At 45.3% G+C, this 144,179-nt stretch overlaps 2 protein-coding genes across 8 annotated transcripts; one reads left to right on the top strand and one right to left on the bottom strand.

Moving 5' to 3' along the window:
- Positions 1 to 34,074: 34,074 nt before the first annotated feature.
- On the top strand, positions 34,075 to 136,184 carry MARCO (macrophage receptor with collagenous structure). 7 transcript variants are annotated; one of them, XM_075933238.1, is made up of 23 exons: positions 34,075 to 34,151; positions 35,623 to 35,736; positions 36,302 to 36,489; positions 64,925 to 65,080; positions 115,210 to 115,311; positions 116,656 to 116,886; positions 117,787 to 117,822; positions 119,321 to 119,365; positions 119,924 to 119,995; positions 120,090 to 120,122; positions 120,578 to 120,667; positions 120,752 to 120,805; positions 122,419 to 122,463; positions 122,817 to 122,915; positions 124,081 to 124,179; positions 124,297 to 124,341; positions 127,669 to 127,740; positions 127,834 to 127,887; positions 128,490 to 128,525; positions 128,690 to 128,797; positions 130,758 to 130,793; positions 132,174 to 132,356; positions 135,066 to 136,184. In XM_075933238.1, exons 5-23 carry the CDS (start codon positions 115,272 to 115,274, stop codon positions 135,194 to 135,196), a joined length of 1,509 nt encoding a protein of 502 aa, XP_075789353.1. In that variant the 5' UTR covers positions 34,075 to 34,151; positions 35,623 to 35,736; positions 36,302 to 36,489; positions 64,925 to 65,080; positions 115,210 to 115,271; the 3' UTR covers positions 135,197 to 136,184. The 7 variants fall into 7 exon arrangements, with proteins under 7 accessions (XP_075789353.1, XP_075789350.1, XP_075789354.1 ...); XM_075933235.1 differs by having other exon boundaries at positions 64,925 to 65,084; XM_075933239.1 differs by lacking the exons at positions 34,075 to 34,151; positions 35,623 to 35,736; positions 36,302 to 36,489 and adding an exon at positions 54,302 to 54,451 and having other exon boundaries at positions 64,925 to 65,084.
- Positions 36,793 to 42,955, bottom strand: EN1 (engrailed homeobox 1). Its single transcript, XM_006137625.4, has 2 exons — positions 41,782 to 42,955; positions 36,793 to 37,670 (listed from the first exon to the last, which is right to left on the bottom strand). The coding sequence occupies exons 1-2, from the start codon at positions 42,452 to 42,454 to the stop codon at positions 37,354 to 37,356; spliced, it is 990 nt and encodes a 329-aa protein (XP_006137687.1). The 5' UTR covers positions 42,455 to 42,955; the 3' UTR covers positions 36,793 to 37,353.
- Positions 136,185 to 144,179: the final 7,995 nt, after the last annotated feature.

The following is a 144,179-nucleotide window of genomic DNA, read 5'->3' as shown; positions in this document are numbered from 1 at the left end:
GCAAGAGAGAGCCCCAAGTAACTTCACCGATATCACACAAGATATTTGTGGCAGGCTGACACCTAACTTTCTTGACTCCCTATTTGGCATATCCATCACAAGGCTGGCTGACACTTCCTAAGTAATAAAAATGTGTGCTAACACTCTGGCACTACTACTAGTTATGTCCGCCTGCAGGGCCGGCTCTAGGCACCAGCAAATCAAGTATGTGCTTGGGATGGCACATTTCCAGGGTTGGAATTTTCCGCCCCTGGCAATGCCTGGCCCCACCCCACCCCGCCGATTTTAAAGGGCCGCAGGAGACACCACTACCTACTGCACAGCGCTGGCACCATGCATGCCCGGAGCCTGCTAGCCACCCTCTGCCTCCTGCTGAAGCCCAGCTCTGCTGCCTACTTCGGGTCAGCCCTGCCCGCGGGGGGCTGGGGTAGATTCGCGGGGGGATGGCCCCAGTGCAGGAAGCTCAGTCTCCCCTCCACCCAGGGCCATGGCGGCTGCAAGAGAGCCGGGCACCCTGGGCATAGCCACACGGACCACGCTGGACAAGGCCCTGCAAGCACTGGAGAAGCTGCAGGTACTGGTGGAGCAGCCGGGCCTCGGGCTGAGGAACAGCCCCCCCCTTCCACCTCCCCCCCCCCCCCCACCGCTGCCTGCCCCAGCTCCTGCCCCAGACACTCCAGCACCTGCTGCTGATCCGGGGCCAGCCTGGGCCCAGCCAGAGCCGCCTCTGGAAGGCCGGCTACTTCCCCGTCTTCATCAGCAACCTCCAGCGCAAGGCCAAGCAGGCCACCAAGCTCTTCAAGGGAGACCCCGAGGGAATTTGTCAGGAGGGGTCGGCCTCCAGGTATTGGCCTCAGGGCAGCGAGGGTGGGGCGAGGCAGGAACACCCAGGGCTCTGGGTCGGGAGTGAGGGACACTGGCAGGGCTGGGCTGGGCTGGGCTGGCTGTGGGCGCTGTGGGGTCAGGAGCGAGGGGCACCAGCAGGTGGGGGGGGGCGGCCAGGGCTGGGCTGGCTGCACCTCAACAATTCATTTGTCCTCAAAAAAAACAAGACAGTTGTGTTATGAGGTTCATGATGATCCTATTCTCAATCCAAAAGAAAGGTTTAAAGTTGAATGTTTCTATTGTGTTTTGGATGTAGCTATAACTTCCATTGAAGAAAGATTTTATCAGTTCCAAGATCTTTGTGAAACTTTTGAAATTTTATACGATATTGGAAATATTAAAAATCAGTTTTCTAAAGATGACCTCATGAAGCACTGCCAGGACCTACATTTAGCGCTCAGTACTGATAACGCTGCTGACATTGATGGAGTAGAATTGTATGATGAATTAGTAGCTTTATCTGAGCTAATAAGTCGTAAAACTTCTCCTCTAAAAGTATAAGAATTTATATCAAGAAATGATTTTTTCACTCCAAACGCTGCTATAGCATTATGCATTCTTTTAACATTACCAGTATCCGTGGCTTCTGGTGAGCACAGTTTCTCAAAACTGAAATTACTAAAAAATTATTTGAGGTCCACCATGTCTTAAAATTGTTTGTCAGGACTTGCATTCATTTCAATTGAAAGTACCATTGCAAAAAATTTAGATTTTACTGAATTATGAAAAGGCTACACAAGTATAAAAACCAGAAAAACTCAGTTCATATAACTTCTTTTAATTTATGAGAAACTGGGTACACCGGAAGACACTAACGTTTTTCATTAGAGTGTATAGTTCAACCCAAATTGTTTGTAATTATGATTTTGTTAAAATTAAATGAGTACACTAGTAGAAAATAATTTTATTTCACTAACTACACATTTTCTGTTTTCATTTTTTTAAATTTTAAACAGTAAAAAAAAAAAACCAAAAAAAATTGCAAAGTGCAAACATGTGTAAAAGCCAACAAAAAAGGGGTCGGGCAACCAAAAATGTTTTTGCTTGGCGCTGCAAAAAACTTATAACCAGCCCTGTCTACTTGTCCCAAGCTGTTTCGATTCGCAATTAGCCATAGCCTTTGACAACCAAGCCTGTTTATTGTATGATTAAATACCTCCCCTGCCCTACCAGGTTAACCAGTATTGTAGTATAATACCGCCCTTTCAGTGCAGTGCTGCCAAACAATGTCCATGGTATAGAATTGTAACTTAAACCATAGTTAGCTACTTGTTCATAATTTTCCACTTTTAGGCCTGATCCAACGCCAGTCTAAGTCAATGGAAAACTGCCCAATGACTTCAATGAACTTTGCTCAACTCCTTTATTAAATAACGTAGTTTTAATGGCATAATTGTAAGATATTCTGCTACTCTGCCTCTCCCTAATGTTTCCAAAAGGGACGGTGAACCAATTTGGAAAGCATTGGAACACACCGGAAACAGGAATCCAGTAAGAAAGTCTGTTCTCATGAAATTTTCTACCTGATTCTATGGGCCCTAGATGTATAAACAGCTCAGGCAGTCATCCATAGCTGGGGGGGGCGGAGCTACACTGAATTGAACCCAAATGCCACAGTATTTTGTGGCTTCTTAGTATCTTCCCCAATATTAAATTCAGACTTAACATTAAACTGAAACCCGAATCTACCATGTGAACCTTTCGTCTAGTGTTATACTAAATTCTGTCCAGTTTTAGCTTCAAAGTAGATTGTAATTATCCCTCTTACTGCGTGAAAAGATGTTTGACCATATTGAACAGCTTTTCTCTTCTTGACCCTTCAGAGATTTTACACTGAGAATAAATTTCTCCACTGGGTGCACTGTTCTTAGGGCAAGCCCCAGATAAGCATCTGCATCGTCAGTTTTGATTTTTTTACAGACACATAAGAGGACTTCTCTCTTTCCCCTTGTTTTAGTCATGATGGTAGAAATCTTGGCTCAGCTGAGTTCTCCACACATACAAGGTCTGGTTGTTAGAAAAGATGTCATATCGCTTTTGGCAGACAACTTTCAAATCATCTGGATGGACCTAGATTGATGCACCCTGCCCTACTCCAGATGCTGGGAAATAATAGCTCAGTATCTGATGATAATGCTGTTAGATACAGCAGAGTTCTTTCTCCCCATCTCTTAGCCATCAGAATCTTTTGGTATCTCTACCTTGGGTTTTAGCTATTGAAATCCCCAGTGTATGCCTGTAACAAAAGCTGCTCCTTGTGGTGAATTCCATCTGAATAACAGTCTGCTCTCTCACAAGAAGACGGAGGGCTTGTTAAAGTAAATATGATTTGTCTTTACCAAGCTTTGGTTGACAACCCCTCTCCCACCCTGACAATTCTCTAAATTCCCTAGATCCTGGATCACATTTAAAGCTCTCTGACTTTCATTTGAGGAACATGACCTAATGGGTCCCAGTTTGTTCACTGCTTTGCTTTGGTGGTTCCCATCGTCTCGTGAATAGTGAAATATGATGAGCCCTCAGGGGCAAAACTTCCATTTACAAGTATACTCCCAGTGGTCTTTTAAAATTTGAACTGCACACACCATAGCCTTGGTCACACTCTACACGTGGAACAAAATCCAATATACTAGAGATCTCTTGAGAAAGATCCAGTCCCTTCACATCTGTAGCCTGCAACCTTGATTTTCTCTTTTCCTTGATGAATATGTTTCAAGTCCTGGGAGAACGCTGGTAAGTTTCCTTCATCATGTTCCTGCTTCATATATTGTGAGGAGGCTGTGATTTTTTTTCATCCATTGGTTTCTTTTTGTTGTGTCTAGTTCCCAGTATTTTCAGCTGCATCATGATATTGCGCACTTACATTTACGGGTGACTGAATCATTTAAAAACCCTGTTCACAAACTTTTCACCAAAGCAAAAAGAAGGCTTTTATTTATCTTAGTAGTAGTCCTTTAATATTTCTTGTTTATCCAAACAGAAAAGATGGTTAAATTTGTTTTCTTTTTTTAAGAGTAAATAGTTCAACCTACTCCAGCTGTTATAAAGAGATCCCAGGTTTATGAAACCAAAGAAAGTCAAGTCACTACTTTTAACACATACAAGGGGAATTTTTCTCCTCGTTCATATGATCCCTTTTTAATGATAAATTTCATGCTGACCTGGACTGATCTTTCATTGGGGGAGAACAGGAGAAATATATGGGAATCTGTCAAAAAAAGCTACCCGTCAAAGGTTAAAAGCAAGGTCTTCTCCCATGTTTACATCTTGCATGTACCAGCAGGGCCACCGCTGAGTTTTCTTCTGTATCCATACCACGTGCCCTTTGCTGTTCATGATTCATCATGGTATGTAGGGTAGAGTGGCAGGGCAGATATAGGGAGACAGGTACTTATACTCGTATATGGTTCTGATCCCAGACAATAGTTCTGATCCCCAGGTTTTTATGACCTGCTCTAGATTAGGAATTATGTTGTTAATATTTGGAGCAGAAGCTATTGTTTGACATGAAGTTTTGCTCTTTGTCAGGTAGATTCTACAAGCCGAAAGGAACACTCTAGTTTTCTTCTGAAAAAGCATTCCATAGGTGGGTTTCTCTCTGGCTTCTAGCCATCTGACTGCTCTCCAGTGTCTCTCCATCCTGTGTTTGTTCACTGATCACTGACGCTGGTTGGGAAATGGTCAAAAATGAAAGGGGGATTTTTTCCATGAAAAATTGTAAACATGATAAAATTTTGAAAAATGTTGGTCAGTTCTAGTTGTCACCTTTGTAGCCTGAAATCTTCATGGGCACGTAGTATCACATCACTGTTATACATACTCCTCAGCATCTCTTAAATGTAAGGCAAAGAGGCCTTTTCTAAAGCTGCTGTTGAGTATTCTTCAGTTTATCCTGGTTAATATTGCAATTGGAGATATGAAGGGTGAACTTAAAATACCCATAAAATATTAGAGTTGTAGGCACCAAAATTTTCAGATGTATTAGAACCCACAGATTTGAAGAGAGTTGTAGGTGTGCAGCACCTCAAAAAAACAGTCCATTTTAATTTTAGTGCTTACCTATAGATTTAGGTGTGTATCTTTAGGCACCTAAGCTTGAAATTTGGGGCTGAAGTTCTTATTGGCAAATTACAAATGGCAAGGCAAAAATAATAAAATAAATAAAAGGTCACTCGGATGAGTATTATGAGAGAGGTTGTTTGGAAGGCCCTGGACTTAAGTTACAGAACCTTGTTTAAGATATCTGGTAATCTCACATGGCAGAACAAATTTTCTTTCCCTATACTAGTCTCTCACTTTCTGTCTGTCAGCTCCAAGTTCAATCATGGAGTTGCAATAAAGTACAGGTCAAGTTCTAGAATATCTGGTTGTGTCTTACTCTTGGCTGGCAAGTGCAGTATCTGACTCAACATACAGAATTAAGTTGTGTCCTTCAAAGCAGACCAGAGAGGTAATTGCAGTTCAGACAACATATGCTTCTTATTCCCTCATACATGCATCCAACCTGTCTTGGGCCATTGTTTCTTTAAGTCACAGCTTTCAGAATCACATGTATAATTGTAAGTCTGCATAGTGAACAAATCTCAATAAACATATCTAAGACAGATTTGGGCAAATTCCTGGTTGCTCTGGGCCAAAGCTCACACACCAGTAATAAGATTTATTCAGATCATATATATGATAAAAATGTATTGCTTTACATAATCAAAACTCATGCATCCAGCTACCACTTTCTGTCTCAAATACATTATACTAGCTGTCTTTCGGGATATTTATGGAAAGGAATAAAGAAATACTCATGACTGTTCTCCGTGTAAGTTATAAGTTGTCCAGAGCTAACATAAGGGGCTGTCCAAATTCTACAGAGAGGATAAAGGCTCACATAGGCATGGAGAGTGATATGTTTTTCTGGGAAGTGATCCGTCCAGACCTGGTTGACAATAAATTGGTGGGGCAATGTGAAGACGCCTCCACTCCAGTGCTAACAATCAGATTTTTTTTGCAAATTTTAAATTAATTTTCAGTAAATAATGAACCTGAATGTGGGCCTTGAAAAGCTAAAGAGGACAATCAAATCTGGATTTTAAATATCTAGAACATTAGTTTGGTGTGGCTTGGGGGGGTTCTTTCTGAAAGGCTATGTCTGGATCTTATATCTTTGTCCACATTTGTCCAAGAGAAGTAGTTAAAATAATCACTTGTACAGACGGGCAGAAATAATATTAGGCAACATTGCTGATTAAATAATACCCCATCAATTAAAAAAGTGTTTAAGATTCAGTACAGTACAAATGTAGTTTTAGAGTATTTCCTAGGCTGTCAATATGCAAATGCTGGCATAAATGCAAAGTAAACAAATGAAATAGTTCTGAGCCAGGTTTTTGAAGCTTAGCTGTAGGCACCCACTCTTGAACATGGGGAGTTAAATACAATAATTATATAATAGGCCACCTAAACAGATGTACTCATTTACCTTCCTGAGTGCTCCATCCCCCTCTCCCACTCTTCTCCCCCCCCAAAAAAATCTATGAAGACAAACTTGGGAAGGAGGACAATTCTGAGCCACTCTATCAGTGACTGGTAACAACAGATGTTCATAGAGATTCGTCAGAACATAAACAGAGCAGTCTGCCAGCAAGGAGCTTCCACTAGCCTGCCAGGGCTTACTTCACTACATGTTTGTAATGTCCTTTGAGATCCTGGGATAGCAGGTGCCACAGAACTGAGAATGCTACAACCGTTAGCACTCATTCCTGAGGCCATGTGTTTGGTCTGGGTCGTAACTTCTAGGATTTGATGCCTGGGTCATCAAAATGCATTTTTAAATTATTTGATCATGAATCACACACTTCCTTGCCTTGGATTATTTTACATCATGCGTAAAATTATACAGGCTTTCACCACAATTAAACCAACGGAATTTCATCAGATAAAAACACCTATCAAAATGCTATTAGAACTATACCACCTTTCATATTACTACTGTCTCAGTCCTCTGGGGTAAAATATGTAGGTATTAAAATATTTAAAAGATTATGAATTAATAAAGACTCACAATGTGGGGGTAGCGCAGATTAGGCATCCAATCTCTGGAAATGTTTTTGACTGTGAGGGGAGTTTTGTGCCCCATCCATGGACACTACATCTCAGGAAAGATATGGAAAAATTGGAAAGTGTCCAGAAAAGAGCAACAAAATGATTAAAAGTCTAGAAAACATGACCTAGGAGGGAAGACTGAAAGAACTGGGTTTGTTTAGTTTGGAAAAGAGAAGACTGAGCAGGGACATGATAGCAGCAAGTATCTAAGAGAGTGCTACAAGGAGCAGGGGAAAAATTATTCTCCTTAACGTCTGAAGATAGGACAAGAAGCAACGGGCTAAAATTGCAGCAATGGGGGGTTAGGTTGAACATTAGGAAAAACTTCCTGTCTGGGTGGTTAAGCACTGGAACAAATTACCTTGGGGTTATGGAATTTCCATCACTGGAGATATTTCAAAGTAGGTTAGATAAACATCAGGGATGATCTAGAAGGTGCTTAACCCTGCCACGAGTGCAGGGGAGAGGACTTGATGACTTCTCGAGGGCCCTTTCAGTTTAGTGTTCTATGAGTCTATGATTCTATGATCATATTAGATAACAAGCCTTCTTCACTGGAGGCCACAAGGAAATACCCACTGGGTAGAAAAAGGCAGCTCTGTAGTCTATTGAAATACTGTTGCCCCAAAATAGAGCACTATGTGAGCAGGAAGTTGGAAAGCACCCAACCCAGCAACCAACATCAGTAACCCCCTTCCAGTGCACTCTCGCATTCTTTCTACCAACTACACACTCAACGCCCATATTCAGTGTCCTTAGAACAATCTACTATAGCTATCCCCCCCAGCACTGTACATAATACTCCCAAGCAGCCACCATATCCCACTCCTCTGATTAGCCCCCCATCAACAGTACCATCAGAAACTTGGAAGCATTAGCTCCTAGAAAGCATTCCTGGTGTCTTGTTCTAGCAACAAAGAATTGTTGAAATGCAAACAGGTCACAGCATGAAACCAGGGATTTTAAAAAGAAGACACTGATTTTGGCACAGTTGTTGTGAGAGAGATCCTTTGGCAGCTATAAATAATCACTTAGTTCTGGTGAGTGCTAAATGAGGTGTATAGCCATGTATTTTGATCCATTTTAATATGCTGGAGTTGCACTGGGAGTTAATTTGACTCATTGTTTTTAATATGCCACCTCTCATTGTAGCTGGAGATTCATTGGGCCCATCATTGAAGGGCATCTGGGCCCATAAGGCCTTGTGCAGCCTCACTCTTCTCTCCACTGATACTTTGTACAGCAAGACAAGACCTTTTGTGTCTTTTACTGGTTAAACAACCATGTCCATTTTGGAGGGGAAAATGAAGAAGGGGAAGGGGCTACCAGATTTCCATGGTTGGATGAATTGCCCTCCCCCTGGAACATTGCTGGAGGAGGACCTAACCATTCTTGTCCCAAAGCAGGATATGGAGATGGTTCTACATGAGTTAATGCTTAACAGATGTGAATGAGCCATATTGGGCTCTGGTTTTTTACTTCAAATGGAAAAGGTAATGCTAACAAGAGTAGCAAACTTGGCTTCTACAAGGCCATTCTATTTCTATTTTCATTTTAGCAAAAATGAAAAGAGATGTTTTGGAGGTACGAAGAACAGTTCCTATTGGTATCTTGCTTAAAGAATTTGTGCTCAGTGCTTTTCTCAGGCAGTGAGAGAACTGAAGGCTTTGTGGTTCCAAAACAGAAGTACAGGATTGGGACTAAAGGCAGGCAAATAATTGATCATGAAACATTTGTGATAAATTTTGTCACAATATTTTTTGAGGACATTCTGTGTCTTGATTTTTCTTTTTCATTAATCAGCTTTCTTCTGTGGATAATTCTTGTTCCCTCGCTGATTCTGGATGAGGTCACTGTAAGTAGTTAATATTGGAACGTTGACATTTTAGCTGTTTTCACTGGACCAGAACAGGTGCAAGGCATGACCCTCGTTAATGCCTGCCCTGATTCTCCAAAGAGAATGAGGAGACAACTAAGGGTGCATAGCTTCTGATTTTTAGTTTAGAGGCATTTCCTAGTGCCTCTGGCCTTGATGGCCTGCTGCTGGAAGTAGTGGCATGTGCCTTTTACATTGAGTTTCATGTTTAATAAAGTTGTGGCCTGTTGGCTTTTACCACAACACAGTTTCCAGTTTTATTTCCCATGGGTTCCTGGCAAGAGCAATACACAGTAGTTATAATGTGTCATAAAATAAATATTAGCAAAAGCAGATGAGACTCTCAGCTAAGTCTTAGTTTCTGTGAGAACACAGATCCTGTAACATACATCTCTGAAAGCAAAAGATATCATCTGCTTCAGAGGTTTTTTTAATTCGTTCTCAATCCAGTATGATTATGGAACCTGCTGGTTTAAATACCACAGCTAATAAAGGCAAGTAGTAATGCAGCATTTTCCTTTCACATGGCTTTAACCAGATTGCTCTTTAAATTAACAGGCTGATAGTGCTTCTACTGTAAACCCATGTTGTGAGTGCTTAATGACTCCACTGATCAAAATTACTTCTAGGCTTAAACTTGGCAAACAAGGCTTCTATGTTTAGCATCAACTTCTATCTAATGCAAGCATAATAAAGCATCCTGCCTAAAGGGGGTATATATGTAACTATAGATGCACACACACAGCACAAATCCATATACATGCGTATGCGTAAAAATACATGCACATAGTATGTGCATCTGTGGGGAGGTGGTCTCCAGTTAAAATATGCAGTCCCGGAATAATCTGTGGAACTACGTAATAGATAAATTTATTGTGCGCCATTGACTATCTTATCTGCACTCTGCTCCATAATCCATCTCTGCAGGCTTTATGCTAACATATCAAACCCCTGAGCAACTTCAAATAGCTGCCACATTTTTAATCAATCAGCCAGAGAAAGATTTCCTCCATTTCTCACAAAGATAGATTTCAAGCCCAGGACAGAGTAAACTTCAGTCTTGGGACAGAAACAATTTTTCTGTGTATGAAAATGCCACACATTTGAAGTGTGGCACTGGTGATGTTTTGCAATGCTAGGAAACGGAAGCTTTGTACTTGCAATTAGACATGCAATAGACTTGTTTCTAGCCATAACACATCTCAGGATCATGGATTTTTAGGATCGTAGCATTTTTCAGTATAGAAATACTATCTTAAGTCATTGTTGAGGTTCATAGAACTCCATCTGCACCTTGCACAATTGGACGCATGGAGTATGTCTACAGTGCAATTAAAAACCTGTGGCTGGCAGGCCAGGGAGGCAGGAGGGACTCAGAGGTAAAGACTGCAGTCTGATCCTGCCATGTACACCACAGTTAAACAGCCCCTTAGCCTGAGTCCCTTCACCCCCTGCCTGAGTATCTAATTGCAGTGTAGATAAAACCCATAATAACCTGCCTTTAAAGTCAGAGGATACTTAGAAATAGTCACAGTCAAATATTTTCAAAGCTCTCAAATTCATTGCTAAAATATGTTCTTCCATAAGTATGTGGCATGGAGAGAACATGTAGCTGAGTGGCATGAAATAACGGTTCTTAGCACTTGTTTGGGGTGACCAGGTCAGTAATCCAGGGATTAAGAAGGGTTTGCATGATGGCTCTTAATAGCTCCTGTGGGGCTGTTTTGCTAAACCAGGTCAAAATTACCCTTCCATAAAAACTTCCATCCTTACTCACCAGAGCGGTCCCACTAAAGCTGTCAGCCACTCACAGGGAAGTCAGAAACAGAGCCCAGCAGCGACTGGAGCAGGAGCAAGGAGCTAGGGTGGACTTCATTCTGGACTCTACCCTAGTGAACCACCCCTCTCTTCCCCCTGCCCCCCCCCCCCCCCAAGGCAATTACATTGGCCCTGGTTCCTTGTGCTCAATGTGGCTGAATCCTTACAGCCCTAACAGTCCCCTCCTCGAGTGCCTTGCTCATTTCTACAGGGGGAACTGACTGCTTGAAGTAAGGCTTATGGAGGATTCTGTAGGAGGGGGTAGAGCCCTTAGGGTATGTCTACATAATAGCGTTATTTTGAAATATCTTATTTTGAAATAGTTAATTCGAAATAAGTTATTTTGAATTAACGCATCTACACACAAAATGCATCTCGAAATAGTGTTTTGCTATTTTGAAATAGCGCGTCCACACTGAGTGGATGCTGAATCGCATTTAAAGCTGGCTGGAACCAGGGCTGGCAGGGCATCAGGTCAGGAGTTACTTTGTGTGGCTGCTGCCTGAGGCTATCTGAGGCCTGTGCTGAAAGGCACCCCCCTGGACAGCCAGTTCTCAGATTCCCCTGCTTACTTGCCTTCCTGATGAGGGACAGCAAATCATTTTGTCTCTGCATGCTCTGGTTGCCCTCACTTGGGACACTACAGCATTCTGCAACATTGAGCTAGAGCTTCGTCTACATGCGGCAGTGAAACAGGAGTCCGATTTAAAGCCCCTAATTCAAATTAGCTGGTAAACCTCATTGCAGGAGGAATACCAGCTAATTCGAGTTGGGCTTTAAATCGGACTCCTGTTTCACTGCCGCGTGTAGATGCAGGCAGTTACTCCAAGTTAGTGAATTTCAAAAATGGCGACCGGCTGGGAACATGCAAATCAAGCGCGGGATATTTAAAACCCGGGCTTGATTTGCAACTTCGGTATGCTTCATTTGCTTCCCTACTTCGAAGTAAGAGGCTACTGTAGACATACCCGAAAAGAATTACTTCTCATATCTTGCCTACAACACTTCTGCTAACGCATCCCAGAATGGTGTTTGCTTTCTGTTACACTCTTGATTCATATTTAGCTTGTGGTCCATTATAACCCTTAGATCTCTTTTTGTAGTACTCCTTCCTATGCAGTCATTTCCCATTTTGTATGAGTGAAACTGATTGTTCCTTGTTAAGTGGAGTACTTTTCATTTGTTGAATATCATTCTATTTACTTCTGTCGTGTGGTTCAATTTATTTTAGATCCGAGGGAAACCAGGACACTCCAGAGAGACTTAACCACTTCCTTATTTATTGCAAGCCTTCAAGCAGTTAATATAGTCCTTTAAATTTTACAAGCCTTAAAAACAATTACTGTCTAATTTAAACCTTAAATACTATAAATTTTGAAAGCAATTTATACAATACAAACCAATGCAAAAGTAATTAATACGAGATTTATTATAATACAATATTGAAGCCTAGTTCACTTACAGTACAAGGCAGGTGGCTTGTTGTCCCTTTGACTCCCACTTGTCACAGCCATTATGAAGGGTCTTTTACTTCTAGTTACAACAAGCAATCCTGCTCACTACCTCCCAGTGATTGCCTTGCTTAAACCTATATTTATAGCACAGTGAGACTTGGTTGTTTGGGGACACATAGGGACACAATGGGGTTTGGTATGGGGGGCCACTGTTCAGTACTACCTGTCTATGGAGTCTACCAGGCAGGCAGATGTACCTACTCTTTTGGGCCATGCTATGCCTGAGAATTTCATGGTCCTCTCACCCAGATTCACTGAGTATTTGGTCACTCTTAAATGGAGTATCAATATTTCCCATATACATCCCAAATGTAGTAATTGGGCTAATCCCAAGCTCAACACCTTGATGCTGGATAAGGAAGGTACTCAAAGGGCTAAGAGGACCTATAAGAGGTCCTGGAAGGTGCTGGACTGGATACTGAAATAGTAAATTTAGTAGCCCTGAAAACAGTGCAAAACAAATTGGCTAAATTGGGGAAGCTAAATCATCAAGTTATGAAATAGGACAGTGCTGGATTTCATTCCACCCATATTAACATCCTACACGTCACCCTCCAACCTCTGTGTATAAGGTAGTAGGAGTATTTCAAATGCTCCTGCAAACCTTGAAAGGTATGATTACCGAGCCGGGAATGGCCATCACTTGCAATTTACAATACCAATATGAAAAACAGGACTGATGGGTGTGAAGTGGACATAATGTAATAATATCACAGTCATTTTTCACTTGGTGTATGCAATGTAAACCTTTGTTTGTCAATATTATCTCCTCAGGTGCTTGTGGGTTATCAGGCTACATTCATGCCCAAACAGTGCCTCTAAGTACCAAAATACTCCCTGTTTATCGGTATGTCCCTGTCCCCATTATTGTAATGGGTCATATTTGGGCCCCCAGGGTAACAGCCAAGTGGCTCTTATCATTGGGTGAATTAAACAACCACCAAGGCTGCCAGCAGACACGAATGGTATTGTACAACCAAATATATGGTTTTGGATCCATGTTGCCTGGCCAACACTGAGATTAGTGCCTGTGTGTTAGATTTGTCATATCAAGAAACAACCACAGGCATCCTTGGGAATTATACATTATTATGTGTAGTTTTCACCATATGGATGATCTGGAATGATGGAAGCAACTTTTCCTCCCCAGTGTGTGAATGCTGCTGTTATGCTACAGCAGTTACTGCCTAAGATGTAGTATATGCTAAACCAGAGGTGGGCAGTAAGTTTTGCCTGGTGGCCACATCAAAAAATTTTGAAGTAGCCCTGGTCCACCCTGGAAGGGGCGTGGCCTAAACAGGAAGGGGCAGGGCTACCATGATTGGTCTGGGGTTGGAGGATCCCCTTTTCCACCCTTCCCATTAGGCACCCTTGCCCTGGAAGAGGCTTGGCATGTTCCCCCACCCCCAGGCCACTCAGGGCTGGGGGCAGGGAGTGCAGAAAGCCTCCTCCTGCCCTGTGAGGAGCATGTGTCACTTTGAAGTGCTGCGGGCTCTGTGCAGGGCCAGGGCAGGGCAAAGGAAGCTTCACACAGCTCCTCCGCCCCCAGACGCTGATTGGCCTGGGGGCGGGGGAGTGCGTGAAGCCTTCTCCATTCTCCCTCCCTCCCGCCCTATGAGCAGCGCGTGGCACTTCAAAGCACCATGTGGAAAGAGGCACTGCTGCCTGAAGCCTTCTTCACTCTGCTCCCGCCCTGCGACGGCAGGGTAGCAGCGGGTCCTCCGCCGGCCAGATCCACCCGCTTGGAGGGCCAGATCCAGCCCTTGGAGGCCCTTTTGCCCACCCCTGTGCTAAACCATAGGTCCAAGCCATATCATAAGAACATATCCAAGACCATTAGTGTTTTCCCTGTTAACTGGACATCCGCCATGGGCCCTAAATGGGATACGATTTACACAGAGCTCAGCCAACTCCAGCAGGCCATTAATATCTATGGTTCAGCCCTTCTTAAGGAAAAACAGGCCTCTCGCTATTGTGCATCATAACAAGCCGCTGCTCAAGTTAGCAACTGATATGGAATAGGTGGCAGGATAACATTGGTATGACATATTTGCAGGATAGTCACCTTTAGCTAGCACCCTGTTAAGTGTTTTAAGCCATCCTATCATACTATTAGGTGTCTTAATAGTATTATTGGTTATCTTGAGGCTGGCCTTGTGTCTGTATGCAAAACAAATGGTGTCACGCAGTGCACACATACAAATGCAGCTAAGCCACTATATTGCAGCTCAGTTCTTTTCTCCACAAAGGCTCGACTTGTTTGAGGAGGGGAGTGTGGGGAAGCCTGCACAGTCCTGTCTTGACTGAAGTACAGTCATGTGATTAGGTAAGCATAGGCCCGGATAAAGTCTGGTGCAATGTGTGCATGCAGGCAAGGCCTGAAGCAAGTGTAACCCACACACCTAGTGTGGTTACTGTCCCATGCAGTGGCACCTAGACCACAGCAACAGCTAAAACCAAGAGACCTCTACAGCATGGGTTGGGAGTCAGTTGGCTTTTAGAGGCTCCTATACTCCGCTTCAGAGGTCCCAGGCGGTTACAAGTGGGGGCTTATCTGGGATCTCAACTGGGTCTTGGAAACGCGGGACATGCTTCCTCACCTAGGGGAGTATGTAACCCACACACTTAGGCTGTGTCTACACTGCACCCCTTTTCCGGAAAAGGGATGCAGATGAGACAAGTCGGAATTGCAAATGAAGCGGGGATTTACATCTCCCCCGCTCCATTTGCATGAACATGGCTGCCGCTTTTTTCCGGCTCGGGGCTTTGCCAGAAAAAAGCGCCAGTCTAGACGGGGATCTTTCAGAAAATAAAGCCTTTTCCGAAAGGTCCCTTATTCCTCTTAAAATCAGGAATAAGGGACCTTTCGGAAAAGACTTTATTTTCCGAAAGATCCCCGTCTAGACTGGCGCTTTTTTCCGGCAAAGCCCTGAGCCGGAAAAAAGCGGCAGCCATGTTCATGCAAATTGAGCGGGGGAGATGTAAATCTCCTCTGCATTTGCAATTCCGACTTGTCTCATCTGCATCCCTTTTCTGGAAAAGGGGTGCAGTGTAGACACAGCCCTAGTGTGGTCACGGTCCCATGCAGTGGCATCTAGACCACAGTAACAGCTAAGTCTAAGAGACCCCCTATAGCAGGGGCTAGGAGCCCGCTGTCTTTTAGCTCCGAGGGTAGAGGCTCTTATACTAAGCTTCAGAGGTCCCAGGTTCAAATCTGCCCAGGGCAGTTACACAAGCATGTGAGAATATATGGCTTCCTGTGCTTAAGGGAGTTGAGCCTAGTGTGACCACAGCTAGTAAATACAATGAACTAGATCAGAACATTCCAAAAGATACACAGAAGTACAAGATGCAACCTCGCAGTCCTAACCCTATTAGCCACAAAGAAGTAAACAATTTACAAAAATTAGCATATCATAAGTAAAAATAGTGATGGATAAGTTGATCAATAGTGTAGTTTATGTTAAAGAATAAATAAACAACATAGTTCTAAACAATGAGTGGTTGATCCTAGTCATTGGCAACCAAGTCAAGCCTAGTATAAATATAAGTGTAGAAAAGATCATCGGTTAGAGGGACTGGGCAAGGAATCCCCATGAACTTTGTCTGCTTCAATTAAAAGTTGGACCTGTTCATACCGGCAACCAAATTGTAGATGCCTCTGTGCCTGGGAAAAGACACAGGCAGCAACCTCCCTTCCGACAATCGTAGGTTTGCTAAGGTTGGACTTCACATGATTTACAGAAATAATTACATGCATATGCATATCCTTAAAGTTGAATATATTGTGTAGTGTCCTAGGTGCAGGTGTTGTTATATTGTTTGTGCTAACTATCCCATTTATTGGAATAGAGCTATGGAACTTTGCATTGCTTTTCTTTACTATTTCGTGTATAATAAAGTGAGCTGCAGAGTTTTCCTTGGTGGCTACAGGCTCCTTTCGTATATAAGGTTTTGAACACACAACAGCCTCAAACTGTTTCTCCGGTTTATCCAGATCATTTGCATTTTAATACTATCCTTCAAAGCACTTGCAACCCCTCCCAGCTTAGTATTGTCCACAAACTTTACAAATGTGCTCTCTGTGCCATTAGCTAAATTGGTAATGGTTATATTAAACAGAACCAGATCCAGAACTGATCCCTCTAGAAATCCCTCCCCCTCACTTTCAATGGTAGCCTCTCTTGTGTCAATTGGGATAGTGTGCCTATCAAGAATGGAGATTTAAGGTGCATATGGAATATGGGATTATATTGGCCTAGATCATAAAAGACATCAAGAAGCCAAATTCACATCCATTTCTAGTACCTTTGAGGATCTGGGGCTTTGTCTCTCATAATTGCCTTAATATACCCACAAATATTTGCACATGATGGTACAGTGATTACATCTTTTACATTAAGTTTATCTGGTAAAATATACATACATTTAAATCTCAGTATTATAGGTACTTTATTTAATAGGTGGAGATAATATTATATTGCTTATAAAGTCCAAAGTATATGCTTATATAAAATTCACTTTGCACAATAGATAGCAGCGAAACAAGGCAAATACCATATGCTTAGTGTGCTTATCTGAAAAGGTTTGAGAATAAAATATATTTATGAACTAGATTAAATGTAAAGAACATGCAATCTGGCAAAATCAAGAAAATCCAGGAAAGCCTAATTGAAGACTAATACACTGTATTTAAGTTAAATTTAAAAAACAACAAATAGTCTGGTAGCACTTTAAAGACTAACAAAACATGTAGATGGTATCTTGAGCTTTTGTGGGTACAGCCCACTTCTTTGGTCAGCTGAAGAAATGGGCTGTGCCCACGGAAGCTCATGATACCATCTACATGTTTTGTTAGTCTTTAAAGTGCTACCAGACTATCTGTTGTTTTTTAAGTTTATCCTATACAGACTAACTCAGCTATCGCCTGAAGCTTTTGTATTTGTTTGCTTTATTTACAGGTTTCTACATACTTTATTCAAAGGGCAGGAGCATTTAGTGTTGTTTCCTGCACCAATGGTATTTGTTTACAGTGCAAGAACATTTATTTTTGTCTATGGAATATCTGACTCCAAATACCTCACAGTAAAGTCATATGTTAGTAATGTACTTTTTTGTTTTGAGAGGCTTCCGTTTCAATTATGCCTGAGCAAGAAGGATAGGTTCAGATGCCAGGAAAATGCCTCTTGTGCTGGCCACTATGTCTACACAGCAAAGCTATTTCGCAGTAACGGCTGTTATTCAGATAACTATGAGAGCGTCTACACAGCCAATCCGTTATTTCAAAATAATTTTGAAATAACTTGTGGCTTATTCCGAAATCTATAAACTTCATTCTATGGAGAATAACACCTATTCCGAAATAGCTATTTCAAAATATGGCGTGTGTAGACACTCCACTGCTGCTACTTCGAAATATTCCTCCCCACTGCCTCCTGGGGCTCTAAATCAAGATAGCACGTCTACATTAGGGAAGCCTGCCTCAGGCTAATTTTGAGGCTTCCCTGCAGCGTAGACATGCTATTTCGAAATAACTATTCCGGAATAGTTTATTCCAAAATAAATGTGCAGTGTAGACATTGCCTAGGAATGCAGAGTCGGTGGAGCATCTCTGTTGCTAGGATTGCAGTATTCCCTTACTTTTCCTAGAACCTTGCTCTACGGAGATCAGGGACCAGCAGTTTGTCATAGCAGCAGTCCAGGGCTCCCATCTGTCTCTCCTCCATGCAACTGTCTCATGTGAACATGTATCCAACAAGAAGCTGAGTTCCATACAAGGGGCAAGCACTGCCTGCGTAGAGTCCCCCAAACCTCTACTCCACCACCAACCACACACACACACATTGTTATGCACTCGCTGACTACAGATTGTATGGGGGGAGTCTTAATAAGCCTTTTCCTATTTACAAGGTACATGAGATTTCTCTCTGTTCTCCTGCAAAGATTTCTAACTCAAGGTGTCATATATCATAAGTGCACTGAAAATAATCACACAATATTGTCTCACTAAGATTGCTGGGTACAACTGATGGTATGGAAATGTGGCACAAACACATTTAGATTCCTACATGTCACAAAGCTAGCGTACAAGGCTTAGCCCTATCCTAACTTCTTGTTCCTTTATCTTGTTTAATTCTCAGCACTCTGAGATACGGCTGTATCTCTGTGAACTTAAGTGGATTTGCTCCACAATACATGTATGTATGTAAGATGAATATATTATGCATACATAGTGTTACTGTGTATATCCAGGAATATAGAGTGGAGTAGATAATACTATACAAAGATGAGGCTCTATGATATGCGTCCTTTCAATATTAAGACTTCTCCTGTTTTTGTATATCTGTTAACATTTCTCTAGTTCTGAATTCTCCTAGCATTAGTTGTAACAGAAAAATCTTTGTGACAGCTGCTGCTGATTTAAAACTAATGTTTAGCCACTAATAGATAATTGTATTAAACTAAACAAAAAACTGCTGTAAAGTTGACCCCAATCTGATTTTTAATTTACTGCATCATCAGCTACTTTTCTGATAATATTTAATCTGCTGAAACAAAAAGTGCTGAAATATGAATGTCTATAACATTGATGACAGATTGTTTCTAACAGTTCTGCTTTTGGGGTTAGGTGTTATTAATTATTATATGAGGAATCCGTGTGGGTAAATGTATTTATATTTGTTTTCAATGCTGTAATGCTCAAGTAAGCAATGCAGTGTGTTTCACAGTAAACTTTAAGTGTGGAAAGTGGATATCATAAAAGAAAAAATGGGCTCCAGTATTTTGTAATAACATTGATGTAAATTCTTAAAAGCTGTCCCACAATTCTAATAAATGAAATGGTGTTTACCCAATAAAGACTTTTCCATATTTTTTTCATATAATACATACTCTTTGACCATCTGGGATGGCCTTTTTCATTACCATATTTAGCATAGTAGCCACCTAAATATAAGAAACTTAGAGTGATCTCTTACGGATGCATCTGTTTTGAATTTACAGGCCCATTTCCGATTGTACTAGCGTGTGGGCCTGATCCGGCAGTCCTTACTGAAGTTAAATTCATATTGAATGCATGCTGAGTTCAACGAGAGGTTTATCTACTTGAGTATTGCAGAAATAGATTCTTAGAGCCTGATCCAAAGCTAACCAAGTCAAAGGAAGACTCTCACGGATTGCAGTGATCTTTGAATCAGACCCCAATAGTTTGCAAGTGTTTGTATTCTTCTGCACACTAGTATTTAGATAGCCACTTTCCACTAACCCACAAAAAAAATAGTTTAGGAGGGATTATTTTTATGGCAAGTATTAATTATTTACTTATTTATTTAGAAGTAATGCGGACCAATGTTACATGAAAATCTCTTTCTATCTATGCCTATATTGACCTAACGGTACCTATTAAAGGAAAAGACTTATTTAAAGCAATACGCTATCTGGGAACCAAACTAAAAGCAACAGAAATACAGTGATGTCCATTACAGGGGAGAAAGAATAAGAATATTATAAAAATGTAAGTCTCTCCACACGAGAAGGTAAACTGCAAAATATATTGGACCTAATACAAGAATGGAACTGTTAAATGAATTTTCAGTGTTCCAGCCTTTTTAATAAAATAGCAGAGCTCTCTTAAATGATTACCTGTGGAAAGAATAGATCTGTTTAAAGAACAGAAAAATATTGATGTGACTAGGAGTGTATATTGTATCATATGAATTGCTGATCTGTAACAGTCCTGAAATGTTTGTATTATATATCTCTTTACAGAATATAGCTTTCTTTTAATTACACTAACATATAATTGATTACCTACATAATTTGCATGAAAGGTCTGTTGTGGAGCTTATTATAATATCAGTGAGTAAGGATAACAAGATAAATTAAGGTAAAACAAATCATTCTTAATGCTATGCAACTACCTATTATTTTATCCAAACAACTTCTGTTTTTGCTATCTCCTTATGGTTCGATGCTTATTCCCTAGGAACAGAGTGGAAGTCTCTTTTTACTTCTGTAATTAGCTTGTTTGAAAGCTTCCACAAATTCTTCCTATCATAAATTTTGCATTGCTCTATGCACAATAATGCACATAAAATTAAATAAACAATTTAATTAATTTAATTAAAATTAAATATTAAACATATTGTGTATAAGAAGCCCGTGTCTTTGATTTAATTGGGCAGGAGTACCCAAAGCAGTTTGGGTAACAGTGAAACATAATTAAAAACAACAAGTACGGTAGCCTCTGGGTATGAAGAATAGTTGGGAGCTTTCTCCTGAGAAAGGTTTATTTAATTAAAACTAAACTAATCTTTGCAAAACACTTGATAAGCATTTCATAATACAAATCATAATCCAAAAATGAAGCTTATACTGCATCTACATGATACAGGAAAATAACCTTAAATAATTTAATTCTGCCACAAGCTACTTCCTTAGTGTGCACAAAATAATTCAATAAACAGCATGTTTACCAGCTTTAAATTCTCTTTATCATTTAGTTCATCTAGCTAAATGTTAGTAAGTTGTATAAAGCCATAATGGATCTGTAAATTATAAATCTAAGAATTAATGATTTATTTAGATTGCTTATTGTTTCTTACAGTTTTAGATACAATTCCAGATGAAGAAAGCACCATGAATTAATGTAAATGGCAAGCAGTGAATGTGGCTGTGCAGGTAGGTGAGCCCTTTGGCTGCTTTCCTGTTTCAGTATAAAAATTGTGCTGAGTTTCAAACCCAGCCTTCGACACCTTTCACTCATGAGTCACTATATTATTGCAGCATCTCAAGCCGGTGGAGGAAGAAGTAGATTATTTATAGGGCAATATCCCTATCAATATTTCATTGTTGCCAAATGTTAGCATTTATATACTATACAGTGATAATCTGAACTCCCTGGAAAACTTGGATCCCTCCCAAGGTGACAGACTATCTGCCTGGACATCAAACAGTCTGCTTTGCACAACTGTTCTCAAGCTGGATTGCAAATGCAGACAGGCTTTATAGGTCATTTCTAAAACAAATGCCTTGTTTTAACACCTCAACTGTAGCAACTACTACAACAAGCTACTGGTGTCAGTTGGCTATTTTAAAAGGGAATATACTTAAGTAGATTCTAACTGACATTCTTAGGTCAATACCACACATAACTGACTATTACTTTGGTTCCTTTAGAACAGTTTTTAAGTGAGTGTATCATTTAACTGATCTTTGATACATGTAAATACAATTGAAAAATGCTAGTTTGGGTCCAGTTGTGCTCCCTTTGAATTCAGTAGCAAATCTCCCACTGCCATGAATGAAAGCAGGATTAAATTCTTCTGCTATTCCATTCTGTTAGGGTATCCAAGTTGATTTGGAGAGTTGTGTCTAGCACTCAGTGATACAATGTGCTTTGTGATATGGGGTGTGAATTTCATTCATGCTGGTAAAGGTGCCTTGGCCAAATCATTCTGCCACTGCTCAGGTAGATGCCCGCTGACCCACTGGAGTCCCACTGCAAACTCTCATGAAAGTCAATGGCATTTTGCCTTGGTGAAGGACTGTGGGATTTGGCTCTGTGGATATCTTTTCAGCTGGGCAGCTCAGAGAACTTTGCATGTAACCCCTATTAACTGATGTCAGGTTTTTCTTCATATTGGCATACAGTACATAGTCAGAGTACATACACATACTGTACCTACCCTCATTGCATTCAGCACCTTGCCTGACTGGGACCATATTGTAATAGACAGAAATATACCCGGGGGTGGGGCCAGATTCTTTGCACTGCACCACCAACAGAATCTGGACAGAAAGCTGAGTTACCTGGCCCCACAGCATTGCACCGGTGTAATGACGTTTCCTGTAGTAATAGAATCTGCTTAGCAGCTCGTACACCCTTCCCATCTCCCTGCTGCCAGCACAGAAGGGAAAAGGGGTCATGGGTAGAGCTATTTTAAATTAGAATAGCCTTCAGTCTGCATTAATTTATGCCAGAAAACTTGCTCTACACACGTTTTAAACCTTTACGCCTCCAGATTTGCATTTCCCATCCTCTGGATCTATCCTGTGCTACATACACAGTGAAGCTAGACAGAACATTATCTGTGAGCATTCAATGTTTCTAACATATATGCCATGGATGTTATCAAAAGTGAACAGAACAACATCCATCATGGTACTATATCACCAGTCATTTAGAACCAAGTTGGAAAATATCTATGTCTAGTAGATAATATAAATATAACAGAATGGGGGTTTTCCCGAGTGCATACATACTTTCCCATTGTGGTTCAATAATTACTGATCAAAAATATAGACTCACTTTTGGAGTCATGGAATTTCCTAAAAAGAGAGATTATCATCAGAAAGAAATGTGTGCATTGAAGGAATGGCTCTTCCATTTCCGGCATATAAAACAGACATTCAAAAGAAGAAACGGAGCAGAGAAGAAATGATGGTCATTTGAAAGTAAAATATTCCAACACAATGTAACATTGGATTAACTGTTTCATGTATGTATTGTGAAGGAATATATCAAACTTCACATGAGACACTATCATTACAAGTGAAAAACAATAGAGAGCTGCTCAACTCACACTAGCCTACTTTAAGTGTAATGTTTCTATAGAGTACAAGACTTTGTTTCTGTTTCTCCTGAAGCTAAAGGCCAAATTCCTATTATTTGAGTGGGAGCAGGACTGAGCCCCAAAGCTTTAAACTTTCACCCTACAATATTTTTCAATAATACTTTCAATTTTCTCACCTTAATATTTAACTCTGATTAATATGTATTTATTGCTGAGGACGCCATTGCAAAATATGGCAAAGAAAGATAACAATGTAATTAGGGACCTGATCCCGCAGTGTGTCAAGTGCCCTTTATTTCTATATGTAAAAAATGAATTGAACAAAAAAATGACACATTGAATACAAGCCTGCACTCATGTGAATCAGACCATTGATGGCAAAAAGAGCTGACTGGGCCAGACAAGCTTTCTATGATCTTCATTCAAAGTGTTCACATAATTTCAGTGGATCTGTTGTTAGTAGTAAATCATGTGAATTCATGATTAATTCACTATGTTTTAAATTTTCTTATACTGGAGTAAATCCATATTGCCCCAAACCCAAAATATAGCTCTAAAGAGCTACAGTAAAATATTTGCATTGGTTTCCACAAGATGCATTCTAAAAGCTACTTGTCATTCATCACATGTATAGTACTAACATAAATTAATGCACAGATAATTCTATTATTTAACCACTGATGATTTTCTGGTTCAGATGGTCATGGTCATTCAAGAACAGCCACTTTGGGGTGTTTTGTGTGTTTCATTTTGTTTGTCTTTACTGATCAGTAAATTCCTTTAGCAGATGAGCATTTATTTGGGTCTTAGCCTAAATCAGAGAGATTTCCTAGGGAAAAAAATGAAAATGTGGCAGCAACAATGATCAGACAATTGAATAGACTGCCGAGTGAGATAATTATGGCACCAGCATTAGAGATATTTAAGATAAAGTTAGACAAATTTATGGCAGGATTAGTGTAACTTTTTATCCTGCTTGATGCAAAGGGTTGGACTGGATGATTTAAGAAGCCTTTTCCAAACCTATCTTCTTTGATTCTGTACATGAGACGAGTGTTATAAACCCACCCTCAGAACATTTTACGTTTATTCTGAAATATCTAAATAAAATAGCTAACATTTTGGATATTGTTTAGGGCCAAATTCTGAAGTCCTGACAGGATGTTGTTTTGTCCTTGTTCATGCAAAATTCCAATTGATTTCAATGACAGCTTTATGAGAGTAATAAAATCAAAGGGACAAATTCTGATCCGAGTTACATGGATGTAAATCTGCATTCACTGAGTAAAAATATCAGGATTTGATCTTTAATATGCAAAGAAGCATGTTATGTCATGTTCAGTCATATGCTTCTTGTAACTAATTTTTCAAAATTTATTAGAAACTGTCTGGAATTGCTTGGAAGTTTTGTAATTATAAATAACTCTCCCAATTAACTCTGATAAGGTTATGGTAGTGGAGCCTACAATTAAGTAATGCATACCTAAGCACAAAAACCCACTACAAGGACATAAGGATTGGTAAAATAATGTGGTAGGTCCAATATTTTTTTTTCTTTCATATTCAGAACTCCCGCTAAAAGTACTTGGCTAGAGTTTCCGCTAGTAAGTATACATCCTCATAGCTCCATGGAAGTCAAAAGGGAATTTTGTTGTCAGTCTTTACCCTCTTTCATGTCAGTGAAATCAATGGAGTTGCATCAGTTTATTACCAGTTGAGGATCTGGGCCACTGACTCACTTCACTGACTTGATTGGGATTTTGGAATGTGCAAGTAAGGCAAGATCAGTAATTTTCACTTGGGATTGATGCTATAATATGTCAGTGTGCTAGAAGGCCCTGTAGGTTTGTGGAAATCAGTACAGCTCCAATCATTTGGGTTGTATCTGTTTTATTACTTACAGGGACATATTCAGCTCACTTTATTCATTAAATTTGAGTCTTTGGAATTTTAGAATTTGTAGTTATTAACGTAAGGATCCAAATACTGAACTCTTGTAAAGCAGCATAATTCTACTGACGTCTCTTTTGAGCTATGATGATTTATACTAGTTCAGGGATTGGACAAATGTTCAGAAAAAAATCATAGGTGAAATACATAAAAACCAAATTATAGGCATTAGCCACTTAAAATGCACTGTCGTATGTGCAATCAAATCAGTGCAGTGTAAAAGTTTTTGATTCAGTTGGGATTTGTGACTCCCTGTTGTTTTCTTTTTTCATTCCTACAGCATTGTGTAGACCATTAATCTATTATTCTGGACTAAGAAATTCTGATACAGTATATGTTTTAGATAAAACTTCATATGGAAGCTGGCAAATCTGGATGCATCGTGCCTTTTGGGCCCAATTCTGATCTCATGGACTCATGCTTTACAACAGTGTCATTCCACTGACTTCAGTAGAGCCTGTCATGCCTGTGTCAATGAAATCAGAATGAAATCATTCTTGTCTGTGAGCCCTATCCGACTACTACTGAACTCAGGGGCAGTCTCTAATCATACCAGATTAGCTTCATTCCAGGGACTGAAACAACACAGTAGATGTCAGTGTCTTTGATAAAGCTTGTGTAGTCTATCAAGTAAATGTTTCATATTTTTTAAAAGTGAAATATAAAAGATCTACATCACAGATGTTCAAATAACTCTGAAAGAGCTAATATTGTCAATGGGGAACATGTCAGTACCTAATGTGTTTGCCTGATACATTATATAACAGATACCTCTGAAGTAAATTTACCTGTACATTTGACCCTATATAAATGAACCTGTATTTGTGCCCATTCCCATATACTTTGAACAGAAATATGATCTATCTATCTATCTATCTATCTATCTATCTATCTATCATATTATGACTAAAGAAAAATAACAAATTAAATGAAATCAGAAAACCTCTTGAAAGATATGCCTACCAATCTACCTAAATCAAGAGATATATTAGCTCTCTGGGCTGTTAAGCTGCCTGTAATTCAATGCTTGTGCCTAGGGTTTCCTTTTGCACTAGGAAACTTCTCAGTTTTTTCAGCACTGATGCAACTGCCACCAGTCAAGCACTTGGTAGGCTGGACATAGATGATACAGTGGTAAAAATGCCTTCATCTGATCTTCACAGGACATTGGTAGCACCGATGCAGCTGAAAACTCCACAAGGGATTTCTTGATGTAGAAAGGTCCTAGTTCTGACTGTCCCTACTTGGCCCAGAACTGACACCCTTGTTCAGGAAATAAATTTCAGGGCCGTATTCTGAGCTGGCATATATTGGCAGTGCTCCATTGACTTCGATAGAGCTGTGTCAGATAATAGCAGCAGTGGATCTGGCCTTTGTTTTAGCTAGTGTGAGTTTTGCCTAAGTTCTGTAGGATTTGACCCATGATACACAATATCCGTGGATTTGCTTGGGTCAATAACAGTGTTAACCCTAAATTTCTCTTAACTCTGATACTTTATTGTCAGAAAGGACCATCATGATCATCTAGTCAGACCTCCTGCATGTGTGTGTTGAAGTCAGACAGTCAGTGAGTGTTAAAGTCAGCCATTGGTAGTCTGAGTAAGAGGCTGTACTGGAAGTCAGGAGTCAGCCAATCTATTTCTAGCCCTTCAGCTGACCACTTGTTGGCTGATCTCCTATGTAACCTTAAGTAAGCCACTTTGGCCCAGATTTAACTCCATTGGGAGTTAAATACCTTTAAAAATCTGGGCCTTTGCCTCTTTGCGACTCTGTTTCCCCTCCAAACATTTGCCTATTATCTACTTAGGTGTACGCTCTTTGAGCAGGAATTGCCCAATGTGTCTGTACAGCTCCTGGTACAATGAGAACTTTGATCTCAATTAGGGCCTCTGAGGCTACGTCTATACTACAAGGTTTTTGCGCAAAAACCAGTGGAGCGTCCGCACCTCAAGCGCCTTTTTGCACAAGTAAATTGACAGGACAGAGGGCTTTTGCTGGTAGAGTTATTCCTCTCTCCACGAGGCATAACTCCTTTTTGTGCCATAGCTCTTGTGCAAAAAAGCAGATGTGGATGCTCCACAGGGGTTTCTTGTGCAAGAAACCCCTATGGGAAAAAGCACAGGTGCTCTGATGGCCATTCTGCGAATGGCCATCAGAGCTTTCTTGTGCAAGAGCATCCATGCTCTCTTGTGCAGAAGCACATCACTTTTGCAATGTGCTTTGAGGTCTGGACGTGCTTTTGTGCAAGAAGTTTTTGCACAAGAACGCTTCCACAAAAGGCTTCTTGGGCAAAAACCCTGCAGTGTACACTAAGCTTGAGTGTTACTGAAAAGCTACTAAGAAGCCGAAAGTTAATTTGGGGTACTTCTTTGTGGTACAATCCACATAAACAACATGTCATGTTTCCACTGAAGCATTTTTAAGCATTTAAGTCATGTATTTAAGACCTTACTCAGGCAAAAGATACAATGTAGTCAGAGTGAGTAAATGTTGGGGAAAAGTTGCACCTGTAAGAAAATATCCCATCCCACTAAACAAACCTGATTCAATTTTTTAAATAATGCAGAAACCTCATGTCACGTTTGTCCCTGCTCGGAACCTTTCTAGATTGTGCATTTTTCTCCTTCCAAGCTTCAGTGCTTCTAAGTTTCCAGAGCTTGCAAATACAGTTTGGGTGAATGTTACCAGCATGTAACAACGGCTTTTACCAGAGCAAAGAGAGGGCATAACTTATTGTTGGAAGATTTTGTCAACTTCATAGTAATGAGCAACTGCCAAGCAATTATGATATATTGATTCAAGGGAGGTTAAAGGATGTTTTGTTCTTTCCAAAAGAGATTGGTGATCATACCTGACCTTAACATCCCCTTTTACCCACATCCTATCCACTCTTTCCATTTCAGAGTTTACCCATTTGAAATAAAGCAGCCATGATAGGCTTTATTATTGGTGTTTATGATTTAAATACTGTTTTTTAAGTTTAACCTTTTGGCGGAACCTGGCACATGGATGTGAAGAAACAGTGAAGAGATGCAACTTTCTTGGCATTTTCTTTTTTTAAAGAGGAGACATTGTCACAGACATGCTCATTCTGCCTGAAAAGGTCCCTCTAGTGAAAAGATGACACCTTGATGTGTGGTGTATTTACATCCACTAGGATTTCCGAGTCATGTTCCTAGTCAATACAAGGGAATCCCCCCATGTTTATCTCTGCTCAGTGACATTTTATTGAGGACAATCTTTTGGATGCATAATTTGATATCCACAGCGCTAATACGGCCAGAAAGTTCTTCCCTACCCTTATTGGCCATGATGACTGCACGAGCTGTGATTTTAGAATAACAGCTTCGATATTTAGGGTTTTAAACTAAGTTCATTACTTAGTAATCTGGAAGCAAATATCGCATATAAATCAACGGCGAAAAATACCTCTGCCTGTGCCTGGTGTTTGTGAACACAGGCAACGTTAAAGTGCGCTTTGCAGAGTTTGAAAGGTGCAACGCACATGATTATGAAACACTAATGTAAGAACCAAAGCAAAGTCTCCAGCTGTTACATACGCCAGACACTCCGGATCTGTCAGTCTGGAACGGGATTGTTTATGAATCCACGAGACCAGGGGAAACAACGAAGCCATTCAAGTTTAGGACACTCCTGAGCATGGATGCGACAGGTTCTGGGGTCAGAATCTATTCCTGACGCTCGATTTGTCTGTCTGTCTGAAAATAACCTGACGCAAATTTACTAGTGAGACAAAAACTACCTAGGCTGACAAAGAAAACTTACCCCACTCTCTGAAGTTCCTTTTTAATTGCTGTCAAACCAGCAGCTACTTATTTATGTGTTTATCTTGTACGGAATCTTAACCAGATGACATCTGAGTGAAACAGATGTGGGGCAGCAGACCATGCAATTTGAGGAACAGGCAAATATTCTGTGCCTCCCCTCCCCAAAGTTTCTTCAAAAGGATCAGTCCCTGTTTACCTGAGTATGTGAAACGGGTGGGCCTAAGGTCTGAGGGACAGAGCTATGTAGCGCTTAAAGGTTTCTGCTTTGCTCTCTACCTTGAGATGATCAATCTTTCCTCCCGGCGCATGGCAGAAGGTCAGGCTGGTAGCCTCGTGGTAGTTCGCCCCGTGTTATCTCTCTGCGAGACTCTTAAATACAGATTCCAGCGCTTGGAAAGTTTGCTCGCATTTTGAAATCTGCTGGCGTTGTCTTTCTCTCCGTTCCCTAGTTGTATGAAAGGCGCTGGGGGCTCGGTTTGCTTTTTCCTCAGTCGGCGATAGGTACCTTGCGCCAATCTCCTAAAGTGATTTTTCAGAGGTCTGTGGTTATATGATTTACAAGTGCAGCGGAAGTCATTCAAAGTAGTTATACAGACATAAAACACAGCATATCAGATGCATGTCTGTCTTTGTGACGCCGTTTTTTCCCCCATATGTATCCCAAAATCATTCAAATCATCATAATGGCTTAAGGGAGGAAAAATAACATTTAAACCGTGAGATTTTTTTTTCCTGACTGGCCTCATTTTTAAGTGCATATCTTGGTTTTTGCTATCTTGATTTCACTGTAGAAGGTTCTGATACTTGGTTGTACTTAGGAAGGAGCACTTTAAGCCAGACTCTTTAAAAGTTTACTCCATAATGAAACTAGTTCATGTGTTCAGTACTTGAAATTCTGTTTCCACGTGCAGCAGTTGCCAGGTAGGGTTTAAATACTTTTATGCAGACTGGAGCGGAATAGCCCCTATGAATCTAGGCTATAAAATCAAGATCATGTATTACTTGGCATAAAATGCTTGTGTTTCCAAAAACATCGAAGGTTGGTCGTCTTAATGTGCTCGATTCTTCTACTCATGCATTCTGATTTTACAATGATTACACATCTCCCATGAATTACTCTGCTCTGTCTTGCAGTATAACTGTATTCCTTCTAAAAGGTAACCATAAACTAAGTAGATCAAAGCAATTAGCTCCTATATAAAGATAAAGGCGTGTTTAAGAAGTATAGATAATGTCGCAATTTGACATCCAACTAAGCAAAGACTGGAAGAAAATAGAATAAATTATAGTTGTCTGTTCTTTATATAGGAGAATAAATATATATGGAATATAATGAGATAGTCACACGTATATTCCCATCTATATTCTCGGATCTAAAATGTAATATAGCAGTTCAATAATTTAAACATTTCAAAAAACTTTTTTAATTCATTAAACGTCATCGTTCAAAGAAATTATGAAAAGTGAAATTAGTTTCAACAACTCAGGTTCTCTGTCAAATCTACCCACGCAAGCAATGCAGAAAATGCCATTTAAAGAGAAAATTCTCTCTTTAGCAATGTTGCCAATTTGTTGTTGGCTATTTTCACTTTTTTGTGTTTTTATTTTTCCCTTTGGCTTTAGGAGAATCGTGCCAGAGATTTTTCCGAACAGATCTGAGTTCCAAAGACACTTTAAATATAATAATTGGCAGAGTCACAAAGCCATTTTAATTTTAGCTCCGTTCATCTACAATTAAAAAAGTTTTTAAGCAAATAAAGTGACAAAGAATCAAAAACCTCTGTCTTTTTTTCAATGAACGGATAGCTCTCACCTGGTCCAGCAAAGATCAGATCTCAGAGAAAATGACTCCTACTTCTACCAAAGTCTGGTTCACCGATTTACTCAACCGGAAGAAAGAGCTTCATTAGTTAGTTTACATATACCCTTTTAAACCTGTTCAAAACGAGCTTGAGAATACAAAAATATACCACTTGCTTTTCTGCCAAAAGTCATATAAAGAAGAGTGTTGTTTATGTTGTATATAGAACTCTCTTCCTATCAAAGAGGAAGTTGAAGATTTATTTAACCTGGTATTCAGAGTCCTTTCCCCTGGATTTCAGACCTTTAATCTTTTGCCACATGTTTCACTATGCTTCCAGTTTTAAATGGAAATTTTCGTTGTACTTTGTATCAGCCTGAATATTATTTCGTAGCTAGTTTTGAACTGCGCACACTGTTGCTTTTTTATTTGTTGGTTTGGTTTGATTTACAGCCATGTTGTTAAAAACAAAAGCATTCCCAAACGTACTGATTTTCGAGGAAATATTAGACAAAGAAGGATTTACAATATAATCCATCCTATTGTTTTAGTGCAGCAAGTTGGTCATAATAATAATACATTCTCTTTTTGCACAAAAATTATTGTGCAGCTAATATCAGCTTTATAAAATATTTGGACAGTAACAGACATATTCGCTCATAATAACACCAGGATTAAATATCGTAATAAAAATCACATATGCTCATTACTGAAAAAACAGCTATATTATGCAATATTTCGTGGTTAGGTGTGTTACAAAACAAATAAAAGCACCTGTTTAAAAGCAAATTCCAGATGCGCGCGCACACCCCTCGGAAGAGAGCTATATGAATATAAATATTTAGTAGTTTTTGTGATAACACATGTTTTCTCTATATCTGAACTATTACTTACTGGGAAAAGAAAAATGTATGGTCTGCTAATATTCTCGATTGAAAAAGAAACCAGTCTTTGCTTTAGCCTGGCATAGCTGACAAAGATTTTAACTTCCCAGGAATTCTTGCTGCACATTTCTTCTCCTAAGGACATTTCTAAAGCACCCTAGATATTCAGAGCCATCTGACAGCTAAAGGGCGTAAAAGAATGGGTCACCTTCAATACACATTTGTTGTTCTTGAGAATTCTGTACAAAATATGTGTCACCCTTGTAGTGCCTTGTAACCCTTCGGAGGTTTCTGCAGACGTGTCATGTTTTACAGCACTTGAAAAACTAAACTAAAGGCTTTTGAAACAAATTTGAAGCAAATATTCCTTGTACACATTGTTTATCCAAAATCGAGCCACCTATACGTTTTGATTTTTAACTCGTCTTCCTCCCACCCCACCCCTATAAGTAAGAGACCTGATTGTTTGGGAATCAAAACAAGATAAACATCATTAGAAATCATTGTAATTGGGATTGTGAAATCTGACCTTTGACCTGGAAAGATAGGTTTCACAATAATGTCTGCTTTGATTCCTGGAAGCAGGCACAAAGGAACAAGCTCCCTGACAGAAGTCATCGGTATAGGCACCTCCAAATGAAGCTGGCTTTAAAAAAAAATGAGCGCGTGTCGTTCGCCAAGACCAAGGGGCCATCCCAGGCTTTTCAGCGGCCATTTGAATATGTAAAACACCAGGTTATTGATCATCGCCCCTATTGTACGCTTCCTTCCATGTGTTAACCCCTAGCACCAAGGCGGGAGTTGGAATCAAACTTTCAGCGTTTGGATGACACCGGCACCAGTAACGCTTGGGGGAGGGGAGGGCTCCTAAGAGAGGAAAATGGGACGAAGAGTTTTCAAAGGGAATTTGGCGCTCTGGTTCTCCATGCCAAGGGGCCAGTGATGCCCCCGAAAGCCCCTGGCAATCAGCTGGTTTCCCCTGGTGGGCTTTGCAAGAATCAACAAATCTCATTTCTTTAATCAGCCAAAGGGGGTGTGAGGTTTATCTGCTGGATATTACAAAAAATACCCCTGGGAGATAAAGGGGTGCAGGGAGAAGATGCTCCCCGGGGAGGTGGGAGGCAAGACGCCAGGTTTCGGAAATGAAGTAGATTTTCGAGCAAGCTTGAGCGACTGGCCTTCCACTTTTATTACCCGAGCAAGAGTACTGCCAAGTGCAGCATTGGGAGGAAAGCGTTGTGCCCAATTCTGCTTCCCTGTGGGCAGTGGCTGCATATTACACCCAAGCAAGGAATGGATCGAAATGCCCTCGAGCAGACACCTCATGTGAGGACACTTGGGGGCAGTGGAGGGGAGAGGAGGCTACCTCGCTGTTCGGACTCTGTGGTTGGGTTCTAAACTTTTTCCTGCTAAGGTGAGCAAGTTATTTAATGCAGCCCATCCAATCACACCTGCTTCGTGACAGCTTATCAAGTCAGAGCTCTCCTGCTATGAGCGCGATTGGCTTGGAGACCTCTTAACCTCTCAGCCTGGGGGTACCCTATTTCCACCAGATCTCGAAAAGCGTGTGCCGGAGAGACACATAAGTAGTCAAACACATGTGTGTTGTGATTGTGTGTGGCCGAGGCCGGTGGTATTAGATAGGCATAGCTACACACCTTCGCCCCCAACACATGGAATGGATAGGAAGTGAATTCTTTGACCAGGTGGCTCCAATTGGCGGATATCGAATGCTGGGTCGATAGAGCATTGTATGTGTTTAATCGCCCTGCCAACTAAAGGAGGCTCCTTGATTTTAAAAATAGAGTTGATGTCCTATATAACTTAAATGTGTTTCGGATGGAATACATCCCCTTGGAATGAATGGCAAGGCTCTACATCAGCCGGGGCAGAATTGTGTAGAAGGCCTCGCATGTGCGAGAGGGCCCTGAGGCGCTGGTGTATTTGTTGTACTGTGCGTGGAAGAAATCATAAAAAGTATCATTGCACTAAAAAAAGCCTGACTTGTCTAAATAATCCTCTTTCTTCTTCCTTTTAATCTGGTCTGCGTTTCCCTGCCTGCCTTGTTCGCCATTTGTCCAGCTGTGCTGAGCTTGGATGGACACTGAGTGGTTAAGAAATTCTTTATTCCTTTTGTGACTTCCAAAGTACATACGATTTTTGACTCCTTGTGTCTTCGCGGAGACACATCCCACCTTTAAATTTTCAAATGTAAATGTGATGTGGTCCTTTGCCGTATGGAAGAAGATTAGAGGCGGTTCAAACGTAGTATAACTAGGTTTTCTTTGTGTGCAGAAGTCTCTGCCTTGGAACAAACACAAAGTTGTGGGCATGAAAATACTCCTTGTCTTTAATGCTACGAAGGAAATTCATAATACTCTGTTCTTCTAGGGCCTGTTAAGTATAGAAAACTATACAATGTGATAAAAATCTCTGAAATAAAATGTTAATATCATAAATTTCCCTCGGGCAACTAAGCCTCACAGTAGATTTACTGTTTAATAAATGTGCTTTGCTAAGATTCAGGGTAAGGGAATAAAACTGTGTCTATTATGTAGCCTTATTTTTTAAGGCTGCATTGAAATCGAAATGGCTGGGGCAGTGTTCGATGGGAGAGAAAAAAAGCAGGAATCGCTGTGTCTAAGGAGGAATAACAGCCTCCGTAGTAAGTAAGTAAATAAATAACCAGCCGGCCTTATTGGAGAGTGGCTGCTAGAATTGCTGGCTGAACTCTGCGTTCCAGCTCTTTAGGGAAAGCAATTATACGATTTTAAAAAGAAATTACATTTTCTCATATACAGCTCCAGGGAAAGTGCGTGCGAGAGGACAAGAGAACTGAATTTAGATTGGAGACTTTTTTTTTTTTTTGCCCTTTCCAATATCTGCAGGGCGGCATGCTGCTAAAGAGCCTTCCTCCCAGCCCAGCCAGTGGAACAGCAAATACACGGAGGGGTGTGGTGCAGAGGTGGGGTTTACCTTTTCGGTAAATAATCCTGGGGCAAGGATAGACGCGATTAAACAGCTGTAATGGCGGGGGGAGGGGGAAGTAGTGAGTAACATGCGGTCCTGGCTCGCATTTGCAGATGTGGGTGACTGTTCTTGCAAAGTCAGCTGCTTGCTGGGGGGGGGGGAAGCAGCTTAGGGGAGGAGCGGGTGCGTTTCAAAATGCCACAGACTCAATGGGGTGCGCTCCTTGCAGCCTGCTCTTGGCCTGGAGTCCATATTGTTTGCTTTAGACTGCAGATTCTTTCTTGCCGTGCAGAAGAGGGGTTTAAGTTTACGATCCGGCCCTGTACCAGTGTCTCGCTTACAGCCCTTCGGGGGGCGCTGTGCAGGAGCCGGTTAGGACTTTTCAAGTCTGGCTCGGCCTGCCTAGCGGTCCAAGACTGGCAAGAGGGATGAGACCAAGCCCTGGCCCAGCCAGGCTCATGCCCAAGCCAGAAGTGATGGTTGGGTGAGGAGGGAAAGAGGGCCACGGATCCCCGCCCGGGAAGCTCCTGGGATCCATGGATGCGCCTAATTCTTTGTCCAGCCCATTGTCCAACTGACAGCTCAACACCTGATCACTTCCAGACCCGGCCATGGGGAGCAGAGACAGCTACCAAGCGCGAAAGGTTCGTTCGCCCTGCCCTGCTCTCTAACGCCTACAGCTGCAGGCAGGAGGGGAAGGGGCGGATTGGCCGTGGCAGTGCAAGGCGTGTCTGTCCATTGCAATACGCACCACCCAGACCTTCACGCTGGCCCTTATTGTCAGGGATGCCAGGCCTTAAATCCGCCTCACGATATCACCGCAGCTGAGTCCCTCCCCGCTCCGGATCCTAACAGCCCAGAAGAGACCCTGCTCCCATTGCAAAGTTGCCCTTCTTCCTAGCTCTTTGTACGCGCCCCTGGCCTGGTTGTGATTTAAAGCGCCTTGCGGGGAGGTTACATCAATTCGGCTAACGCAGGCGGGACAAGTTCATCTGGCCCCTGGAACCGGGGCGCTTGTGTCCCAAAAGTCAGTGGAGAAGGTTGAAAAATGCCAGCCGGCGTGTGGTGTGCAAAAGCCACAGCCGTTTACACGGCCGTCTTCGGATTGTCCGCCCCCCCCCCTTCGGTCTTTTACTCTAAACCCACTGAACTGCCGCCCCCTTAAGACTGGCTGCAGGATTTGACCGAAATAAACAGGCCTGGTAAGGAGTATGGAGTTTCCAGGCAGAAGTTGGACCCAGCTTACTGCGGCTTCACCAAAGTTTCGCGGTGGGTTTTTATAAAATCCGATCACACACCTTGAGCATTTGTGTTAACCTGTGGTGCCAGACCTTGTGTGGTAAACGCCAGTTCACTCGGAGAAGCAAGTAATTATTATAGTTATATATTGGAACAACGCTTAAAATATGAACGCTATACTTATCGTCAGGAGCCTATGATTACATTTAGTTTCTATCATTTCCTAGCCTTCCTGTGTACTCGTGCCTGCCCCAGAATGGTGTCACATTCAAACCATTGCGTTGTGAAGACAAGACAAAAGGGTCCGGGGGAGGGGGAGAATAACCCAAGGAACCAGAAAGGTGAGGCATTTAATCCAACTAAGAGGAATGGCTAGGTCATTGTTGAATACACACGCGTACACACACATCAGTACAGGAAAGGGGGAAGCCCGTGGAAGTCTTTTTCAAAACTCACAGTGAAGAAACCAAATAAAACGTGAACTGGGAATGTGCGATCCCAGTCCAAAAAGGCAATAGTGCCTGGTTCCCTCTCTGTCACCGCCCAAAAGCTTGTCATGTGCTTGGCCTTTTCATGGCACAGTCACCGGGACACAACTTTACACACTGAAAAGTGGCTACAACGCAACCAAACTGACATTTACTGCGATAGTCTGTTGTGAGCAGAATTTACACATCGGATCATTCTGTTAGTTTAATGGCCATCTTGTCACACACACACAGACACGAAATAATTTCCCTGGTTTTTTTCTTTAAAAAAAGTCCCTTAAGTGACTGAATTTACTTTAAAACTGCAATGGCTGAGATAAAGGCTAAGAACAGAGTGAAAGTACCATTCATTAGAAGATGCTGCTAAGCAACCGAGTGCAAAGTAATGATCGGTTTCACTCTAGTTCTCTTCTTCTAGCCTCTGTATTCTGCCCTGGAAAGAAGAAAAAAAACCTCCCCTGTGGAAATTCAATATGGGCCGGAGCTGATCTCGAAATCAGACAAGAAGCTGTCAAACAAATTCCTTTTCAACACGTCTTGGAGCCCTAAACATCCAGAAGATTTCGTGACATTTTCCTGAAGGTGTTGCTGAGGTATTATTATTTGGTGAGTTTTATTTCCTGGGAAAAAAAGGAAAAGAAAAGGGGGGGGGGGAGCAGAAGACGACGGCGACTAAGGAATGATTTAAATATCCAAAGGGGAGATTTAAAAAAAATACGGTAGCTCCGATTTTTAAAGGTTGGAATTTGGAACTAAAAATTAATTAGCACTTTCTTGAAGGGGGTATGCGACTTGTTTAGCCCCTCACTATCCTAGTCAATGTAAAAACACCACAAAGAATCAAGCTGTGACTCTATATATGTATATGCACAGATGCACAAAAAAGTAAATAAGAACAACCAGCGCGTATCCTGAACACAGTCTACACTTTATTTCAGACTACAGATTTCTGAACATAATAAAATCTTTGGCTTGTAGCGGCGGGTTCAGGCTCGCAGTCAGTGGATCAAATTTTTTCCCCGGGAAACAAAATAAGACAGAAATTCACACGGAAAATAAAATAAAAATTCGAGAGTCAAACATTTACTTAAAAACAAGAGGCAACGACATCAGAAAAAGAAAACAAACCAACCAACAAACAAAAAACAAATAAAAGATAGAAAGAGAAACTGTCCAGCAAAGAGAGATCGCTACACATATTTCTTACCTGAAATTAAATATATACACGGTCATATGATGTTTGGCTATATAGAGATAATTTTTGTAAGTGTTCATTTGTTTTTTTTTATTGGAGTCCTTATACTATGGATAGACAATAGATTTGATTTTAAATAGCACCTGTCCAAAGTCCCCCTCAGTGTGGCACCTTCCACTGTTAAGTCCTTTTTTAGTTTCTTTTCCTTCCCTGGCAATAATAATAATAATTAATAATAATAAAGGCGGTCGGGCGGGGGGAGGGGAGGATGCTGACTACTCGCTCTCCTCTTTGTCCTGCACCGTGGTCGTGGAATGGTTGTACAGTCCCTGGGCCATGAGGTGAAGAGCCAAGCCGTTCTTGATGCCGGTGGCTTTCTTGATTTTGGCTCGCTTGTTCTGGAACCAGATCTTGATCTGGGATTCGTTCAGGCTGAGTTCTTGGGCCAGGGTCTGCCGCCGCTGCTCCGTGATGTAGCGGTTGGCCTGGAACTCCGCCTTGAGTCTCTGCAGCTGCTCCGCCGTGAAGGCTGTTCTAGGCCGCTTGTCCTCCTTCTCGTTCTTCTTCTTCTTCAGTTTCCGGGTCCGCGGACCTGGGGGCAGAGGCGGACAGACACAAAAAAGGGGGGGCGAGGGGGAGGAGAGGAGAGAAAGGGGGCAGCTGTTTGAAAGGCATCCTCGGTTGGAAAATGTCCTCACCCCTCTGCCAAGCTTCCTTCTCGCCCTCCTCCCGCCGCATCCCAGTATTTGCTTTCCTTCCAGACCCCGCTGCCCTGTCCGCAAGGCAGAGCTCTCTGATGGGGATCAAATAGTTTGGAATAAAAATGGCCGACTTATTCAGTTTACCTCCCCCCCCCTCTCCCCCCAAAAAGGCAGGCGTCAAAGTGCTTTCTATAGAGGGTGCTGAGGGGGTTGTTTGGGGGGAGTTCTCCCCCATCCATCCAGAGTGTAATTCAGTTTATAAGAAAAGGGGGAAGTTGGCAAACACCTGGCCAGTTACACACAACAGTAGCACTCGGGCGTTAGCAGTTCATTCTCAATATTGGACCCTACACGGGAATGTCGCTGCGCTGCGGCCCTAGGTAAATACATTACGGACATGATGACTTTCCGCGCGGATGTGAAAGTACCAAATGGTCTACCAAAGCAATAACTAACAGGAGGCGATCTAATGCCGTCTATTTGGGATCCACGTTGTGCTACGCTCAATCTAGTCCCTGCGGTGCTCAGGGGAAAGGCTGTTTTATTTGGGCAAACGTGGGTAAACGAGACCGTGTATCGGCGTAGATCGTGACCTTACACATTTTTGTAATTGTTCCCCACTGAAGGAGCTCGTGGATTACACTATAAAACGCCAGGGATGAGCCCCACTCGGAGAATTTTTGAAAGCAAAAGTACCGCAGGCCCTACAGCGAAGAAACATGCAGATTGTCTATTTTAATTCGCGATTCCGGAATCCGAGACTTTAAATAAATCACTGCTCATAGGTAGCCCACACACGTAACGTGATGGGAAACTCTTCGCCCTGGACGCGTGGCTCGCGGATCTCTGCCGCCGATCTGCAAACCCGCCGGGCAGGCACAGCAAACAGCATCGCTTTTCCTCTCTCGGGGAAGTCTGAAAGCCCGGTCCGGCTACAATTCCCCCTTGGCCCAACGTCCTTCCATAATCAAGTACAGAACGCAACCAAGGTGGCTTGTGTCACTTCTTTGCGGGGTAGCGCTTGAGGAGAGTGGCAGGAGAACGCGCCCCGCGACTAGAGTGTACAGCGAAGAAGCACAGGCGCCGCTGCACAAAAGAGTGACACAAACACACAGCCTCACACACACGCACCACTCTCTCTCTCTCACTCTCTGAGCATGCCGCTAAGGGGGCCCCGGTTAACCCAAGGAGTTGGAACAGCAAACTCTATAGTTCCTTCGCGGGGAACACACCTCTCCAAACTCTGAAACTAGGAACTGAAGCCGGAGGGCAAACGCGACAGCCCCAGGAAGCCTTCTTGCTCTGGAGGAGAAATGCCCCAAGTATCTAAACCGTCCCAGTGCCTAGCAAATCCACACTCATTTCAACACTCATTTCAGAAAAGCCCTGGAGAGAGATGCCAACACTTGACCTGCCTGCCCACTGTGTGAATATCAGCTACTTCTTACTAGAAACCAGCTCAATAAAGACTCGCCACCGTTAAGTAACCAACTCATTCGGGGTCGCTACTATTTCCAGGAGAGTGTGTCTGTTGCTACAGAGTAAAGGGTATTCAGTCTATCGCTTTTCAAACCCACTGGCTTAGCAGATGTTAACCGAAACTCCCCCGTCTCCCTCTGTTCCTACGGAGGCAAAGTGAGGGTATTATAATGAATACGGGGCAAGTCACATTTGTATCCGTGTGGAATGCGTTTTAAATGGATTGCAGACTGGGTGCGTTTCAGTTCTGCCGCTCTCGGCGTGAGACTCGGCTCATCCGAAGGAGTGACTACTCCTGTTTATAGCCTCGTTGGAAACCCTCCTGTTAGGAACGGTCAGATCAGGCCTTTCAGGCCTCGCATTAAACGTATTCAGGGAAATGATCCCTGAACTTTAAACCCCGATAGTATGCGTGGGCGTAGAAATCAAAAGTATCCCCGAGGGCAAGGTAAAGGCTCAGAGCTGATATCGCCTCTCCAAACGGCAAGAGGACCGACAACGTAAGGCTGGGGGTGCAGGCTGTGGCCTTCTGGCTTCCAAAGAAACCCCGCCAAAAGCCTTTTTCTCCCTTTTTGGACGGGATTAAAAAAATTCTAAAGACCTCCAAGTTTGGATGCAAAGGCAGGTCAGCAGCTGGGGAGCCCAGATTTTAAGGAGGCAGCCTGCCCCCCTATCTATGGGAGGAAGGCTTCCTAGCTGAGTAGGCCTAAAGATCCTCTCTCGGGGCTGTTTGTCTCGGAGGTCTCAGGGCACGTTTAGGGCACATGCGGGGGACAGATATTATTAAAAATGAATCCCCCTTTAGCCGGTTTACTTGAAGGGGGGTCAATAAAGCGCCTCACATTATCTCCCTATTGTGCCAGGCCCTGGGGAGGAGGCTGCTTTGCAAACACGGCACCGATCTGATCCCAGCGCCTTTCTCCTTAGCCAGCCGAATAAAACCGCAATTCCGAACCGGGAAGGAGTGCGGGGGAGGGGGGGGCACAATACAGACACATCTACAGAGATACACACAGCCCTGCGCCCGAGCTACCCAGAGCCGCCGCACGCCGGCAGGAGAAAGCAGGGCCGGATCCAAGCACAACAAAGAGAACCGGGGACATTCCCAGCGGAGGTCTCTGGCGTTGGGTGCCAGCGAGGAGCTTTGGTAAAAGGAAAGTGTAAAATGCTTCGCATGTGGCGGCTCTGGGAAATGGTAATAAAATCATTGCTCTGCCCGGGGCCCAGCGCCTGACAGCTCAATCACTCAATCAATCCCGTTAGTCAATCAAACCGGCTTTTCTGAGTTTCAAGGAGCTGGACGTGTCAATAACAGGGGGATCTAGATGGCTCGGGCTGATAGCAGCACATTGATCACTTGCCGTGGAAGGAGCGGCGCAAGGGCAGGAGCTCTAGAGAGCGCGAGCCACAGCTAGACACTAGCTGGGCATTTTGGCTGGCTGGCCCCTTCCTCAGCCTCCCACAGCCCTGGCCCTGGATTGATTCTGATTCAATTGTAGTGTGAAGCTAAACCCAGCCCCGCTCCTGCAGGGTTTGGCCAGGGTTTGCGGGCAGAAACGCGATCTCGCTGGGGAATTTCATTCCTTGGGACTTTCCCGGAGCCGCCTGATTTACACTCCTCGGGCTCCGCTAGCCCCAAGCTGGCCTGGGAGGTTCATTCTGAGTGACCCCTCCTCGCCTGGTTTCTTCCGTATCCACAGAATGAAAATAAGGCGAATTGGAAGCCGAAGGCACAGGAATGGAAATAACAGTGAGACGCAGAAATATCACAGGAGTAGCCGTTCCCGGAGAATCTGATTTTTTTTAAGGAGGGGGAAATAGCTTCCTCAAACAATAGCAGATAGTCTCCTTAAAGAGAGAGGGGGGAAAAGCTCTTCTGCAGCTAAAAGCCAGGAGGAACACAACTACTCTTGTCTATATGCGACCTAGAGGCCTGGTTTATTTTTGCTCTCAAAGGGGCCCGTTTTGCTTTCGCATAAAAGAAACATTTTTTCCTGAAAGCATCCCCCCCCCTTTCTGCCTTTCAGAACTGTACCCCACCCCCTTTCAAATGTCTAATAAGTTCAACATGTGTCTCTGATCTTCCTCCTCTATCCTCCCCACACACACTCATCAGCACACAATAAAAATAAAAAATCTACTGCCTCTCTTCGGAGCTACTGTATCTGTAACCCCAACCCCCATAGAATCCGAATAAAAAAGCTCCCTGTGAAATATTCCAGATCTGCCCTGGTGCGCCAAAATTCGGGGTTTTTTTTTAGGAGGGGGAGGGGGAAGCTGGGGCGAGAGGAAAATATTTTCCCCGCGCTCCCCCCAATAATTTAATCACTAGCGCGAAAGACTTGGCCGTGGGACCCACACTAGGAACAGGCTCTGGAAGCAAGGCTGAGCCATAGCGTTTATATTTCAAAGCAAATAATCTATAAAGCCTAAAGAAGGGAGGGAAGGGGAAAAAAGAGGGGGGGGGGAGCTACTGCCTCTTATTTCCTAGCTAAGAGATGTGATCCGCGAAGTGGTTCTTACCCGAAGACGGTCTGTCTGAATACCTAGTGCAGTAAACCCAGGCAGGCCATACTAGAGGCTGTTGAGAATCGCTCTTTACAACAGGTCCTCCATTATTAGAGCCCATGAGCAGGATGGCGGGGTTGGCGTGCTCCCCATACTTCGCCGGGTTAGTTCCACTCCCTTCGGAGGGTGGCTTTGCTGCCGCTACTGCTGCTGCTACCGCGGCTGCCGCGGCGGGGCTGGCTTTGGAGGCAGCAGCTGCACCGGGAGGCGCCGAGGAGGAGCTGTCGGGGTTACAGTTTGAATCCGGGCAAAGGAGAGAGGACGGGTTGGATGGCCTCGTGAGCAGTGGGTTGACGTTTTCTCTACCTGAGGTCTGACCGCGATCTCGCTCTCTGTCCCGGCCGCCGCCTCCTCCTCCTCCTCCGCCACCGACGAGCAGGAGCGGCTCTTTCTTGCAGCCAAAGTCCGGCCTCAGGATGTTGTCAATGAAAAAGTTGGTGGTGCGGTGCTGCGGCGGCGGCGGCGGCTGCTGGTGGTGGTGGTGGTGGGGCATGGGCAGGAGGCAGGGCGCTGCAGGAGAGGAGGGCGCGTGGCTGGGGGAGACCGGGACGCTTTCTCCATCGCTGCTGCTGCTGGCGGTGGTGGTAGCAGAGTCTCGGTGACTTTTACTGTCCGGCTGCTCTTCCATACTCAGCCCCCGCCACGGAGATCGCTGCCTTTCCCCCCCACACTTTTTTATTCCCACCCCACTTTGGCAGTGGGTGGTGGGGCGAAGAAAAAAAATAGACAAATAAAATCCACTTGTTGGCTTGACTCGGATCTAGAGAGATTGGTTTTTGCTTTTTTTTTTTTAAGGAAGCTATATCCAAAAATATTGAGACACTTGAGAGAATTGGGTTTTGGATTTTGTTTTGCAATTACTTTATATTACCACCACCACCCAATCCAAGAAAACAACAAAGCAGCCCCCCCGACCCTCCCCCCCAAATCGCCTTCAAAATCCACCCATCTTCCTACAAATACTGTAGGTTTTGATTTCCCCCAAGTGTCATACTCTGCTTTGCCCACAGATCAGGCTTGGCAGAGCCTTTAAACGCCAGCTTGCAAAGCGCTTGGGTATTTTTTTAAAAAATTTTTAAGCAAATCTCTGACAGCTCCGATCTTTGCAACAAACTCTCCCTAAAAAATCGCTCAGCCACACTTTTTTCATTCGAACCGGAAGCACGTGAGGCTGGCCCGCACGTGGAGCGAGCCAATAGGAAGCCGGAGATCGCCCTGACACCCCTGACGTCCGCCAATAGTATGCCATGGAACTTTGCGGATAAATAATCCATGGGGTTGGATAAATCAGAGGGAGTTGAGCGCTCTTCTCTGCGCATTCATTCCAGACTCTGCTCCCACCCACCCCTGCGTGGGGCTGTTTATTTATTTATATTTGCTGTAAGCAAATATAAAATCAACTCCATAAACAACTTATTCAAGTAACGTAGGATTATATACGTATTTAACCCGTGCTACAGGCAGGCATGGGAAGGGTTGATGGCAAATATTTTGTAGCAGCGATTTCCTTTTTCTTTCTTTCTTTTCCTAGTTACTTTTCATGTTATTCTTCTCGGAGCAATAGATGTGTGTGTTTATAATTTCTTAAGTTGAAATTTTTAAAAAAGAAAAATATGTAATTGCAGAAGTGACGTGTGGGTGTGGATTTGGTTTTGTTGTTGTTGTCCTCTCCCCTCCCCCCCGAATGTTAGCAGGCAGGGCAGAGATGAATTTGTGACAACTTTTTTTTTCAATAGTCAAAGAGGTTGTCACGGATTCTTCTGCACTAGACATGCAGGTTAAATGTATTAACCAAAAACAATGGCTCTATACAGTTTTCCAGACCTACTTATTTCTAAAAAATGAATTCAAAAGTAGTTTACTCTCAGTGTTAGCGTTTGAGGTACAGTAATACTTAAGGAACACAAACTTGTGATTCGAAATGCTCGTGTAAGATTTTTGCTAATGTTTGTTTATTTACCCTCTGTGGTAGACACGTTTGTAAACATTTAGACGCATAACCCTTTACCCATTTTGTGCCATACCCCATAGAATTAAAATATGACTAGTATGGTGTGAATTCGGTGTTGTTTTAGAGTTGGGCTCATATAGAAGATATGTGAATGAATGCAAAATTACAAAATTACTACTCTGCCAGTTCCCATATTACCTTCGTTAATCTAGCTACTTTTTGTCTTTTTTCCAAGTTACTTTCCAGATTGTTGTTATACGAAACAATCTGAGTAGGGTTCATCAAAACAAACTGCAAATGGTGACGGCTTCTGATTGTATTTGCAGGCATTGTGCATACATGTACTTTATCATATTGTTTTTCACACGGTGGTTTAAAATAGTATTTTCCAGGTTTGCTCCTTTCTGTCGCCGTCCAAAAGTTTGATGAAAGTTGTTGTCTTAATGTTCGGGAGGAATTCTAAAAACAACTGGCAGCTAGAATGGGTGATGGGCATGAGGTTAGAGTCTTGTAAAATCGGTGCCTACATTTGTTTTCGCATCTCGCAAACATCACACACCTTCAGGTCTGCACGGATAACTAACTGAGACCATATTTACAGAGGTGTGCGTCATGTGACGTGTTTTTTTTATTAAATAGTTCCCTGAGAAATCAACTTTGATCTGTTCAGTCTCGCTTTGCTTTTTTTTGAGTAAACCTGTCGGTCAAAAAAAGGGGGGGGGGGGTCCGTGTGTTCTAACCAAGTGCTGACAAATAACCGAAGTTGCTGTGGACAGGGTTGCAAGGACAATGCACACAACCACACAACCACACGGTTTTTGCATGGGACTACATAAACCAGAAGGGCATCATAAACCAGAAGAGGTCATTGTTACCCTAAATTTGAGCGCGACGCCTCCCGGTGTCCTAAAAAGGATCCGACGCTTTTCGGGGCGCTGTTTGGTGTGTGTGTGTGTGTGTGTGTGTGTGTGTGTGTGTGTGTGTGTGTGTGTGTGTGGGTAGATACAGGCAAAGCACAGTTGGTTTTCCATCTAGGGGACACATTGCAAAATTGTTACCTCCAGCCACACAATCCCTTGGAAAATAATAGCTGGCATAACACAATCAGAGCTGGAATCAATACCCTGATCCCCAATTAAATGAATGTTAAACCCCCATGCATTCACAATCTCATATCATTTCCTCGCACCAAAATTGGGTTTATTTATATTTAAGTTAGCAAAATTGAAATCTTTATCCCAAAAGCGAGCGTGGGTACTTAATTAAATTCTAATTAGGACACTATCAATATCCCATTTAGCCACGTAGCCTTTGTGAGCTTCAGTCCCTTTCAGAGCGGTAAATGGGTGCTGGCTGCCTTATCTCGCCTGCAAGAGACGCCTTGAGAAGGGCTGCAAAAGATAATTTATAGGTTTTAATTACTCTTCATTCCGCCTGATCAGCTTGGCGTTCATCACAGGACGGCGAATAAAACCTGGTCAAAAGCACTGTCACTATTCCCTGGCAAGACGCTTAATCAAAGTAAGCAGGGCCATATTACACGCTGCGAGCTCCTCCACGTAATTTCTCAGCTGCTGATAAAGCTAGTTGAATAATGCTGCAGTCCTTTGGAGACACCATTTACAGAAATGACTTTATTGACGGCTTAACGTCGGTAATTCATTTTACCTTTCATGTATTGGGAGCCCGGATTTGTTACAGTAATGGGATGATAAATGCGCTGGCGGCCTATAGCTTTTATTATTGAATACAATACACACACCCCTCTTTAAATGTCCCAAAATTGGGTTAAAAAGAGAGAGAGAGATCGAAGGCTTTAACTATTTAATTTTCCTTTTTGTGGGGAGATGGGGGGAGGGGAAGGAAGGCTGGCTAATCGCGAAGGATTCCCCCTCTTCCTCCAGAAAAGAATGTATTCGGGATTTAGGGGACTGTATATAAATCGAGTAGGTTTGTGTGTGGATAAGTGTGGGTGTGTGACAGAGTGGATGAGTGAGGAGGGGGCTGGAGCTAAAGAGAGAGACTCAGTATATCTCCAAGCTTGGTATTTTTCTACCACTATCAAATAGAGATAGATAGATGTTACACGCTGGCTAGCAGACAGTTACAGCAACGGAAGCACTATGCCTACATGCTATCTTAAAGCAGGAACTAAAAACCCCTTGTTATACAAGTACAGATGGAAAGTTCTCTCCCTAAACTTACCTGGATCATTTTAGTCCAGGCTGGTTTTGTACCATCATATTCTTCATGGTGTGTTTTCTAAACACACATACTACATGAGATTTTTTAAGGCACTCCAATAGCACAACAGCTTCCCTTTCAAATCACTTGGAGGATGGGTTGTTCCTATCTAATAATTTGGTAAGATTCTAACTGTGATTTCTATCAAACGAACGAAGTACCGAAGGCGTTTCTTTTAAAACAGAGCTCCGTTTGGGAAAATAGATTTCAGTGCTTTGAAAGAACGGTGCTCTGGAAACTACCAGTATTTTCTTTTCTTTTTTTTTCCTCCTGTGTTATCTCCCCTATGAGCCCTTAAAGGAAAAGGGGATAAATTGTAGCGCAAACCCTAGGATGGAGAGATTGATGAAAATGCGAGGAGGGGGATGGTTTGACTTTTAAAAGAAGGACCGTGTGTGACCAGATATCACAATCAAAATATTTGGGTAATGGGTGCTGATAGAAATATCCCTTCTCCTTTCTAAGACAGTAGTTCGGAATTAAATTGAGATATAAAAGTAAATGCCATTTCTCTTTTTCGATACATAATTAGCGCATTCCCGTGTGTGTGTGCGTGCGTGTGTGTGTTGTCACTGCAACACAATGGAAGCCGTCATGATTTGCAGCGGTTTTTTAAAAAATTTCTGCTTCTGATCATTATAATTTTTATTATTACACAAGTGGAAAATTGCATTTCTCTCGGGGTCCTGCAGGAAGGGAGAAAGTATATAAACGCGTTTAATATACACGGTGATAATCCTATTTATAGGTCTAGATCAGATCTCGTTGGGGCCTTTGCTGAAGGACATAAATGAGTTGTTCTAATACAATAGATTTCATCCTTCCTACAGGGACTGGCTGACCAGAGGTTTTGTTAAAAGTGAATGCGAATAGATTTCTGCTACAAGTGCAGCATTATTATTATGAGCTGTAAGGTCAGACTATACATTCTGGGTCCCCAAAGCCTATAGACCCTGGGAAATGTGCGGGGGGGATACCACGTCATTGTACCTGACAGTCTTTTCAATAGACTAATTCAATTATCGCTTGGGGATTCAGTCTTCATTTGAAAGCAATAATAGGAGTGTAATTCGTTTGTAAATAGATATCTGGAGCAGTCTTGCTATAAGCTTTTGGGGGACTGGCTAATACCTATGGAATAAATGCATTGTTAGCGGTCTGGTGGTTAGTTTTATTACAGATCTGCCTGAGATCTCTCTAGTGATGCCTGCGTCTCTAGAACTTCTCAGCTAGGGTGTAGTTAGGCAGCCAGACAGGAAGGGTCTAGACTAACTCTATGTTCGGAGAGTGTTTGTGCGCAATCCAGTTATGAATCAATTATCCGGCACGGCCACCTCCACGCGCTGTGGACAGCCTGGAAATTGCCCCCTTCGATGCAGTTTGGAATAGCCTGCAGGAAAAGGAACCGATTTGCTTTTATTTATTTATTTTTCCGCCCACGGGGACGGAGAAGAAAATGCCTCTTGTGAAAAGTGGCTTTTTTTCCCCCGGCTGTGTTTGTTTTCCAACTCGATCGGTTATTAGGTTGGGTTTTTTTTAAAAAATTAATCCCTTTCTTGTTGGTTTCCAACGGGCGGACTGGAGCCAGCCTTCCCATCTGTTCCTGAACCCCCCCCCCCACACACACACACACACAACAACACACACTCCTTCCCCTACTTTACTGAGAACAACACGAGACACCTGGATCAGCTGCTTTAGAACGTAACACTCCCCACCCCGCGCGCTGGAAATGCTTTCCCAGCGGTTGCGCAAGAAGGAATCTATCCACCGGAGCAACCAGATCCCGAAAGGTGACCAGTCAACAGGACGATCTCCAGCCCAATCTGCCTCCCTGCCGTCTGCTTTCCTGTACAGTGGCTCTGCCTTTCTCCAGATTGTGTCAGAGACTTTGGTCCCGTCCCAGCGCTAAAGACAGGATAAAGAGGGGCTTAAAGTTTTAGCTTGATTTCAAATCTGCATTAATCCCCCACCCATCTTTGCTTCATTAAGTTGATCCCTATGTGCCCCTCATTATGCCCTTTGAACAGTGTCAGATTGCCTAATCTTCATTTACATTTTTAAATATGGTTTCCATTTCCTTCCAGCCTTCTGTGTGTGTCTGCCACACGGTGCTTCGGGGAGTGCAAAAGAAGAAAAGGCATTGGAAAGATGTGAGGCTAATGTTTGCAATAGCTGGTTTCTTCATCTCAGCCATGTAGGGACCCCCCCCCCCCCCATTAAAATAGTGCTGGGGAGATAGCAGGAGTTTCTGCTCCGGGTATGTATGGCAGAAGCGTCTGAGATAAAGCGCGCTAAAGTCAATACGTTTACGGGGGGAGAGGGGATCGAGTCTGTAATAATCGGCGTTCATTGCTTTTGCAATACCTGACACTTTACGCCAGGAATCGAAAATGCCTGAGTCGCTACTCACCCCTCCCCCCAGCCTTCAAATGGGGGCACAGTCCTTTGTGTCAACAGTCTCCTTCCACCTTCAGGGCTGCAGCTCCCAGCACTTTTATTTGCAAGACGTAGAGCAGAGATGTGGTAAACGCCTCTCTTCCTCAGCCGCGCATGATGTCACAGTATATTTGGATACACACAAGTGTGCAAGTAGATCTAGGGATACGCATGGCGTTTACATGGGCTAGTCGAGTGCACACTTATACACCCGTGTTCACAAATACTTGCCCGCACACACACGTGCACTGTTGTAGAAAATCATCCCTAAACAGGTTGCATGTACGCGCCTTGCACACCTAGGCTATGCTCTCCATGACCCAGAGCGAAGCTTTCATTTGCAACAGCCTTTGCAGCGACAGGCGGAGGCCGCACCTGGTCCGCACCGGGAGAGGCACATTGGCACCAGCAGCTCACGCTCATGATATTCTAATAGCTCCAGAGCGTAGCCGAGTTAGTCTGTACAGGATGAACTAAAACACAACAAATGGTCTGGTAGCACTTTATAGACTAACAAAAGATGTAGATGGCATCATGAGCTTTCGTGGGCACAGCCCACTTCTTCAGACGACCGGAGTTTATTGAATATTCTAACAAGCAGGACAGGGGCATTTGTCCTGGAAAGTTGTTGCGCTGGCCAAACCCAGCGACGTCCTTTCGGCTAGTCCTTAAATAGCCCAAAAGTCCGAGAAATCCGATTCTTGCCCAGTGTTCAGGTGCACGCTTTCAAACCCTGAAGGCGCAGGAACTGAAGGGTGGCTCATGCTAATCGAAGTGGTGGGGGTTCTCGGAAAGATTTATTTTGAATGTAACAATAACGTTATTTTAGCGTCCTAAGCAAAATCCCTCTGTCTGGAGACACTGGTGTCAAGTGCTGTGAAGTTCTCCCGTTCCGAATTCCGGTTATCACGAGGGCTAAGAACAGACAAGTTCTCCACTGGGGACTACGTCAAGGATCAACCGAGGAACGTGTGTTGTTGTTTGTTTGTGTGTTTGTTTTCCCTTGGAAAAGAGAGGAGGGCCTGTTGCCAAGCACACTCCATTGGCACTGCTTATTTAATTTGAAATTTGTACGTGTTATTACAAACCGATGGATCTCATTTCGCCGCGTTCCAATTTCAATCCTTTCAATGGAGTCAGCTAAATCAATGGGATTTTTGTCTGAGCGAGGAGAACAGAACCAGGAAACGTAGGCGGCTGTTGTGTGTGTTTATATATAAACAGATGCAGATTGTATTTTTAAAAAGCCACACTCCAGATACTGTATCTCACCTCATACACCAAGAGGCTATTGCACATTTAGTAACGAAGTTTAAAATGGGGAAAATATTAGCGTGTGTGTGTTGAAAGGTTATCCTTTGTGATTACTTCCTTCTTCGTTCTGCAGTTCAATTGGCCTGTTTAATACAATCATACACACTTTTTTGTTTTATTTGTTTGAAAAACAAAACCTTAAAGTAAGGTAAAACAATATTTATAAATACTGGAGAGTGAAATTTCACCAACGTTCCTTTACCGCTAATACATTTCTTTGTATAAATTGTATATAAATATATATAAATTGTTATTGCTCTGAACTTTGTACATTAATTAGACGTGTTGTGAGTATTAGGTGCTCTCCTATCTCGCTGTATGTCAGATCCATTAAGATCACAAAGTATTGTGCACGTGTGAAAAGAGCAGCAAGAGAAAATAATAAGCTTCCCGATTGTGTGTTAGTGACAAAGAAAGGAGCAAACAAACACAAAAGAAGAAGCAAAAAGAAGTCTATTGCTTGGACAAATTATGCAATTTTACTGCTGCCCAGTGGCAGTAACTGGAATTGGGTCATTTTAGGGACAACGTCAGCGAAATTCCAGTCACGTCCACTTTTGATATAAGGATGGTGTCCTCTTTAAAAATTGTTATGCAAAAGAGTCTAGTACGTGATCTTCCAGCGATAAAAGCAGCAAGCCAAATATTAGAGCACACGTCAATAATGTATGAACAGATTAAGAAACCTATCTCCCATGCAATTACTTCCATTGAAAATCGCTCTCTCCCAAAACTTCTAAAATAAAAAAGTAAATTAAGCAAAACGAAAGTGTTGAGTTTGAGCTTTCTCTTTGCTCTTTCAGTGGAAGGGGTTGTTCCAACCAGGGAGCAAGACGAAAGGGCTGTTTAATATATATACGTGTGCATTGCTGGACTAAATAGACATTGCAGGCAAATTCCTGTCTGATTGTATTTATTTGTCTTTAAATCTTGAGCAAATTACATTTCCGGATCCGTACATTCTCATAAAAAGTAATAGGAAAAAATGTGCAGTGGAAGGTGGGAGCAGGCGTCACGCGGCAGCTGTTTTTAGTGGGGTGGGGAGTGATTTATGTGCGGCTCGTTTGGGAACTCCGCCCGATCGGCACTTTTACAAACTCTCTTTGTTGGTAAACATTGCAGTCACGTCTGGCCTCGGCGTTCTGTGCCCAGCCCCGCGCGCGGAGAGGGTCGCACAATGGAAGAGTCAGTAACCTCTGTCGAGCTCTTGCTCCGGAGCCGAGTCCGAGTTCGCAGGGGGAAAGCGCCACCTGTTGGCGGTCCGGAGAGACGCGCGATCTGCATTGTGCTCGCTTTAATCTCTGGGATTGGAGGAGGCGCAGAAGTGCATCAATACGATCTCTTCAGAATTTTTTTGGGGGGGGTTGAGAGAGAGAGAGACAGAGAGAGATGTTTTGACACACGGGGATTGTGTGCGTGTCTGTATAGCAGAGAACAGCCTTATAACTGCTCAATACTCCCATGCCGTCATGGTATTAGATCACTCCCACAATAGACTCCCCTAATCCGAGTCTGGTGACAGTGCACCAAATAATTCTCCTCTTCTGGGGAAAAGCTCCTCAGGACACAAACAGTGAATCAGATGTTGGGTTAGTGATGCAGCCTTTTGGTCCTTGGCCACTGGTACTCTAACAACTCTTCTGTGACCCTATATCGCTGTTAGAAGCAGGTCACACTGCGGAATTTACCCGGACTTGAGGACTGTTTACTAGGAACACTGTGAGGATCAGACAATCTGGATCCCATGTTTGTGTAGCAGGACAGTGTGTCATTAGAACTGCATGAGTACAGCCCTCAGGATGGAATTCGTTATGTAATGAATAATGATCAATCAACCCTATATGTCCCTTCCCATATCGATCCTCGAGTAGCCCACAGTCCTAATGAAGGAAGGCAGGCAGGATCCAAAACATAGAACCCGGTGGTACAGAGAACGGGTTTTACGATTAAGGGCTGGGACTGATAATATGCCCAGTTCGGTGGGAAATGCAGTCCGGATCTGGCGAGAATCCTTTTCTTCTGTCAATTCTGTCAATGAACCAGTCAATGCGATCAATTGTAAAGCGAGCCCTGGTTGCTAGAGGCACATCAAAAAGAGAGTAAGGATGGATACCCCAAGAACAAATACCAAGCCAAGTTCGAGGAGGATTTGTCCATGGCCAGGTAACCAATGGCAGTTCAAATTGACGAATTAAATTAATTCACAATGAAAACAATGATCATAGTTGTAAAACAAATACCAGCAGGGAGGCAGCGCGCGCTACTGTAGGTCGTCAGAGTGCTAGCGAATTCTTCACTGGAGCGTCTTATAAACAAGGTGGAGAAGACATTTAAAAATCAAAGGGCATGAGAGAGAGAAAGAGAGAGAGAGAGATCGTTATGGGGGAGCAGACTAGATTCTAAGGGAATGATCGACAGATTACTTAACGATTTGATCTCACTTTATTCAGGGGCGGATTTAATGTAGATTATTAAAGAGTGAATTAAATGGCACAAGAATAAAAAGGGACCGAGGGGAAAGGGGGCGTATCAAGGGACTGTATGCAGAAAATGTTTAAGAAACAAAAGATCAGGAATATAGATCCAAACCCGTAGCGTCCTGATGCAGAAATCAAATCCATCTACCTACTGACATGGTGACAGATGGCCCTCATCTCTCCCCAAAAGAGCCCAAAAGAGAGGACAGGAAGGCAGTCTTTCAAAGTGTAAGGGGGAAAGGAGGAGAAAGTCAAAGCAGTTAATCGGTTACTTCTTACTTTTCCCTCCCTCTCCCACACTCCGATCCTCAGCGCCCCAACACAGGAAGAGGAACTCCGCAAAGCGCATTGTCCCATGAACCATTTCGTATAGCAGATCTGGGATTTAGTTGAAACAATTAGGACACCCCCGTCTGAAAAACCGGCTAAGTCCTTTGGGCACACCAAACCAACTTACTATCTGCAATGCTTCATTGAATGGGTTTATTTTGGAACTTTGACAGAATAATTAGGATTTTGTTGGGGTCTGAATTTTTGAAATCAGGGTGTCTTACTCCCTGCCCAAGTTATGTATTGAACTAATTTCGGAACCGAGTTCATTAGGACCCCCTTTTACTAGCTAACATCTCCCCAGCTATTTTCCTCGGGGAAGCTAGCCTGGGGGTCGTTGTTCCACTGGCAAGCGGGAGTTGATAAGTTACACCATCTGTACTCCAGAAACCGGCACACCTGCCAGGAACGTCTTGGGATTCCGTAGCCAGACACCAGTTCCAATATTCCTCGTTCCCGATACCTTCAGTAGAAACTGGTTACAAGTACGGGGCTTGTGTGTGATCTACGTGGCGATTGAAAATCTAGAGGAGTCGGTATTAAACAATATGGCTTGGAATCCAGTTTGTTTGGCTAGAGACCAAGTTTGGTTTATTGCTCACAAGCTGGTCTCGGACTGGATGCTGGTTTAAACAGTTTGGTTCTACTTCTCTCTAAACCACAGCCACTTAAACCGCATCTTCCTCTTTTCTGGGACTCGAGATCGATTCGTTTTCTTCTCCATAGCTACCAGTAGGCAGCTTTCTTAGCCAGCCAGGGCAGGCAGGTTCAGTCTCAGCCTGGTCGGAGCCTTGGATGCATATTGCTTAGCGCTTATTTATTTTGTAGTGGGAAATACTGGCGCTGGAAAGGCGACCTTTACTGGCCAGTGCTACTGTCAGCCATGGCTTTGGGCTTAATAGCCACTTGAACACTGTAGGCAGAGGTCTAGGGGTCGGACAGATAAATCTATCTATTTAAAGAGCTAGATCCTTCAGTGTTTACAAAGTTCCCTTTAGAATACTGACAAGCAAAATATACTTGCTTATCCCTTCGGTTTGGGAATCTTCATATTCACTGATCAGATAAAACGAGATAAGCAAATATGAAAATGTAATAACGAAGTAATTTCAAACACCCAGATACAAGTAGATATATGTGAATAGGGTAGATAAATTATAGACGAGATGAGATAAGGACAGTAAATTAATTGAGATATAAGGATGATAGATAGATAGATAGATAGATAGATAGATAGATAGATAGATAGATAGATAGATAGATAGATAGATAGATAGATCACACAATTCGTGCTACTTCTAAGGACAAAGAAGCAGGACAAAATACCGATGCGGGGGGAAAACCCTCTGGGAAATATACTTTTGGGGAATTCATCAACTTCCTATTACCAGAGAAAAAGAGTAACTGTAAAAGACAGTTTTATGCATGCAACTGTTGAAATCGCATGTCTCCTTGAATGTTGAAAGCAATCAATTATTACGCTTGTGGAACTGTAATAAGACAAGAAAATAATTTCTGCCACTATCCCCCGATGTTTCTTTTTAATTAGTTGAAAAGTTTGTTTGCTCCGTAAAATACCCACTTTAAGCTAGTGTCCTCTTAAGTGCAGAGTATTTTCGTCTTCAGTTCTGCGGGAGAAAGGGGAGGGGGAAGTGCTGGAGCCTGAATTTAAAGATACTTTGGGTTCCTGTCAGTTCAGCATGTGTGGGGGGTCACGAGAAAAGGAGACAAAGAGGAAAAGGGAAAGATGGAGCCTGATTTTGAAACTGCGCAGTCACGCTGAGGAAGACCCTACCGCATCAATAACTCTTGTTTCTGGGCTGGTGCCCGATGCTAAAGCAAATCCGTTTCTCCGAGTGAACAGCCGAAAGTGAGTAACACTTGGCGGGTTTGTCTCTTTTGAATCTTGTTCCCGGTCCAGTTATTCAGGAAGAACGCGGGGCGTTCATTTCACGCGCAAGAGCAAAATAAAGTAGCCTCGAAGCGTTCCAAGGAGAATGTTTCCCACATTTGTAGCCCATATTAAAAGTAATGGGATCTCGTGTGTGTGGTGGGGGGAGGGGGTAATGTCCCTGCAGGGCTCCTTTCCGGAGCCTAAGCTTCCTTCGGCGTGTTGGTTACTCAGTGATTTAAAGGTGCACATGGCTCTGCTCTCTGCTGGGTGCTGGAGCGCATAGATTGTCTCTGGACACATCTGTGGAGCGGTACCCAAGTGTCAAGAGAAAGATTAAATCGATGTTCCGAGAAGCTGTCTAATGCTGCAGGGTTTGTCCGCACCTCGGCTCAGGGCACGTGGGAAGGACTTCCCTCCCTCCTGTCTAAAGTTTCTGAAAACAGGAAAGGAGCCAACGTTTTCCGGAAACCTATGCAGGAATCCCTCTCCAGCCGAGCGAAGATAGTGGGGGACTAGTAGGGGTGGTTCGAGGGGAGTGGAGGGGAGGTGGTCGGAGGGGTGGGGGGAGATTGCAGTGGTGTTTGCCACGGCAACTGGAAAAGTTTCTATGCAGTCCCTGGCTCGTTTGCCTCTGCCAAGCTTTGCAGATCGGAGCTTTGATCGATTCTGTAGCCACAGAGAGCACGGTCCTGTTGCCAAGCACATGCTCCGTTGGCATCCGGCAATCGGGATCCAAGCAGTGGGCCGAGATGGGGGGAGCCCCATGACCCCCAGGGTTCCCTTACCCATCCTGCCGCGGGGGTAAATTCTGCCTCCGATCCTTCCAGTTCTAAGACCCCAAAATCGTGGCCAGAGGGAGCAAGCCCGCAGCGCACAGGCCCCCCGTCGTGGCAGTCCCCAGCTCTGCCCCTCAGCCTGCTCCTGGTGCCCATGGCAGACAGGGGGAGCGTGTCGGTTTGGCCGGGCTCCGGGGATCGACGATCCCCTCAAGCAGGGGGAAATGGTCCCAGGGACCCGTGCGGAGCGCGGCGCGCTGTTCAGCTGGGCCAGGCTGGGGCGCTCCGAGCCTCCCCGGCTTTGCACAGACTTTGCTGTAAGCGAGGCAACTGGTCAGGTGAGCCCGGGGCCTCCACCTCGCCTCCCCAGCGGGCCAAAATTACCCCTCCTCTGCAGGGCCCGGCTGGCATCTAAGCCCCGATCCTTCCAGGTCAGCTGCCAGCGGGCCCCATCCTGCTCCCAGCCACTGGCAGGTGGTCAGGAGGGGCTGGATGCTGGAAGGGGAGATGTTTCCATCTACACGCGGTTCACGATTCGGTTCCAGGCTCTCAGCACCCCCACTCTACACACTGCTCCGGCGGGGCGGGGCTTCTAGACACCTGGCTAGAAGGCGGGGATCGGGGCCGCTAACAAACACCTGCCTGGTCTCTCAGGCTTTTGAAGGCCTTTCGTTGCTGAGCAAGTCTGCGGCAGGGGAGCCGTTCGGGGCGCTGTGCGGGGAGGGGGGAGGAGAGGGAAGGGTTTAGTACAAAGGGGGGAGACACGCGATGGGAGGGGGGAAGGGAAGAGGTTAGCACAAACAAGCCGCTTGTCTCGGGGGCGGGGGGGGGGGGCGCATTTAAAAATGTATCAGGACTATTTAAAACCACCCCCCCTGTAAACATAAATAGCAAACAACCCGACGGCAGAAAGCTCTTTGCAGGGTCTGCAGCCCAGGCCCCAAAGAGAAGGGGACCGAACCGGGATTTATTAGTTGGGGAGGAGGGATGCCAGCTGGAATATCTGCTGGCCGGGAGAAAGACGCGAGCACACTGTTGGCCGTGCCATGCCTTGCACAGACACGAAGGGAGGGAAGCGGGCTGTCCCGCACCGGTAAGACACACGCTACCGCTGGGGGCTATTTCCTGGCATGCCACAGAAGAATGGAGCTATCCCCTTACATGGCGCATTAGCCCCGCAGCCACATGAAGAGTCCCTCGCAGGCTCCGAACATCACATTCCTGAGCCAGACAAAAGATGAAAAAGTTCCACTTACTGTCTAATGAAAGGCCTCCCTCCCCCTTCCCCAGAGGTTTCCGATGCACATATAATTAGCTCTCAATATTTCATGAATATGGGGTTGACTAATTCCTTTTCACATTCCCGGATTTACCATCGCTGGCACTTTGCATGAAGCCCTGAGCCTGGGAGGAATCGTTGTAGTTTGGAATTGTGTCCTCTGCTTGCTTGTCAGGTCTCCTTCCAGATCACCTCTCAGCCCTGCCAGGCGCAAGTGTAAGATAGGAGGTGTGGCAAGGACCCAAACCGAAGGGCACAAAAATAACTCATGCAGGAAACTGCTAGTGCTGTGAGATTCATTCCTGTAGTGCAAATAATTCTTCCATATTTGGTGTCCCTACCATATGTTTGCCAGGGCTGGGAATGGACCACAGAGGATGGATCATTTGAGGATGACCTGTTCTGTTCATTCCCTGTGGGGCCTCTGGCCTTGGCCACTGTCAGAAGCCAGGCTACTGGGCTAGCTGGACCTTTGGTCTGACCCAATATGGCGCTTCTTATGTTTTTATGGTCTCTGGTCTCTGATTCAAGCCCTTTGTTTCTAGGACATTTGGGAGGAAGGGAGCTAACTTTGAACACAGGAGAGAGATGCTACAGAGCCTCTCCCCAACAAGAAATTATGAAATAAACTTCCATGTTCTCTGACAGTTTCTCATAGTATTGTTTTTAAGATCTTCTGATTGCAAGTAAATGAAATAATGTAAGACAGAGCAGGTGATGCATCTCTTAAATGGAACAGCACACACCCATCGATATTCTTCATTTTTACTTGGTCCAACAACCCTAATATATCAGCCCTTCAAATCTGTTTCAATTTTCACTGCCTCACAGGCACTGACTCTGGAATGACTCTATGACTGAAACCAGTCCCAGAGAGGGCTTAAGAGCAGGAGCAGCAGCACATTCTGTGGCCACATGCAGAGGTGCAGTTGCATGCCCCCTTAGGAACAGCCTGCAGCAGACACAGAAGGGACAGAACCTGCCCCTGATCCCTGTGAGTTTCTGGCTCCATGCTAATGTTCAGTAATAGAGTAATGGCAGAGATTTCCAGTCTGTGAGCCCATACAAAAGTCCCACTCCCCATGTGTAGCCACTAATGGTGGATTGCATGCCACCAGGGGCCTGCCTCCTTGACCTTGTCACCCTCCTCCATGTGCAGTTCATAATGACAGTCGGGGAATGCAACTAGTAAAAACTCCTTGAAAGTAAATTTTGACTTGAGCAGGCACAGATTTTTGCTTGCTATAATTCGTAAAATTAATAACCTTACCTTGCCATGCCTGTAAGTAGCCACTGTCTAACCACTCTCAGTGGTGTAACAAGCTAGCTGGAAACAGTGATGGCATGGGAATGGGGCGGGGTGGAGGTGGAGATTGGGGGAGAAAATGCCTTGCCTTTACAAATCTAGCTCTCTTCAGTTAAAGGTAAGCCTTGCAGTCCATAGGTGATAAATTATTGGTGCCAAATTCACGTGATTTTTCTGCCCCAGAAATATGATGGAGGAGGCAGAGGAAGGAGGTTGGCTGTGGAGTTCTGTGTGTTTGAATGAAGGTATAACAGACTAAGCCATGTGTAAAGTAATGCATCATCCTGTTGGTTCCCAGCTGAATTCTGACCCAATACCATGTGCCTATAGGTGCAAACTTCTCCTGAAGCAGGAACTCCACTTTGGTTGTCACATTTCAGGGATGTTGGTAGCTGACCAGCCCACACAATTCATTGATGTGCTGTTCTGTCACTATGCATTTCAATGCTTCAGTTGAATACACTGCCGTTTTCCCACCAGCAGCTCGGCATAACATGTCAACTTGGTCCTCCAACACGTGGAAGACCTGAAATGACAGAAAAAGCTTTTGTAACACAGTCATTAAAGACACTGCACTTATCCCCAATCAAAGAGTTCTGCAGTTTTTAGAAAAAAAAACAGCTTTGAATTTTTAATTTTCCATCATGTCTGCACTTCTTTTTCTGTAATGAACCCGGCTCTGTCTCGGAAGCTTCAGAAGTTCAATGTGGAAAAGTAACGTTATCTGAAATCCCACAAGGATTTTTTCTGGGCTCCTGCACTGAGCTATTTGAGATTCTTTGTGTCTCATCCTATGTTAAACCCCTTGACCTTTACTGTAACACACAGTATCTCCACAGCTTATCCACACTGCAGCAGAAGCTTGGGCTAACACAACCCACAGATCATTCCAAGAGGAAGTATTTCTGTGATGACCTGATGGTTGAAGTTTTGGAGAAGGCCAGCAAAAAGGCTCAGTATCAGAAACAGAGGGGCTTATGGCTGGAGGAAAGGCATGATACCAGGAAAGCTCAGGCTAGCTGTAGTTTCAAGGACTGTGTTTCAGTGCAGGAACAGCTCTTGCTTCACAGTTCCTAGAACAGGAATGGGAGCCAAGGGAGGTGGACAGAGCTCAGCAGAAAAAAACTGAGAAGTGGTCATGTCATTCATAAGCACATTTCATAGCAAGCAACCTCCCACCAATTCCCAAGCACGGATATACCCCTCACCACAAGCAATGGGCCCCATCCCTCCACAAGCACATCCCTAAAGCACTATTCTCTTCTTCCCCTGAGCCATGCAAGCCCATAATGTGGTAGCACAATGCTGATTCAGCAGTTCCTTGCTGGCATAGCTCCAAACAGAGGAAAGGGTTTTCCTCTGGTTTCACAGAGATTGTGAGGAGCCCAACAAGCCGGAGTAATATGCCCAGTGCTGAACTCACACGGGCTTGTAAACATCTCCAGTGGGATTTCCATCTGCCAAAACGTAGTCAGCAGCCATTCGATACCCGCAAAGGGTGTGTGTGACAGGGCGGTTGCCCTGCACTGGCCGTTTAAGGGCAAAACCCCAGCCCAGAGTAAGGGCTGAGAGTGAAGTCCCAGCTGAGGCAGCTCTGCTAATGAGGGCCCAGCTGGGGACTATATAAAGAGGAACTGACTGATGCTCAGGGGGTAGGGTGGTAGGGACTTGACTACCAGGCCCAGAGGCTGTTAGGGCTGTAGAGAGGTGGCTCTGGTAAGGCAGGGACAGCAGGTCCACACCACTTTGCTGGTGATGAGTGGCCATTACAGACTGCAGTTTGCCCTGAAGCAGGGCCTAGATGAATACTGGCAGTAGGTTGCTGAGACAAAGTGGGTACAGGGGCACTGGGTGTTCCCTGGGGGACCTGGTGGGTCTCTGGGGAGAGGAGGACCCTGGAGGGCAGTGCCTAGAAGAGGATGTTGTGGCCAAAAAGTAGATGGAGAGACACCTGCTCAAGGGAGGTATTCAGCAAAACTAGTGAGTTTCCAAAGCAACCAGTGGGAAGTGTCTTACTGGTGAGTCGGCCCTGTGACAGTGTGTTTAAGCTGTCTTTTGCCAGGGCCTCTGAAATCAGGATACAGATCTTACATCAAGGAAAAGTGGGGGCTTGTGAGGGTCCCCAGGGCAACAGAAGGGAGATAAATGGAGTTAATGACAATGGCTTTTAGTGGGAATTGTCTCAGCTTGTCTGAGTGTAGGCACTTGAACAACAAAAAACCCTGGTATTAGGAACTTCTCCCACTAGGTCCATGAAAGCTTGTATAAGAATGGAGCAGTACCCTTTTCAATTTGTGTGCTCTTTGAGGAGGGCAAATGAGTCACATCCATGGCTCCAGTGCGGTTTGGAAACCTCATTCTCTCAATGCCATTAATTACTTCAGGAATCTATGGTGCCTGTCACATCGGGTAAACCACATGCCTGACGGCCTTGGAAACTGCCACCACTGCTTTATCCATAGTTGACTTTCTAACACCATAGTCCTGTTTGAGAGCCCTCCCCCCAACACACATTTAACATCCATATAGTCTACGCTGCAGCACAGTGCAGACAAGCCTTTCCAAGGCCAGGTTCATTTTGGGGTTCTGGCAAGCCTTTCCTCTTTCCCACTGGCACTGAGAGAATTCCACAGTGCAGAAAATCCATGTATGGGTCTCACATTTTGTCATCCAGAGAGAGAGCGAGTGCACAGAAAGCCATGTGACCATTTTGGTTACTTATTGATCTAGTGCCTGGCTTATTGCCTTCATTGTCCCAGAAGTTCTTACATTGTCCCTTTGTTGACCACATTTAAGGGGGGGAAGGGCTTAGTTTGTACTGTCTCAATAGATCACTTTCTCCTATTTTCCCCAGCAGGACTTTCTTTCCCCGAAGGAAAACATGTCACCAATGTGATAGTGTGGGATAAGGAACAATTAATTTGACCATTAGCTGATGGTTTTTTATTGATGTAAATTGGTGTGTCTGCATTGATTTCATTATGATGCTTTACACCAGCTGATGTTTTGGCCCAGTTAATACACACACTTCCCCAGAATCTGCCTTTTGAATAAAAGTAGCCCTATTGTTTAATATTTTTATTAGACTAATGTAGCAAGCTTCCTTCCACTGTCCTTGCTATTAGATTAGACCTGCGCCTGAGCAGGGTCCTATGATGGAGACACCACAAGGTCCTCTCCAATTACAGTTCCACTGATGAAGGGGGCTGGTAGTAGCTGGTATGAAGCTGTTGTGTCCTCTTCTAGCCCAGCTGTCAGAGAGAAATGTGAGTTGTTGTGGAACTGGACCGGCAGAAGGTTCTAAGGAAGAAAGATCAGCTGTAGCAACATGAGTACCACCAGTCAGGCAGACTTTTAGAGCCGGGCAAAATACTGAAAGACTGTGGGATTTGTCCTTCTGGGCATAGTCTGAGGGTCTTCATTTAAAATATGTTCTTGGGGATATCTGAGCAATATCTTTAACTACCTGGAGGGATAGGAGAAGTCATGGCTCATATGCTTCCTGTCTGTACCTGAACAATGACCCTTCTCCCCTAACCATTAGTGGTGACCTCCAAAACATTTACACGTCTTACATTTTCATCTTCTGTCCTATGTGACAGGCCCTTGCTGATCTCTGATGGCTAACATTTACCAGTATAAATAGGGGGTGATCTTATTTGTGTTACCCCAGAGGTGTTGCCCTGGGGTGACAGAAAATAATTGACATGTTTGGTCATCTAATTTTGAACATGTTTTATTTAGTAACAATTCATTTTCTTCTAAAGACCACTCCTACTGTGAGTGGTTTAGGTGCCAAGGCTGTTAGACTATTGGGCTGTGTCTAGACTGCATCCCTTTTTCGTAAAAGGGATGCAAACTAGACATATCGCAATTGCAAATGAAGGGGGGATTTAAATCTCCCCCGCTTCATTAACATAAAAATGGCTGCCGCTTTTTTCCGGCTCGGAGCTTTGCCGGAAAAAAGCGCCAGTCTAGACACGGATCTTTCAGAAAATAAAGCCTTTTCCGAAAGATCCCTTATCCCTTATTTTAAGAGGGATAAGGGATCTTTCGGAAAAGGCTTTATTTTCCGAAAGATCTGTGTCTAGACTGGTGCTTTTTACCGGCAAAGCCCCATGCTGATAAAAAGCGGCAGCCATTTTTATGCTAATGAAGCAGGGGAAATTTAAATCCCCGCTTCATTAGCAATTGCAATACGTCTAATTTGCATCCCTTTTACAAAAAAGGGATGCAGTCTAGACGTAGCCTTGGTGTACTGAGTCTAGTTTTTAATTTGCCCATCAAAGGTGCTGGGAGCACATCCACAAAAGGGTGTGAGTGTTGCAATGCTCACCACCACCTCACCTCACTTTTAGGGACTCCCTGGAATCCACACATCTTGGTGCCTAGATTCCCTGCACCTTAGTCTGTTACTCACAAAAGCTAGCATCCCAAGCAGGGCTGGGGTGCCTACGACAGCTCCGGGGAGAAGTTTGTCCTCAGCCTTACTCACCTTCAAGATCTTGGGAGCTAGAGCCAAGAACCTTTTATGAGAGGCCAAGTCTTGAACCTAGGTGGCCCTATGCAGCCACAGCATCCAGAGCTCCACCAGCTGAAACGTGGGGAGCTGCCACCCTCGTAGGACCATATCCTCAGCCAAGGCCCCCTCCGTGGCAATGCAGATTAGAGGATGGCCAAGTGCCACTGATTGATCCAACCAGGCTATTTAAGCCAGAAGGAGGCTCAGGAAGTTTGTCAGAGCAACAGGGTGATTTTCTGTTGTGGCCGCAATGGAGCCTGACTAGGCCTGACTCTGCTTGGCTCCTGCTCCGTGCTTGATCCTTGCCTCTCCTGCACTTCTTGCTCTTACAGCTTACCTCTAGCCACTAGTTACTGGTCTTGGCCTTGGCATTAGCACCTCTGCTCTGATCCTCAGCTTTGATTCCTGCTTCTGTATTTGGCTGGATCTCCAGCTCTGGGAGCTGGCAGTTGACTCCGGTGCTGACCTTTGGCTTTTTGGTCCAAGCTGCATGTCTGCTCTGCCTGCCAGCCCTGTCGCCTGCTCTGACTACTAGGCCTGCATCTGCTCCATAAGAACCGTCTCCTGGAGTCTGCTGGCTTAGGCACCTAAACCATTTCTTGCAAGACTGGCTTAGGTGCCTTCCAAATTTCACACACAACAGCTGTGGCCTCCCGTAAAACCCTTAGGCTAATGGCCAGGGACTTCTCTCAGAACGCTGCAGACCCCCGTTCAGTTCTCCCTCTGCCTGAGGAGATGGGATTTGCAGAGAGGTTCTTTACCTCTCAAGTGAGTGCCCTAGCCACTGAGAGATGGTTTATTTGATGTGAGAATCTTGCCTGTTGAAGAGATTCCATTTTGTGCTAAACAAAAAATAACTAGGCCAGGGATTGTGATATTCATTCTATAAACCAGTCGTTCATGGTCCGCACTGAAAGGCAGGGAACCTCTGTTCAGATCCTCCCCCCTTAGCAGACAGAAGGGGCTGCGTCTAGGCAAGTTTTCCGCAAAAGCAGCTGCTTTTGCCGAAAAACTTGCCAGCTGTCTACACTGTCCGCTTGAATTTCTGCAAGAACACTGACGATCTCATGTAAGGTTGTCAGTGTTCTTGCAGAAATACTATGCTGCTCCCGTTCAGGCAAAAGCCCTCTTGTGCAAATGCTTTTGCGCAAGAGGGCCAGTGTAGACAACGCGGTATTGTTTTGCACAAAAAAGCCCCGATCGTGAAAATGGCGATCGGGCCTTTCTTGCGCAAAACTGCGTCTAGATTGGCACAGACGCTTTTCCGCAAAAAGTGCTTTTGCGGAAAAGCGCCCGTGCCAATCTAGACGCTCTTTTCCGCAAATGCTTTTAACGGAAAAACTTTTCCGTTAAAGGCATTTGCGGAAAATCATGCCAGTCTAGACGTAGCCAAGGAGAAATAAAGTGAGGTCTCCTACATCCTGGGTGAGTACCCTGGGGTAAAGACATGGCACAATTTGCTTGTGGCAGTTTGTTTTGTTTCCGTGTCAACAGATAACAGCAATGTTTAGGTTTTACGCCGTTTTTTATTTTTTATCAATTTAAAGTTTCACAGATGCTGGAAATTATGGGAGCTCCGTCAATAATTAATGACAGCAGCTGTTCATTCAAAACAATGCTCGCAACCATTACAACACAACGTGTTGTCATCACATGACAAAAGGCACCTAGTAAATATCCTCGTAACAAACTCTACTGTAAAGTTCTCCAGCTGAATTTTTTTCACCTATTGATAAACTCTAATTATCAATGAAAATATATTTTCCTCAGTTTGTGTCCAGAGAAATTGACATTTACTGATGTTTATCAGTAAAAATCAAAGTCTCCCAAGCCTAGTTATAAGATGGCCCCCTTCTAGCCACGCCAGGAAGCATACAGACCTCATCAGCCAGGTAAGGAATCTTTTGGACTGAATTCTCAGCAGGCATAAATTGTCATCAGCCTGTTGGTTTCAATGAGGCAGTACTAGTTTACACAAGCAGGGAATTTTGCCCTTTAAAGTTATACATCCATTAATGCACATTTATGACAGGAGCACCCAGAACTCATTACAAACTGAAATGGCCCATATTCCAGTTGCTTTGTTCTTGGGTTAAGAGCTTGCTTTCAAATGCTGGCTTCCAGCGACATCATGTGGTTTCTTTTAGGTGCTGCAAGCAAACTATTACACTCTTTTGTAGGATTCATTCTGCTAGAGAAACTTTATGAAAATCAGTTTGCCTCTTGTTCCTCTCAAGATTCTTTTGCCCTTGTGGCATCATACACAAATGTCTATGGTGATAGGGAAAACCACTGAACAATAATTTAATCAATATTTACAAAGGACCCCTCCCTGTGACAGGTCTTTTCCTAACTGTATCTGTCATCAGCGATGATTTCTTTATCCTAATAATGCAACTGATAAGTAGGTGTAGTATAAACAAATAAGATATTTGATTAAACAAACCCCAGACCCATAGACCCACCCAGCAGTTAACACCCTAATATTGGCATTAAGCCACAACCCCAGAACAAATAAGCAGATACAGAGAAAATCAAATAATCAAGTAAATCGCCATCTCTGCAGAAACGCGTTGGCCAGGCAACACAACAGACCACTAGTGGTGCACAGACGACTACTGGAAAATGACCACACCTAGCATCACTTGAAAGTTCAGAGAGGATCAGGAGGGACACCAGACAGGATCAGGATCAACAGAGGCAGAAATAGGATGCTAACAGGGTAGGTAAGTCAAGTCTTCTCTTCTTTCTTGATGGTACTGCAAGCATAGCTGCCACTATGCCAGACAGCATTTGGTGGTGGGCACACCATGCCTTCATAATCTCTCGTTGCTGGGCAGACTATCCTCACCATTTGACTCTTTCCCCGCTGTTTTCCATCATCTTAGTGCCAACCAGTGAACAAAACAAGGGGCCAAAATGGAGGGCAAACAGCAGCTATGAAAATAAAAATGGAAGACTGGCTCAACATCTAAGAGGGCCACCTTCATCACACTGGGCCCCATAATAGCACTCTTTCATGCTCAGTAGTAGCTTTTTCCATGAGTCAATCTACTGGGACAAGTCATGGAGAGTTTAAGGTTCTACTCCACTTGAATAAGTCTGGGATACTCAGCCGCCCACCCCAATATAATCGTACTCCTTGAGTCACTTCACTGATTTTAGTGGACAAGGGTGCCACTTGCTGTGTAAGGGTGGCAGAATTAGTCCCTTGAGGATTAATTTTGTTCTAGTCTCTTGAGAACATTTAACACCTATCACTATGGTACCCGAGAGGCAGGGCTGTTCACTGTAGCTCAGGAATTCTCAAATTTCATTCCACTGCAATCCTTTTCTGACAACAAAAGTTACTACATCACTCCAGGAGGGAGGACTGAAATCTGAGCCCACTCGAGTCCTACTGCCCAGGGTGGAGGGAGGGGGCAAAGCCAGTTAAGCCCCACCATCCAGGACTGAAGCCTTCAGGCAGTGGGACTTGGACTTTGGCTTAGCCCTGTAGCCCACCACGTCTAAGGCTTGGTGACACCATGAAAAGAAGGCTGTGACCCACTTTGGGGTCCTGACCCACAGTTTGAGAACTGTTGCTACTGTTCATTGTCTAGCATGGGATTGCCTTCCCATTGCATAAAGAATTCTGTTACATGTATTTTGATACCAAGGTTTTTTTATTTATGGGGGGCTTTTTACTGGGTTTCCCATGTACTCACACTAGGGCAGACGGTCTTGCTGATAGCTGGAAGTGAATGTAAGCTACTTTGTCTGTCTTTCCCACTGGCTAATAACTTTCTTGGCACCAGCTTTTCAACAGGTGGGATGAAATGTAAGTAAACCTATAATGTGACTGCTTCATTGCCGACGATGAGGAAAGATTTATGGCAAAAGACATGTTGCGTACAGTTTTATGGATACTTCTTATGTAAAGACATATAATGTGCTATGGCAAGGGTCCCACAAACTCGGAGAGAGGCTCAGCAGAGCCTAACAAATGATTGTCCAACTTGTCATGTATTATATGCTTTAAATCTGGGTATAAAAACAGGATGTAAACTGAGATCACTAACATGGAACTGTAGCCAAATTTTCCATGTCTTTGGACTATAGAATGTGCCATCACTCATCCAGGATTAGATAAGGTATTAAAGATTTTAAAAACATAGTTTCCCAGGTGCACAGAACAATATTTTGCTATTGGATTAGACACTAGCTTGATCCGAGTGTCTTCAATGTAGCTATCAGCTCCTTGTCTCTGATGGAAAAGGCAGAATTTTCCAAAAACATGACTATAGCTTTTTCACATGAATAGGTCAGCAGATGAAGAAATCTGTCTCAGGGCCTTTCTCTGAAGGTGCACTCTCTTCACAGATGGTGTCCAGCCTTTCAAAGCAAAATCTGACCTGCTATATCTGCACTATTGATACCTGATATGCATTTCCGTGAAGTAGCTTGATTTATTGTTATATTTTGGGATCTACAAGCGGATGGTAGAAAATTCACATCTTTACAATACAACATTTATTAGTTTCCATTACAACCACTAAGTATTATAAAGGCTGATACACTGTAAAAAAACAAATGAAATGTATTGTTGTGTTGCCTACCAAACCTATGGAATCAGTGCATCGTTTTGTTTTGTCAGCTGGAATGAACCATCCCATTAACTCAAAGGCTGGCTTTTGATATGTTACTAGATGAATCGCTAATGTTGACTGATGACTGTGTCAGTGATGTATTAAGAATGGAACAACAACATTCCTTGGGGTGGGAGAACAGATGTGTTTCAGCAGAAGTTGAAGATGGTACCTAAAGAATCCATCTGTGAGTAGTTAAGAAGAATATTGATGAATTTTTGTGAGAACAGGAAAGACTGTTGGTCAACTTTAACTGGTACACAAAGGAATTGTAGTTTTGCTAACAAGTGATTGTCACCCGAGAGAAATAATCATCTTGAGCTAGACTACAAGGTGATGTCACCCCAAATGCTAATATAAGCTTTTGATGCATCAAGGCCAAATGAATCTCTGGTGTAACTCCAACACCAAGGATAAATTTGGGCAGGTCTCCCTCTACAGATGTGGGATGTTTGTGGATGCTTTTCCTCTCTAAGGTCATCATGTTGCTCTCTGACACTGATCAGAGAAAAGGACAAGCTGTAGGTTTGGGTGAATATTTCCACATGTTGTGGCTAAGTTGGGGCCAACAGAAAGATGCTGTCTGTATCTCCCTCCTAATTTATTAGTGTGTCTCTATTCACGCAAAATTGGCTGTGAAATATTCATTTCAGAAGTTCCAACTAAAAGGAGTGGCAGTAATTAACTGGTATCAAAGGGTGGAAAACTGAATTTACTATTGGCTATCATGTCTTTTATTGGAATACTCATTCTAGGATTGACCAGAATATCTCATGCCCTTTGCTTTTTAAAACATTCTTTCAGTCAGGGCAGGTGTCTTCCTTTGGGTGTGGAAAGCAAACATTATAGTCTGCTATAATTATCATCAGCCTTACATCATTCAGTATCTGGGTGACGTGTGTTAAAAACATTTCTTCTCTCAGCTGAACCTCAGTCTGAACCTGAAATTCTGCATAGCTCTGAACAGTATAAGGGTTATGCCTCACTACATTAACTTTGTATTTATTAATATATGAAGTTGATATATATTGACTCTCACACTTTCATGGGAGAGTTGATCTGTATATTGGCTGTTTAGGCTAGCTGCTGTGGGTAGTAATTTACCTAGTTTCTAGCCAACGTATTTTTCTTCTTCATATTATGTTTGCAGTATGAGCATCAAGGGGGACATTTAAAAATATTGTTCTATTTCCACAAGGACAGTAAATGCTTCTAACTTGCCAACAGTGCTATGTTGTAACCCTAGATATTGCATGACAGAAGTGCCTTTGTCTGTCTTTTTACAGCCGCACCATTTCTGTGCACTAAATAGCACAAATGGAATAGCAGCACTAACACCAGTTCAGTGGATGTATATGTGATCCCTCACATCTTGCTTGATAAAGGCAAACACAGTTTTACCTCAGCCTTCTAATTACCATCTCTTTACTTGTCTACATCAGTCGAATTTATTTCTAAGATACTGTTACATTATTTACACAAATGTCAGACATTTTGGAGGCTCCCCTGAGTTTGGGGCCCTGGGACAATTGTCCTTGATTTTCCCACCTCTTGTCAGCCCTGGCTATTGATGTGGTATTGCACTCCTTTGAACAAGGCAGCCAAAGGCATGTCTCCTGATTGTTGCGGTGATCGATCCGCTGGCTGTCAATTTATCATGTCTGCTCAGGCACAATAAATCTATCTGAGTGCTCTCCTGTCCATGCTGATACTCTGTCAGGATGAGAAGAGTAGCCAGCGTTGACCAGAGAGCAGCCCCCATGGACCTTACTGCACTCAAGATACAACAGTGAGTATAAACAACAAGCTGCATGCATCTGACAAAGTGGGTCTTTGCCCACGAAAGCTTATGCTCCAATAAATCTGTTAGTGTATAAGGTGCCACAGGACTTCTTGTTGTTCTTGCAGATTCAGACTAACACGGCTACCCCTCTGATACTCGATAACAGTGAGTATGTTGACTTCAGATACGCTATTTGCATAGCTGACGTAGATTGACAACAGGGGTTAGGGAAGACAAGGCCCAGGTCACAATTTGCTACAAACTAATTAGGACTGTGTTTAAATCCTTTGGGGAAAATCCTTTATTTGAGCCAAACTCACCACCTTGTGAGCCACAGTCAACTCGTCCTGTCTCCTTCAATACGTTTTCTGTCTGAGTGCAATGCAAACACCCACCACCCCAGCTCTGTCCTAGAAAGCTCCTTTCTGAGTGGCTTACTAGCCAGTGACAAGGAGGGGTAACATTGAGAAAAGCTTCTTTGGAATGTTGTGCTTCCCCTTCTTGCTCAGCATCAGGCTGCTGGTTAGAACCTGTGCAGACAGGAAGGTCAGGAAGAGGTTCCAAGGGAAGTAGGGTGAGTCTCCTTGCTGGACCTACAGTGCAGACAGAGTTCATTCTACTAGCGCTGTGGTATCTGGAGATGACAGAGAACAATCATTCACATTATTCGCCGCATGGCAGCGGAACAGCCTGCTTACATAGAGCATATCGAAGCATTGCTCAGAATTGCGCCAGTCAACCCATGTCTCCAAATCCATAATGAACAGACAAGGAGGAGTGTGAGACTCAGACCGCATTTACTGAATATCCCCAGCCCTTTAGCCCCATGTCTCAGTGTTTCCTCTGAGCTGTGTGCCCTGCTGCAGCCTCATCACTTTTCATGACACTTCACCTTTATGCCATTTAGGAAGAGGGCCTCGTCAAGAGACACCAGAGCAGAGCACAGGTTTTGTTTAATAATAGAGAGGACACTTTTTAAATGAGGATGCTGGATGGGTTAAATCTACGGATGGAAGAAACTTATGGAATTCAAGACTCGGCAAAACTCTGGTCTGTGTGGTTACATAGATTGGTTGACCTTAAACCATTCCCCGGGTGACACAAACCAAACCATAAAAAGCCCCTTTTCTGCTGAAACGAGATTGTCCACAAGAAGGTTTTTCCTTCTCCCCCTTCCCTCCTCCTTTATTTCACAATCTCAGCTAAGCAGAACCTGACTCCAATAAGGGTCAAGTAAAAAATATCAAACTTCCCAGGATCTAAGTGAGTTTGAAAGCAAGGGAAACCAGTTTGCTCACCCTTAGATAATTCTTTCATGGACTCCAGAGTCTGAACAGTTATTGATCTAATGTGCTATAGCCTTAGGACTGGCAACACTCAGGGTATGTCTACACTATAGAGTTTTTCCGAAAAAACTTGAGTTACATCCACACTGCAATTGCATTCTTTTGAAAGAAAATCAAAAGGAGGGGGGTTTCTGACATTGGTAATCCTCATTCTACAAGGAAGAAGCCTTTTTGTGAAAGAGCTCTTTCGGAAAAAGGAGTGTGTGGACGGGGAAGAGGGAATTCTTTTGAATGAAGAGGAAAGAGGAAAAAGCACAGGTGCCCTGGTGGTCACTCTGTCCATAGTAATCACAGTTTAAATGCAAGATAGCATTCACATTGAATGGATGCTGTCTTTTGAAAAAGCAGAACGCTTTTTCGATGTGCTTTTGCAGTGTGGACACTCTCTTTTGGAAGAAGTTTTTTTGAAAGATCTCTTCCAGAAAAGCTTCTTCTGAAAGAAGCCTGCAGTCTAGACATAGCTTCAGATGGTACTAGTATGGGACAAATTTTTAGTGTATCTTCTTTGGGAATGCGGCGAGGAGTCCTGTGGCACCTTATAGACTAACTGAAGTGCAGGAGCATAAGCTTTCGTGGGCAAAGACCCACTTCATCAGATGCATCTGATGAAGTGGGTCTTTGCCCACAAAAGCTTATGCTCCTACACTTCAGTCTATAAGGTGCCACAGGACTCCTTGCCGCTTTTGCAGATTCAGACTAGCATGGCTACCCCTCTGTTCTTTGGGAATGTTATGATAAACCCAACACTTAACAAGGTTAGTGAGCCAGCTGGCCAGCTGAATCACTCATTTAGCTCATTAGGCAGGAGAGACAGGAATGCTTTGAATATAAGATTCATAATGCACAAAGATGCCAACTAGTTCTTAATCAATGCCATCAATAAACAGAGACAATGGCTTGGCCCATATTATTGCTTTGCAGTTGAACGTGGCCTGCTTCAATCCCTTTTTGAGGTATCCTGTTTGGCTTCCACATGAAATACCCATCCAGTATTCTGTGTCACTGTTCTTCTTTCCTACTTTTGGAGACCTCTGTTTCACAAAAGCTAATCAGCATGTTGCCAAGTAACAGAGAGTCACTTTCTAAGAGTGCACCTGCAGATTGTCACTTCATTAACAGGTCTACTGCCCAGCCCCAGGAAGAGAAGGGAAGAAGGGGGCTGCATCCCGCTTCTCCTAGACATGGTTTCCTGCTGAAAGTGATTATGAATAAGCTTCATTACTTGATTAACTTCACAGCTTCACACATGTGAGAGAGAACCGGGGAGAGCACAACTGTAGTTCTGATGTCTCTGAATTAAAGCCACTGATGTACGTTGCTGTGAATCATTTCTAGAAGTTGGGTGGCGCCAAGCCTTAGAAAAATTAGCTCGAATTAGAGAGGATGATAATAGATCCAAAGGAAAGAAGTCTGGATAGTTTGGGCCTTATCTGCTGGGGGAAATCGGTGTGGCTCCATTAAGTCCAGTGGATTAAGATACTGACATTTAATAATGGAGACTGAAAGTGAAACCCATTCCACCCCAGAGCAAGGAAGCTGATCTAAGTATCTGAGCTTGTGTGTGTTTGTTTCTGTGCTTTGGACCCAAGCCCATGAGGTACTGAACCTCTTTCACTACCATTGAAACCAATGAGAATTAATCATTGCCTTGTAGAATTGGGCCCCTTAAAAGAAGGGAGTTGGGATTTATTTATTGTTCCATGCCTTGTGTAGTTGGGCAGTGATATTTCATAGATGAAGATTAAAAGTTATTTCCAGGTTTTCACCTTCAGAAAATGCATTTTTATTTCTGACCAGTTTTTCCATACGAGAATCCAACTCTTTAACCTTGAGAGAGACACTTAATAACTGAGAACTTAATTGGAGGAGTTTTCTAATGGGTGGGCTCAGAAGACTTTTGGCACTTCCAAAAACCAGGGCCTGCACACCGCATGAATTGTGGAGCCATCAGTGGGCTATGTATTTTATCTGCAAAATATTAGTTCTGTAACAATCTCTTTTGCCACTTTATTGGCATCTTAGGAAAGCCTCCCCATAGCAGCCACAATGGATAGCTTATTGTTTGGCAGGTATTACTCGGCTAGCTAAGTGATGTCACTGACTTTGTATGAAGGTTGCAGTATAAAATAAATCTATTGTGGTATCAGTTTTAATTTGTCTCTGTATTAAAAATGATCAGAACATCAGAGGAATGTGGCAGGATTCAACATATTTTAGCTGGGCTTTTTTAGTTCCTGCCAATGCCTCTCTGTAAAAGGCCAAGGCATATGTGCACAGACCTGCTGGCAGTGAAAAATCTGTGACTAAGGATGGGCCCAAACTAAAGCCCTGGTTCTAAGTATCCCTAAACATTGCAAGGGAATGGGGGTGACTGGGAAGGTTTGACATCCAAATCCAAACTGTGTGGCTCCATCCCCTCTATCGCTACAGGTAAATGGTTATCTAGAACTGTACCACAAGATGGCACAATTAGGCTTCTGTATGCCAGGCAGCTTGTTAAAGGAAGCTCTGGTCCATGAAGCACAGAGGAGCTGTTTTCATTTGTCCCTAGCTGCTAATGATCCTAGAATCATTAGTGGGCTTAATTGCTTATCCCTCAGCACCTGGACCTCAGATCAACATGGTCCATGTAGGGGCAAAGCCACTTCACCTCCCCTTGTGTGAGCATGTATTTCTAGTAAGCATCAAGGGCTATGTCTATACTACAGCTGATGCCAGCATAAATATGAATAATTTACCTTCCCAAGGGACACTGATGTAAGCGCCGGTGTAGACAGCGCTATGTTGGCTTCTCCCACTGATGTAGCCACTTCCACTCACAGCCAGTGGAGTAGTTAAACTGACAGAATCTCTCTCTCTTCTTGGCTTACAGCGGCTCCATTAGAGACCTTCCAGCAGCACCACTGTAAACTCTCTAGTGTACCGTGCTCTAGTTCTGACTGGACATCCACACCGCAAAGAAAAGCCTGAAGTGCTGAGTGACGGTGCTCAACTGACTTGGGCTTGTGGGGTGCAGGTTGCCGGGCTACAGATAGCAGTGCAGATGTCTGTGCTCCGAAAGCCAGAGAAGAGGCAGATAGCCAAAGCCCAGGCTCCAGCCAGAACAGCAACATCTACACTTCCAGTCATTCACATAATCTCTTGTTTGCCTCGTCCCACTCTGCCTTCTGTCATATCTTTATTAATGACCTGGATGAGGGGATGGATTGCAGCCTCAGCAAGTTTGTGGATGGCACTAAGCTAGGGGGAGAGGTAGATACGCTTGAGGGCAGAGATAGGGTCCAGAGTGACTTAGACAAATTGGAGGATTGGGCCACAAGAAATCTGATGAGGTTCAATTAGGACAAGTGCAGAGTCCTGCACTTGGGACGGAAGAATCCCAAGCATAGTTACAAGCTGGGGACCAACCAGTTAAGTAGTAGTTTTGCAGAAAAGGACCTGGGGGTTACAGTGGATGAGAAGCTGGATATGAGTCAACAGTGTGCCCTTGTAGCCAAGAAGGCTAATGGCATATTAAGTTGCATTAAGAGGAGCATTGCCAGCAGATCCAGAGATGTCATTATTCCCCTTTATTCAGCTCTGGTGAGGCCACATCTGGAGTATTGTGTCCAGTTCTGGGCCCCCCACTACAAAAAGGATGTGGACCATTGGAGAGGGTCCAGCAGAGGGCAACCAAAATGATTAGGGGGCTGGAGCATATGACTTATGAGGAGAGGCTGAAGGAGTTGGGTCTGTTTAGTCTGCAGAAGTGAAGAGTGAGGGGGGATTTGATAGCAGCCTTCAACTTCCTGAAGGGAGGTTCCAAAGAGGATGGAGAGAGGCTGTTCTCAGTAGTGACAGATGGCAGAACGAGGAGCAATGATCTTAAGTTGTGGTGGGAGAGGTCCAGGTTGGATATTAGGAAAAACTATTTCACTAGGAGGGTAGTGAAGCACTGGAATGGGTTACCTAGGGAAATAGTGGAGTCTCCATCCCTAGAGGTGTTTAAGTCTCGGCTTGACAAAGCCCTGGCCGGGTTGAGTTAGTTGGGATTGGTCCTGCCTAGAGCAGGGGGCTGGACTTGATGACCTTCTCAGGTCTCTTCCAGCTCTATGGTTCTATGATTCTATGAATCAGCTATCCACCAGTCATTTGCCACGGAAGCTGATTGAAATGTTAGGTTACAAACTACAGTTCCTGAGAGAGGATGCTGGACTAGTTGAACCACTGATGTAATTTGTAGGCCAATTCCTGTTCTCCTGTGTTCACCTCTTGCTCACACACGCTCAGGGTGGGGAAGGAATTTTCCCTCAGCTCAGATTGGAAGTAACCTGGTAGGGATTTTGTCTTCTGCAGCAGCGGGGAATGCAGGTTTCTTGTCAGGATTATCAGAATATATTTGACTTAAATTCCTGAGCTTTGGAAATCTCCATCCCTCCTATTGGTGTGTAGGAATGGTGCCTCTAGCCTCTGTTTATCAAAGACTGGAGATGGATGGCAGGAGACAAATCACTTGATCATTGTCTTCGGTCCACCCCCTCTGGGGCACCAGGCACTAGCCACTGTTGGCAGACAGAATACTGGGCTAGATGGACCATTGGTCTGACCCAGTACGGCCGTTCTTATGTTCTATTCTCTCTCTGTGGCACATAAAAGTCTGGTCCCCGTAGGCTGTAATAGTGTGGTTTAATTTCAGTTGCTGGGTTTAGTGGGTGGATGCTGGGTGGTATTGGTGGCCTGTGATATACAGGCACTAAAACTAGATGATGTGATGGTCCCTTCTGACCTTAAACTCTATGACCTCCTGCCCTGGATATCTCTCCGCATTTGTTGAGAATGTAAAAATGTCCATTCTATTTCTGATTCCCAGGCTCCAAGTATGGGCTTCTTTGCAGATCACTTCCACACATCCTGGAGAGGTGGGTCCTTTGTGGCTGAGTGTATGGAGATGTGGCCACCACCTGCACTGCAGGCTGGAGTCCTTGGAACTTGTGGGCTTCACGCTGGTTGCTTTCATGCAGCTAGCAGCATGTGTTGCTTGTGCTTCAGGGATACGGTTTTGGAGCCTGTTTTTGATCCCGGACACCTCTCTGAGCTGGTTCTCTGAGAACAGGCTCACTTTGGTTGGCCATGAGCTGCTGCTTCTTCCCTTTCTTCAAAAATGAGATAAGAGAACCCAGGGCCTTCCCTGACTTCCCTCACAGTAGTTCCCTCCTGCTGCCCTTCTGCTGAAGTACAGATGTGCTTGACAGCCTCCCCGGATGGGCTCCCAAAGCACAGATTTATCAATGCCTTGACAATATTCTGGCTCATCAATGAGTTGGGCTGTTATTCAAAGATGATGTAGGGTTGCAGAATGGTGTTAATAGCTGCCTTTGTTGTACCGGCCCTGTGGATAAAATAAGAGACTTCAGTCACAAAGGCTATCAAATTGGTGACAGCAGTAAGGTCCTCACCCTGCTCTAGTTTGGCATGGAGCCTGCTGCCATGCCCTCCCCGATGGCCTCCAAGGGCTCCAGTATGCCTGGTAACTCTTTCACTTCCACTAGAGAGTTTTCCTCTCAGCTGCTGACCTTCTACTGGGACCTATCCTCCATGAGAGCTTGTCCTCACTGAAACCTTGCTGCAAATCCATGTTGTCTTGTGCTGGGAGAGACCCCCTCGATGCTCAGGAGGTTGACCCCAGCTTTTTTGCTACCTGACCAAGCTGGAGAGGTCATGCCTGTTATTGCAGCTGTGGGCATATGCTTTGAAGAGCTGCTGCCGGGCTCAAGAGCTGGTCTGATAACTCTTCTCACCAATGAGGCGGTGTAGCCAATCAGGCAGCTTACTCCAGCCCAGCTGTGCTTATTGGGTTGCCTAGAGACTGACTCTGCTGCAGACCCTAATTCTTGAGGAGTGTTTCTCGGCAACCTACTAGACAGTGGCTAATGGGGCTGCCCCTCTACTCCGATGTCTCCCCTGCCTCATGCTCCAGGAAGCGAAGAACACCCTGTCTCCTCCCTCTCTTGCATATCTCAGGTAGGTCCCTCAGGAGGAATCTCAATAGGGAGATTTTCTGCTATGGTGGAGCCTTGATCTGTTCCCTGTTCATTCCATGTCCCCAGGCAGAGTTCCTCCGGGAAGTGTCCGTGAATTCTTTGGGCTTCTCAGCAGAACAGTGACCATTGTCCAGCGTTCTCTCCCTTCCCTTGTTTCACACCATGGGTCCCATTTCTGTTTTATCACTAGTTGACCCCTGGTTTAGTTGATTTATGGTTCTGTGGTCCCACCCGCCTCTGAACGGGTGGGTCTTTTCCTCTGGTGGACTCCAGCCACTCTTCCAAGGTTTCAGAGAGGCCAGTGAAAGCACCATGGTACTGATCAGGAGCTCCACCGGTGACTTCAGTGTTTCAGGATGATGCTCTAAACTGCACCAAAGCCCCAATTCAGCAGAGCCCTTGTGTGTGTTGTTCAGTGTTAAGCATTGAGGAATCCCGACCTGATTCAGCAAAACACTGATGTGTGTACTTACCCTTAATTGATTTAACTAACTTCAGTGGGACATCAGTGCATGCTTCAGTGCTTTGATAACTAGGGGATGGGATTACTAAGGTGCATATATTAAGACACTTTGTTAAGCATGTGTTTCAGTGCTTTGCTGAGTGGGAGTTCAAGGGCCCAAGAGTTGAAATGCCAATCACTCAGAGGTGAGAGGGGGAGCTGAGTGGGAGTGAAGGCATCTTAGTATCTCACAGGACTGAGCCCTAAAAGAGGGAAAAAGACAATTGATGACCCACGATAAGCATTGAAATAATCTGCCAGAGAGTATATTTGTGAACGAATGTTGTCTGTAATTTTCAACCTGAATCAACAGCTCGCAATTGTTACCCTGCATTACTCAAGTTGTTTATCTACGGAGCAGCGTTATGCGAGAGATGAGAATGGAATTGCATTGCGGTCACGTAGAGTAGCTAGTTAATCAGACCACAGGAGTCCAGTCAGTTTGAAGTCACCGATGATAATTGGGGCAACAGTTGTGCAGAGGCAGAAAAGCCATGCATATTTTCACACTGGCAAAGTGGCACATGATAGAAAAGTTGCATTCAACATCAATAAAGAAAATTTGCCCTACCTAGTTTTCTATTTATAGATCTCTTAGAAGATGAAGGCATTCACCTGTGACTGGTTTATCACTATCCCCAGCCACCCCAAAATGAAACATCACATACAACAGTTTATTCTTTATTGCTTACTCTTGCACTCACTCATGTGGTATGAAATACTAAGGTCATGGCTGAAATGCTGGAATTAACATCAGTGGCGAGAGCCAGGTTTTCTTTGTCATGGGGCTACAAAGCCAGCCAGTAAAGTTGATTGATTCACAAAATTTAAAGACACTTTGTTAATGGAGCTCTCCTCACAAATACTGTATTTATTGCTGCAGAGAAAGAACGGTCTTCTTGGATGTGTGGGTCATAAAGTCTCAAATGACCTGGGACCTACCTTAGAGACCAACCTTTTCATGACACACTGCCACAGAAACCAGCGTAGGAGCTCTAGCTAGAGTCTCTCCCCTTATCCAAAAGGGTAGGGCTGCCATAGCAGAGTCTCCAGAACAACTGTATGGCCTGGTCTACACTAGGGCTACACTAGGTCTAGACTGACATGATTTTCCGCAAATGCTTTTAACGGAAAAGTTTTCCGTTAAAAGCATTTGCAGAAAAGAACGTCTAGATTGGCATGGACACTTTTCCACAAAAGCACTTTTTGCAGAAAAGCGTCCGCGCCAATCTAGATGCTCTTTTCCGCAAAAAAGCTCTGATCGCCATTTTCACGATCGGGGCTTTTTTGCGCAAAACAAATCTGAGCTGTCTACATTGGCCCTTTTGCGCAAAAGCTTTGTGTGAAAGGACTTTTGCCCAGATGGGAGCAGCATAGTTTTTCCGCAGGAAGCACTGATCAGACAGTAGGAAGTCAGTGTTCTTGCAGAAATTCAAGCGGCCAGGGTAGACAGCTTGCAAGTTTTTCCGCAAAAGCTTTTGCGGAAAAACTTGCCAGTCTAGACACAGCCTAGGAGTTTAGATCAAACTTAGCCGCATTAGGTCAATTTTCTAAACAATGAGTCCACGCCACCAAGCCCATTCCACTGACTTTAAGAGCCATTAAAGTAGATTGTTGTAATCCTGCTTTTCACAAGGAATAACAGTACATTCAACCTTGCATGGTTGAGTTTGGAGTAGTGCAGATGCAGCGCTATGAAAGTCAATATTCTTGGCCTCTTGCGGGTGTCCCACAGTGCTTCCAATGTGATCGCTCTGGCCAGGACTTTTGACTCTGCTGCTCTTATGGTGCACAGGGAAAGCCCCAGGAAACTTTGAATTTCATTTCCTGATTGGAGATCTCACCTTAGCAGCACACCTGACCCTTACTGCCCACAATCACAAACGAGCGCCAGCACAGATCATGCAGGAGACTCTCAACTTGATTGCTGTGTTGGGAGAGGAATCTGCTCAGAAAGAACTATGAAGCATCAGAAGAAATGCTGATATATATGCCAAGATCGCACAGGGCCTGGAGGAGAAAGGATACTGCAGAGACACCCAGCAGTGCCACGTGAAAATAAAGGAGTTCAGGCAGGAGTTCCAGAAGACAAAGGAGGCAAATAAGTGGTCTTGGTCATCACTGCAAACATACATCATCTATGAGCAACTGCATAGGATTTTGTGGAGGGGGAAGGGGTGACCCAACCAGTGTCCCAACCCAATCCATGGATTCCTCCCAAGAGACTCATCAGAGAACAGCAGGGAGGTCTTTGTGGATGTGGTGGAGGAGGAGGAGGAGGAGGAGGAGGAGGAGAATGACCAGCAGTCAGGACCTTTTTAAAACTTTGGAGACAATTCCCTCCTCCCAGGATGTCTGACTGGCAGACCCTGACAGCAGGGAAGCTCACTCCTGGTGAGCTCACATTTTTAATCATGCTACATATGAGTTAAGGCAATAGGGTGTGATCTTATGCTCAACCCCCAGGGATGTCTCCCAGAACAAAAGGCTGCCATTCTCCCACCAGTGTGATTGCTGAACAGGGGGATTGTAATACGCTGCTTTCCCTCCCTCCTCTTACCCCACAGCCCCTGCCCTGAACTCCTTCTCTATCCCTTTATTGCTTGTGTTGCATGGGGGGTGGGTTACAGGTGGGTGGGTTACAGAATTTACAGGCAAGCACACTTGATGCAGGGGGCACCTCGTTAAGAGCAACATGCATGACTACAATATTGCTGTCTGGCATTCACAAAGCTGTTTTTCAAAGCCTCTCTGATTCGCAGTGCCCCTTGATCTGCTCTCCTTATTGACCTGATGTCAGGCTGCTCATAATAGTGGGTAGGTGCTTTGCCTTGACCCCCACCCCCAGCATTAAATTTTTCCCCTTAATTTCACAGATATTATGGAGCACACAACAGGCTGCCACAGCAATAGGAATGTTGCTTTCGCTGACGTCAAACCAAGCTAATAAACTGCTAAAGCTCCCCCTTAAATGTCCAAATGCTCACTGTACCACCGTTCAGCATTGCTCAGCCTGTAGTTGAACTGCTCCTCGCTGCAGTCCGGGCTGCCTGTGTATGGGCTCATAAGTCATGGGAGCAAGGGATAGCTTGGGTTTCCAAGGATCACTATTAGCAGGGCTTGACAAACTATAGAATCTACTCGCCCGTGACGAGTAGATTTCAGCTGCGTGTCCTATTTACCGGCGGCGCGTGCATGCGCAATGTGGCTCTTGCACATGCACAGTGCGTGGCTGGCAAGCGGCTTTTACTGCTGTTTGTCAAGCCCTGACTATTAGCATTTCAACGCCTCTGATGTTAATCCCGCACTGATGTCAGGGAAACAGCTCTTGGGATCCAGCTGCACCTGCAGCACCATTGAAAAGGAATCCTGGTGGTTTATGTACTCTTTGGCAAAGTGAGCGGGTGGTGCCAAGAGAGGAATGTGCGTTCCATCTCCTGCCGCACCGTCGTTAGGGAACTATCATGGCAAAGCCCTTCCCTGTGCCCTGCACATTTCCCAGAGCCACTCTCCTTCGTAGCAGAAGGGTATTGATTGCCTTGCCTACTTGGATCACAGCAAACCCCACTATGGATTTACCCACTCTAAACTGATTCACAACTGATCGGGAGCTGTCTAGTGTTGCAAGCTTCCATGTGACTATTGCCAGGCCCTATCAGGGGGGAGGGGGAGGGCAAGGGGGGGCAGTGTCAGCAAGCCCATTTGGCCCAGACCTCTGATGACAAAGAGGCCTCACATTTTTCTGACATTTTTCTACCAAGTCATTTCCATTTATTATACACCTTGCAGTTATAACAGAGACAACAAAAGAAGCTACATTTACCTGCAAAAAATTCATTTAAATCATTGTGGGACCTCAAGCTTCTGCCAACTTTCTGGTCACATTTGAGTTTTCATCTGCGCGACTGGAGTAGCTTCTGTGATTAGTGTTCAATGTTATGAGATGCTCTTTACAGTCTTTGCACAGTTTAGAGGTTTCAAAATTACTGTCATTAATTCTGTTACAGTAAAATGAGTTTGCTTGGTCTGAGGGTGAATTTAACCTTTAAATTAGATGTTTGTCTCTGCATAGGAGATTTTTGTATTCCTGTTTTTACTTATGTGACTTTGTAGACAACAACCAATAACCATATCAGGCTCAGCTGTAAGTTACCTATTCGTTCAGTTTTAGATTTACTTTTAAAGGCTTTTTTATGATAAACTTTTAATTCTAGTTGTTTAATAAGCTTTATATCTAATTTAGCAATTGCCCCATGTCCATATTCACAACAACACTCCAGTTATTAGAGGAATTTAGTAACAGGAACATGTTGGCAGGCAAATTTTCAAGACTTTGAAATAAGGCTATAAGGGCTACAGTAAATAACACCCCCAAACCATTCTTATACAATATTAATTGTGATGTATATACATTTAAAATTTTGTATAAGTGAAGATTTGAAAGTGGTGCAAGTAAGAGATGGTGAAAGCAACAGAGTGAAGCAGCAGTTAAGAGTTTAAAGCCAATAATATCATTTCTCATAGAAAAGATGCCTCCAATTATAGATGGTGACATGTCACTATCAGTACATTCCAGTTCTGATGATGAAAACTTTGTACCCACAAATGACATTTCAATGCCACTGCCTTGAAATGAGGAGTCATTAAGGAAGACACAGAAATGCCAACAGTAGCAATAGATGCAGAATCTATGCTCGATTAAGAGACTGCAGGCAGAAAACGAGGACCTCAGAGATGCTGCACAGCAAGAGCTTATGACTAGCGCAGGAGACAGTGTAACAGCAGTGGCATCAGAATCTGATATTGGACTTCTTGTTAAGAACAATGTTGCTCAAATGCAGTCATTTCTCAAAGTTAGTTGCTTTCTGATTCCAAGCAATATACTGAAAGATGCTGGAAATCATGCTTTTCCCACTTATCTGCTGACAAAAACCTCTTCTAAATGGAAAGCTCCACACAAGAGACTGGCTCTATTGGAGCATGGAAAAGCAGGCTTTGTACTGTGTACCCTGTTTCATTTTTAACAGTGGTGCTTCAAATGCATCAGTATTGTCTGATCCATCCGGTTGGAGCATCAGTAGGGGCTGGAGGAAGTTGAAAGATCAAATACCTGCACATGAAACTTCAGTATCACATAAAGATAACTGTTACATGGAAATCAGCTGGTAGATCACACTAGCTGACAGTTCCATTGTAAACTTACTCCTGAGTGAAATAAACACAGAAATGGATAACTAGAAAAAACTCCATGAGCAATATTCAATGTCATTCTTTATCTTTCTGAACTGGGATTGGCTTTGTTTGGATCCAGTCAACATATTGATGACCCTACAAATGGAAACTTTCTTGGTATACTTGACCTTCTTAGCAAGTATGATCCACTTTTATCAGGCTACGTTAAGTGTGTTTGTGAATCACAAGAAAGTGGAAAACACATGCCACTTCTCAACTGTTGGAGCCGCTCTCGTTCTGGTATTGCTGCACTTCAGTTTGGGGGGAAACAATTCGCAAAGTTCCATGAAAGTGGCCTTACACGTGAAGCCACTGCTGATCATCCCATATCTGCATAACCATAGTTGCATAACTAAGCACCAGTCTGTGCTTGTCTCATGGCACCAGAACCGATGTGCCACTGTGTCCAGAGGATCAACTGTCACCAGCATCTGCCAATTGCTCCACTCAGGTGCTTTATACAAACGTGTGTTCATGGCCTCCTCACATTCTTCCTAACTCTGGCGAACCCTGGCCAGGCTCTGGACGATACCACAGCATGTGGGGTGAGATGTTTGCTATGATTGCCATAGCACTTTGCTGCTGAATGATGTCCTTGCTTGCCATGCTATGGTATCTGCATGGATAACCGGGGGAAAAGGGTGTGAAAAAATTGTTTGCTGTTGCTTTCAAGTGGGGTGGGGGAGAGGAAAGAGAGGAGATGAATGCATTATGGGATACTGGCGACGTGTACCCAGAATCACCTGCTGCTCTGACTTTGTCCCATCAGACTCTGGGAGCCTAACCCAGAATTCAAAGGGTCGGCAGGAATTGTGGGATAGCTACCTATAGTGCATCACTGTCAATGTCGACAACAGCAACCCTACTGGGGACACATTGGCTGTGTCTACACTGGGCCACTTATTCCGGAAAATCAGCCGCTTTTCCGGAATAAGCTGCGAGCTGTCTACACTGGCCCTTGAATTTCCGGAAAAGCAATGATGCTCTACTGTACAAAATCAGCCGCTAGTCCGGAAAAACTATTCTGCTCCCGCTCGGGCATAAGTCCTTATTCCAGAACACTGTTTCAGAAAAGGGCCAGTGTAGACAGCCCAGTAGTCTTTTCCGGAAAAAAGCCCTGATCGCGAAAATGGCAATCGGGGCTCTTTTCCGGAAAAGCGCATCTACATTGGCCACAAATGCTTTTCTGGAAAAAGGGCTTTTCCGGAAAAGCAGCCTGCCAATGTAGACGCTCCTTTTCTGGAAAAACTGAAAACGGAATAGTATTCCGTTTTAAGCAGTTCCGGAAATTCATGCCAGTGTAGACACAGCCATTATGTCGAGCTCTTGTGCACAATAGAGACATGCACTTTCAACTTTACAAAATTGAGTGCTTATCAAAATTGACTTTAATAAAGTCGAATTAATCTTGTAGTGTAGACAAGGCCTTAGAGACCAACCCTCTTCCCATCACAGTAGCCAGCAGAGGTGCTCTAGCAAGATCCCTCTGTTATCAAAGAGAGCAGGGCTGCCATAGGGGAGTCTCTGACAACTCTTAGCTGTACCCGCTGCATCCAAAATAGCCCACACTTGATCTTCCAGGCATGCTGTAATTCTTTGACAGGCTTTTGGGGAAGGGTGAGGGTATGTTCCTGTGAAAGACAGGGACTAAAGGGCTTCTCCGTTGGCTATCTGAGGTTAATTGACTTATTGAATTCTGCTTGCTAGTAGGATTCATTTCTCTGTGTAGTCGCATTTCATGCTGCTGGGTGGTTATTGTTGTTATAAGTTTAATTATCATTTTGATGCTCAGAGCTTCTCTATGGACTTTTATTAAATCTACAATAAAGTAATTAGATAATTAAAAATGCATATGCACCCTCCAGTGAAATTTACCTTCCCCAACAGAATCAGACTTAGCATGCTTTCCTTATAATTGCACTTTATTAGAAAATAACAGCAACATGGAGAAATCTTTAAAGTAAAAAAGACATAAGGAGGTAAATGTTCTAAGAACCAAGCATGCAGTTATCTGACACATTCAGTCAGCATTAAAAGGATTTATGTGTCAACTCCCCATACATTACAGTAGGAAATGTAGTCCGGAAAGCGTATTTCCTTTCAAATGCCACTCTAATCCCATTTTTAGCCTTTATTTTGTTAACTCCATATTTATTGTGCTGCATCCATGCTGGGGCAGGATCTATATGATTTCTACATTTGAAAATACTGTAAGGATGTCTTTACACCCAGTCTTGCTTTTGTTTAATTTTCTCTGAGGAAATCACTTCAGTTGTATAAGCTCTCTGCTAATCAGTATTGGTATTATTGTACTGCAGTAGCATCCATAAGCTGGCTGGGTCCCCGCCTTTGTAATAGGGACTGTACAAACACATGGTAAGGGATGCAAACTTGCTAGTTCTGGGACAAATCCCTAGAAACGTGGCTTCTTTTAGGTTATTTAGCTCTTGTTTGCATGTTGGGCATTTTTCTGCTTTCAGGACTTTTACAAAAGCTTTTAGCTTCTTGTTTTTTGATTGGTGCCATGAATCCGCTCACTCTGCCCATCGCTGGTCCCTGCCAATCAGAATGAAAGCTTATGGGGAGATTTGGCTGCTGTTCAGCCAGAGAGTGATGGTGCCTAACTTTGGAAGCAGGCAGCACATGTGTGGAACTGTACATGCACATGACTGAGGGAGTTTAAAATCCCAGTTCCTTTGTTTCATTCAGCTTCTGCATCCTGGTGCCCCCACTGAAGAGAACAGCACTGGGGACTCAGGGTAGGAGTGGTCCTCCTGTCCTTTGTTAAAAATAAATTAAAATTCTGGAGGATGGAGGGAAAGCCCTGAGCCCAGCAGGAGCTGCTCAGGAGAGGGAAGGGAGGAAACAGAGCCTATATGGATTATATGGCCTTTTGGTCTGACCCACTATGGCTATTTTTATGTTCACTGCGCTGCACCAGCCAGCATAGTTGGCTGGAGGTAAGCAACATCACAGGCTATAATCACTTAAAAGAAGGAGCATCTGCTGCACTCCTCATGCATTCCCAATATTTTACTTTTCCATTCTGCTACCAGCTCAGTACAACAGAGCCCTTTGTCTGGGGAGGGAAGAACAGGATAATGGAGAGTGGCCCGGTGACTAACAAGGCCAAGCTATTCCAGGTTTTTGGTGTCACCTGGTATTTCTCCTCTTGTTACTGGAATAAATCTTTCTATTAGCATGTATCCTTCCCATGTTGCCTGCTGGCACTTTCCCAGGCCCCATGTCCAGGTCTGCTTCAAGCACATTGATTAGGAATCATTAAAGAGACAAAAGTGGCTGAGGGACATTGATGAGAGGGGAAGAGAAAATGATCTCATGTCTGGCCTGGGAAAAATTATAGTTGAGTTTGCTTCTGAATGATAAGAAAATGATTTGCAAAAGGAAAAAGATAGTTATATATTGAATATAGCTGAGGTCATGCCAAATGCTAATTAGGACTTAGCTGCCACAGCCTGTCTCTTCAGGAGTGTGTTTACAAAATACCTATTTACAGTGGGGCACCATTTCTTTGATGCATGTCATCAGTACAGCTACTAGGGAGAAACAGATGATGTTAGATTGTGCAAATAACAGGCAATTTTCCTTCCCTGTTATACTAAGCAGAAGTGAGTGGGACATTGGGTTTTCCATTTTGTGAGAAATGTTTTGATTCTGAAAACTTGTTCAGTCTGAAACGGAGCAAAACTTTTTAAAAAAAATAAGTCCTGCAAAATCAAATTCTGAATATTTGTTTGGGTCACTCAAAGTTTTGCTTTGATAAAATTAAACCATTTTGCTCTGATTTCACCCTTTTAAAATATTTTTACATAAACAGTGAATTTCATTTAAAAAATTCAGATCTTCATTCTGAAAATGACAGAATGGGATATTTCCACATTATTGAAATGCTTTGATTCATTTTTTCTAAGCAAAATGCTGTCAGTCTGCAAGTTTTTCTAAAGGTATCAATCTCAGGGATGAGGAATCTTTGACAAAATTTCTAATAATAAAAAAACTTTAATAAATAAAAGCTTTCACTCTAATAATTAACATTTCATTATTGTGTAACATAAGCTTTGTGTCAGCCTTGAGACACTTATGTACTATTTGACTAGACATATTTATTTCTACTTAATTTTTATTTTGTTAACTTTGGCCTACTTTCTATAACATTGCCAGTAAAATATACTTTTGTTTAAGAGCACTTACAGTGGGTTTCAAAATCATTAGGGACATTTATGAACAGGTGTCTGAATGAGAGGAAATAAACATTGACATGAGAAGTAGGCTTGGATACTGTAATGATGTAAGTTATTCAGAAACTAGTTATCTCTGGGTGCTTTCCAAGCAAAGTGTAAACTTTGGTAAACAAAAGAGACAAAAGTGGAACACAAGTTGTATGGAAGCCTGCTTTTTTACTAATTTAAGAGAAATTGAGATAAGCCATTTAAAACTGATTTGAGAGTGTTCACATAAGGGTTTGCACTGCTCTAATGAAACCAGTTTAAATCACTGCAAGCCTGGACAAGTCTTAGTATTAGCCTCAGCACTGATCTCTAGGTCACTAGATCGCTTACTAGAGCAAAAGGACAGCACAAGTGGTCACAGAAGTGTGGCATTAAGGCATTTAAGCAACCTCTAATCTAGTGTTTCAGCTTGTGTGTGCAATTGAAGTACACAACCCCCTCCATCCCCCCAGCAACTATTCTGATGGCATGCTTTTGAAAATGTGAGTATAAGGATTTGAAATGGGCTGAGCCAAAACTCTCCATCTAATTTCTCACTCAGCCGTCCCCTGAATGCCTGTGTGTTTGAAATCTAGATGTGTGTCTAACTTTTGTGACTTGAGACTTGTATGTGGATTTTTGGGAGAGACGGGGGAGGCTGAGGGAGGTGATTATATCTCCTGTGAACAACTTGGCTTTATAATCCATACAGACAGAAAGTCTCTCTTTTATTCTCTGTGCTTAGATAATCAGTTTGATATCGACTATACGTATGTCTGGCACATACTTTTATTGGCATGTTGACATCTCTCTTTTTATTCTGCCTGCACTAGGGCTACTCCATCAATCTGCAGTCATTATAACAGTGAACATTTGCATGCTTTAATTTCTAGAAGAGAGATCAAAGTCACTTCCCCCCCACCCAACCTCTCCAAAAATGGAGCCGCATTTTAGAGGATTATCTGATTTCTCATCTCCGCACATTTCTTGGCAGAGATTTACTCCAAGCAAATCTCAATCTAACCACTGAAAATCAATCCATTTGTAATGGGAATGGCATGATTTCATAAGCAGACTCTTCCACGCCTGAGATTCAAAGGCGTTCCGCAGCCCAGGTCCTGTAATGATGAACACCTGTTGCACTGGCCACCCTCCCTCAATCACAGAACCAGAAATTTTTTTTCTGGTCTGCCAGGTTTTCTTTATCATTTAATTGTGACAATAAAGGAAGCACAAAACAGGAGACCATGGGTGCAATTGCTTGTTGTCTGACTAATCTTTTTATCATGAACACAACAAGAGCCTAGTCCCGAACTCCTTGCAAACCCATTTGGGGAATGAATGCCAAAGCAAGGAGAGTCGGGCTTTGGGCATGATGTCCAATTGACTGCGTTGATCCAGATACTTTGTTTATTTGGGCTGAGATTCAGCCCATGACTGGCATGTAGGTTGCATTTCAAGTACGTGCGTGGTCCCATTGATTCCAGCGTATCAATGCTTGGCTGGCTATTTTGTGCACTATTTCGGTCCTGCCATGGAATGACTGGGGGAGATAGACAAAGGAAGTGCAAACCAGATGCCGTCTTGCACCTATGTGGCCTGGCAATGGGGACTATGTAATGGGGAATAGGCTGGTGTAGAGATGAGTTTGTAGTGGGCCAGAGCAGGAACCACCACAGCCACGTGAATCTAGTGGCTCAATCCCCTGCAAAGTGTGTGCTGCTGCTATTCTAGCCAATAAGCCGGATTAGCAGCCACAGGCCTTAGGTTCGGGGGAGTTTGAATTCTGTCCTCCCCCCTCCCCTCACTGAGTCCTCCCATCAAGCTGGGCCACTTGGGGTTTGTGTGCAAAGAGGTGACTTGCGCTCAGAGGAGCTCTGTTTCACCAAGGAACTGATCTAAAATCCCCTGAAGACAATGGAAAGTCTCCCATTGACTTCCATGTGCTTTGGATCAGGCCCTGAATCCTTGGGGCTGCATGTGACTTGGAAAGGTGAAGCGCTGTGCCATGCAGGCGTTTACATCTGCTGAGTTAATTTAAACACAACGGTGAATATAAATCAGCTACTTCCGATTAGGATTTCTCCATCCCATCACGAGTGTTGGACTGAATCACAAATATCGGACTCTAGTTAATCAAAGTAAATAATGACAGTCAGATCTTACTATTTTATTGGGCTAGAATTAAATATTTGACCAATACTGAAAACACATTTCTAAAAAGATTCCCCACCCCAATTTCTTTAATCTGTCTTGCTTTCTTTGTAGTTTGAACAGAGGGACTTGATCTGGCTTTTTTTAAAGCAATCAGCCTCTCTATGTTGAACCACGTTTTTATTTTCTTTATTTGTTTATTTCTGGATTACTGTAGCACCTCGGAGCTGCAGTCTGGACGTGGACTTATTGTGCTGGATGCTGTCCAAACACAGTGCAAAAAGCTGTCAGCCTCTGCCCCAGAGAGCTTACAATCTAAATTACTTACAATCTAAATTACAATCAAATCAACAAGGCTCATAGGCCAGCTCTGCAAAAGGTGCCTAAGGGAATTACAACCAATAAGTACTGGAAACCTACCTTCCTTGGGTATTTTTGAACTCCCCAGCCTTTTCCATTCAAAGAACTCAAATTTTGTACAAAGGGAAGTAATTATAGAAGGCACGGGGCAGTGATCCCTGTAAGCCGTACACCTATGCAGCCACTCAGGACAGATTCAGATTCTCACCAGCTGATTAGCAAAGCCCCCAGCTAGGTTTTGTTTCTACTGGTGGTGCACATTTGCACATGCCTCAGTGCACATAACATTTTATTCTGCACATGAATAGAAAATATTAGAGGGAACATTGGTGCATGGGCAGTTTCATTCATTGCTGGCAGATTAATCAGAACAGGAGTCCCTTCCTCATCTGACATACAGAAAGGTACATGATGAGGGACTTATACAGCTAAATGAAGGCAGAAAATGGACAATATGAGCCAGCAAAGATAGGCACAGGTGGAAATACCCAATTCTAACTAGTACAATTAATTACCTTTCTCTAGCTAGTTACCTGACCTGCTGGTGGCAAGATTCAGCATAATTTATGCAGTTGCAAAAGTCAGTAAGAAAATAAAAAAGTGTGTATTGTAACGTGTGACAGAGTGATCAGAACCAGCTGCTGAACCCTCCAGGGTAAATCCGCTAAGTCTCCCCCATCTGACTGAGGGACTAAGTACTTGATCAGCCTGGGCTGGGGAGAGCTAAGGAACCAGTTAGCCTGGAAACCGCAAGAATACAATAGGCATGCAGGCAGGAAGAGGGGGAAGGGGGTAGTTAGGACCCTGGGGAGATCTCAGATTGTCTAACTCTGTAATGGAATTGCTTCTCGGAACTGTCAGAGGATGCTGACTAGTAAAACACAGCAGTAGTTACACACCCAGAGGTGTCCGAGCCACTGGTGCAGGAAGTCTAGAGGAGCAGGAGACCTGTGATCTGTTACAACATGTCATTTAGTTGGCCTTTGGACCGACTTTTTTTCCCTTTGATATCAATTCCTTCCTGCTGAGCCAGTTTCTATCACATTTAGAAAGCACCAGAGCATGTGCACCATAGCATGTTATATATTTTTGCTTCCTGTTCTGTGTTGAAAGGAAGGAGCCAGAACAAGTCCCCTGAAAGAAGCTGCTGTGTCTTGATGCTCTCTATGATTTACTTCCTTGTGAGAGCCCGAGCCATAGGCGTGTCTGCTTCCCCAAAGCACTTGGGAAGCTTGTGGAATGCATGCTGAGTGCCAATATACACAAGCACTCTGAACAGCTCACTAGCATCCATGGGCTAGCATAGCGCTGAGTGAGTCTTGCTCACACCCATTTCTAACCAACTCAGTGCTGGGGATGATAGAAAGCACCATGCTGCAGAAGCCCCCTGCTGAACTGATTCTTCGCTTCAGCAAGCACTTTAGATAAGGGCCTTCCAGATTCTGTGCCCCCACCCAGGAGCAATTCTCCAGCTAGTTCCTTCCCCATGCATAATGCTTAGTTGCCCCCCGCCCAAGTAACTAGAGCTTGCACCTTGTCACCTGCGTCCATTTCTGTGAGGATGCCGGGGTGTTGCGCGAGCGACTCAGAGCTTTGTGATTCACAGCCTCCTTTCTATGTCCAAGCGCTGCTACAGTCATGTTGCCAGCTGGCCCTGAATGGACCCTAGGGCTCTTCCGAGAGCAAGCAGTGATGAGATCATTGAGGATCTTGACCACTGTGGTGAATTGAAAAGACTCCAAGCACCTGGCAGAGAGCCGCATAAACTGCAGTACCACGCAGTGCTAGCCCTACAGCAAAGAGTCTCAACGTGACGGATAATACAGAGCACCGGGTAGGAAGTTACATCTGCCTCGCCTGCACGTTCTGAGCCCCAAGGCGACCATTTGAAGTGACACCTGGCAGCGTGATGGCGGGTCTGGAGGCAAGGAGGAGGCTTGCTGAAGGGCTGGGAGTTCCTCCCAGGCTCTGTGAACCTGTCCTTGACCTCTGTGGCCAAAAGGGATGGAGAAGAAAGCGCTTCCACATAAGGCACAGGGCTGTCTAGGTAGCGACTTCACCGTGTCTTGAATGAGCTCTGTGCCCCACAGAGATAGAAATGGTTCCTCCCCCGTTGAGAAGCTCAGCTGACACTTCGAGGCCTACACTGCAGCCTTTTCCCACCAGCCATGCTCCCCTGTCCCCCAAGTGACACTGATCAGAGAGGGGGACTAGTCAACAGTCAGGCCCTGCTTGAGACAACATTCGCCACTGGAACTCCTTCCAGCCCACCTTCCAACCATTCCACTGTCCTGCCAGCATTTCCATCACAAACGGGGCTCTTTGAGCACAGCTCGAGGGTGTGCTGTGACTGGCTGCTCTGAACTGCGTTACACCAGTTAGGTTGGTGAACGTGGAGTAGACAATACTACCCTGTTAAGTAGTTCAGTAGGGGTTTGTGTAATGCTGACAGACCCTCATTGTCTGCGGACAGATTTGAACCTGGGACCTCTGGAGCTTAGTGCATGAGCCTCTGTTGCATGAGCTAAAACCCAGCTGGCTTTCAGCTAAGGCTGTAGAGCACACTCATTATTCTCTATAAGTGGTCTCTGTGCCACTAGATGGGACAGAACAGCATGCCCATGAGGAGTGTGTGTTGCACTCGTATGTAACATTTCACCTAGGCACAATGTAGTCCTCTCTCGGGAGATTTCGGGCAATAGAAGGTTTTTCAGTCTAGCAGAAAAAAGGCACTGAGAAGATCAAATGGGCTGGAAGATGAAACTGAACAAACTCAGACTAGGACTTTTACAGTGTTGTATTGAAAACCCCACATTACTCAATGGCCCTGATGTCAGTAAGCCTGAAGAGCAATTAAATGAATGAAAATGTGCTAAGATTTCTTCTAGTGACAGAATTGCAAGAAAAATGCCAGGAAATGTGTATAAAAGTGCTTATGCTGACACGGGTGAAGTCACAATGAGCATGACCATTTCTCAGCAATTGGATTGAGCAAGATCTGTCCAGGATGTCCTTCTTTGCAAAAAGAACAAAATGTATTACCCAATGAGAAAGGAGAACTGAAATATCATGTAAAGCAGATTGAAAATGCCAGATTTTGAGGTGACCAGTGGCATGGCCATGTAAGTACCAGACCCCTCCAGGAACAGAATGGGAGTGTGCCCCATGAAAAGAGCAGGAAAAACAATGACAGGAAAAGCAATCCAAGGCATTGTCTCGAGCTGTCCCCCTTATCCAAGGGGTGAGCTGGGAAACGGATTGCATTTCCCGAATCCCGAGGCTGGGTTTGTCCTCAGCCGAGGTGAGAGCATGCTGCTCTAAGCCTGTGTTTCTCAAAGCGGTCCATGGACCCACTCTGAGAAAGTTGCTCACTGGCTGCTCCCATTTGTTTATTTACTGGATCTGTGGAGCCTCGCAGCTCCCATGGGCTGCCACTTCTGGCAACTCCCCTTAGCTGAAAGGGACAAACCATAGCCATCATGAGCCACGAGGCTCCGTGACTGTGGAGCCGGTAAATAACAAACAGGAGTGGCCAGTTAGCAGCTTTCTCAGGGTAGGTCCGCGGACGGAATGCAGAGGATGGAGCAGCGCCAGCCTCCCTCCGCTGGGTTTTACGTTCACGTCAGTGTTTTCAAGTTCCAAATGTGAGCCTTCTTGCCAAGAGGGAGGCAGCCTGAGCCAGCTTGGTTTGCACCAGATGCCTGAGACATAAGGGCAAGCCTCACGGTAAAAATGGAAGGTGCATCTTCAGACAGTACAAGGCAGCTACCTGCCATGTTCAGGGGGAGCGCAGAATCCGGAGCAGGATTAGTCTGTGTGTGCTTGTTGTGCACACAAAAGAGGGATCTTGTTTCTGCTACATGGGTAAAGGGGCACAAGTTGGGGGACAGTTTAAATTGTGGCGCTGGCTTTTGCGCTCAACAGGGATCATAGAAGCACAGAACACTAGAACAGGAAGTAACTTCAAGGGGTCATCAAGACCAGTCCCTGCACTCACAGCTGGACCAAGCACTGTCTAGAGTACCATCCCTGATAGATGTCTGTCTAAACTGCTCTTAAATATCTCTAGAGATGGAGATTCCACAACCTCCCTAGGCAATGTATTCCAGTGCTTAACCATCCTGACAGTTGGGAAGCCATGAGACAGTGGGATCTTAGGCATGTTCTTTGAAATTCCCAGCATTCGGTAACCACGCATGCTCAGTTTTTCATACTGTCCCTTGCACTTAGGTTTGAAGGGGAGCAGCTTAGCATTTACTGCCTATGAACTGTGGACGGCCACTGGGTGAAATATTTCAATTCTGCTCATGCACAGTGATGTAGGAGTGGGGTGGCCAGAGGAGTCTAGTGGTTCAAGTTGAAATGTTTGTCAGTGGCAATCAGGATGCGGATGGAAGGTTAGCGGCCCCTAAAAGCAGCACCTCACACCAGGATCCTTATGAGGACAGGTGGCTGTGTGGTGCCATCCATCAAGCAGAATATTATGCGTTAGATTCTTATCTTAGTTATATCAGCGTAAATCCAGAAGTCTGAATTAGGAATATGACAGTTTGGGGGTCTTCCTAGTGGATAGGGGGCAAACTTACTGAGCTTTTTTATGTAACGAAAAGGAGCAGAAGGTTGAAACAGCCATGTTAAATAAGACACAGGCTGGGATCAGCTTACTTCTCCTCTCCAGCTCAGAGCTCCTGTGTGCAGATTTGATCTCAAGATGATGCATCATGACAGCTGTATTTATGTTGTTTCTAATAGATAGAAGAGCTAACCTATTTCTAATAGAAGAGCTAACCTAATCCATTAGAAGAGCTAACCTATTTCAAATGTGGCTGATTTTGATAACACTCATGTTTTTGTAGATCTTATGAGCCTATTTCCAGCTTGGCTTTTACACCTGGGAAATGTTTGGGCTCAGATATTACTTGTACAGGGAACAACTGTGTGTTTAAATGGGAGAGGCCGGATGATACTTAGGATCTTAAGAGAACAATGTTGCTTGTCAGAGATAGCCTTTTTCTTGCAGAACATATTTTTCTCTTTACCATGCTGAGGGGGCCTCCCTGGTGTTAATTCATCTCAAAGGACAGGTCTGAATCTCAAAACACTTTGCAGGTGGTTCCATGAATTCATAATGCAGCTGGGCCAGGGCTAAAGAAGGGTGGAGGGGAGCAGGTTCTGGTGCCAAATTAACGTAACTCACGGCAGAAAATAAATCTGGTTTCAATCTCTGCACCAAAGCTAGGGAGGAGAAATGTCAGCCACCCAGCCTCTGTGCTTTTATCGCTTTAGCACAAGTGCTTCTTCATGAGACCCCGGGGAGTCACCAGGTGCTGCATACAGCTGTGGAACCTGTACACACACACACACACTCTCTCTCTCTCTCTCTCTCTCTCTCTCAGGATGTGCCTTGTTCCATTTCTCATATTGCCACTGCTGTGGGGGCTCGCTTTCTGCCTCCCATATAAACATACTTCCCGACTGCAGCTGCTGACACCACTCATGTGCTCCATGTGCAGACTCCGGGCTCTCCTTTGGGAATAAGAGAATCTGGAGCCCAGGCAGGGGGAGAAGAGTTGGGCAAAGCAATTTGTTCATTTTATGGCCCTCCCCATGAGAGAACAGTAAGGCTGGCGGCCTCAAAGGGACGCAGGGAGACTGGGTGCCAGCCCAAGGGTATTCAACGCAAAAAGCGTCCTTCCTTGGGCATTGAGACTCTCTTTGCAGTGGGGCTTTGCATTGTAAAGGTGCCTTGCCTGCTGCAAATATCTCCTGCCCCCCCCCTCCCCACCCCAGTTCTGGGATGATTGTTGAGCACTGTTCTAAGAGATGGGCCCACACAGGAAAAACTCAGAATGTGACGCTATTGGAATCCCAATGTTTTGCGTTAATACAAGGGGCAGCACTGACACAGTGTTCGCATCCAGGGTTTTGGTTTGGCCTAGTCGTTGAAATCTTCTCTCATGTGAACATTTCTGTAGAGCCTTTAATGCTTTCTTTCACTCCTCTGTGACCCTCTCCTTTTTCTGCTGTATTGCTTTGAGATGTGGTATCCAGAAGTAGACTGTTGTGTTCGAATGAGAGCCTCAAGGCCTGATTTATAGTATTCCTAGCTCTGTCACTGACTAGCTCAGGGCCATGGACAATGCACATAGGATCTGATTAAATGCCCATTGAACTCAACAGACTTCACTGGGCATTGGATTGGGCCCTTACTCTTTCAATGGAACCACACACAAGAGTACACTTACACATGTGCGTATCTTCTTTCAGGCTCTGTGTCTGTAAAATTGAAAACCTGATGTGGCAGAACTCTTTGATACTCATTTCAATAACAATATTTTTTAAAGGGAGAGAGCCAAGAAACACATTAACTAGATGAATCAGATGATAAATAAGCCAGTTCAGCAACAATCTTGTAGCTACGCTATTGAAGTACAGATCAGTTCGTCTGCCATTAAGTTATTAGCATGCAGTCAGTTATTCATAAAAGCTTTCATGTGTCTCTTATTTTCTATAAACCTCTTGTTTCCCCACTCTCATGGCCTTTTGTGTTTTAGGACAGGTTTACACTGGAAATCTTTGCCAATATAGCCTTTTCACTTAGGGTACATCTAGACTACAGGCTTTTGTCGACAGAAGTTTTGTTAACAGATACTGTCGACAAAGCTTCTGTCAACAAAGAGCGTCTAGACTACATTCAGTTCTGTCGACAAAGCAAGCTGCTTTGTCGACATGGCAGTGTAGACACAAAGGACAGTTTAGATGCAATAACGCCTTCTGTCGACAAAAGGCGTTATTCCTCGTAAAATGAGGTTTACCAGTGTCGACAAAACTGCCGTTTTCTGTCGATGTTATGTCGATGTTATGTAGGTTTAGTGTTGTCGACAAAAGTCCACTTTTGTCGACAAAACCCTGTGGCGTAGACACACCCTTAGGGTACGTCTAGACTACCACGTTTTGTCGACGGAAGTTTTGTCGACAGATACTGTCGACAAAACTTCCGTCAACAATTTGCGTCCAGACACATGGAGTTCTGTCGGCAAAGCAAGCCGCTTTGTCGACAGAACTCCGTAGTCTGGACGCAACGTTACAGGCAATAACACCTTCTGTCGACAGAGTTCTGTTGACAGAAAGTGTTATGCCTCGTAAAATGAGGTATACCAGCGTTGACAAAACCACGGAGTTCTGTCGACGTTATGTCGACAGAACTCCGCGGTAGTGTAGACGCTGGTATTGTTTTGTCGACAAAAGTCCACTTTTGTCGACAAAACTAGGTAGTCTAGACACACCCTTAGAGGTATGGTTTTTATGCACCATTTTTATACCAGCAAAGGCTCTAGTGAAGACACTGCTATATTGGCATAAAAGTATTTTTGCTGGGGTCTCTTATTTTGCTGAAGGAACCAGTGAAAATTATGCCATCAAAAGCACTGGTTTTTTTCTGTTATCCACTGAGATTACTCTAGGATGGTTTGCAAGTATAGAGATAGTTAGCGGCAAACCTTTTATGATGTAGATGTGTCCATCGCTACCAATCCTGACTGGAAGTTGAAAGTCAGAAGGCAAAGGAGTTATAAGTAAGCTCAATTCGTGTGTGTGTGTATGAGCGTGTGCACAGGGGATGTGGGTACACAAAGAATCCTGGAGTACATCATTTGAATAAAATGGTCACAATCAGCTCCTTTGCTATCTCACCGTAGAGTGTTTTACTAATGCCTGTCACCACAGTTACTTGGCTTTTCTCACCTTGAGTTGCACCTTATTCGTCAAGTAATTGCACTGAAACGAAGGAGATTACGGATGAGTGAGAGGAGCAGAATACTGGTGCAAATTCTGCAAAGCCAGTGCCAGGGTATTACTTTTGAAAAGGCCTGGAAGCAAAGAACATTTAAGCTTTTCAGGTCTCTGGATGCAATTATCTTGGTCAGAAAGCTGTGCGGAAGCTGTAGTGCGGGGGCAACTTGCTTACCGCATTTCTCAGAGAGGTTTTAAGAAGTGCTGCTTGTCGGAGGAAAGCCTAGCAGAGCCATGCATCAACAGAGAAATGCAGACACGGGGCTACTGTCAGGAAACAGGTAACATGAGGGGCTCATGCTTTGTTGCTTCCCTAGGTCAAACTCACTGAATGAGGGCTCCTTGTTGCCCTCAAGTCCCCTCCCCCCCACAAACTCTGTGTGTGCCACCCTCCCAACTCTCTCTATTTCAGGGATTCCTCAGAAATCCCCCTCTAGGCCTTCCATCTCAGGAACTGTGTATCCCCCCTCCCCATGTGCTACATGCTAGGGATTCTGTACATCTCCTGTCATCCTCCCTCATGTCCTTGTCTCCCATTCTCTACTCCACCCCAAGTGAGGGGATCTGTGCACCACCCATTCCTCTTTTCACTCTATTTTCCCCCTTCCCCATTAAACCAGAATTCCCCATTTCTGTCACTACACGAGGCTGTGTGCTGCCATTCCTGTCAAGCCGAACTACCACATTCTTCCCCGTATCCACTTCCCTCTCAGGTCCATTTATTGCCCCCACCAATCTTACATATTTGCTTTCTCTCTAGGAGAAGGTTTCCACATTTTAAACTGTACTGGGAACCCTGGCAGGAGCTGAGAAGGCGTGTGAATTCTTAATGACCATCGGTTGGTTCTTTGAGCTTTAGACAGTTACTGAGGTGGTGGAAGCTAGTGAGTCTGCTTATCAGATACCTGGGCTCTGTGCCTCCTCTCTCCCAATTTTCCCTTCTCTAGTTTTCTGATTTTCCCTAAAATCACCGATGCTTATTACATTCTCAAATTGTTGATATTAGTCTGATGGGGATGTCAAAAGTTACCGTGTTACCAACAGAGAAATATCCTCCAGTTGAGTGTAAGACCGTACCTCACTCAGCCAACAAAACTCAGGAAAACAAACATAAGAACAAAAGACCATACTAGGGCAGGACAGTGGTCTGTCTAGCCCAATATCCTGCCTTCCAATAGTGGCTGGTGCCAGATTCTTTAGAGGGACTGAACAAAACAGAGCAATTATCAAATGAGCAATCCTCTGTCATCCAGTCCCAGCTTTTGGCAATCAGAGATTTATGGACATCAAGAGCATGGGGTTACATTCCTGACCATCCTGGCTAATAACCTTCCATGGAGCCATCCTCCATGAATTTATCTAATTCTTCTTTGAACCTAATTATACTTTTAGCCTTGATAACATCTCCTGGCAATGAGTTCCACAGGTTGATAGGGCATTGTGTGAAGAAGTACATCCTTAAATTTATTTTCAGCCTGTTGTCTATTAATTTAGTTGGCTGACCCCTGGTTCTTGTGTTATATGAAGGGGTAAATAATACTTTCCTATTCACTTTCTCCACCCCATTCAACCTCTGTTTTATCCTCCCTTCATTCTCTCTTTTCCTAGATGAAGAGTCCTGGTCTTTTTAATTGCTTCTTGTATGAAATCTGTTCCAAATCCATAATTATTTTTTGCCCTTCTCTGTAGTACTTCCATTTCTAATAGATCTTTTTGAGATAGGGCAACCAGAACTGCATGCAGTACTAAAGGTATTGGAGTAGCAAAATGATACAGTGGCATTATGAGATTTTCCTGTCTTATTGCCTATCTTTTTTCTAATGATATCTACATTTTGCTAACTTTTTGACTGCTGCTGAAATTGAGCAGATGTTTTCAGAGAATTATCCACGATGAGCCCAAAATCTCTCTTGAGTTGAAACAGTTAATTCAGACGCCCTCATTTTGTTTTCGATGTCCATTACTTCACAGTAATAAACACTGGATTTCATCTGCCATTTTGTTGCCCTGTCACCTGATTTTGTTAGATCCCTTTGTAACTCTTCACAGTCTACTATAGGCATAACTATCTTGAGTAATTTTCTATTATCTGCAAAATTTGTCTGCAATATTAACACCCTTTTCCAGATAATGTATGGATACGTTGAACAGTGCTGGTCCCAGCACAGATCCTTTGGGGAACCATTTATTTACCCCCTCTTTGCTGTGAAAGCTAACCATTCATTCCTTTCCTTTATTTCCTATCTTTTAACTAGTTACTGATCTGTGAGAGAACCTGCCCTCTTCTCTAATGATTGCTTAATTTGCTGAAGAAGCTTAATTTGGTGTGGGACCTTTATCAATAGTTTTCCGATAGTCAAAGTATGTGATATCAAATGGATCACCCTTGTCAACCTATTTGTTTACATCCTCAAAGAACTCTAATAGATCGGAGAAGCACAATTTCCCTTTACAAAAGCCATGTACAAAAATGTACAGAAGTTCATTTCGTTCTGTTGTAAACTCTTTCTTGAGGCTCTGCCCTGTCTGAACACCTTAGTAGCAGGACAAATGAGTGAGGCTCAGGTTGGCTAGTTCTGAGTGAGCACTTAGCTTTATGACCCTTCATTCTGACATGAGATGGGTGAATCTTAGTGGTAGGGCAGCTGGCAAATATCTGAAGCCAACAATAGTGATTTGGTAAAATGGCCGAAGTAGGGAGCCCAACCACGTAGGTCTACTCTCCCCTTCATTACTGATGATCTCTGGATCCATGATGATGAATCATAGAAATGTAGACATGGATGGAGCCTCTAGAAGTCATCCAGCCCAGCCCTCTGTGCTAGGGCAGGACTATAAATATGTAGACCATCCCTGAAAGGTGTTTGACCTGATCTTAAAAACTACTAAGGATGAGGATTCCACAACCCCCTTTGGAGGCCCTTTCTAGGACTTACCTAGCCTTATAGCTAGAATTTCCCCCCTAAATTCTAAACCTAAATCTCTCTTATTACCAATTACACTGATTATTTCCAGACCTAGCATCAATGGACATGAGAACAAGAGAGCACCGTCCACTTTATAAAAGTTGATAATGTATCAGGTCCCTCCTCAATCTTTGTTTTCTCAAGATTAAATATGATAGTTTTTTTAACCCTTTCCTCATAAGTTAGGTTAGCTAAACCTCTAATAATTTTTGTTGCTCTCCTCTGAACTCTTGCCATAGCTGTCTCTCTCCACTTCTTTCTTAAAGTGTGGTGGCCAGAACTGGACACGGTATGAGCTGAGGCCTCATCAGTACCTAGTAAAGTGGGGCAATTATCTCCCTTGTCTTGCATATAACATTCCTCTTCATACACCCCAGAGTGATATTAGCCTTTTTTGCCACTGCATCACACTGAGTGTGTGATCCACGCTAACCCTCAGATCCTTTTCCACAAGACTACCACCTAGCCAATTATCCTCTAGCTTCCCGCAGCATCCACTGGTCGGGAACTGGGAACCATGGCAACTGGGAGGTGCGAACAGCCATGCCTGAGGATGCTCAGGTAAGCAAATTGTCTGGCAGCCCACCAATGGCTAATCCTGATGAATCACATGTGGCCTGTGGGCTGGAGGTTCCCCACCTCTGGTATAAGGACTTTCTCAGGCCTGCCAGGTGTTGGAATGACCCATGAAGGATACAGACTGTCTGTCTGTTCCTTCTGAGAGGGAGGTTTTCCTGCTTGCCTGGCTACACTGTCCCCTGACTGGAATGGAAATGACACGTAGTGAATGAGCCAGGATGTGACACGTGGTGAATGAGAAAAGCAGCAGTTGCTGGCACGGAGCGAGAGCCTCTGTCTTTAAGGCCTCTATGACAGGGCGTTTGCCCTGTACTGGCCCTTTAAGGACAAAACCCCAGCTCTGAGCAAGGGCTGAGAGCAAATTCCCAGCTGAGGCAGCTCTGCTAATGAGGGCCCAGCTGAGGGTGATATAAAGAGGGACTCCTGGTGGGAAAGAGAGACCTGACCACTGCTCTGGCTAGAGAGCAATAGGGCCCTGATTGCCAGGGAAGCAGGTGGCTTCCTGGAGGTAGAGCAGGTGGAAGCTCTGGTCAAGCAAGCTCCCAGGCTGCAGGGCCTGAAGCAAGTCCCGAGGCTACTAGGGCTGTAGAGAGACAGCCATGGTAGGCAGGGGCAGCAGGTCCACACCCGTTTGCCAGTGATGAGTGGCCATTACAGACTGCAGTTTGCCCCTGAGGCAGGGGCTAGATGAAGACTGGCAGTAGGTCACTGAGGCAAGGTGGGTACAGGGGAACTGGATGTTCTCTGGGAGGAGAACAAGGTGCCCTGGGGAGGGGAGGACCCTGGAGTGCAACCAGGATAAACACCAACCCTCAGAAGGGGGGCTCAGACACTGGAATTGGCACTGCCGGAGAGCAGTGTCCTGAAGAGGACACCGTGGTCAAAGAGAAGCGTGGGGAGACACCAGCTAGAGGGAGGCATCCAGCGAGTCATCAAGGTAATTCCTAGGACTGCTGGCTGGAGGCGCTATGGTGGTGTCAGCCCTATGACAGGCTCCCTCCTTGTTTGTCTGGAAGGGATGTGTCAAAGGACTGAGGCGAGCATCACAGATGAGTCCTATTGCTTAGCTTAAATGAAAGGACGCATGAGTGTAGCTGCGCATCCTGCTCCTGCCCCTACAATGTGCTGGAAGCTGCTGTTCTATTAATAATCACATTGCTTTAGCAAGCCCTTCACCCAGTCACGCACCCTGCTTCAGCATGCATATTTTCCCCTTATTTAGTAACCCAATTGCACAATCAAAGTCAATCAGTCGCTGCAGACAGAGAAAGCACAGCAGGATCTAAAGCATCGCAGAAGGAGAAGAGCCAGCAGCTACAATGAATGCACAGCCGAGGCTAAGGAAGCAAATCCAATAAAGGATCGCATGCTCCTTCTTACTGTGATATAAATGTTTATTAGAGCCGGGTGAAAGATTCTTCATAAAACATTTTGTCATTTGTTTTGGTTTACACCCTGTTGGAATCCTGTCATGACATTTCCAAATTTTTGATGATACATATTGTCAAAGCTACTTTATAGACTGACTAGAGTACGAGAAAGCCGCTTGTGCCACAAAATTGGCACTTGAGAGTTATGGAACATGGCCTGCGCCCACCTTCTGAAAGTACACAGCTAGCGAATTGGAATACTGGATTAAATGCAGGTGGTGTGGAATTTTAGTCTCTGTCTCCCCAGTAGCATGGTATGTGTTACTACAGCATCTATGCACCTGCCAATCTTTAATATGATTAACCTCACAGCACCTCTGTGAGGTAAGGACAGGCTGTAATCTCCGTTTGACAGAGGGGGAGCTGCTGCACAGTGACACCAAGGCCTGTACCCTCCAATGTTTATAGACACCAAACTTCCAGTGATTTCAATGGCAACTAGGCACCTAAAAACCTTTGTGGCTTTGGCCCTACATGCCTTGCCCAAGGCCTGTGAAGTTGCAGGGCAGTGACACTGGTTCTCTCAAGTCTCAGGCCAGTCACGCTTGTGAAGCAACGGGGACAGATGGTATATGCTTAGCCGCTGCGTGGGGGAGGGTAATTCTGTTCATGGAGGGTGTGTCTAGGCAGCGGTGCTATTTTGGGATACTTCCAGTATCCCAAAATAGCATTTTCCGCATCTTGACAGCACTCCTGATATTTTTGAAATAGCTTTCAAAATAACAGGCGTGCTATTCTGATATCCCTTTAAACCTCGTTCCACCAGGATTAAGGGATGTTTCGGAATAGCTTTCGATTTCAAAATTTGGCACTGTGTAGAGAGCACCAAATTTCAAAATAAGCTATTTCAAAATTAGCTCGAAATAAGCCATGCAATTTGCATAGCTCAAATGGTGTAGCTTATTTCACGGTAAGGGTGTAGTGTAGACACACTCAGAGGGTTTCAGTATCTGGTTTCACTGAGATTCGAAGTGATAACTAACCATTTTTATGGTCTCCCTGCAAGGGAATGGGGCACTGGCCCTGGGGCAGTCTGCCTGGCTGGTTGTTTCACCACCACGGACCCTGGAAGCCTGGAGCACCCAGCTCAGGGGGTCATGCACATACTAGGCCGCCTTGGCCCTTAGGAACCCAAATTGCTAGGATTCCTGGCTCTCCACAAGCCCACCAACAAGCTGCCAATGAACCAGTCAGGCAAGCTGATAGTGAACTCTGCTGGGCAGGCAGAACTGAATTCCATTGGCTCTTTTGTGGGCAGTGGTTAATGTAGGCAAGGGAAGGTATTGCCTTCCCAAAACTACTCACATTGTCCAGCTGCCCGGGAGGGACTGGGACCATGGCATGACTGCCCAGCAGCTGGGGAGGGCTGGGCCTGCGGTGCGGAGTTTGGCGGGGCTTGGTTGGGGGGGGGGGAGGGAGGTTGTTGAAGGGGCATGGTTTCAGGGGAAGGAGTTTGGCTTTGGGTGGAAGGGTCAGGGCTTTGGATGCCTCCTCCAGGTGGGCTTTCACCCACCGCCCCTAGGGGCTTCTCTGATACTGAATTGTTTTGCATGGATCAGTGAATGCAGATGAAAGAATGTTTGGTCAGTATATTGCTGGCCACATCTCTGTAGGGGTGTTCCCAATACACAAAAATAAAAAAAAAAACGTGCATATTGGATTAAATGGGTTGCAGGGCCTGTGGGGAAATCACTCAAAGACGGGGGAAAAGTGAGAGGCTTTAAGAGCTCAATCCTTGTAGTTTATTTTAAAAAAAAAACACGGAGGAGGTGACTTGATTGCTGTGTAAGTGCCTAAACAGTGGATACTAAAAGACTCTTCAATCTAGTAGAGAAAGTCATAACAGGAGCCATTGGCTGAAAGGAAAAGCCAGACAAATTCAAATAGGAAATAGGCCACTCATTGTTAACAGCAAGGGTCGCCACCTCTTGGAACGAACTATCAGGGCAAATGGTGGATGCTTCATCTCTTCAAGTCTTCAAATCAAGCCTGGATGCCTTTCTGGAAGGTTCACTTAAATCCAACACAAATTATTGGGCTGAACAAAGCAACCTGGCAAACTTAACTGGCCTGTGGGGGCGGGGTCAGAGGAGAGGAGCTAATGGTCTCTTCTGGACTTGAGAAATCAAGGCATTTTTGTGTTCCCTGAGAAAGCACAGTGCATATTCCTCCTCCCTACAGGCTGCAGCAATTCCCAGAGCAAGTTGGCTGCTGTCAGGCTTCTGTCAGGTGGTAGTCAAGAATGTGGCATTTAACCAAATAAAAAAGAAAAAGAAAGCACCACAGTTTCATGCCACATATCCCACAGTTACCATATGCAAAGTCCTCAGTGACCAGGAGCACTGCAAAATCTCATCAGGTAGTTGGGAATCCTCTAGTAATGCCTATCTTCTAGTCCTATGTTACAGTTGTTTCTTAATTGAGCTTGTGTTTTAAAACATTGTTAAATAGCTTGTTATCCAGTAATGAGGTGTAATGCTCTTGAATAATGGAAGGAGTAAGCGTTTGCCATTCGTTTGCTTTCAGGATCCACTTTTGTAACGATGATTCGATGAGACCTGTGGTAATTTTAATTTGAAAAATAGGGAGTTTTGTGATTCTCCACCGACGTGGCCTTTAGCAAATCACTTTCTTATTATGTTTCTCTATCACTGTCACCGCTGTTGCAAGGTCTGATCAGCATTCTCCTTCGCATAAAGATCTGTTTGTGCCCGCTGGCCCTTCTCTTATTGTCATTTCTTATTTAAGTAATTATTTAAAATGCCTGATGCGGCTCCCATCAGGCCAAACTTTCACAAAGTAATGTACTAATGCATTATAGTTGCAAAGATGATGCAAACTTTCTTGGAGTGGTCTGGGTGAAGTCAGTAAGTAATCAGCATGCTTCAGCAGTTTCATATTTATCCTCTTGTAGGTAAGCAGGAGTTTGCCTAACCTGGTTCACATTGCAAAACAACCTGGTTTGCACTAAAGAATTTTACCCTGGTGGTGTTTCTGGCAGATCACTGGTAGGGACCTGATTGTAAATAAGACCCCTTTGGACTGTCACATTTTTGTCATCATGTTGATTAACCCTCGGTTAATCTGCATTGTAGCGGGAAGGGAGAAAAGGAACAGAGATAGCCCCAATGTATCACAAAGGGAGGGAGCAACTCGTAAGACTACACAGAGTCTTCCTAAATGAAGCAGGGTTGTAGATCTGAGAGGACAGAGTCAGACAGCAGAAGCTCTTCTTGGCATGGGACTTGACAGATGATCAGTATGAGTGTAAATGCTGATTTGAAAACCATTCTTTCCTCTGCATCTTCCCTGCCAGAGCAAAGGTGGAGAGCAAGCAAGGGAGAGAGGCTAGACATCCACAAGGAGCTGTCAAGGAGCCAGGCCAAAGCTTTTGTTTGGATAGACGAAGACAGGTGTGGAGCAGAGAGGTAGGTCTGTGAAAAATCAGCAGGGTTTATGACCTGTGTTGTTTCTGATAGAAACTTTCTTTTCCCTGCAACCAAAGTGACAGAGAAGACTAATCCAACTAGAAGAGGAGGGTGGGAATGCAGCACATATTACAGTTCCACCCTCAACTCTGCAGGGTCACTGGGGCCATGTGCTTTCCCCCTTAATGGATGAGGAGCCCAGCGCAGAGTCCTGGGGAAGGACCAGGAGGGCTGAGAATGCCAGAGAGTTCCACCTTCTGCTCAAGGCGGGGTGAGATCTTTGTCTGGATGGCAATCTCCATCTCTGGCTCTGAAGGGTCTGATCAGGTTCTGAACTCAGTGGGTGAAAATCCATGGAGATCTCACAGAAGACAATAGAACTGCTCCATGGTGGAAGAGGTATAAATCAGGGGACACTTAGATGTGTGTATGTACATGGATGGGAGCAAAAATACATTACCAGGGCAACCATCAAAGAAGAAAAGAAAAGTACTAGGTAAAATCAAGTGAGAGTCATTGTCCTGCTCATTGGTCTTTCAGAAATAACATTCACACTAGAGAATTGCACCTCAAACCCTGGATAGTTGGAGTAAATAGCCTGGGAGCGTCAAACCTAGGGGCTGATTGACTGCACCATTGTACCACTTTCACACCAATGTAACTGTGGAAATTAAGGTCTCATAGAATGGAAGGAGAAGTTGAACCCCAAAGCTCTTTTTTGGGTGGGTGGCACAAAAATCAGTTAAATGGGTTTCACACCTTGTCTGTCAACCATACAGGCCATTGAGTGCTGCAGTAACAAGCAACTGCTGCTCCTTTTCAGTGAAATGTGTTTGCCTGCCTGCATGTTTATAAGTTTTTTCAGTGCGACTTAGCCGCCATGGCTTTCCTAAAACCTCCTTGGCAACCAAAAGCACAAGCATGTTCATCATATGGCTTCCCAAGCAAACGCTGATAATGTAAGGCTGAAGCAAGCTAATCACTAACCACGACTGTACAATGGTTGTACATGATTGTACAATGTAACCATGGTTGTACAATGTTCTGCTACTTTCTACATTAGAACTATGGAGGGGCATCCTTTCCAATGGTGTGATGCCCAGCTAAGGCACAGATTGGCAGGGACAGGGCCTGAGCTGCAACATTCAGGATTAGATTTTAGCAGGGAGTGACTCTAGGCTTCTGTTTAGGCCCATTAAAAAGATACATGCCTGCGGTAAAATTGGGATTCTGAACGTCCTCCCCCCGAAGTCTGGGAGAGCTAATATATGGAGTCGTGGCTCGTGTCCAGCTGAGGTTTATTCAAGTACATTTAAAAGTTTACTATATACCTAGCAATTTTCAGCCAATCAGATCCCCAGTTAGAATAAGAATTATTGCACCTACCAATGAAATTCATTCCTGTGGTCTGCAAGGGCAACATCTAAGCAGCCACCTAGCACATGGCATCTTCTCCATGAAAGAGAGGGACAAAGTATGGGCAAACCCCTCTGCTTAGGCAAAGTCCCAACAGCTCCTTCAAGCCCATGCAGAGCAGAAAGGACCTTGGCTTCTAGGGACTTGGCCCATACATGCAGAGTAAACTGAGTGGTGTTCGATTTTTCTACTTCTGAAAAGAGGCAGCATGTTGTGATATCTGTCCTTGCTCTACCAATGGCTTTCATATGCAAACTTGGGCGACTTATGTCACTGAATGAAAATCAACCCAGGAGTAAATAGCATCCGTTTAATTTTTTGAGCCAAAATGTGAAATTCAGTGGTGCTGAGAACTGCGGTGAAAGTGACATGCAAATGTAAGGGCACCAAGCAAGGGAGATAAGAGACAGTGGCAAAGATTGGAACCAGTCTGCTAGTCAGTGGTTTTCGCAAATGAACACAATTTTCTTGCTGAGGAGGGGGAATGCTTGCAGCAAGAAAGTCTGTGCCTGCATTTATAGTGGTGCATAGAGTTCAGCCCCACTAGCCCTGGTATAAATAGTATCATAGCTGGTGAGACATCGTTTCCTTAGATATACACCCTACCAACTCTTCATGTGCCCAGGCACTCTGTGTGCCCAAGCAGTGCCTGGCTACCTTGCTATTTTCTGACTGCAGACTGCTATTTTTAGCAGTGTAGTATTTGGCTTCCAGAGCCGTTCCATGCCACAATGAAAGGTTCTGGCAGTGGGGAAAGGCCCTGGCAACTTCCCTTGCTGGAGCCTTTCTCATCCATGGGGAGGAGCTGCCTCCCCCCTACCAGAGCCTGTCACTACATCAGGGTATGTCTACACTACAGCGCTAATTCGAACTAACTTAGTTTGAATTAGTTAATTCGAACTAAGCTAATTCGAACTAGCGCATCTAGAACTAAAAACTAGTTCGAATTAGCGTTTTGCTAATTCGAACTAGCGCGTCCACACTGATTGGACGCAGGGGGGCATTTAAGGGCAGCTGAAACCGGTTCTGACAGGGCATCAGGTCAGTAGTTGCTTTGTGTGGCTGCTGTCTGAGGCTATCTGAGGCTCGAGCTTAAAGGGACCCCCCCTGGACAGCCGGTTCTCAGCTTTTCCTGCTTCCTTGCCAACCTCGCCGAGGGACAGCAAAGCGTTGGTCTCTGTGCCCGTCTGTGTCGGTGCTTCCCTTCGGGGGGGCCGCCGCAGGTGGCAACATGGAGCCACAGCTCGCCCTGCACCTTCTGGTGCACTTTCTGGACTTGCTGCTGCAAGCCTGCCAGCAATGGCTCGAGGCTGCCTGGCACCACCTGGTGCACGTCAGCCCCCTGCCTCTCCGCCTGGCCGCCCTGGGGGCCATGGAGGAGCCGCGGCAGCGCCCCGGCACCAGCGTGCCCCGCCGCATCTAGCGTCTGGACACCAGCAGCGACTGGTGGGACCGCATCGTCGTGGAGCGCTGGGAGGACCGACAGTGGACCCAGAACTTTAGGATGAGGAGGGACACCTTCCTGGAGCTCTGTGAGTGGCTCGCCCCTGCCCTGCGCAGAAGGGACACTCGCATGAGACCCGCCATCCCCCTTCAGAAGCGGGTGGCCATCGCCCTCTGGAAGCTCTCCACGCCGGACAGCTACCGATCCGTTGGGAACCAGTTCGGCGTGGGGAGATCCACCGTCGGAGCGGTGCTCATGCAGGTACGGCACTCGTCGGCCACCGAGCTGGGGGGGAGGAGGGCTGCGAGGAGGGGATGGGCCACCCCAGGGACAAAGGGGGGGCGGGAGGAGGCGAAAGCGCCCTGCACCGGAGGGGTCGGTCTGTCCCGGCAGTACTACACGCCGCCAGGGGGGTTGCTACCGGGAGTGGGGCGCGGGGCACTGCCAGGGCACGAACGCTCCCAGGCGCCCCACTGATTGGCGCTTTGCTGTGTCTCTCTCCACAGGTGGTCAAGGCCATCAACCGGGTGCTGCTCCGCAGGGTGGTCCGCCTCGCCGACCCGGACGCCGTCATCCGGGGATTCGGCGCCCTCAGCTTCCCCAACTGCGGGGGGGCCATCGACGGGACACACATCCCCATCCGTGCACCGGAACACCAGGCGTCCCGGTACGTCAACCGCAAGGGGTACTTCTCCGTGATCCTGCAGGCCGTGTGTGACCACCGGGGCCAGTTCACGGACATTAATGTGGGCTGGTCCGGCAAAGCACACGACGCCCGGGTGTACCGCAACTCCTCCGTGTGCCAGCGGCTGCAGGCCGGGACCTTCTTCCCCGACTGCCATATCAGGGTCGGGGATGTGGACATGCCCGTGTGCCTGGTGGGGGATGCCGCCTACCCACTGCAGCCCTGGCTCATGAAGCCCTACACGGGGCACCTCAATCCCTCCCGCCAGGCCTTCAATGCCAGGCTGACCAGGGCCCGCATCGTGGTGGAGGGGGCCTTCGGGCGACTGAAAGCTCGCTTTCGATGCCTCCTCACCCGTCTGGACCTGGCCGAGCACAACATCCCTCCCGTGGTGGCAGAATGTTGTGTGCTCCACAATTTGTGTGAGTGAAATGGGGAGGCTTTCCTGCCAGCCTGGATGGCTGAGGCTGACCGCATGGCTGGACACTACGGTCAGCCCCGCACCGCCGCCATCCGGAAAGCCCAGCGGGGGGCCGTCCGGATCCGGGAAGCCCTGCGGGAGAGCTTCCTGGTGGAGGAGGAGGACTGACCTCTCCCTGCATGCCCCACTGGAGCCTTCTTCCACCCTACCCCTTCCCCTTTCCCCTCCCTACCTACTGTAAAATAAAGACACCTGTTTTTCAAACAAAAACGTATGTTTATTTCACATAACTGGGGTGGGGGAAGGGAGGAATGAGGGTGAGAGAGGGGAGGGGGAAACCTGGGATGAGGGAGCTGAAAGGGGAGGGAAGGGAGGAAGGGAAAGGAAAGCTCAGTGGTGGGAGTCCGGCTGCCTCTCCCGTCTCGCCACACTGCGGGTCCGGGGGCGTCGGTGGGAAATGGTTGTGGAGGGGGGGGCAGGAGGGACAGGGGGTGTGGAGGAAGCAGGAGCGGAAGCAGGAGGGGGAGCAGGAGGAGCAGGGGGAGCAGCAGGAGGAGGAAACGGGAAGCGGTCGAGCAGGCTCTGGAGGTGGCCTCACAGGGCACGGCCCTGCTCCTCCAGGGCCTCCAGACTCCTCCAGCGCAGCCTCAGGTCCTCCTGGACCCAGTGGTCTTGGGTGCGGAGCTGGTGATCCAGGAACCGGAGGTGCCGCCTCTGGTAGTCCTCCTCGTTCCTGGCTCTCCTGCTTGCCCGGGCACGGGCAGCTGCTGCAGGCGGTGTGGTGCACCCTGCAGGCCCAGGTGCTGCAGCTGTGGTGCAACAAGACCAGCGGTCAATTACCCCAGGGGCCCAGGTGTGTGAAACCCAGCTCCCCTCTGCAAGGCCAGGGCCCCTGCAGGATCCCCAGCTGCTGCTCCGTGGTGGGCAAGGCCCAGGCGCACGGTCCCGGGGCTCCCTCTCGCCCCAGCCCCCCGTACACATAAGGGGAACACGATGGTACTCACATGTGGACACCTCCCCGGCCTCGGATGACACAGGCGAGCGGCTCTGTAGGGTGCCTCGGGGGTCCCAGTCCCGGGCAGGCTGGTGGCAGGCTCCTGGCTCTCGGAGCCCTCCTCCTCCTCCTCCGTCTCCTGGAGCGGGCCCTCTGTCCCGGGGTCTATCACGTCCCGGGGGGCAGGGACGGCATGAGCCCCCAGGAGGCGGTCCAGGGCGTGGAAGTGGGGACAGGCCTCCGGGTTGGCCCCTGGCTGGCAGGCCCGGGAGCAGGACTGCCGCAGATCTTTAATCTTGCAGCGCACCTGCTCCCGGCTGCGCTGGTGGCCCCTGGCGGCCAGGCTGGCAGCCATGCGGCCGTAGACGGCCGCGTTCCTGTGGCTAGTGCGGAGATCGTGGACATTGGAGGCTTCCCCCCAAACCTCGATGAGGTCCACAATCTCCGCACTTGACCAAGCGGGCGCCCGCCTTTTGCGCCCCCGGGCATGCTCCTGGGAGCCGCCAGGCTGGTCCTGGGGAGCAGTGGAGGGCTGGGTGTCCTCGGGTGGCTGGCTCATAGTGTGGCAGGTGCAGGGTCTGCTGGCACGGGTGCTGGCAGCCTTGCAACTGGCACAAACTGTGTAGCCAGCCCGTGGCCCTTTAAGGGCTCCGGGGCCGGGAGGGGGGCAATAGAGTTTCCCTGGTGTTGGCCAGAGTGGCCACCAGGGAAACCTGGGAAGCCTTAGCCTCCCACTAGTTCGAATTAAGGGTCTACACAGCCCTTAATTCGAACTAGCTAGTTCGAACTAGGCTTAATCATCGTAAAATGAGGTTTACCTAGTTCGAACTAAGCGCTCCGTTAGTTCGAATTAAGTTCGAACTAACGGAGCGCTAGTGTAGCACCTATGAAAGTTAGTTCGAACTAACGTCCGTTAGTTCGAACTAACTTTGTAGTGTAGACATACCCTCATGTAGCTCCACATCACAGTGTAGATGCACTCTAGTATGTCTACACTGAAAATAAAAGGTATGTTCCTACCTCAAGGCAAAATAGCCGTGAAAGAATAGCAACTTAGCTTTTAACTCTGCTTAGCAGCTTGAGTTCCGCCCTGGTCTCCTGTGTAGGCATATCTTCAAATGTCTAACTTTAAAGTAATTCAAAGGTGAGTTGTTATTTCTTCACTGCAATTTTAACTGGAGTTAGCTCTCCCAAGGTAAGAACACATCTCTTTTTTTGTGGTGTAGACATACCCGTACATGTTCCTATTAACGCCTTCCCTCATCATGCCCATTTTGTACACTTACTAATGGTCATATTGGTACAACCTACACTATTTTGTTAAGACCCAACATTTAGCCTTCTGCCTCTAAGGAACTGAAGCTTGTGTTCAATCAAACATCACATTGGCTTCAGTGGGAATTTTGCCTGCAAATGGACTGACCACCAAGGCTTCAAATGTTGCAAGGTGCCAAGCAACTCTTGAGCATCCAGTAATCTTACTGAATTCACCTTGCAGGATCGAGCTGCAGGGTCTTTCCATTATGTACAAAAACAAGCACAAGGGAGAAGCAAAACATCTTAGTTATAGGATTTTTGAGGAACTAACTGATCAAATAACCACCCCAGGAATATCTTGCAAGACTAGAAAAATTGAGTTGATTGGAATGCATAGCAGATGACATAACACATTCAACAGATGAAGTGAAAAGTTCCTTGTTTTCTCAGTGCCTGTAGTCTGACAGGACTCCAGGTTAACTACGGTATAAAACGTTCACCATGGACAGTCAGAAGACTTACACTGACAATGAGATTTCGAATAATACCAACACGCTCACTGTGTCAGACAAAATTAGGTTTGCTTCATCTACTACCACCACATTTGAACTACATGGTAAAGTACTTTTATTGCTTAATTAAATTGATTGATAAGTATTTAGGCTGATCTATGAAGAAAAATAGCTGATCTATTTGTGTTACATATGCAATGTTTTTTTACTATGATGTTTTCTATGAGAAGTATCTGAACATTAATAAAGGGATGTATCTGGGACAAAGTTCCTGAAGCCAAAGGGCTAATGCTGAGGAGAGATTCTCCAGAAAACATTAACCATTTTTTCTTCCAGTGGGTTTTTAAACAACCTCACTATATTTTCATTGTGTAAAATGTCAACACCTTAAATATTTAAGATACTCAAATCTCCAAAGCTAATAGAAAATGTAAATTTATGAATTGCATCTTAGTATAAAAACACCATTGCTGACTCAAAACAATTCTAATGTAAAATTAATGAAAATGATTCTTGTAATCAATATGACTCAGCATCATAGACTTTGTAGAACTCAATGAAAGGGAACTTAGTGCATGGTCAAAATAGTAATGAATGCTTCAGCAGCACTATTTACCCCAAGGACTGAGGCTTGCCCAAGAAGTGTTACTTCTTTTGCATTTTCTACTCAAAATTTGTTTTAAATGTTATTAACAGGTTTGTTCTATTTTTCAGTGTTTCGTTTTTACTTATTCTGATGTGTATGGGTGTGTATATAAATACAGGCAGTCCCCGGGTTACGTACAAGATAGGGACTGTAGGTTTGTTCTTAAGTTGAATCTGTATGTAAGTCGGAACTGGCGTCCAGATTCAGACACTGCTGAAACTGACCGCCAGTTCTGACTTACATACAGAATCAACTTAAGAACCCCAGGCGTCCCCAAGTCAGCTGCTGCTGAAACTGATCAGCAGCTGATTCCAGGAAGCCCGGGGCAGAGCAACTCTGCCTGGGGCTTCCTGTAGTCAGCGCTGGTCAGTTTCAGCAGAAGCTGACTTGGGGACGCCTGGGGCAGAGCAGCTGGGGTGCTACTGGACCAACCCAGCAGCACCCCATCTGCTCTGCCCCAGACGTCCTGATTCAGCCGCTGCTGAAACTGACCAGCAGCGGCTGAATCAGGACCTGGGGCAGAGCAGCTGGGGTGCTGCCGGGTTGGTCCAGTAGTGTCCACGGGCGCTGCAGGACCAATCGGCAGCGCCCCAGCTGCTCTGCCCCAGAGTCCAAAACAAAAGCCTGGTCTGCTGGGGGGGGGGGGGGGAGCACACTAGCTGTGCCCCTCCCCCCCCCCCAGCAGACCAGGGACACGGGGAGCAGAGCCGCAGCGGCAGCGGGGTGCCGCGCCTCTGAGGCTTTGCTCTGGCAAAGCCTCTGAGGCGCGGGACCCCCCGCGGCTGCGGCTTCAGTCAGGGTGCCTGTGGTCTGCTGGGGACGGTCCCCAGCAGACCACAGGCACCGGCACCCAAGTGGCAGCAGCAGCGGTTCCCGCGCTTCCGAGGCTTTGCTCTGGCAAAGCCTCAGAAGCGCGGGAACCCGCCCGGTGCCCCTGGTCTGCTGGAGACGGTCTCCAGCAGACCAGGGGCACCGGAGCAGCTTATGAATGGGGCTTTCTCGCCCCGACTTCCGGGGCGAGAAAGCTCCGTTCGTAAGTGCGGATCCGACATAAGTCGGATCCACGTAAGTCGGGGACTGCCTGTATATCCATAAATCACTCTTTTTGAAAAGGACTTATCCCATGCCCTGGGAGTAGTATACTTATTAAACAAACCTCTTTGAATGAAATGCTGGGACAATTGGAAATGGAAATGCAAGCCCAGAGTGGGTTTTTTTGTAATACAAAAATATACACGGTCATATTTATTATTGGATCCTGTGTGCAACAGCACGTAGAACTCTTAAGCAGGAATTCCCATACAGTGAGTGGTAGGATTGCATAGGCCAGGGGTTGCCAAAGTTTTTGATACTGGGAACCAGAAAATCCATTCACGAGCTTTTGGAGGACCGGTAATATTTATTTGCACATTTGAATCTTCATTAAGCAAATGATGAATATGCAAATACATTGTTTCTGGTCCTCCCAAAGCCCCCAGTGCCAACTTTAGCCCACAGAAAAATCAGTCGGGGCTACACAAGTGAGATACAAAAACACAGCCCCTCCAAACCAATGTGTGCTGGGGCTGGGGACAGGGTGCTGGAGCAAGGGACAGGGTGCTTGTGGGTGCTGGGGCAGGGTACTTGTGGAGGTCTGGGGGGGAGGAGACAGGAACTGATACCCGGGGATCCTGTAGCTCCCAAGGCCCAGGAAGTGCACGGGCTGCTCCTCCATCCTCCAAACAGCGGCGCGGTACCTGATGTGCTGGTCCATTGTACGCCTGATGCCTTTCTGCGCAGGGGGAGGGGGAGTCCCGGGCTGCGCCAGTCCCAACTGCTCAGGCAGCACGTACCTTGCTCCTCTGCTTCCCACAGCAGCAGCACGCATTGCCCGAGCAGCTGGAGCTGGCACGCTGGGGACTTTATTCCCCTGCTGCCTTCCCGTGTGGGGGGAGGAGAGAAGGGGAGTCCCGGACTGCGTCTGCCCCAATCGCTCAGGCAGCACGTGCCTTGCTCCTCCGCTTCCCATGGCAGCACGCGCCGCCCGAGCAGCTCAAGCCAGTGCAGTCCCGGATCCCTACCCACTCCTCTGCACACAGGAAGGCAGCATGGAAACAAAGTCCCCAGTGCGCGATGGATCGGGGTTTTAGGTACCGCACCGGCTGTTGGGGGAGGGGAGAGAGCATCCACGCACTTCCGAGACCTGGCGCACAGCTGCAGAACTGCCTCCCAACCCCGCAGGAAGCCCGCACTACCGCCGTTGACACTGGGAGTTCAGCGCGGCGTTCATCTTGGGGGTTGCGGGCAGTGAAGCAGGCTCTCACAAGAACTTTTCTGAGGCCCGGTATTTTGTTTCCTAAGGACTGGTACTGGGCCGCGGACCACAGTTTGGGAAACGCTGGCATAGGCTGTCCATCCAGGCAAACTTTAGCTGTTAGGAGCAATCCATCCATCAATCTGTGCTCCTGGATCTTTTCGTGTTAGTGGGAGTTGTGTGTCTAAGGGGACAGGACAGCTGTTTTGAAGAACAGTTCTTTGAAAGTTAGATTTTTTAAAATATTGTAGCTGCTAAATGAAAGCTTTCAAAACCCAGCCCTGTCACAGGCATCCCTCCCCTTTTAGTACCCAGAGTGTTCCTACGAGAGCTCTGTATACAGTGCCTTCGGCCACAGGGAGCTTCCTGAGCTTATGAGCTTATGCTGCTGCAGCCTTTCCCCGCCACAATGAAAGGCTTTAGCAGTGGGGAAAGGCACCGGCAGGGAGGCAATGGGGAAAGACTCCAGGATCTCCCCACCCCCAGCCCCTTTCCTTTCTACTTCCCCCATGGCAGAGCTTTTCATTGCTGCATGTAGCTGCACACCTCAGTGTGCGTGCAGCCTGTGTTGCCCAGTAACGTGTAGCTACATGTCCCCTGCGAGTGTAGGGAAGGCACGTGTTCCAGAAATGGCGTGGAACTGGCCAAAGAAGTGCACGAGCTGTAAATAAACAGGGGATGGCCCAGGGAACTCGAATGCAAATGAAGCTTGTCTTGTGTCTATTGGACTTTTAGAACCACAAAGCAAGAAGAAACTTCCTGCCTGCTGTGTTTGGACTGCCCTGGCCATCTACTTAATGATTCTAACTATCGGCCTGGGGTTGCTGGCACTAAAAGGTAATTTGCCTGAATGGCCATTTACTGTAGCCTGGAAATCCAAAGACACATGGAATGGATGGCAACGGAGTTGGAGCCTGATGCTTTTGCTTGTGCTGCAGGCTGGGATGCTTCAATAGTCTGAGCATATTGTACATATCAGGGGCTCTTGGCATCCCTCCAGGTGCTGCCCCTCTCCCCCAAAGGTCCCCCATCATGCCAGGAGATGAACTGACAACCCTATCCCCTAGGCCATGCTGGAACCCACCCCACCACCTTACCATCAGGCCTCCCCTTACACTTCCTGCCTGAGGCCACCCAGCTTTTGGCTGTCCTGTCCCAACCTGACCCTGAGGGAGTAAGACTAGAACCCATGACCCTGTCTTGCCCTTCTGTCCACCTTCCTCTTCATTCTTCCCTTCCCCACCAAGGCACAGGCTCTGTGTGTCCCCCGTTCCTCCTCTGCCATATGCCGTGGGACTTAGTCTATCCCGTGTGTGCCCCTCCCCACCATCCTCAGTTCCCCCTCCTCCCCAGCATTGTCATAGCTTTCCATTCTGCCTGGGAAAGTCCCCCTTCACTCAACCAGTTAAGATACTGTGGTGATCAGTGCATTAGAAATAGCCAGCAGATTATTTAAGCATTATCCAGCTAATATCCAAGAGCAATCAATATCACCTCTGTAGTGAGTTGTTATGGCCACCTGTCCCCCAGGGCTAGTTCTGGACGTGTACAAAGTGCGAGTGTTTGCAGGCTGGGGAGGGTGTTGGGCATGCTCCCATCTCATGGCAGGAAGCTGATTTCCATGTGTAGGCAGGGGGAAGTGGGTGGCATGATGAGCAGAGGGTAAGCACACTTTCCTGCAGTGCTTCAGAGTTTTGGAGGATAAGTAAAAGACCCTGAGCATTGTAAGCACTCCCTCTATTGGAAACTGCTTTTTTTTTTCCCAGTGGATATTATATATGTTGCTGTCACATCTGGCCCTATATCCAGGCATATGTGGCACCTAGCGACAATAACGAACACTAAAAATACCTAAGTAAGTGAGAGACAATGGCTATGTCAACACTACAAGCAAGTGATGTATTGCCCTGCTCAATGCACTCCCCTTGAGCTAGCCGAGTATAAAAAGCAGCATTGCCAGGTTAGCATGGGTAGCAGCACCCGAGGCATGGCTGTTGGACTCTCGCAGAGTGTATATGTACTGGTTTCATGTAACATTCTACCTGTCCTGCAGGAAAGAAGTGCCTGTTTTACAGGAACTTGGAGACAGTCAATAGAAACTGCCCCACAGAGCAGGAATTTTCCAGGACTGATAGACAGACACTGAGAATATTCATTCTATAATGCCTTCCATTTTCTCAGTGTTTAACATGCAGGAGGAAATACGCAACATCCATAGAGAAGAAGACTTATATTTAACAGAGAAACTGGTCAGCCCCTTCTACAATGAAACTCTTCCAGGGAGCAACTTTTACAGAAAGAACACTAGAGATGAAGAAACGCTGATCAAAAGCTTAGAAGAGGAAATCAACATCATTAGGGTCAGCAACAATGATTTATTGATGAGGGTGAACAATATCACTCTGGCTACAGGTATCTCTACATTTCTTCCCTTTATTTTATTGACTGTTGTATTTTGTACACAATCTGAAAGTGCTGTGCAAAGCAGTACAATGGGCAGAGCCCACTTTAAGTAGAAAATACACAATTCTGTGGTGCTGAAGGAAAACTCCAGCCTTCTTCTCTAAGACTGGAGGGGGCTCAGAGCAGCTGCTTAAGTGGTGTAGGTCCATCAATGTAACTTTTTATTATAGATGGTCCAGTAGTTAGGGCACTAGCCTTAGGACGTGAGGAACCTTGGGGGTAGGAGGGCTATTCTCTGCTCTGCCACAGACTTCCTGTGTGATCATGGGCAAGTCACTTAATCTCTGTCTGCTTCAGTTCCCCGTGTGTAAAATGGGGATGATAATCCTGCCCTGCCTCACAGGAGAGTTGTGAAGGTAGATACACGAAAGGTTGCAATGTGCAGTGCTTTGGGAGGTACTGAGGAAAAGCATTATGTGAGAGAGAGCCATTACTATGAAAATATCATCATACTTAAGGAGCAGCCAGGAACCATTGTATAAAAATGGAGCAGTCGAGAGTGGCTGCCACAAACAAATGAATGGGATTATGATGATCTGGTCCTAAGAACTGGATATGATTGTGCATAGCCTGGCGGGATGGAGCCCAGACTGAAATTTCCCTTTGTGGTCCCCCTTCGTTGCAACTAGTCTCTACTTCCTGTGCTGGAATGGACGAGGGCTCCCTGTACCCCGCCCCCTCCCAATAACCACATAATGTGGCTCAGACTTTTTCCAGGCCTCGCTAGGACGTCTAGTCTTCCTGCAGGGAGGGAGACATTTCCAGCTCAGAGCTAAACCTGCTACCACACCATTCCATCCACTCTTGAGCACTGACCATTTAAAAATGTATGTCAAATATCCATTTCAGGGCAGCTTGGAATCAGAGGAGAACCTGGTCCTCCAGGTAGGTAAATCTAAGCAATGAAAAGCTTCCTTTCCTCTCCTCCCTCCACCCTTCCCCTGTTCTGTACAGTCTCTGAAGCTAGATTTGGGGACACTAGCAAAGAAGTAATTTGAACCCTGCTCCCAGGGGCGGATATAGGGCAGGGCGAACGGGGCGGCCGCCCCGGGCCCCACGCATGCGCATGGCGTCACTGCGCATGCGCCGTGACAAAGGGGGGGCCCCACGGAATTATGCTGCCCAGGGCCCCGCAAAACGGTCATCTGCCCCTGCCTGCTCCTGCAAAGACATAGTTGCCTGCATAATTTTATACCTGTGAGTGGTCCCATTGAAATCCAGCTTCTCCCATGCCCCCTTGCATGGCCTGCCGGGAGTCTGGCTTTGGTGCAGAGGGCAGTCCCTCTTCTCTGGATACTCTCCATTCTGAGCAAGTGGGTAGAGTGGAGCAGGGATCTGGTAGAGTTTCATCTCTGTCTTCTCCCCTAAACAGCCCCCTCTCCGGTCACTGCTCACTAGCCAGGGTAGATGAGCATACATGATGGGGAAGTAAGTTCCACTCTACCAAGCCTTATCGGTAACGTATTTTCCCCCACCCACTTCTGGAATCTAGATAGGACCAGGGAAGGAATTGATGGCAACAGGGCAGGACAGATGCTGGCTTCAAATTTTCACCAAAGGCCTTCAACCCCTGCTTAGCCCTAGGTCCCACCTCCATTCCACCTCTTCCCCTAAGCCCCTCCCTGCCTCTTCCCACCCCTGCCCTGTCCTTGGCTTGGCCCCACTCCACCCATCCTCCAAGGCCCCACCATGCCCCATCCTTGCTGCTTCTTCATCCTCCCAGCACCTCCTGCACAGCTGTTTCATGACACGCCAGAGGTGCTGAGAGGGAGGGGGAGGAGTTGATTGACAAGGACCACAGGCAGGCAGGTGTGGATGGGGGGAGGGGAGCGTGGCTGCCAGTGGATGTTCTCCATGTGTTGTCCAGTCCTGGAGCACTCTGAGTCGGCACCTGTGGTTTCTCAGTACTTTGCACTCTGAGCTGAGCCTACAGGCTCAGCCTAGCCCATAAGGAGTCACATAATATGTCAGTTTTCCTGTTAGATTAAGGTGTGAGCCTACAAAGCGCAAGCGGCTCCCACATATTGCCCCCCAAATTGTGGCCCTCGTTCTGGCGGTAGAACACAGTCCTCCTGCATGTCCCATTGAAGCAAACGGAAACTTCAGGGGGACTTGGTTTGGGCCCATTGATCTGAGTGGGAGGTTGTGCATCCTCACAGAGCTCAGGATCGGGCCTTAAAACTCCTCAGCCATGAAGCTGTTACTTCCAGATGAATTCACATGGAGTGATGCCCAGCTTCCCTTTCCTAACACGGATCAGCTCGTCCTCAGTGTCCCCACGATTTGTACTTCACACTGGTGTCTAACTAACTAGTGTTGCACATTCTCCTCGCCACGTCCTCTCATTCTGCCTGAAATGAAGGTTTTATTCTGTTCCATTCAGGTGCCACAGGGGAGAAAGGGAGTCAAGGTGAAAAGGGGAGTCAAGGTCAGTTTTCAGACCCTCCTGTTTTTGTTTGTTTTGTTTTGTTTTTTACTTTTTCACCCAAAAGATGTTGGTTACATGCTGAAATATACATGGGGCCAGGTTCTCCTGGGGTGTTAATTAGCATCATTCAGTTGCACCCAGCGGAGCTGTCAGTTTATGCCTGTTTGGGGATCAGGCCCTAAGTATGAGAATTGTATTATTCAATTCAGTGAGCCACAGACGTTAATTTACATTGGTTCATTATACAGGTTGAAAGGGGAACTCTCTGGTCTGGCAACATCCAGGGTCTGGAAGGATCACAGATGTCCCAGGACCAGAGAGTCCCAGCATGCTGCCAGGGGTGGGAAGCTTGGGAGTCCAGGCCCGGTGCTATGCAGCGGGGGCCAAAGCATGGCTCAGCTGGGCTGCAGGGGGAAAGACAGAAAGCCTGGGCGTGGGGAGCAGGCAGCAGGGGGACCAGAAATGACCTCCCCAGGTCTGGAAAAATCCCTCATCCAGGACCAGCCAGGTCTTTAGGACCAGGGAGGCCCAACACATATTGTCAAATCTGTCTTCCAGGAGAAAAAGGTGAGAAGGGAGACCCGGGTCTAGGAGGACCACCTGGACGCAAAGGAGATCAAGGGTCAAAAGGTAAGTGAATAACGTGACACTCAGAGGAGGTGGGGACATATTTAACAATATAGACAAGCAGACGAGAACAAAAGTGGATGTATTTGTATTCTAGGTATTGGATTTCCTGGGCAGAAAGGAGAGAAGGGTAAGTCATGGAAGTGAATGCTCCCTTGCATGATAACAACAAATACAAATAAAAACACCCCAATTGTCGAGGTGCTGCATTTCCTACTGACTTCCCACTGGCACTTGGATGTTGGTGTCTTAACATGGATTGAAATAACTAGCATTAAGCACCTTGCCCTGCACCACTGTTGGCCACTGTTTTTTAACCTGACGTGGTTTTTAACCACCTGCTTCCCACTGTGCATTCAGAGCAATGTGAACGTAATCCATACATTGAGGAGGAATGTCCTCTATAAGGCCCACAATATTCCCTGCATTTTACCCTATTCCCTTCTAGAAAACAAGTGTGTGTGCTGAGCTTTGACAGCTGCAGGGGTTTTGTGTGTGTGTGTGTTGCTGTTAGTTTGCCTGTTTGGGAGCTTTCAGTCTTTACACAAGAATCTATGTTAATTTTTTCCTCAATTCAATTTCAAGGTAATCCTGGAGAAAATGGCTCTCAAGGTCTTTCTGGCTCCAGTGCTCAGAAAGGGGAGAAGGGTTCACCTGGAAAGGATGGTACTCCAGGTACTGATTTACCACCCTATGCAGCCCCTGTACAAATGTTTTCCTACACCATACTCAATCTGCATATCTCCTTTGATATTTTAGGGATACCTGGAGTAGCAGGTGTTCCAGGTGCCAAGGGAGACAAGGGAGAAGCAGGTAAGAAAGGATTAGTAGGTGCACTTCCTAAAAAGTAAATGAAGAGGTAAGCAAAGAACTGAAAACTCAAAGTCCTGTGTAACCAAGACATGCTGCAGCAATCAGAGGGTACATCTACACAGCAGAGCTAATGTCAAATTAAGCTATGCAACTTCAACTATGTCAATTGAGTAGCTGAAGTTGAAATAGCTTATTTCAGGTTTTGGTGCTGCCTGCACAGCAGGAAATCGAAGGAAGAACACTCATAAGAACAGCCATACTGGTCAGACCAAAGGTCCATCTAGCCCAAAATCCTGTCTTCTGGCAGTGGCCAATGCCAGTAGGCCCAGAGGGAGTGAGCAGAATAGGGAACCTTCAAGAAAACCCTCTCCTTTCACCCATTCCCAGCCTCTGACAGAGCTAGGGACACCTTTTCTACTCTTCCTTCAACCCCCCTTACTCCTCATGAAATGAGGGTTATCATGAGGCAGAGTAAGAAGTTCTCTGGCTTGACATGATTTCGAAATAAAGGCTTGTAGTGTAGACATGCTCTATGTTATTTCAGAATAATGTCAGCTATTCCAAAATAACTCTGCTGTGTAGACGCATCTGAAGTCATTTACACAGGCTTTTTATGGGCCAGAGGTAGTAAGTGGAGGGTAAGTTAATTTTCTCTCTCAGAGATGACAGTCCTGCCGATAGAGCCACACAAATATAATATAATTTTGTCAAGCACTTCCTTGTGCACACCAAAATGTGCATGTTGTAAACAACATAAGATCCAGTTGTCCTGTGTTTCCTGCTCCAGGAGAGCCCCAGTTTTCAGGCCAGATTTTGTTCTCATTTACACTAGGATAATTGGGAGTGACTCTCCTGGAGTGCATGGATAGATTCTCAATTTTTCATTTGTGGAAATGAGACCAGAATGTGGCCTTTCAGTCAGACGATCTCCTGGAACCACAACAGAGCCTGGGCTGGCCTGTGGCACATGCTGGGGAAGGAATTATCCCTCAGGCTGTGCTCTTCCCACACAACAGTTGTAGCCCCTTGGCCCATTCTTAATTTAGGATCCTGGAGTGACCAGATTCTCCCTCGCCCATCTCCTCTCCCCAAGGCCCCTAACTGCTCTGCAAGCTTGGGAGCAGAATGCTCCATTCCTGACATGCAGGGAGACCTGCTGCTCCCAGCTTGAGGACCCCAAACCTTTCAGCAGTGGAATTGCACCAGTCTTGCTAGGTGAGAGATTCTGGTCCTTAACAAGCCAGTTCTGCTTCTGCTCCCTTTCATCCACCCATGGTGCTTGTCTATGTTTTTGCTAAACAAGCATTTTAAACATCAAACATCCATGACGTTCTTGCTGTGCAGCATGACTCAACAATGAATCCACCATGGGCCAAATTCTGCACTTCCCTGCCTGTACATCTCAGTGTTTGAGCAAAGGCAACAGGATTTGGCTTATGGACAGTTCCCAATCTAATGTAAATCAACATAGCTCCATTTACTTCAATGGAGTGACTGTGCCCATTTACACCAACTGAGAAGCTGAGAAACTGTGGATTGCATAGACTCAAAAAATCTATCTTTCCTGACCATTAAATATTATTAATAATAATATGTATGTATTGGGATTTCAGGGATAGAAGGACCCAATGGGACAAAAGGAGACCAAGGAGTCCAAGGTATTGCATTTCCTTCATTTTGTTGCTACAGTGGATTGTGCTGTCAGTCACACTGGTGTAAATCAGGACTAACTCCACTGAAATTAGCAGCAATAAATCAAAGTAAAACCAGTGAATGAGAGCAGAATCCAGCAGACAGTATTGAATTTACACAGAGAGGAGTGCATTTGGCCCACAGTGGCAGATATCTAACTGAGAAGTAACTGCACTGACAACTTTAAAGTCATTCTGGAGTGACAACAAGCACAGAACTTGACTCTTGTATTGGCATTGCATTTTGTGGTGTACATAATGGGTCTCTGGTAGGATGTTCTAAGCAACAAAAAGTCAGAGGTTTGGTATTTTTCATCCAGGTGTAAGAGGACCACAGGGAGAAGTTGGAAGTAAAGGAGACAGTGGCCTTGCTGGTCCAAAAGGTGAACCAGGAATGAAAGGAGAAAGGGGGCCTACAGGTAAGATAATTTGCTTATTATTACCAATGCAATTTTCATACATTCATTCGCCTTCCTTCTAAAGTCTTTTCTGCTTATAGTGCCGCCGTTTGAGTTATTTCCACAAAGATTCCAATATCTCTGACCACAGGGTTACCAGTCTGTTAAGGGCAGAGATGAAAGTAAAGGGGTATGCCCCAGTGTGCAGCTGGCTGAGCTGCAGCAAAAGCCAGCAGGGAGCTTTTGAAAGAACTGGCAGGAACCCAGGTTGAGATAGGAAAGTCCCTACAAGAAAGTTAAGTTCCTTTCACCCCAATTAAGGGACTGGATGAATAAGGTTATTTGCCTCATTTGTGAGGTGCCATTTTGTTTCTTGCTATGCCAATGCACCAAGGAGAGTAGTCCTCCAGAAATGCTGGCTCAGAACAATGAGTTTTTTATAGTCTCTTTTGGGGATATGTATAGGTATGTATCAGCGCATCCCTGATCATAGCAGTGGTGTTTACAGCAGGATTTATATGGTATAAACTAATACAATACAATTTATATGCACAATCAGGTGCAGGTTTGGTGGGTTAGAGTGACAGTAAAGCCTGTCTCTGAGTGCTTTATATCCTATATAAGCCAGAGTTTCATGGAAGTTAAACAGAAGAATTATGCAGTGCGTCTCACCCATGTAACGTGAATTACATTGGTATTCAGCAGCCACATCTGAGATGTGGTCAGGGAGAACCAGCTGCAAACAGCATGGAGAGTGCTGTCAAGCGGTGGAAGTTGTACAGATGAGCTGAGAATGATGGTTCTACACAGACTATGTGGAACAAGAACATTGCTCCTCTCTGCTCGGGTACATTGGTAGGGAGGGTGGTATTATATAGATACTCCACTGATTCACACCAGCCATAGGAGCTGGCTCATACATGGCAAAACAGATCCTAACACGTTCACGGAGGCTTGGGGGAAACCTAGGACAGCAAAGGGAAGAAGGGAATTGCAGTCACTTCTGAAATATTTTACCACATTCTTGTGCAGTCTGTCACAATATCTCGATTACCAACCGAAAACGTCGGAGATCTAGAAATGCAGAGGCATAGCCAGACACTGAGGTTGTAAAAGCCGATGGGAGTGAAACCCAGATTTGGCTCCAACCCTTTGTTTCACACACAGTCATTGTATTGTTAAATAGGTCTTCAAGGAAGTAAAGGTGAAGCAGGTGAGAAGGGAGTGATGGGCCCCAGAGGACCAACTGGAAACAAGGGAGAAGCAGGGCCACCAGGTGTGAATGGTAAGTTCGTAAGGCAGAAAGCCACATCTGGCTGGTGGTCGGTGGAGGAAAGGGGAGATATCAGGTTAAATAGTTTGTACCAGTATCACTTGCACTCACATCTGTATTGCATTGTAGGCAGTGAGAGTGCACTTGGGCTTCCAGGACAGAAAGGAGACACAGGTAAGCCAGGCAAAAAGGATAGTTTTCCCTGTTGGTATGACCCTGATCTCTCTCAGAGCTGCATTTCATTCACAAGGAAGTTGTTTAAGAGGCAGGTCTGTGGCGGGTGTAAATCCGCACCGACTTCCCTGCCGTTCAAGGCCTGGTTCTCCTCTTGCCTGCACCACTGGACGTGCAGAGTAATTCCACAGAACTCAGTGGCGCTGCTGACCACAGGCGCGAGTGAAAGGAGAAGGAGGGTCTTTTGTTCAATATCTTTCACAGATATGTATAGACAAGTGAGCCCATTACGAGCATCGCGTCGGACCTCGTGCATGACACAGGCAGTCACAGCCCAGAGCGACTCCACCTTTATCTGTTTTGTCCCTACAGGGGTGCAGAACCTGGAGCATCTCCCCAACCACAGGTCCTGCTCCTCACACCTCTGCTCCACCCCCATCCTGGCCCTGCTCCCCTTTTCCACCCAAAGACTCCCCCTCCAAAGCAACACAAGTTGGGGGATTACCAGTGGGCTTGGGACAGGGTGGGACCAGGAGCCTCAGCTCTGCCCTGGCACATCACCCTCTCCCAGCCCTTTGCCCTCTGCTTCCTCACAGCAGCATGTGAAGCGGAGCTCAGTGGCCTGGCAGAGGGCAGCGGGGCAGGGAGAGGTGGAGCAGGCTGCCAAGTGAATGGCTGAGTGTTGCCCCCATGCACCAGGCCTCCAGGTAATCCTGCAGGCTGCTCATGCCCTGTCCATAGGCTGGCTGATGCAGCCACCGTGGGGCCCCCCAAAGCACAGTTCCTGGGGCGCCTGCCCAGAACCAGCATATGGATGGGGATGGCTCTGACCCCTGTCTCCCTTCAGAGGCTCAGCAAGGTCATTTGATCTGCGGCTTGCAGTTCCCCAGCCGTTGCCCTTCTGGGTGGCAACCAGCTTCTCTCGCCTTTCTGACTCAGGTTTCCCAAGCTGCACTGTTCCCTGCCTTCACTATGTATTTCCCAGCACAGAGTGATTGGCCAAGGACACCTACTTGCTTTCTCCTCAGAGACAGATGCCAGAGCGACTGTCAACGGTTACTGGTCACCACACAGCACTTCCTGTGCAAGCCCACTGTATTCTTAAGGAATAACGCACTGGCATGAAAAAACATTAAAACAACAGCAGAGCCTACAGCCAAGACAATACGTTTAGGAGAGACTGGATTCTTCTGGACCAGTCCTTCCAAACCTACCCTATAAATTGGGGCCCATTGTGGACTAGGGATCCAGTCCCTTTGCTGGAGCAGAAAGACTCATAGAATCCTAGAATACAAGAACTGGAAGGAATCTTAAGAAGTCATCAGGTCCATTCCACTGCACTCATGGCAGAACCAAGCACCATCTAGATCATCCCTGACAGAAGTCTGTCTAACCTGCTCTTAAATGTATCCAGTGATGGAGATTCCACAACCTCTTGAGGCAACCTTCCAGTGTTTGACCACCCTGATAGTTTTTCCTAAAGTCCAACCTAAACCTCTCACGCTGCAATTTAAGCCCATTGCTTCTTGTCTTATCATCAGACATCAAGGAGAGTAATTTTTCTCCTTCCTCCTTGTGACACCCTTTTAGATGCCTGAAAACCGCTATCATGTCCCCCCTCAGTCTTCTCCTTTCCAAACTAAACAAGCCTAATTCTTTCAGTCTTTCTTCATAGGTCATGTTCTCTAGACCTTTAATCATTCTTGTTGTTCTTCTCTGGACCTTCTCCAATTTCTCCACATCTTTTCTGAAATGTGGTGCCCAGAGCTGGACACAATACTCCAATTGGGGCCTAATCAGTGCAGAGCAGAGTGGAAGAATGACTTCTCGTGTCTTGCTCACAACACATCTGTTAATGCATCCCAGAAGCATGTTTTCTTTTTTTGCAGCAGAGTCATACTGTTGACTCATATTCAGCTTGTGGTCCACTATAACCCCTAGATCCCTTTCTGCCTAGATCTCCTTCCTAGAAAGTCACTTCCCATTCTGTATGTGTGAAATGGATTGTTCCTTCCTAAGTGGATTACTTTGCATTTGTCCTTATTGAACTTCATCTTATGTACCTCAGACCATTTCTCCAGTTTGTCCAATCAGACCCTATCCTCCAAAGCACTTGCAACTTCTCCCAGCTTGGTATCATCTGCAAACTTCATAAGCGTACTATCTATGCTTGGTGAAGATATTGAACAAAACTGATCCCTACAGAGCCCCATTTATTATGCCCTTCCAGCATGACTGTGAATCATTGATAGCTACTTACCAAGAATGGTAATCCAATCATTTATACACCCACCCTATAGTAGCCTCCTCTACATTGTATTTCCCTAGTTTATTGATAAGAAGGTCATGTGAATGTTTGCTCACAACTCTCACTGAAATCAATATGGGTGCGTCTACACAGCACAGTTATTTTGAAATAACTGACGTTATTTCAAAATAACAATGTGAGCATCTACACAGCAATTCCGTTATTTTGAAATGAATTCGAAATAACGGATGGCTTATTCTGGATTCTGTAAACTTCATTCCACAAGGAATAACGCCTATTCCAAAATAGCTCTTTTGAAATAGCTGTACTGAGGACACTCCACTGCTGCTATTTTGAAGTAGCTCCTCCTCAGGGCCATTCAAAGTAGTCACTCCCCAGTGCCTCCTGGGGTTCTAAATCGAGGTAGCCCGTCCACATTAGGGAAGCCTGCCTCGGACTAATTTTGAAGCTTCCCTGTAGTGTATTAGCTATTTCAGAGTATTTCTTCCAGAATAGCTTATTTTGAAAGAAGTGTACAGTGTAGATGTACCCATATATAAGCAATGTATATCCATCCCAGGGCAGAATTTGACCTTCAGATTGAAATACTGTATGGACCTGATTCTCCACGGCCTTTCACTTTGTATGCTATTTACACAGTGCATAGCTAGTTATGAAATTCTGCCACTAGTGAAAGCGAGTAGAGAATTCCAGTTTGGACATTGTTTATGCCCACTTTGCTCTCATTCTGCACAGGAATAGATAACTCACTAGAGTTTGAGCAGTAGATGATCAGGCTCTAGAGCAGGAGTAAGGACCTTTTTTGGGTCACAGGATGCTGACCCACAGAAAAATCAGTCAGGTGGGGACAGCAGGGGCTGCTGCACCAGCGCAGACTCCCCTATGCTGCGTGGGAGAAGCCCTGAGCTCCGGGCACCAGTTCCAGGCAAGCTGAGGACTGCATCTGGCCCCTAGGTCTTAACATTTGTCTAGGGCAAGGGTGGAGAACCTACGTTTCTTTGGTTCTTTTATCCGCTGTAGTTCTTAGGACTTCACTTATGTTGTTATTCAACTTTAAGGTCTGAAAGGAGAAGCTGGTGCCCCAGGACTTCCTGGTTCAGATGGCATACCTGGTCAGAGAGGGGAGAAGGGTACGTAGCTGCCGGCATTTTTAATTTACTAAAATAATCCTCTGCAAAGTATTTATTACCCATGTACTCCTTTTTTTTTTTTTAAACCATCAGGAATTCCAGGAGAGAGGGGGCCTCAAGGTGAAAAGGGACGGACTGGAACAGCAGGTAAAGGAGAAAAAAAAAAGTTCAGCATTGGCAATATAAGTCATTCAAACAGGGTGATGCACTGGAATGAACACACAGGAGTCAGTGTACTCACACCCATACACAAAGTACTAATGCAGTGTGGGCCTGCAGGAGTGGGCACGGAGTTCCCCCACACTTCCATGGCAACATGCCTATTTATGTAGCTCTGTCAAGGGTCTTTAGAGACATCTTTTTATATAACTTAAAAACATAAAGTGCAGCAGGTTAAGAAAACTCTCCCCAAATCTCCTTCCACTAACACTAATGAAGCTACTGTGACTTACCCCAGCTTTGTATTTGGCACTTCAGGTTAATTTTGGTATGTTATCAATGAAAGGTCCACCTATCCTCTAAGAACGGATCTTCAAAGCATATCTTCATTGGTTAATAAGTTCTTATTTTTATATCTTGTATGTGCCCATATATCATACGTGTCTTATCCACTTCATTAACCATTAGCTGGAGAACCAACATGCTTTCCTGTCTGCATAAATCGAAACGTAAGTGATAAATGTAAGCTTGAGGAAGCTTAAAAGTGTGAATATATCTGACTGACTTAATTTTGGTTTTGGTGATCTTAGGCATTCCAGGACCAAAGGGAGAACGGGGAGATTCAGGTAAAGCACTTGCCGTATTAAATTATGCAAATAGATTATTACACAACAGGATAGTTTATATGAAATGTTTCACTAACTTTTGAAGGTGATTGCATGTAATTCTTGTCATGTGCTTTTCTTTGTAAATAGACTAAGGCTTCAGCTCTCTGGTATTTTCCTCCTAGGGCTTAGAGGCCTACCTGGTGAAAAGGGAAGTAAGGGGAATTATGGCTCTCCAGGTCCAAAAGGTGAAGCAGGAATGAAAGGCTCAAAAGGAACCATGGGACCTAGAGGTAAGACTGTCTATCCAGGTTTCTGATGATTAGCGGGTATATTTTGCATTGTGAAATATTATGGAATTGCAGTTATTGTTCCACAGTTAGGTGTGGTCTACAGTACATGGGAAGATTAAAGTAAGATATGCAACTCCAGCTACGTAAATTGCATCCCTAGAGTCGATGTATATTACATCATGTTTCTGTGCTATCCACACAGCAGGAGGCCAACGGAAGCAAATGCTCCCCTTGGCTTCCCTTACTCCTCACAAGGAGCAGGAGTATTGGCACCGATGGAGGTGCCCTTTGAGTTTGATCTAGCAGGTCTATGCTAGACCCGCTAAATCAAACCCTGGAAGATCAACCGTGGCAGTGTCGATCTTCCTCATAGTGTAGATGTGCCTTTAAAGTTCCTTATACACCTGATTTTCAATCCCACTGTCATGTTCCCACACAAATAAACCCATCTTCCAGAAATTTTGGATGCTGCATCTCATCACACAATATTGTCTTCCTAGAAACTTTGGTAAAAAATATGCAAAGGGTTTTATAGTCATGAGAACAGATTCTCTGGTCCTAGCCACCTTATCTTCCCACTCCTTCCCCATTTGCTAGTGTAGTTCATTACACTTCATTGCTGTTCCTTTGTGTCATCTCAGCATAGACACCCTTGCAAGGCACGTCTCCTCAATAGCTTAGATGAAATTAAGAATTCAACAATATCCTTTTTTCTGCATGCAATTTTGGGTAAAAATAAAGGAATGCAATTGTATTAAGCTAGGGAAAATACTGAATGACCAAGTGAGATACAGTGAGGTGTCATCACAAGACTGGCCTGTAGACACTCATAACTTGGAGGTCCAGCACTTGTGTCAGCATTGCAGTGAGAGGATTTTGGTGATAAGGCCCAACACTTGAACAATTCCTGTGCAGCTCTGTATTAAACATAAATATGTTTTCTTTTAACGTCACTCATCTGTGTCGCTTTGTTTCATAAATTTGCCTGTTGGAGAAATACATTTTAGTGCAACCACTACAGGAAAATTTATTCACTGCTTGCATTTGAGTTCATATATTTCTTTCAGCTAGCTCCTGCAACATAAGGGGACGTGACCCCCTGCTTACCTTTCCCAGATGATAACTATATAGGGGAAGAGGGAGGAAGCAATGAGCAGGTAGGGCAGGTAATAAGTGGATGAGGTCAGGGACTTGATAGGGTTGCTTCCAAACCCCAGCCAGCAGAGCTGAGCTTGCTCGAAAAGGAGGACTTTTCCCTTACTCCTCATGAGGAGCAGGAGTACTGGCACCGATGGGGGAAATAAATTACTGCCACAAGTCCAGAAGCAAAGGGGAAGCCTGAGGAGGAAAGTCACAATTCCTCCCCAGCTGTTTCTGAGGTAGTGCAGTAACACTATGCCCTTCTGAAGAGCAAATTGTAACATCTCACATCAGCCCTTATTTGTCCTGCTTACCTCAACACTAGTGCAGCTACTAGTGTTGGAACCTTTTTTTAAAATCAATAGCACGGGACTGAAATATACTTTCCTCCTTGTGTGACGCTCCAGTTGATGTAGACCCCATCAGAACAGTGAGACTGGATCTTGTGTTAAGAATTGATTTCTTAATTCACTCCTGGCCCGTATTTGAAATCTGCTTTAGGCCACACCAGACTCCAATGCCAGCATGCAGTCAGGCAGTTTTGGATTTCTCCCACATCTAATTCTTGTTAGCGATGAAGAAAATGCACCTGCCAGATGACAAAAGAGGTCGTGCATGTCGGTTTCTATTTTTAGCAAAAGAATGGGAGCATTTTTTTAATCCATTTGGATTAAAATCTTAAATGTGTGAGGCAGATGGAGTCTTGTTTGAGCATTTGCCTGCATGCCTGATCCACACAAGTATAAGACATCATGGAATTCATTATACTTTACCTTGAAAGCATGTCTAATGATGAGGTTTTTTTTTTCATTTGGAACAGGACTGCCAGGGAGCAACGGTGGCAGAGTTGCACAAGGTACTAGATGTTTCTCTCTTTTCCAGAACTGGCCCTATAACACCAGTACAGTATAGGACCCAGTGTAGATCCAGGACATGTGCTTAACTTTGACCATTTTCATGGTCCCAGTGAAGTCACCAGAACCACCCATGTGCATAAAGTGAAGCAAGCATTTAAGAGCCTGCAGGAGCAGGGCTGTTGTGCTACTGGGGTAACTGCACCTCTGAGCTCTTGGATGGGCTGCTTGAGGAGGCCTTTCACCATGACCAATCTCTGGGCAGGGACCTGCATCAGCAGGGATTTGGGGTTGCACCTCACCTTCCTACAATTCCCTTCCTTAGCCCAGTAGGGCTGACTAATGTCAGCTTCTGTTCTTTGTTTCCTCTCAAGGGCTACAAATAGCATGTGCCCATGGTTACAAATCACCCAACATCTCTGTTAGAGCCTCACAGAAAAAACGTATCCAATTATAAAAGGTCGACGGGTGGGGGGGAACTGATCTTGCTTAGGGACTGCTGACCCATAAAAAAATCCAGTCAGGAGCCACGCACAAATGAGAAGCAAAACAAACCAACCAACCCTCACTGATGTGGCCCCTGAGTGAGAAGGAGAAAAGACACTCCCCACGTTCCCCTCACACACCAGAGCCTCGGGGGAAGCGGCAGGCTAGTAGATTTTGTGTGCTCCGTCCCTGGGGTGGAAGGGGCTCCGGAGCTGGGGGGGCAAGCTGGGGGCTGCATCTAGTCCCTGGGCCTTAGGTTCCCCACCCCTGAAATGCATAATTAAGCTTCCTGGTGGTCTGCCATGACATCAGTAAAGGCCTTGCATGTTCCAGTCCTTCCAACCTGGTGTTTGATACACCTCTCCCTTCTTTGGACAGAAAGCCATGCCCATTTGTTGCCTCAAAATGAAAGCCTGTCTGTCTGTTCAAGCCAGCTCTTTATAGCCTAGTCTCCTGAGTCTCTTGAACGCAGTCTAAACCAGTAAGTGCAAACTCCCTCAGAGAGTGGTACTTCTCTGGACCAGTTTACTCATCCCAGGGACTACAATGATCAACCCTCGCTATCTGTAGTTCCTGGAGGAGCTGAGGTAACCCTTCCCATTGGAGTAGAATACAAGTCTGAGCCTACAATGATCCAGGTGATGTGTATGAATCACAGGCCTAAAATTGATTCAGTAGTCTCAGGATATGTCTGTGTTCAGCATGCCCATTGCAAAGGCCTGAACTGATCTCATTTTTACTCCAGTAGCAACTTCTGTTTCCCATGGAGCCATGTTGATTTAGGTGTGGCCATCCATTTGTGTTACTGGGTTTAGCACCTTATTTTTCTGTGTCATTTTTCGTACTCAAATATCTTATTTTCTTTGTGTATAATGGGGCACCTTCTATTCCATCAGCAGAGCGCTATTACCATCCCAGTATAAGGCTTGTTGGAACAGGAAGTGGAGGCCGTGTCGAAATTCTGCATGAAGGGCAGTGGGGAACAATATGTGATGATAATTGGGATGAAACAGATGGAACGGTGGTCTGCAGAATGCTGGGATATAGCCATGCAGTTAGCATCAGTATTACACAGCCAGGTAAGTTCATAACCAATCACCAATTCCACACCTGATTTGTGTTTTTGTATAGTGTGACTGGTGTTTGGTGCAAGATTCAACCTGTACAGGGTAGGGCCATAGCCACAGGTGGGTTTAAGTGGGCCATGGCCCACCAATTTCACATGCAGGCCCACTCCTGGAGCCCTCCATGGCTCTGCTCATGTCCCAGTGCTTCTCCTGCTCCATCAGCCTGCCCGGTGCTGATCGGGGTTGGGGAACCAGGGCCTACACTGCTCCCCCTGGCACTGAAACTGGAGAGAGAGGCTTAACCCCCGTTCTGCATCATTTCCCACCCACTCAAACTCAGGGCCCCATCAGGTGGGTGCTTCTGGCTTCACCGGAGACAGTATTTCAGGCCTCCTGGCACCTAAGCCAGGCATTTACATAGAGAGAGAGGTTGTCACACTTGTTCAGTGCCACTCTCACTGCACTGGATTTTTGTTCACAGTAGGAAGTCCTGAAATGCGTTCCCAGTGCAGTATCACAGTCAAAGGTTGCACAAAATACATGTTTCCTTCCTGGTGAATACTGAGATACTTGCATTCACACATGAACTGCATGGAGTTTGCACACATGCTGCCGTAGAGGATAAGTCTGAAATTTCCATTTGCCTCTTTTATCTCCCTACCACCTGCTATTTCTATTTTCCGGGTGTCAAAATCTCCCCCCTGCCCCACACTGGCCTCTGAAAGAGAAAGGCGCTTGGTCAGACAGAGTCTGCTACTCTTAGCAAGATAAAACTCCTACCAAAGTGAATGAGAGTTCTGCTACAGGAAAGATGACATATCATAACTTACAGAAGCATTGTATGGAAGTGTTATGGGACAACTGGGCACAAGCCATTCAGATATAGGGATGATCCACAGAAGCAAGGATTTTAGAGATTTCTGTATTAAATGGGATTGCTGGGATTGAGACTATCAAGGGGGCGAGCCATTATAATTTAAAGGAAAACCTTTCTATCTTCCACCCACCGCAAGTTTTACCCACAACCCGAACTCCCTCAGCTTCTTCAAAGTTCACAGAAGTTCACAGCGCATTGTTTCCTCACTGATCTTGCATTTCCATGTGCCGTGCACTTCCTAGTTCCAGCTCAAACTGGAAGCAGAAGTGCCACAGTAGTACTAGGAATTTAGCTCTTGCTAAATTTCCAGCCCAGTTTTGTAGACCTGGAAAGTAGAGAGAGCTTAGGTCTGACCTAAATCTCTGCACTGCCTTAGCAAAGCCTTTTATATGTGGCAAGTGTAATCCCTGCAGGGGTGCCCAAAGGCCTAAGTGTTTGAAAGGGACTACGGGCAGCAAAGTGCATGAGAATCAAGCTGAGACACCACCTCCACCATGTCAGGTGACAACTTCAGTTCCAATCCAATTCCTTCCCCTCCTGTCTTTTCTTTCAAAAGTTTTTTATGTGTTCCCATAGGCGTGGCTTGTCCTATTTACACTGGTAGCAAAGGACAGGATTGTGACCTGTGCTTACAGGACACACAGGGTGGTAAAGGTGTACCAGGGAAGGCTGGTTCCCCACTCTGCAACGTGAGCAAGGATGGGCGTGGGCTGTACAAAGAGCCCTTTCCTTCTCTCCGGGTTAGCAACGCTGAAAGTCATGGAGCATTGGGAAGAGTCGCCTTTGCAGGCCCACTGATCCCATTCCCCTGCAGATGGGTATAGGGAAGGCTGGGACTAGGTGGAGCTTTAACTCTACCTGCCCCAGTGCACCAGCCTGCAATGAGAGGGGAAGTCAGCTGCACCCAGTAAAAAGTTCCAAGAAGTTACTTTGTCTTAAAAGCCACTGAGGTATAGGGAGGGAAAATGTGACTTAGGCTATGTCTGCCCTACAAAGAAAAGTCGGAAAAAGATACACAAATTATGAACTGCAATTTGCATCTCTTTTTCCACTTTTCTTCTGAAGGAGGCTTTTCCGACACTGGGGCCAAATGTCAGGAAAAAACCCTCTTTTGGAGCATCCCTTCTCCCTCGTGAAACGGGATTTACAGGGATGCCGACAAAATGCATCCACTTTTCCGACATTTTTTTTGGAAAAGCAGACACATTCCTTGGATGCGACAGAACTTTTCCAGGATTCCTCCAGTATTCCGGAAAAGCTCTGTAATCTAGACGTAGTCACAGTTCCTTCCTAGGCTTCTCCCTGGGGAAACACATTTACCCCTTCCTGACACAGAGTGTTAGCCTCAGCCTAGCCCTAAGGCAAGTGTGAAACTTAATGAATGTCTTTTTGAGGGATTGTAATAGAAATATAGCAGTGTAGTCAAACTCATGCTTAAATTTGGCACTTTACACCTAGGTCTCAACAAAGACGCTAATTATCTTACCCATTACAAAGATAGCTTCCCCAATTATCACCTCTAATATCATTAGCTCACAGACATTTACCTCTCCCCTAATCCCCCATCCCCCCTCTGTTCTGAAATTTGATTTGTCCTTTTCATATGTGTTCATTTTTTGATTGTATCCTTTGGTATATATGGTCATGCCAATTTTCTTCCACAATTTGATCTAAGGAAGTGGATCACCTAATAAACCATCTTGTTAGTCTTTAAAGTGCTACATAGTCCTGTTTTTTGAGGGATTGACATTACATCTGGCTTTGGGCGACTGTATATTTCTGTCCCACATGCCCTACAAGTGCCTGATTTGGCTTTTTGGTTTTTTTTGCTCATCTCAAAAAAGGTACAGGACCCATTTGGCTTGATGATGTGCAGTGTCATGGAACAGAAGCCTCTATTTTTGACTGTTTGAAAAACAACTGGGGAGAACACAACTGCAGCCACAGTGAAGATGCTGGTGTCGAATGTGCCTGAGCCGGTGTAGGAACGGGCATGATACACAGCTGTCTGGCATAAGGGGGCTCAGGTCCATACATTCTGACCAACTGTGTGCTGTTCTCCATGACTGGGACTTGTACCTTTGATTCTGTGTTTATAAAATTGGGAGCAGGAGCGGGGGCGAGGTACCTATTAATATTGTACATTAATAAGGCAAGTAATTGTTCCTTAAATCCTTAATAAGCAGTGAGGCCAAAAGTAAACCAGAAAATCCAGTTGCCACAAAATGAATGAGAGACAGAAAAAGAATGAAATACCCAAATCACTCAAATACTTGCAAATCTTCAAGTAACCTGGCAAGTCTGGTATCAGACCATCATGCATTCTGCACAGAGTGGAAGGATAGTTTGAAATTTAAGCACAAAAGTAGGAGACTTATGTGCTGCACCCATTCTAGCTCCTCCCTGGTCCTCCTTCCTGACCTTGGCTAAGTCACTAAGGCCTGGATCCTTAGAAGGAAGGATGGACACCTGAATACCTTTGAGGATCTGGATCGTCACTGCTCAGTCTTAGCTCCACAGTCTCCCAAGCTATTAAAAGGCGGTAATGATGCTTACCTCCCGGCAGTATTATGAAGATTGATTCATATTCAAAAATACTTTACAAACCTCAGCCAGCTGGCAGTATGTGACTATAGCAATCTATATTGTACAAACATAAAGCAGGAGCATGCTTTAGCAATAGTAATATTCTGGTAGGAACTCACTGATGATTAAGTGTAAAGCTTGCAGAGTTAACTCTCCTATATGTAAAAACAGAATGGCTTCCCTCCTTTGCTGTCTATTATACAGCTGCATTGATTTTTATTTGTACTGAGTGTTTTTTCTTGTTTTAAGGATTCACAGCACACCTCTGCCCCATAAACGTACAGAGTGGATAAACAATAGCACGTATACAGCTGTGTATAAAATGGATCTTGCTTACAAGGAATTGTATTTTAAATTAAGAAATAAGTTGAACGAAACCCTTTTCTTTTGCATTGATATTATTATGCAACCCTAACTGCATTTTTTCCCCCTTAGCTGACTGCGGTATTTTCTTCCTTGCAATAATACAGAATCACATAGAAACCAAGCCATGTCTGGGCCGTGTCACAAGGTTTTAGGGCTGGTTTATATGATGCAGGTTGATGTAAGGTGCCTTATGAGGAAACAAGCAGCCCTGGGTGTCTGGACTCAACTCCTGGTGGAGAATGGGTGGGTGAGAAGCCCTAGGCAGCTTCCCCCCTGCTCCTAGTAGGAGCTGGGGAGGTGAGAAACCCTGCATGGTTTCTACCCTGCTCCTGGCAGAAAACATGGAAGTGAACAGCAGCTCCCCCCAGCTCCCAGTGGAGAGTGGAGTGGGGAGCAGCCCTCTGGGAGCCTGTGGGGCAACCAGACACCAGACAGGAAGCTGCCAGCAGAGCTGAGAGCCGGGGTCCTCATGAAAAAAAGAGGCTGACACCTCATCAGCAACAGAACTTGCTCTGGAAGCAGTGGCCCACCCAGATGAGAGCAGGGTCTCGTCCCACAGACCTTACAGATGTTGGCCTGTCTCACCAGCATGGTGAATAAAGCTCCTTGGACTACAGTAGCTCCTCAGAGGGCTTTCTTTGGCAAACAGTGAATCTGTGTTGGGTGGTGTTAATTCATCCATCATTGTGTAATAACAAGCCCCAGGAATCAGTCCTACACTCTCTGCAGTGAAGGGACTTACAAACAGAATCTGTGGCTTGTTGCATCGGCTAGTACCTACCTGCCCTTGCGCTTTCTGATTTTGTCAATGGGAGAAGAGGTTCATCAAAATGATCAGGCCAGATCCTGAGATCTTCACTCCCCTTTTACTCAGGCAAATTCCCCCTGAAGGCGTAGGCTTAGTGCACCCCTCAGAAGGAATGGAGCCTATAGGGGCCCTGGCTGGAGTTTCAAGATCCTTCTCCAAAGGCTGAATTCTTATTCGAGAAATTCCACAGAGTCCAAGGCCAGAAAGAGCCATTCTGATTGTCTAGTCCAGGGGTGGGCAAGAGAGCCTCTGTGAGCTAGATCCAGCCCTCCAAGCAAGTTGATCCGGCCCATGGACGCCCTATGCTCCCTTGCCCCAAGGCCAATCAAGCCCTCCTCCCCCACCGGGGCACATGGCGCTTAGAGTGAACCGCCAGCTGAACAGCATGATGGTTTATTCTAAGCGCCCCGCACCCCTTGCAGGGTGCAAGCAGGGAGTGAGAGACTTGGCTCACTCACCCACCCCCAGGCCCTGATTGACCTGGGGGCGGGGAGAGCACACAAAGTCTCCTCCCACTGCCAGAGGTAGGTGCCTAGAGGGAACCAGCTGAACAACTGCCGGTTCTCTCTAGGGGGGCAGAGACTTCAGGTGCTTCTACACCCCCAGGCCTATTAGGGTCAGTGGGTAGGAGAGCACAGATGTGTCATGGCCCTTGCACCTTCCAGGGCAGCCCAAACATTTGTAAAGTAGCCCCCCTTCTAAAATTATCACCCACCTTGGTCTGATCTGACTTCCTGTGGAACACAGGCCATCGGGCTTTCCAGTATGAAGGTTGGTATCTAGGCTTTGGGATTGCTCTCATCACCACGGTGACTAAGAGATGTACAAGTTTTTAAAGTTCCTCAGTTTCAGTTCCTAGCAGGGCATACAGCTGTTCCTGTGTGCCCAGGCCTCAGTACACATTTACAGACATCTTAACTGCTTTGTGTTGGGTACATGAGGTAGCAGACAAACGCTAGGCCAAAAATAGGGATAAAACTTTTTCGTTAAGGCCTAAGTTCATGGTTTTAAATGGAGTTCACCAAATTAGTCATTCTGACTATTTATATAGTACCAATATTGTGCTAGTGGATGCTTTAGAATGGCAGTTCTCAAACTGGATTGGGGCCCCAAAGTAGGTCACGACCAGTGTTTCTGGCAAGCTGTGCACTCGTGGGGCTGCACAGGAGAGATGCAAATGCTGCCCCGCTGATTAGCAGAATGTCCGCTGTTAGGGTGTTTATTTCTACTGGTGATGCACATTCATCCATGCCTTGGTGCACATAAAAATGTATTCCTCACCAGGTAGAAAACATTAGAGGGAACACCTGTCAAAACCCCATTTTAATGAGGTTTGCGGGGCTGGCTTAGATTTGCTGGGGCTCAAGACAGAAGCCCAAGCCCCACCACCCAGAGCTAATGCCGGAGCCAGAGAGCTTCAGTCCTCAGTGGTGGAGCTCAGGTTACAGGCCTACTGCCTCTGGTTACAGACCTATGGCTTCAGCTTTGGTCCCTCCCAGCATGGTGGGGCTCAGGCTTTGGCTTTGCCCCCTTCCCCAGGGTGGGAGGGTTCAGGCAGGCTGAGGTTTCGGTCCCTCCTGGGATCATGTAGGAATTGTTGTTGTCAGACGGGCATTACACTTCAATGCAGTTTGAGAGCCCCTGCTTTAGAGACAGTTGTGGCTACAAAGTCTCTGCCCCGTGTGCTCAGTAGAGAGTGGGAGAGAGGTTAACAAAATAAAAAATGATGAAGTGATGAACCCTGCCTGTTTCAAAATGCAAGAGATAGTTCTTGACCGGCATATGTGAGCGAATGAGGGGACGCAGCATGAGTTCACCAAACACAGGCAAGTTGGGAAAAACATCCCCACACCAGAAGAGAAAGCATAGAGGGTGATTTCTACTCAAACATTTAGTTCTTGCTTTCCCCAGGTGCTTCTCTAAGTTCTGTTTCTGCTCCTACAGTTAGTTCTTGTTTTCTCCACATCTGAACTCAAACTTTAAAAATTAAAGAATTGTTCAGAGCTGGATGTTCCAGTTCACGATGTGTGTTATGCAGAGTTCAACACAAGATCCTCTCTTTACGCATGAGAAAAATCTTCTCTTTCTCTCCCCATCTTTTTGAAAAGTTGACATTGGCAGTTTCATCTCTCTCTTTACGTTTTTCTGGGAAGCCCCTTTGCTTCTAAATTTCAGGTGGCAGATAAACCTCTAAAGGGTCATGGTACTTAGTATGGCTAGTGTTCAGAAAAACATAATTACTAACTTTCTCTATTAAATCCAATGACCAGAGAATAAACATTTCTACTCCCAAGACTTCACATGCTTTCTGAACCCTGCCACATGGTTGGGTATATGGCTGTTTAGGTTATTCACCATGCCTAAAGTTTTTGGTTTTTTTTTGAAGTTCTACTTCTTTTTTCTACTCCCGAATTGTTCATGAACAAATCTTTATTTTTATGAATGTCTTAGTTAAGTGTAAGTAAATGCCTAGTAGTCTATGGAAACAAATTTCAGCTTATTGGGTGCCAACTTCTGTTATTGGATACTCATGATGCGTGGTTCTTGATCTGCGTCACAATGCATTATTTCTTCTCTCCAGCTGAATGTTTAAACAAGAATAACAAGTGACTAATAATAGCAGATAAGGAATAGTGTGCTTTGGTTTGACTCTTTAGATTAATCACCTCCAGGCTAAAATATGCAAAACCTTTAGGATTTCCACAAACTTTTTTCACAGCTATATAATACTCGTCCAAATGCTCACAAACACAGTCTGATATGACCTCACAAATGAATTGTAAATTGAACTTTTGACTTTCATTCCCCCAAAACATTTGCAAATCCATGATCACATTAGTCACCCAGCTCTAGCTGAGTAAGAACCACACATCAAATGTGGGCAACTACCACACTATAATGAGTTAAATGGCCACTTCTATGTGTCTGTGGTAAGTTTAGCTTCCCAGTGCAGAATACAGAGATTCTAATAAGCCTCCCACATTTGAAAACTAGGCTCATTGTGTTGAAATTCAGTCACAGTTGGTCATAATGTCCTTCCGTCAAGATGGTCTGTTGCTTCAAGAAGAATTAGACAAAGATGAGGCAAACTGGTAAATAAGTAGCACCCGAGAGAAGGAAACGGCTAAAAACAGAAACTTCAAAGGAAAGAACTAAATGATGATGATAGTCACTTTTGACCTTAAAGTCTATGAGATGTTAACTATTTGAAAAGGGAAAGCAACAACCAGAGCAGGCCAGGACACAGATCAACCTTGGAAATAACATCTGTTGTAACTTTGTTTTGGAAGTTTATTAACCTAACTCTTCCTACAGTGAAAGTCCACCCCGTCATGCTCCCAGTGCAACCCAAGAAAGCTCTTCTTGATCCAAAGTCAAGGATTTGTGATTGTTTCTATTTTTCATGTGCGGCAGGGTGTATCAATCCCACTCTGGAGCCGATGGTGTTAGCCCGACCCAGCAGATGGAGAGGGCTCCACCCCCACAGCCCTGCAGGGCATGCTCCGACTGGAGACCGGCTATAAAGGCCTCTGGAGCAGCTCCGTCTGGGCTGACTGCTGAAGGGGAAGGAGGTGTTGCGGGAGCTTCAGGGGAGGAAGCACAGCCAGACCAGACAGAGGCAGCTGGGCCAAGAGGGGCTACAATAGAAGCCGTGGGCCCTGAGTGATAGGATGGAGTGGACTTTGGATAAGATCTGGTAGGAAGTAGCCCAAGGTGGGGAATTGCTCCCCGAGCGCTCAGCAGGTTGTGGCAGGATTTCCTGCTGAGTGAGCAGTGGATTGTGTCACTGCCAACAGGGCCATGGGCTGGGACTCGGTGGAGAGAGGGAGCCGGGGTCCCCTACACCCTCCTTACCTACCCCAGTGTGGGAGAAGCTTTTCCAGTAAGCTATTGACTGAGGCTGCAATACCCTGAATAGAGGAGTGAGAATTTTGATGGAGGCCACTGGGCCATAATACCTTGACCAGAGGGGCATGCATGTTGACTGAGGCCTCTGGGCCGTAATACCCTGAATACAGGAGCATATATAAACTGAGGCTGTTGGGCCATTCTGTGAATAAACTGTTAGGTCACTCAATTCAGAGAGTAAGTTTGAGGAGCTTGACAACATACAAGAGAACATTCCATTTAATCCATTTCTGTTTAAACAAGACTTTTAAAGTTACAGCAGCACTCCCATCCCAGGGTGAACTCAGGCATACCAGTATAAAAGTGCTTATACCAGCATTGCTCCGTTTGCTTTGGGGTGTGAAATATCCCAGACCAGTAAGAGGCACCTTTCTACTAGGACTTTTATTTGTATAACTATGTTGGTGGTGAGGGGGGAAGGAATCATACCCCTTACCAGTTATAGTTATACTGGGAAAGCTTGAGTGTAGACCGGTCCTAAGTTCCTCCCTTTTGGTGACCTGCTTTTTCCATTCACACCTGACCATTAAATTGATGACTGTCTCCTGGCAGGGGAAAAAACTAACTGCTCCTCTTAGCCTCTCTTTTGCAAACAGAAGTTTATCATGGGCATATTTCCTTAATCAAGGCCTGAAGTGATCCACAGGTTCCTTACACAACTCTGTGGGTACAGCTACACTGCAGGCTAAAGTTGAGTTAAGATAAACAACTTCAGCTACGTCAATTGTGTAACTGAAGTCGAAATAGCTTAATTCGGCTTTTGGCGCTGTCTACACAACAGAAAGTCAAAGGAAGAACACTCTTCCTTCAACTTCCCTAACTCGTCATGAAATGAGGGTTACAGAAGTCAGAGTAAGAAGCCCGTAGACACACAGGGTATGTCTACACTACCCCCCTAGTTCGAACTAGGGGGGGTAATGTAGTCATACGGAGTTGCAAATGAAGCCCAGGATTTGAACTTCCCAGGCTTCATTTGCATAAAGCCGGCCAGCGCCATTTTTAAATGCCGGCTAGTTCGGACCCCGTGCCACGCGGCTACACGCGGCACAGACTAGCTAGTTCGGATTAGGCTAATTGGAACGAGGCATACAGCTAGTTCGGATTAGGAAGCCTAATCCGAACTAGCTAGTCCGTGCCGTGTGTAGCCGCGCGGCACGGGGTCCGAACTAGCCGGCATTTAAAAATGGCACCGGCCGGCTTTATGCAAATGAAGCCCGGGAAATTCAAATCCCGGGCTTCATTTGCAACTCCGTATGACTACATTACCCCCCCTAGTTCGAACTAGGGGGGTAGTGTAGACATATCCACACTCTGTTATTTCAAAACTAGCCAATTAGCCTGTAAAAGATGGGATTTTCAGGTCTCTCCTCCATGTCGGTCTTCTCTCCTGAGCCTCCGGTCTCTCTCTCCGTCTCTCTCTCTCTCTCTCTCCTCCTCCTACTGCCTCCCCCCCACCTCTCTCAGCTCTCCTCCCCCTCCTGTCTCTCTCTTTCTCTTCTCCTCCCCCTCCTGCCTCTCACTCAGGGGACCGCGGAGCCCAAATGGCTGTTTGGGCTCCGCACTCCCCATGCTACATGGGGAGTGCGGGGCCCAAACGGTCACTTGCGCTGGTTGCGCCCCCGCGGCGGCCCAGCTGAGCGGCGCAGAAGTCAGCCAAGCGCCATGGCGGGAGGCAACAGTGCCACCCAGAGGGAACAGCCAGGGAGGCAACAGCGCCGCCTAGAGGGAACAGCCAGCATTTCAGCGTTAGAGTCACAGACATTGGGCTACTATATATATGATAATAAGCGTGCAATGTAGACATAGCCTGAATTGTTTTGTTAGCTGTGGTATAGCAAACAGGGTTTGGCCCTAGGTTTGAATGATCTAATTTCTTTGTCATCATAACTGCAAACTTATTTTTAAAATAGTGCTGAAATAATATGTAGGCCATATGAGAGAAGCCAATGCTTTGCCATTCAAAGATCCCAGGAATATAGGGTTTGAGATACGATTTTGCTGACTAAGTAAAACAAGTTCAGTATTTTCTGGTGCTACAGCACTGAGAGTCACTTTGCAAAGAGTTTGTTACAATTAAGCACTTTTACCCTGACTTTCAGTTTCCTTTTACCAGAAATTAAACTTTATCTTCCTCATATTTATGTTACACCTCAGAAAGGGACAGTTCCCTTTTTTCTCCCTAAAGTGAATTTTGCACTGGTTTTCAGTTAGAGGCACCAAAATCAGAAGTCCTCAAATCATATCTTGAAGCCTATGTATTAATGGCAGCAGGGATGCAGGATAAGACTTTTGAAAGCACCCGTTAGGGCAGGCCCGTACAACTCGGAAAGCAACGAGGGCCATATTACTCCAAAGAAAACAGCTGCAGGCCGCAATTAGGGATGCTCTCCCAAAAAATACCAAATACACAGCTAAAAATTTTTGTCAAGCAAAAAAAAAACAACCGCATGTCTCCACTTGGCCCCCTGGCATTTGTCTCTTTGTCTCTCCTTCACCCTGCCCCTTGGTGTCTTTCCCTTTCTCCCGACCTGCCCCCCTCCCTTTAGCACAAGCCCCTTCCCTTCCCCTACCTGGCTTCTGCCTTTTTGAATATAGCGGTTACTGGTCGTGACATCACAACGTCACGCCAGCATCCTGGCATCTGCCGGCATCCCGCCCTCTGGCTCGCGCCCCTCCTCCTCGCACCGGAGCTGCACACAGACAGCCCGGCGGGGAGAATCGCCACACTTCCCCCTCCCTGGCAGCACTCCGCTCCTCCGCCTGGCCAGCAGATCAGATGGGGCCGCACTGCCCGTAGTTGTCACGAGCTGCACAGTGAGCCCCTGCAGGCCGCATGCAGCTCTCGGGCCGTATGTTGTACAGGCCTGCGTTAGGGTTTGGGTGTTCTTGAAAATCTAACCCTCAAGAATTACAACCTAGTTGGGTACTTAAACACTCTTTTGATGAAACTACAGCTGTTTGAATTGTTAGTTAGGAATTATAGCCATCATGCATTTAGCTCCTTTTCTTGGCTAGCAAAACTTTCTTACACTGAACTTGGTGGGTTCATAATTGGTGGATGCAATTATTATTCCTAAATATTCACTGGTTATTCTGAACAAAGTTTAGGTGACCAGATCCTTGGCAGGTGTGAATCAGTGTAACTCTCTCGACTGTCTTCAGAGCATGGAGTTTGTGATCTCTTCACTTTGGCTGTTCGCTATTTATTGTTCCTAGTGTGTAGATGGTCACCCAAGTCACATGGCACCATTTCTGCTTCCTGATGGGACGAACAGCAATATTTTAAACA

The sequence above is a fragment of the Pelodiscus sinensis genome, chromosome 7, assembly GCF_049634645.1.
Source record: "Pelodiscus sinensis isolate JC-2024 chromosome 7, ASM4963464v1, whole genome shotgun sequence".
Lineage (NCBI taxonomy): Eukaryota > Metazoa > Chordata > Testudines > Trionychidae > Pelodiscus > Pelodiscus sinensis.
The sequence above is the reverse complement of the archived record's forward strand: the minus strand, read 5'-3'. Positions and strand labels throughout refer to the sequence as shown.

Bases quoted from the DNA above. Each gene is read 5' to 3' on its own strand.
- EN1 (XM_006137625.4), bottom strand. From the start codon at position 42,454: ATGGAAGAGCAGCCGGACAGTAAAAGTCACCGAGACTCTGCTACCACC. The intron at 37,671-41,781 runs GTAAGAACCACT...CTCTGCCCCCAG, and splicing joins TTCAGACAGACCGTCTTCGG to GTCCGCGGACCCGGAAACTG.
- MARCO (XM_075933232.1), top strand. From the start codon at position 111,525: ATGGACAGTCAGAAGACTTACACTGACAATGAGATTTCGAATAATACC. The intron at 120,123-120,577 runs GTAAGTCATGGA...TTCAATTTCAAG, and splicing joins TGGGCAGAAAGGAGAGAAGG to GTAATCCTGGAGAAAATGGC. The intron at 122,916-124,080 runs GTAAGATAATTT...ATTGTTAAATAG, and splicing joins AGGAGAAAGGGGGCCTACAG to GTCTTCAAGGAAGTAAAGGT.